General features: G+C 40.2%; 10 protein-coding genes, 8 non-coding genes and 1 pseudogene across 19 annotated transcripts; 9 read left to right on the plus strand and 10 right to left on the minus strand.

The window, feature by feature from the left end:
- Positions 1 to 7,103: 7,103 nt before the first annotated feature.
- LOC149298503 (NXPE family member 4-like) lies at positions 7,104 to 12,974 on the plus strand. Its single transcript, XM_089487301.1, has 5 exons — positions 7,104 to 7,193; positions 8,119 to 8,801; positions 9,223 to 9,284; positions 10,191 to 10,406; positions 12,439 to 12,974. The coding sequence occupies exons 1-5, from the start codon at positions 7,104 to 7,106 to the stop codon at positions 12,972 to 12,974; spliced, it is 1,587 nt and encodes a 528-aa protein (XP_089343427.1).
- Positions 12,975 to 14,276: 1,302 nt separating this feature from the next.
- Positions 14,277 to 17,796, minus strand: LOC149298504 (transmembrane emp24 domain-containing protein 10-like). Its single transcript, XM_089487374.1, has 5 exons — positions 17,620 to 17,796; positions 15,758 to 15,878; positions 15,591 to 15,664; positions 14,767 to 14,893; positions 14,277 to 14,398 (listed from the first exon to the last, which is right to left on the minus strand). Exons 1-5 carry the CDS (start codon positions 17,794 to 17,796, stop codon positions 14,277 to 14,279), a joined length of 621 nt encoding a protein of 206 aa, XP_089343500.1.
- A 1,472-nt stretch (positions 17,797 to 19,268) lies between these two features.
- On the minus strand, positions 19,269 to 19,340 carry TRNAQ-CUG (transfer RNA glutamine (anticodon CUG)). The gene has a single exon. It is a non-coding gene; the product is annotated as a tRNA-Gln (tRNA).
- Positions 19,341 to 19,637: 297 nt separating this feature from the next.
- TRNAQ-CUG (transfer RNA glutamine (anticodon CUG)) lies at positions 19,638 to 19,709 on the minus strand. The gene has a single exon. It is a non-coding gene; the product is annotated as a tRNA-Gln (tRNA).
- A 118-nt stretch (positions 19,710 to 19,827) lies between these two features.
- TRNAQ-CUG (transfer RNA glutamine (anticodon CUG)) lies at positions 19,828 to 19,899 on the minus strand. Its single transcript has one exon. It is a non-coding gene; the product is annotated as a tRNA-Gln (tRNA).
- Positions 19,900 to 27,928: 8,029 nt separating this feature from the next.
- LOC149298508 (fos-related antigen 1-like) lies at positions 27,929 to 33,418 on the plus strand. Its single transcript, XM_089487302.1, has 4 exons — positions 27,929 to 28,081; positions 31,988 to 32,190; positions 32,730 to 32,838; positions 32,984 to 33,418. Exons 1-4 carry the CDS (start codon positions 27,929 to 27,931, stop codon positions 33,416 to 33,418), a joined length of 900 nt encoding a protein of 299 aa, XP_089343428.1.
- Positions 31,424 to 31,549, plus strand: LOC149298509 (U6atac minor spliceosomal RNA). The gene has a single exon (XR_016272430.1). It is a non-coding gene; the product is annotated as a U6atac minor spliceosomal RNA (small nuclear RNA).
- A 16,901-nt stretch (positions 33,419 to 50,319) lies between the features above and the next one.
- LOC149298510 (coiled-coil domain-containing protein 85B-like) lies at positions 50,320 to 50,925 on the minus strand. The gene has a single exon (XM_089487395.1). The coding sequence runs from the start codon at positions 50,923 to 50,925 to the stop codon at positions 50,320 to 50,322; it is 606 nt and encodes a 201-aa protein (XP_089343521.1).
- A 5,935-nt stretch (positions 50,926 to 56,860) lies between these two features.
- On the plus strand, positions 56,861 to 61,210 carry LOC149298511 (acidic fibroblast growth factor intracellular-binding protein-like). Of its 2 annotated transcripts, none has more exons than XM_089487393.1 (10): positions 56,861 to 56,945; positions 57,623 to 57,821; positions 58,077 to 58,203; positions 58,296 to 58,396; positions 58,964 to 59,109; positions 59,805 to 59,910; positions 60,104 to 60,167; positions 60,469 to 60,555; positions 60,668 to 60,765; positions 61,141 to 61,210. In XM_089487393.1, exons 1-10 carry the CDS (start codon positions 56,861 to 56,863, stop codon positions 61,208 to 61,210), a joined length of 1,083 nt encoding a protein of 360 aa, XP_089343519.1. The 2 variants fall into 2 exon arrangements, with proteins under 2 accessions (XP_089343519.1, XP_089343520.1); XM_089487394.1 differs by having other exon boundaries at positions 58,964 to 59,097.
- A 5,553-nt stretch (positions 61,211 to 66,763) lies between these two features.
- LOC149298512 (EGF-containing fibulin-like extracellular matrix protein 2) lies at positions 66,764 to 78,526 on the plus strand. The gene is made up of 10 exons (XM_089487271.1): positions 66,764 to 66,838; positions 67,130 to 67,178; positions 67,286 to 67,519; positions 68,050 to 68,172; positions 68,468 to 68,584; positions 69,503 to 69,622; positions 71,103 to 71,222; positions 72,183 to 72,309; positions 76,800 to 76,995; positions 78,365 to 78,526. The coding sequence occupies exons 1-10, from the start codon at positions 66,764 to 66,766 to the stop codon at positions 78,524 to 78,526; spliced, it is 1,323 nt and encodes a 440-aa protein (XP_089343397.1).
- Positions 78,527 to 80,098: 1,572 nt separating this feature from the next.
- Positions 80,099 to 90,486, minus strand: LOC149298513 (structure-specific endonuclease subunit MUS81-like). The gene is made up of 16 exons (XM_089487304.1): positions 90,352 to 90,486; positions 88,783 to 88,912; positions 87,307 to 87,455; positions 86,890 to 86,988; positions 86,238 to 86,318; positions 85,044 to 85,132; positions 84,036 to 84,182; positions 83,417 to 83,578; positions 82,985 to 83,112; positions 82,743 to 82,855; positions 82,301 to 82,417; positions 82,072 to 82,167; positions 81,734 to 81,862; positions 81,156 to 81,259; positions 80,817 to 80,900; positions 80,099 to 80,165 (listed from the first exon to the last, which is right to left on the minus strand). Exons 1-16 carry the CDS (start codon positions 90,484 to 90,486, stop codon positions 80,099 to 80,101), a joined length of 1,830 nt encoding a protein of 609 aa, XP_089343430.1.
- On the plus strand, positions 80,408 to 80,479 carry TRNAA-UGC (transfer RNA alanine (anticodon UGC)). Its single transcript has one exon. It is a non-coding gene; the product is annotated as a tRNA-Ala (tRNA).
- Positions 90,487 to 106,125: 15,639 nt separating the features above from the next.
- LOC149298515 (cofilin-2-like) lies at positions 106,126 to 108,552 on the plus strand. Its single transcript, XM_089487351.1, has 3 exons — positions 106,126 to 106,427; positions 108,238 to 108,314; positions 108,440 to 108,552. The coding sequence occupies exons 1-3, from the start codon at positions 106,132 to 106,134 to the stop codon at positions 108,550 to 108,552; spliced, it is 486 nt and encodes a 161-aa protein (XP_089343477.1). The 5' UTR covers positions 106,126 to 106,131.
- A 2,749-nt stretch (positions 108,553 to 111,301) lies between these two features.
- LOC149298516 (putative transcription factor Ovo-like 1) lies at positions 111,302 to 120,770 on the minus strand. Its single transcript, XM_089487305.1, has 5 exons — positions 120,585 to 120,770; positions 114,197 to 114,248; positions 113,160 to 113,329; positions 112,599 to 112,773; positions 111,302 to 111,597 (listed from the first exon to the last, which is right to left on the minus strand). The coding sequence occupies exons 1-5, from the start codon at positions 120,768 to 120,770 to the stop codon at positions 111,302 to 111,304; spliced, it is 879 nt and encodes a 292-aa protein (XP_089343431.1).
- An 8,272-nt stretch (positions 120,771 to 129,042) lies between these two features.
- Positions 129,043 to 136,378, plus strand: LOC149298517 (histone acetyltransferase KAT5-like; annotated as a pseudogene).
- A 710-nt stretch (positions 136,379 to 137,088) lies between these two features.
- LOC149298518 (ribonuclease H2 subunit C-like) lies at positions 137,089 to 141,249 on the minus strand. Its single transcript, XM_089487306.1, has 4 exons — positions 141,090 to 141,249; positions 139,119 to 139,231; positions 138,401 to 138,520; positions 137,089 to 137,109 (listed from the first exon to the last, which is right to left on the minus strand). The coding sequence occupies exons 1-4, from the start codon at positions 141,247 to 141,249 to the stop codon at positions 137,089 to 137,091; spliced, it is 414 nt and encodes a 137-aa protein (XP_089343432.1).
- A 307-nt stretch (positions 141,250 to 141,556) lies between these two features.
- Positions 141,557 to 141,639, minus strand: TRNAL-CAG (transfer RNA leucine (anticodon CAG)). The gene has a single exon. It is a non-coding gene; the product is annotated as a tRNA-Leu (tRNA).
- Positions 141,640 to 141,954: 315 nt separating this feature from the next.
- On the plus strand, positions 141,955 to 142,062 carry TRNAL-CAA (transfer RNA leucine (anticodon CAA)). Its single transcript has 2 exons — positions 141,955 to 141,992; positions 142,017 to 142,062. It is a non-coding gene; the product is annotated as a tRNA-Leu (tRNA).
- Positions 142,063 to 142,334: 272 nt separating this feature from the next.
- TRNAL-CAG (transfer RNA leucine (anticodon CAG)) lies at positions 142,335 to 142,417 on the minus strand. The gene has a single exon. It is a non-coding gene; the product is annotated as a tRNA-Leu (tRNA).
- Positions 142,418 to 142,553: the final 136 nt, after the last annotated feature.

Consider the following 142,553-nt stretch of genomic DNA (forward strand, 5'->3'; position numbering starts at 1 on the left):
TGTCAGGCAGCTGCTGCTAAGGCAAATAAAATCATGGGCTGCATCAAACGGGGCATAGATGCCCACGACAAGGAAATAATTCTACCACTGTACAAGTCACTAGTCAGACCACACATGGAATACTGTGTACAGTACTGGGCACCAGTGTACAAGAAAGATATAGTGGAGCTGGAGAGGGTTCAAAGACGGGCAACCAGAGTAATAAGGGGAATGGGAGGACTACAGTACCCAGAAAGATTATCAGAATTAGGGTTATTTAGTTTGGAAAAAAGACGGCTTAGGGGGTCTTAATAACTATGTATAAATATATAAGTGGGCAGTACAGAGATCACTCCCAGGACCTATTTATACCCAGGACTGTATCTATAACAAGGGGACATCCTCTACGGCTGGAGGAAAGAAGGTTTCTACACCAGCACAGACGGGGGTTCTTTACAGTAAGAGCGGTGAGATTATGGAACGCTCTCCCAGAGGAAGTGGTAATGGTAAACTCCATAAAAGAGTTCAAAAAGGAGCCTGGACGTGTTTCTTGAAAGCAATAATATTACAAGTTATGGATATTAGATTAATAGGGACAGAACGTTGATCCAGGGATTTATTCTGAATTCGACAGTGGGGTTTTAATTTTTATTGCATACATAACTAAAAGGAATATCTCCACCTTCACGTTGACAATACGTATGCTATAAGATGAGTCTGTGTCATGTTGCAATAAGGTTTTCTTTATTATTGTGTTAACATTTATTATCAATGTATTTTATCAACAAAAAAGTAATTACTTGCATTACAGTTTAAAAATATGTATCCATTGTAACGACTTCTCGGTTATACATTCCACAGATTGCAGGGCATTACTTTTCATATTTTGCAAGGTTTGAAGGGTCACATTGTCTTTGCACTATGCAACTGAATATTTAATTAGGACTCATTCTGCACTTTAAATGTAACTTTTATTGCTCTGTGCTGGATATCTGCTGGGCGTGGTCTAGCTGCAGATACCTGTTGGATATCTTCCTTGCTGTACTGGTTCATCTAGGAAGTAGCTCTTCAAAACGTGTACTTTATACAAATGCAAACATTGGATCAAGGCAGGAGGTAAGAATATTTTATACTTTTCCTATAAAGCAAGAAAAACATTTTTTTTGTGTGTAGTATATTGCCATTTAGTTTTACCACTGTGTGGTCGGGAGATTAAAAAGGTTCTGCCATATGTTTATTAGTCCTGTGCATAGTGAGCAAAATTTGCTTGGGACAAAATTTTTGGTTTCTTTTTCCTGCGTTTGTTTTCGGGCAACGTATCTGGTTTGGATAAAATTCTGTGGGTTTTTTTTGTATTCAGAAACAACATCTGGGGGTCATCCTCATAGGCGGAGGTCTCTGACACCTTCTGGACTCTCCTTTCATTATAGAAATTTAAAAAAGTTCTCCCAGAGTAAGGACGGTCAAAGGGGTGCAGCAGCTGCAGCAGTAGTCGTAGTAGTAGTAGTAGAGCACTGGGGCTGGGTAGGCAGACCTGTGGAGCAGGACTATATTTTCTCAATATTATAGAATTGTGCGCAGGCCGTAAAATGCCTGGTTTTGTCACGAATATTTATTAATGAGGAATAATGGATGATATGATAGAAAGATAATAAAAAATAACTTGTCCATGAATTGCAGGTTTGGCTGGTACTATTTTTGGTTGTATGGCGAGAGGTATTAGCAGTAGAAAGAGGGAAGAGCTCATGCCGTTGTACAGATCACTAGTGAGACCTCACTTGAAGTATTGTGCACAGTACTGGAGACCGGATCTCCAGAAGGATATAGAAATGTTGGAGAAAGTTCAGAGAAGGGCTACTAAAATGGTTTATGGATTACAAGATAAACCTTACCAGGACAGGTTAACCCCTTAATGACAAGACTGTTTCTTACTCGTAGTACATTTTGGGACAATAGCTCTTTTAACATTTTTCAGTGTGTTTTTTCAGTTCTGTTTAGCTGTGATTTTCTTCTTTCTCATTTCATGCTCCCACACATATTATATATATTGGGGGGTTTTTCAGAACAAACAGGGCTTTCTTTAGATCCCATTATTTTTATCAGATCATCTAAGTTACTATAAAAAAATGATAAAATATGGTGATTTTTTTGTTAAAAAATGACCTTTTTCTCACTTTTGAAAAAAACCAAACTTTTACTCACTGCAAAAACTAATGGAAAACCCTGCTAAATAGATTCTACTATTTGTCTTGAAATACCCAATGTTTGTATGGGTTTTTTTTTTTGCTTTTTTCTGCACATTATAGGGCAATAAGTACAAGTAGCTATTTGCTATTTCAAAACCAATTTTCCCCCAAAGCTCATTCTGCCCCATGTGCTATTTCGGGCATCTTTGAAGCCAACCAATGCAATTTACCGCGGCGATGCAACTGTTCAACAGCAGCCCGTACATGTACGGGCTTTGTCGTTAAGGGGTTAAAGGATCTTAACATATATATAGCCTGGAAGAAAGACGTGACAGGGGAGATATTATAGAAACATTTAAATACTTAAAGGGAATCAACAAAATAAAGGAATAGAGTTTATTTAAAAGGAGAAATATGACCACAACAAGTGGACATAGTCTTAAGTTAGAGGGGCAAAGGTTGAAAAGTACCATCAAGAAATATTACTTTATTGAAAGGGTATTGGGTGTATGGAATAGCCTTCCTGCAGAAGTGGTAGATGTTGATATTGTGAAGGCATTCAGGCAAGCATGGGATAGGCATAAGGCTAAGCTAGATTTCAGATAAGGTCAGGGACTAAGGAACGTTTTCAGAGGTTGGGCAGACTGGATGGGCTGAATGGTTCTTATCTGCCGTCACTTATTTCTATGTTTCTATGTAAATGGGCGCCTGTCTTAAACTACTCAGGAACAGGTTTTAAATTGTAAACAACTGAAAGACAGTCGCCCTGTGCACAAACCCAATAAGATGCCTGGTTTTGACACCAATATTTATTTATCAATGAAAAATAAGAGACATAAATAATAATAATAATAATAAATAATAGATAGAAAGATAGTAGAAAACACAAATTACAGGTTTGGCTGGTAGCATAAATGGGCCAACTGTCTTCATCAACTAAACTCTACTTAGGAGCAGGGGAAAATATGTCTGCTGCAGTCTCTGTAATCCGCTACAGTAGTCACTACAGCTCCTCCAATCCACCCCACAACAGTACATTTTCTGCACTAAAATAAACTAAATAAATGTGTCCGTTTTTGTTAAAAATAACGTTTGGTGGAAGATGAATTCACAAACCTTATGTTTAAAGAACAATGAAAGCTTGTGTTAGAGTACTGGAGGGCATGCTATGAGCTATGTGGGGTATTGAAGAAAAGCTTATTGTGACTGATGATTGTGACGGAAAGATAATGGAATACACAGGGGCAGTACTGAGACTTTCAGCATTTACATGGGAAATCCAGAAGTACTTGATGTACTGGTGCAATTAACACAATCTCCCTCATCAGGTCACTGTAATTACCGTTCCCATAGAAATCACTGATATTTGTTAATCTCATTCACATGCAATTATCTGCTTTAGGCTAAACAGTATCAGATAAAGCTGATACACAACCAAACATGCACAAGTTACCATGGGTGTTTGAAGAAGGGACAAGAAGAGGCTATCACGGAAGCTTCCGTGCCATGGGCTTCTGGAGGGGACTGAGTGCCAGCCTCCTTTCTACAGACTATGGGCCCTGGTAAGGAGTGCCACCTTATCCAAATCATAAGAGACTCTAAAGACTGTGGAGCTCGGAAACAGATTTGAGGTTCCTGCATTTTGGGACTAGAGTCACCCTACCCCTCAGTTAATGTTATCCTTTTGTGTGTTATTAATAAAAGTGTATTTTATGATTGCCTTATTTCCTACCCATTTACACACAGCACACTAAGGTCTGGGAGATAATCTAATCAAGACAATGTGTTTTCTTTATTTTAGTGGCGTCTGTATCCTTTTGTATTGTTAATCCCTTTACTGCCATTGTTGTCTCTGGGATGCAGATTAAGGGGGAGGTTTGTATCCCAGTATCTTGTTTTATGTTAATGTGTGTTTTGCTGGATATATAATTCCAAAATAATGCCCCAGCGGAGACAAGGGTAAATTACAACTAAAACCAACCAATCCCGTTCCCGAGAACAAAAATACCCTTATTATTACCCCACCCTAAAAATTCACTTTTATTAACGTGTTTGTTAAAAGGTATAACCAAAAAAAAGATGTTAAAAAACACCAGTGTCACCAGTCCTACCGTAAATATCCTACGCATATGCCCACAGTCGTATAACACTAATAGTATCACATAATATATACTGTTGATGGCTGCAGTCCTAACAACAAGAATAACTGAACTATGACCAGTGACACCGGCTTATTTAAAACTCAGACAAATAGCCCCCCCCCTGGCATGTTTCACTCCTCAGAGCTTCATCAGAGGTCTGAGCTAATGGCTTCCAAAATGGAGACTGTTTGGCCTTATATCTCCTTTGTTGATGACATCACGGATTAGGGGAGGGAACAATCATATCCAATGGTTACCGATATATTAGATGTGTTGCCAAACCCAGCCAATTGCTTTAAAGGTAACTAAGCATGACATCACCCACATAGTCCAATAGAATTCCATACACATGATGGGCAGCGGTTCTCTCCAATTCCCAAAGGTGAACAATCAAAGAAATTGACTGACAGTTATTCTCACCAATCATTGATGTCCCTTGCCGCTCAGAACCACTCCTATTACTGGATCTCCTACCTGTTGTAATTCTTACTACAACTTGCTGGGCAGCACAGTGGCACAGTGGTTCAGTGGCTTACACCATTGCCCTGCAGCACCACAGTCTAGGTTTCAAATACCACCAAAGATACCAAAATCCATTTTTGGGAACGGGATTGGTTGGTTTTAGTTGTAACTTACCCTTGTCCCCACTGGGGCATTATTTTGGAACGTCTTTTTTTTGGTTATACCTTTTAACAAACACGTTAATAAAAGTGATGTTTTAGGGTGGGGTAATAATATGGGTATTTTTGATCCCAGGAACGGGATTGGTTGGTTTTTGCTGGATATATCCAGCCATCTGTGTCTAAAATAAATCAGTTCTCCTCTTGTTGTACCTAAAGACTAGTCTTGCCTGGTTATTTGGGTACCAGATAGCGATATCCCTTTACTTTGCTTCGGGATATTGCCAACGGATTGCGGTGGTTTGTCGTCCTAGCGGGAGAAGTCGCTCTTGGTGGAGAGGGACAACCTGAGGTCCCTGGTCGGTCCGTCACAGGGGCCTTCCCGGAAATTCAAAGAGGCCAACTGGAGCATCATTGGGGAGAAAGACAAATTAGGCTGTTTAGAGTAGGTTAACTAGACATGGAGAGTAATAAAAAAAAACACCTGGTAGTCAGGGCAGTGCAAGTAAACAAAGAGATATATAGTGTAGGTGTACAGATAAAAGTAATCTGCCCAATGTATCCCGAATTTTGCACTCACAGTGTTACTGTGTTGGTCAACGCATAAAACGAAGGTACCCTCAGGATCCACGTATGGAGTGTATGTCAGGGAACACAAGGGGAAACAAAAGATATCCGATAGTGTGATATTGTTTTTAGGTGCAGGGAACGCAAAAGATGGAAATGTACTTACACTTAGAAAAGCATAAATATGCCCGTAGTCCCTGGTAACAATAAGGCCCCGTTGGTGTGTGCCTCGATCCGGTGGGTCCAAATGGTTGAATTCCAGTAGGTGTACAGTATAACAGATAACTGTCCACACCGTGGGTATGGTAAGAAATATATATTTATTTCCAGGAAACAGATAAATAAATATATATTTCCATCTTTTGCGTTCCCTGCACCTAAAAACAATATCACGCTATCGGATATCTTCTGTTTCCCCTTGAGTTCCCTGACATACACTCCATACGTGGATCCTGAGGGTACCTTCGTTTTATGCGTTGACCAACACAGTAACACTGTGAGTGCAAAATTCGGGATACATTGGGCAGATTACTTTTATCTGAACACCTACACTATATATCTCTTTGTTTGCTTCCATTATTTTTATTTTATATCGAATGGAATACATGAGCGCCCCCTAGTGGACCTTGGCTGAAATACTTCGACACCCGGAGAGTGTTGTTTAAGGGCTGCAGCTGTGTTTCCATACATACAAAAGGAAAGTTCCATCTCATCGTCATTTACCCCTTTGGCTGGTTTTCAACCTTCTTCCACATTTATAAGCCAGGGCAGTGCAGCAAGAAAGCCTTTATTTACTTCTGTACACCCTCTGCTGTCAGAGTGGTTTGGTCTGCTCTCTTCTTCTCCCTCTAGCTTTCCTCCAGCTCTTCACACTGATAGTTGCTCCTTCACAGGCACGGGGTCCTGGCCTGGGCAGAGACACAGTTTGCATGCTGCAGACATAAGGTCGTTTTTTTTTAACAAATGTTTTTCTTATTTAGCAGAAAAAGCATTTTCTTAACACGGGGTAATTTGGTGATATATTTTAGTAAGCAATTACTTGATGGCAGCCTTAATTGTTGCTGGTCTTGCAAAAAGATGCAAATGCTTTAATGCAGTGATTATAGCAAAACAATAATTGGTGCGGTCTAGGTCGGAAGGGCCCTTTCTAAAGGGGTCACAGGGTGTCGCACCAGGCCCCCTAGAGGCACAGGCCCGTTACAGAGACCCCTGTAGTTATGCCACTGATACAAACATGTATAGACACATGTCTTCACACAAACACATATACACACACACTCACAGTACTTGTGGCATCCTTCATCTCCCTCCTGTATGAACAGTGATCTGATCGGGTACCACTACATGTAGCAATCATCTGCTGCTGAACCTGATGTTGTTCCTGTCCGCATTTTTTTCTCTTTCCTCTATCATTTACATTATTCTCCCTTTTAATTGTTTCTGTGTCCTCCATACATACCATACACCCTCCACAACACATTTATAAATAAATGTTGGCAATTATAGTTCAAACACTAATTTATACATTATTTTTGCAAAAATGACATATAAACAAAATTGTATTTAAAATATTCTCTTCTACCTCCCTTTTTGCACAGAAATTTATGACCATGAAGCTGATGAAGTATGGAATGATTTTGATTTTGGTATCCGTATTTTATATGATCGTATCTTTCCTGTTTCACTTAAATGCACATAAGGTAATTACAATTTTAAGATAGAAACATAACATTTGACAACAATTTGGCACTGTGGAACATGTTGCATGCGAAGTCGGGGGGCCCCCCGGGGCAATTATCGCACCAAGGCCCTGTGGTTTCTAGTTACGTCCCTGTGTTAAATTGTATGAATTTGTGAAAATACCCTAAGGGAAGGGTATTAAAATTATAGGGAAATAAAGGATCGGTATAGAGATGATAAGAAGTTATGTTAGGGAGCATGAAGATGAAGGGGAAGGATTATATATTCAATATGTGGTGATAATGGTAGGGGATGAAAATTATGGTAGGTAATAATATGAAGTTGTGGGGTATGAATATGGTGGTTGGGGATAATGATTTTATTTGGATATTGGAATGAATTAGGGTGTTGTGGATATGATGATAGTCAGGGGCAACTGTACACTAACACACACATACATACATACAACCACTCAAACACCATAAACAGGCATGCATACATATACACATACCCATGAACATTTTACACTTACATGCATACACACACAGCCCCTCCAACATCATACACTTATAAATACATACACATTGCCTTCTTACACTAAGCATTTATATGTATAAATTCACACAAGCATACATACACACAATCAAAAACCATACACTAACATAAACACACAGCCATCATAAAAATATACACTTACACATTTATACATACACACATTCACTCTCTCTTATAATCCATGCCTCTCACACACGTCCCCCTTCCTCTTAGATTTTTAGCACCGTTTTTTTAGTAGAGCTACAAGTGTATTTGAAATGTGTATTACTAATCATTTTACTGTTGTAAATAACTTTGTTTTTAGTAATGTATTTTCAGGTCTATCTATCATCCTGTAGAATGCATTTTTTTTCTGTGATAATACTAACTGTATCTTGGTTTTTTTGTAAGATTTGCAGATCTGGTATTCCAGTATCAAGAAAACCAACTGAAATTGTATCTGAACTTCAAGCTCAAGTTACTCAAATCTTTTCTCGCGTGGATCAAATGGTCCCTAAGGTCAGTGTAATCCACAAGGATAATACATCTTGTGCTAAGAATAGCATAGTCACCATTGTAAATCCAAAAGAAAAATACTGTGTTGGGGACAAACTTATTGTCCAAGTTGACATGTTTGACTATCTGAGAATAAGGAAGAATTATGGAGGAGACTACTTGAAGGCAAGAATCTTCACCCAAAAACTTGGAGCCGCAGCCTCTGGAAAGATTGAGGATTTTAAAAATGGGACCTACCATATCCATTTTACTCTTTTTTGGGAAGGTGAAATTGTTGTGTCAGTGTTTCTAATTCACCCGAGTGAAGGAATCTCAGCCGTTTGGAGTTCAAGGAACAGATGGTATGGTTACATAGAGTACAAAGGCAAGTTTACAATGGAAAACCAACAAACTGAGGTCAAATGTGGATTTGAACGTGATAATTCAAAAGAATCCTGTGAATATGCAGATCACAGAGATGAGGAATATTTCTACTGTGAGAAGCCATTGAACTACTCGTGCAATTCACTTACAGAAATATTAAGTGTTAAAAACCTAAAGTCAAATTTGACTAAGATAGAAAAAAGCCTTTTTGAAAAGTAAGTTAAATTATGTTTTTTGCTGTCTACTTTAAGTAGTTGATGTTAAAGTTCAGAAAGGCTCAGAAAACTATTTCCCAAAATAATTATCACATGATGTTTTAGCACCGATGAATTAACGCAATCCTTATTTCTAAATTGTTTATTTGCTTTTTTCATATCACTCGGAAGTGTTTCTGGGGAGAAATACTGTGACAGAATCCTCTTTACCTGATGTATTGGTTTGTCTATTCTTTCTAGTAAACTGTTTTTGCTAAATAAATATAAAAGAAAATAATAATAGAATGTAGCCTGTATGTAAGAGGAATTCCAGCACATGGTGGTTAGTTTATAGGAAAAAAAAAAGTGTACTTTATTATGTACACTTTTTATGCTCTTCACAAATTTAACCTGAAAGTTATTCTTGTTTTTATATCTGAAGGTCCAATATCAGAGTGGAAATTCCAAAGGATTTTGGAAATATCAGAACTGTCAACTGCAACAGTGAGTATCATTTGTTTTTTTTCTAAGAGACAATCCATCAAATGCACTTTAACAGAGTGCCCCCTTTAAATTATAATTGTCACACCTCGGCCGATATATGAAGGGATTCAGCAAAATCCCTTTCTACACGTTATCCTCCTCAGTTCCTTCTCTTGCTTGCCGCTATGCATGTCCGCTATACTCACACCACCCAGCTCCAGCACTGGCCAGCACTGATTTCAGGAGTCCTCTCGGACCATTCTCTGTGAACCCTAGAGATGGCTGTGCGTGAAAATCCCAGCTGACCAGCCCATTGGGCACCAAAAACCAAGCCACGTTCAAAGTCACTTAAATCCCCTTTCTTCCCCATTCTGATGCTCTTGCTCTGATGTCTTGACCACGTCTACATGCCTAAATGCATTGAGTTGCTGCCATGTGATTGGCTGATTAGTTATTTGTGTTAACAAGCAATTGAACAAGTGTACCTAATAAAGTGTCAGTAGATGGTTAAAATGCTACTGAGGAGGAACAGAGGATAGGTTCAACCAGCCCCAGACATGATGACACAGGTATCTTAAAGTGGCTGGCAGTACTGGTGGTGGTAAACTATGAATCCAGTGTTCTAAAGAGCAACACACCATAGGTACCTGGAGTGTGAGATCAACCTTAATCTGATTTTGCAGACCATGGAGGGGGTTTCTCCGTAATCTTATTACCCTTTCCCTATGCTTATTAAAGTACTTTCATATGCAGTCGTCATTGGTGGGGCTGTATGAGATTCAGACTCAGTTGTCTGTTTTTTATATTTATTATGTGTCGACATTACTGACTCTTAATCCCTGTTTCAGCTACATGTATGACCTTACATTCTACCTTATATTTATTTATTTTTTTAAATTGCATATTTAGTTTTTTTTTCTTTTTTAGACAATACTGTCATTAAGACAAGATGCAAAATTGGTATGAAGTTAGAATATCCTAGTGGATATTTTATGGAAAATATCTGGAATCCACATACTTGCAGTATGCTGACCTACCGTAGTATGGAAGAAATTAACAAATGCATACAGGGGAAATTCATCTACATTTTTGGAGATTCAACTCTACGGCAATGGATGGAATACTTCCAGAGCGAACTTAAAAGTAAGTTTTCATAAATGTTTAGATTACTTTCTCAGACAAGAAAAAGAAACGTACTCAAAAAAAGTGACAAGTTACCATGGTAGATGGTACAGAATTTCATTTTAAGAGTATGCATTATAAAACAATTGAATAATAATTGTTTTTGCTCAGCCCATTTAAATCACCAGCCCTGCACCTACACCCAGTACAATGGTTTAAGACGGTATAATTTCCTCTATATTGCTTATGGGATACATTTTATTTTTGTGTATAGACTAGGTGTGTATAGACTAGGTGGAGTGGTTGCTTGTAAGCTCTATGTCTATATAATCTATATCTTTATGATTAATTGATATGAACTGCATTTTAAAGAGGGATATGTGAATGTTTATTGTTGCCTAATATAAACTAAGCTTTCAATTTATTTCTAGAAAACAAAAACAAAAATTTGTCAGAATCATAAATAAAGAGCTTAGCTACTTTACATTGAAGGGGGGGAAAAAAGGTTAAAATGAAAGTTAAATGCTTATAATGTTACACAATTGTAGGGATTTGGATGATAAATAAATCCTGACATTTTTGTAAAGGGACACACCAAAATGCATATGTAAGCTGTGTAAATTTTCATGTTATCCATTTTGCAAATGCATGGTGGGATTCTGCAGAATCCGCCCACTTGCATTTGCCCCTTTACACATAAACAGCACAGGTCTATTACAAGGAGATCTTGCCAACTAACTTTATTTTTTTCACTGGGTAAAATAATTGGCCTGGGAGAGGCTGTTGATGTAGTCTATGTAGATTTCAGTAAGGCATTTGGCACTGTCCCCCATGGAAAACTTAAGTGAAAAGGCAGTCTTTGGGTTTGGATGCCAAAATAGTCAAATGGATAATGCAGTGGTTAATTGAAAGGAGGCAGAAGGTTGTAGTTAATGGTGTATACTCAGAGAAAAGTCTGGTTTCTAGTAGGGTACCCCAGGGATAAGTATTGGGAACTGTAACAATTTTATTAGTGAAATTATAGAGGGTCTTAATGGAAAGCAGTGGCTCGGGGGCCTGGGCGACCTCTGCAACCATTTGTTCCTGTCTCTCTCCATACAGCTTCAAAATTGTTTAGAAATGGCTTTTCTGTCCTGGACTGCAACAATCTAGGTTGGAAGGATCCTTTCTAAACAAATTTGAACTGGCACGGAGAGAGACAGGCACGCAACTACAACGTGAAAACTAAATCTGCAGAATAGTTAAGTATGTGTGGGTGGAAGGGGTATGTATATTTGTATGCATGTGAGCATGTGTAAGTGTGTGAGCATGGATGTCTGTGTACAAGTCTATGTGAGCATTAAAATGTGAATGTATAAGTGTATGTGGGCTTGGATGTCTATGTATAAGTGTATGTGATCATGGATTTCTATGTGTAAGTGCGTGTGTGAGCATGTATGCGTAAGGGGTGTAAGATGGAGTATGTGTTAGCATGTGTGTTCTATGTTTCAATGTCCACGTCTTTGGTGGCAGCTAATTTGCCCTGGGTGCTTTTGACAGAGGGGAAGATGGAGAGGTGGAGATGATAGTTCTACCACTTTTTAACACACACATCATCTTCTATATAAAATAAAACACCAAGTTTAAGATAAGTATCTTTAATACACATTTTACTGGCTGTTTAGATCAATTAATTGAGCTATACAAAATGTTGGGCTGGTGACAGTTCTCTACTGCTTTATACAAAACACCTTCATGGACCTTCTGTTTATGCTGGTTCACTCAGTGCATTACTATTACTATTGTATTTATAGCGCACCATAAGATAATAAAATAAACAACATTAAGACATACTGGTACAGAAGAAATGGTCATGGCTCTTTTATAATTTTATAATCTAATTATAATCTATAGTTTATTGTCAGGAGTAGACACAAATTTGAAACAATTGTAGATTTTTTAGATACACTTTAGGAGGGTCACAGAATAAATAACTGTCTACCAAAAATATAACATCTCATTATTTTATTTAATAATAGAATTTTTTTTTTTTTTTTTTTTTTTACATATTTAGCTCTCACCACCTTAAACGGATATGAAACTGGATGGGCAAAACAACTTTTAGGCATTGATGTGCAAAGAAATATAATGATTCGTTGGAAAAGACATGCCAGCCCTTTTGTTGGGGGCTCATACCAATCCTACAAAGAGGAACGCACTATCCCTCGAGAAATTGACCTTATCGGCGGACACCAACACACAGTTATAGTACTGAATATCGGTGTGCATTTCAGATCTCACCCCCTACATCACTATATTAGAAGACTTATTAACATCCGAAAAGCACTGGAACGTCTTTTTATCAGAAGTCCACAAACCAAAGTTATAATAAAGTCTGAAAATTCCGGTGACCGAGAGAATGAATTGGAGTTGTTATGTAGTTTCCATGGATGTGTCCAATATTTAATAATGGAACAAATTTTCAAAGACCTAAATGTTGGATTTGTTAACGGGTGGGATATGACAACTGCATTTGACTATAATATTATTCACCCTCCACGAACATATGTTCAAAATGAAGTGGATATGCTAATGACATATATTTGTTAACGAAAATGCATCCAATGAGAATGTGAGGAATATTGTCGTGGATTTGATTTCTTTTAATGAAATTTAATGTAAGGCTTGTCAGTGAGCAGGTGGTACAATATAACTCCCATGAATGTACACTGAACCTGAAAGTGGTGCACCACAGATACAGACACGGCATGATCTCTATCAATATACAGTGATCCAGACACAGGCGGTGATACAGCATTACTCCTATCATAATATATATTTTTATTTATCCAGATTCCAGATGCAGAGAGTGGTGCAGCACAATTCCTATAATTATACAGTGATACAGACACTAAGGGGGGGGCACAGTACAACTCATTTCTTGCCCAGCAAATTCCAAACATATGCATAAAAAAAACCTATGCTTCTGGGGTATTTTCTTAATAAGGAGATTAAGTAAATTATCTTTAGCTGCATGAAAAGTGTGCAAATACTCCTGATGGAATACTCTGGACTGTCTGCTTTCCAAATATATAATTTTTTTTATGGGAGCATGGGGTCTGCTAAGCTGCTTTTCACGTAGACTAAGCAAAAAAAAAAAAAAATTTTCATGTTTAGAAAGGGTAATGTCCATAAAAACCCTAAAAAACTACATATGGCAAACAAGACAAAACTGATCATGCATAAATTCTAGAAGAGACACTGCTTCTGTTCTGGTGCTGCTACCCTGGTATACATAGACACACAGAGGTATAATACATATGGGAACATTCATAAAAGGCACATGCATTCATACAGAGACAATCCACAAAAATAGGCACACGCATGCAAGCACATATAATTCAATTTACCAAAGGTTTAGCTGGCAGGAACACTTTTTAACACGGTCTTTTAGCTCCCCCTTTACCATTATATAGTATATTATTGGTGTAGGCACTACTCACATCCATGAAGTTTCAATAAACTTTTCAATAAAATAAAATAAAGTTTCAATAAACTTTATTAGTCAACTTTATGGAGGATGCAGTAGAACTCACATTTCATGCCAAATCAAATGGGAAAAAAGTTGCCATGGATAAAATAGTTCCCCATAAAGGGTATCAAAATGTTTCTTTCTGACAATGTTTGGTTGGGAACAAACCACAACATGTATAACATACAATGAAATAATACATGGTTATTTATATTATAAACAAAAACCTACAGTAACGTGGAAGGAGAGTGAAACGATAGAACAAAGGAGTGTTGGCATATTTTCCTATTACCTTACAACGTGACACCCTGTGTCTGGTGGCACTCGAGACTACAAACTACAGACTGCAATGCTGATATCTACAGATCCATTCTACAAAATCACTCGATGAGTTTCTTTGCCTTGAAGAATCTCCGGAGGTAGAAAACCTGCCAAGTGGCAAGGGCAACAAGGCAGAGCATGGAAAACACACTAAAGTACAGCACACGTAGACTGGTGGATTCTGAGGAGACAGAAAACACTAATAAGATTAAGCATGGAAATGAGTTCTAAATATCCCCATGGACCCGTCATCTACATACGATAGAAACGTCTACTTATTTATAGGGGGAACTGTTACCTGCGTTTTTTTTTCTTTTTTAGCAAAACTAAATTAACGTACAAAAACTACCTATAGTTTTTAAAGGGTGATTTATTTTTTAAGATAACTGGATTAATGGGACAGCACTAGCAATGTACATTGTGATTTAATATACTCCTTATTCATTATAAACCTATTTAATAGATATGCCATTGTTTTTCATGTTATTTTACCTAAAACTGCAAACTAAACAGCAGCTTCTGAATGCTGAAAATAAGGGTATTTTTTACCATTTGTGTCTCTCATCTCTTCTTCTCGTTTCTTCATGTACATGAAGTCCTTTACAATAGAGTCCGACAGGTCCTCAAGCCGCCTCAGTTCTACTTCGAGTGGCTTCAACTTCTCTGCTTTGGCAAGCTAAGATTAGGAAGAGAATGAGGATTAACAAGAGTGTGAAGTAAAAATGGAGAAACATAATTGAGTAAAAACCGAAATTGTACATGTTAGTTCGTATAACGTATGACTAGGACAGAGCTAAAGGTGCAGCGGCCCGGGGAGCACCAGAGAGAGAGAGGTAGGATGGTGATGTTAAGAAATGTTCTATAAATGACTGCTAAGCCAACACACAAACAGTATGAAAGAAAGATGATTTGTGAAGAGACAAGGTAAAATAAAAACCTAAAAAAGGGGTTGACTGCAGAGGGGTGGTGCCCTGTGTTTCATTTTCCCCACAAAATATAGACAGCATATTAAAGTAGTTTAATATGCATTATTTGTTGAGGAGGCTGTTCTGTAAAGTAGTTTGGCAAATTAAGTAACAATGCTAATGCTAATGTAATTTTAAAGGAAGACTTCAGCCACAATTTGCACATTAGTGCATATGATATGCCGAGTTGACATGATGTCCTCCATGCAAGTTGCCCGACGCAATTTAACATGCATTATTTTTGGGTGAAGATGTCTGGGCCATTAAACTGTCCCTTTAACAAAATGCATGTCCCTGGATGTCCTGTGTTTACTGCTGTCAATTTAAGATATTTTTAAAGCAAACTGGTTCTCTTAGCTCTAGAGAAGAGAATGTATACAGTATTCTCTAAAAATACGCTGTACATACTGCTTCGTAATTCTTTGCCTCCACACCATGTTTGACATCAAGGATAATCAGCTGGTCTGGCAACTTTAAGTTACCTACAAGGAAAAGAAACGAGATTAGTAGGAAGCAGAACTATATAATGGCAACAAAACATCTTAATAGCTGTGATTTGTTTAAGAGAAACTGACCAACTGTACCCTTGCTCTCAAAGCAGACTTCATACACATCATAGTCATCAGTTGTAAAGGCAAATTTTCCTTTCTTTGCCTCTTCTTTGGAATAAAGAATGTGTCCTGAGGAGTCTCTGACCTGGAAATATAGTCGGTTAGAAACCCTTCTTTGAAATAACCCATTTCCGGAAAGGTAACAACACATTTATTTACATGAGAGGATGTTATTTAACGGGGTCCCCCCCAATTCCCTTACATCACAAGGTTGTGTTTAGTAGTGGATATATAATTTAGTAATGTTGGTATAATGATTGCATACTACTGCATCTCTCTAATACAGAAATACAAAATGCAAGCACTATGTACAGATGCAAGCCCTATATACAAATATACGTACAGACTTGCATCTTTAGCCATAACCTCTTGGTTGATAACCACAATCTTTTCAATAAACTAGACTCCGCCATATAGTAATTATGCCTGTTCAATTTTCAGAAATTAGCTATAAGCTATAATTATAGCTGAGGAGCCGGAGTTGGTTCTAGCCCAACGTCTGGTTCATCAAGAGCTAGCACAGATCGTTGGGGTGATCCAGGGGTCTGGCTCAGCAATGATTTAGTCCGTGGCCAAGTAGCCGACTCTCTTGCCCACCTCTAGCTATAACCTAAAAAGGTAATGCAAGGGACTGCATGTCCTGTAATGAATATAAAAACAAATGATTCAAATTAAACAAATAGCCATGTATGAAAGAACAGCTCCCTGTGGATTAGTAAAGTCATTTTTAGAAAAAAGAATCAGATTACCATCCGATCTTTTTCCATTAATTATGAGATAAATATATAATCCCTGGTTTAGCCAGTTTTCCTGATAATGGCACCAAAGAATGTTATACAGACTCCATATCATTGGCATTGGGTACTGTACCAACAGGTTCAATGCTTTGGCCAAGCTGCCAGCTTTCCTGTGTGCATGCAAACTACTCAGTTCCCTTCACTGCGGGGGCAATGGTGATCACGGAGTGTTCTTCTGCACAAGTAACTGCTATGGGATTCTGGCCCCTGGCTTCACCTCTGCCATCGTTTCCAGCATGGTGGAACTGAAGTGCTGTCCATTGCCGAGCAGGTGCTAGAATGAACTAGAGTTGGGGCTTGATGTCTTGGGTTATGGACAAGTCAATCATTCATTCATTGACTTACTCAGGGTGCCAGTGGCACACATGTTCGATTAGACATGGTGGCCATCTGCAGTTCACCTTTGTGAATCCACCTTATAGTGCCTGTGAGGAATGGAGTTTCATTCAATGAGCCAGTGACATCAGGAGGTTGCATAACAGATGACATAAATTCCATTAAATTTATGTTTGAATAAATAATTGAATAAATTCAATTATAGAAACCGGCGGATCAGAACGGGAAATGTCAGATGATTTAAGTAAATCCAGGGATTGTTTATTTAATCGCCTCAATTGCTTTAACATAAACAATAGCTTATTTAAAACAGCACAATATTAACATCTGTCTAACCGTATTTACCAAATACTTTAAAAAAAGCACAAGTAAAGTCCTCCATGTGCTCTGCCATCACAGTATAAACGCCAGATGCAAGTAAAGCCCACAGTGCTGCTCAAACAAAAATCTACCATAAATCTGTTTTAGATTTTTAATGCAAAATTTGACAATAATGATTTAAATATGACGGTTACAACACCATCAACACTGACTTTCCTCTAAATTGTAAGCTCTTTTGATCAGCGCTAACTGTTGTTATAAACTGCTTCTCATGTCCTGTCTACCCATTGTATTGCGCTGCAGAATATGATGGCGCTATCTAAAACAATAACTGTTAACAGAAATTTGAATTTTTGCACAGGTTTTACATACCATGAGGTTTGACGAAAGACCCGGTTGTTCAGACACCTCATACTGTCCCGTTACGAGAACATCTTTATGGATTTCCTCCTTCAAGCACTTCTTTCCATGAGCAGGGAGATAAAATGAGATCGCCTCAGTCCCGGGAAGTAAGCTAAAAGTACTAATGAGCAACAAAAACGATATCATTGTGTTATTATATGGGGATATCAGGTCCAAAACCTGACAGAGTTACTAAGGGAACAAGGGGGAGCTTTACTTCCGTTGTCGTGTAAAATGTGTGTTTCGCCGAGCTTACGAGTATTACAACCGATCCCTGCCATTGGTCAGTCTTGCGTTTCAAGGCTTACTTCCGCGTTTCAAGATGAAAGCCGGCTCCGAATTCAATGCGTTACAAGCCTCACTTTCATTCGATTGCTTTGTATTGGTCTACGTGTCTGATTCGTGGCCGCTGTTGCTGGTCGGTGCGGAATACATTTACAGCTTATTAGGCTCTATGTAGTAGCACGAGTCTATTTAGACGTCGAATGGTTTATACCGTAACGTGTAGTGATGACCCATTAGCAGAGGACATTAATTACCTCATACCTTATGTTATATTCATTGGGCATTTTCCTATTCCATTCCTGTTTAATCCCCTCACAGTATTAAGGACACAAACAGGTAATCTATTGCATGTGATAGCTGAGCACTGTTCCCTGACATTAACTGTCCGCCATTTTTTTTTGTTCTATAGGTGTCATATTATTATTATTCACAGTAGGGTGCCCCGCAATGTGATTATGTAAGTAAAAGGGCAGTAACACAAAAATGACGTTTTGCACAGGTGTGTCTTACGTAATGTCTTCCCAGTGTGATTTACAGGCGTGTACATCCGGTGTTCACTACAGCCGTGTCTCCTTTTCTTACCGAACTTCAGACACTAAGGGGCGCTATGAACCTGAGCGGATGATCTGTCTAGCTATATGTTACAGCCATAGGACGATAACTAAATGATAGAAAAGTACAGTGTGATTTGCTCTTTCAAAAAGCCGAAACTCTCAGAAAGAACAGTGGAATGTTAGCAAATTAAAAATAATTAGGTATTATAATAATTGTAGTAATATAATTGTAATACTACAACTATCTGCCTGGTTGGGGGATCACTATTATATTGACAGACTGTTATTTGCACTTAGTGTGAGATATGTGCACAGTGTCATGTTGGTGCTAGAGGTCTAATGTCTGATACAACTGCGAGGCTGTGCACATGGCTAAAGCAGGGCTCATGCAGAGTTAGATAGGAATAACGACAGTTATTATTCAGTTGAGGGACTTTTGAGAGAATTGGATTAAGAGTGAGTAAAGATTATTAGTAAAGCACCTCTAGGAAAATACTATGGATCAGAAGCAACTTCTATTTATTTAATTCAACAATTTAAAATATTAACTCTGCGTAGCCTAAATAATGAATCACTTTTTCAACAACTGGTGACTAGGTACATAAAATAACAGTACTTGTGCTCCATGTCACCACAATGTGTCCTTAATTAAATAATTGTTACAAAATTAACTGTTATCTATATGCAGGATTCATATTAAAATACTTTAATATGCATTCTTTGTTGGCAGGGCATCATACTGTAACCTTCAGTACAATATTTTAAAAATAAGAAATATTAAGGTCCCACCGAGATTTGAACTCGGATCGCTGGATTCAGAGTCCAGAGTGCTAACCATTACACCATGGAACCTTTACTATGAAGGTTGGAACCCAATGGACCTGAAATGATATGTATATATTTATAGTAAATGGTTGCTGCCTTCATTGAGTTCAATTGTTTCTTATTGAGTTAATAAGAAATATTAAGGTTCCACTGAGATTTGAACTTGGATCGCTGGATTCAGAGTCCAGAGTGCTAACCATTACACCATGGAACCTTTACTACGAAGGTTGCAACCCAATGGACCTGAAATGATATGTATATATGTAAATGGTTGCTGCCTTCATTGCGTTCAATTGTTTCTTATTGAGTTAATAAGAAATATTAAGGTTCCACCGAGATTTGAACTCGGATCACTGGATTCAGAGTCCAGAGTGCTAACCATTACACCATGGAACCTTTGATGTAAGTTTTTGAACCCATTGGACCTGAAATGAAATGAAATGAAATGAAATGTATATGTATGTAAATAGCTGCTACCTTTTAGTGTTTCTTGTTGAGTTAATAAGCAATATTAAGGTCCCACCGAGATTTGAACTCAGATCGCTGGATTCAGAGTCCAGAGTGCTAACCATTACACCATGGAACCTTTGATACAAGTGTTGGAACCCAATGGATCTGAAATGATATGTATATGTATGTAAAGTGTTGCTGCCTTTGAGTGTTTCAAAACTCTTTTCACTATTGGAGTTGGAAAATGAGACTTCAGTTCAACTTTTCTCCTCCCTCACCTTTTTTTTCTATTGAAACATGCTACTTACTTAAATACAATGTCTGCACTACATGTGTCCTGTACGACATGTATGTTAAGCTTTCATTGAACTCAACAGGATGTTACCTTCTATACTTCTAGTTTTAAATTTCGATTAACTGCATTTTAAGGACATCACAGCAAACGTTGAAAACCAGTCATGAATTCACAATTCCTCTGAAAGCCATGTGGACTCTGGATCTCTTAAAAAGATTCTTGCTTTGTTTGTATTATATTTCCTACTGTGGCGATTACAGAGGTCCCAAGTTTAAAAGATGGGCTGCCAGGGGTTCTATGTGCAGCGCATCTTATTCTTCTGTCTTCTTTATTTCATCTACTTCACCGTGTGTCTTCTTTCTTCATCCACTTCTACTTGAACCAGGCCTCCTGGAGCTCTTCTGCAAAAGGGTGGTGTTTCCAGGCATACCCTGTCTCCTAATAGTAGGAACAGAGTAGAGGCTGTTCCCATGCCTCCACCCTTTTGCAGAAGTACTCCAAAGTGCCAGAATAATGCAGACATTATCCATCTTGATTATTCTGTCCTCTCAGAGTACTTCCACAAAAGGGTGAAGCCACGGCGACAACCTCTTCTTCATTCCTCCAATCGTGGGAGAGGGTGTGCCCAGAGGCTCCACCCTTTTGCAGAAGCGGACAAAGAAAGAACACAGAAGAACAAGAAGAGGCAGGGACATGGAAACCATATGAGGAGAAGATAGACTCATCCAGCACAGACTTCAACTCTCTTGCTACATTCCCGCACAATGCGCCCCTGCTATCCAGGGGGCCCAAGTGCGGTGCATCTGGCCCTGGGCAGAACCTCCCAGGTTTTTCAATGCCCCATGCCCCATGGGCCTTTTGGTGTGCATTTGACTTTTTACCATACACTGGACACAAATACACAGAGAGAGGAGTTCATTCTTAAATTAGATATCTCCATATGGCACTTAATTTCTATCATGATTTGCATCTGATTCATTACGCAGGGTGGCACTGCTGTATTCCCATGTAACCTACAGAAGAGTTTGTATTGCTCAATGTCCCCCAGCATCTGCGTCATCCAGAAATCGTGTGTAATTAGGAATCTAGGTGTATATGCTAGTTTGGCATTCGATTAAAGCGCTGGCATGAGAAAATTAAGGAGTGCCTTACAGTGTGCACACAACGCTACCTTTTGTATTTTCATAGAGAGTAGTTTCAGTATTGATGAACGTTGTTACCACTATGCACTGTTTATTTAGATTTAGAATTATACAATAATCTGCATTATTACTATAATTCAGTATTTCCATTGATATTGAAGATATTCAGAATGACTCTAAACAGAAGTAGTAAGTTTACTTACTATATGTAAACATGCGCTCTATGTGCGTAGATAACTTTAGTATTTATCTAGAAAAGAGTATGGTTAAATAAAACAGTTCTAAACAGTAGTCTTAAGGGTCCTCAACAGATCTTGCATTTAGATTTTTAAAACTCTGAACCGCTTAGAAGGCCTCAGCTCAGATCAGGGTTCGAATCATCTGGTCTAAGATGGTAAGAAGGCTTGGCTGGTACGAGGGAATCACAGTCTTCTACAGCCCCAAAACATGAAATATAATATAATGTAATAATGTAGAAAGTCTTTCTTAGTTGGGCACTTTCAATAATATGTGTAGCTACAGCAGGTATTCCTGCAGTCACATAATACTGTATGGATGTTTATATTGGTGGACCACAAGGCAAACAGAATATTTGCCCACTGGCCAATCCAGGCTGGAAAAGAGGCTGTGGGTGTAAAATTTGTATTTGTAAGGTGCCCTGGGTTAAAAGGATGTATGAGTTCTTACTTTATATTACATCATTAGGTGTGACTCATATTTAATCTATTACAATGAATGGCTGGGTGGGGTTTCCCCTATGAAAATGCCAAGTATCTTTGCAAAGTCATGCTACCCTCTGCTTCTGCCCTAACTGAAACATTAGAAACAGTTGAAGGTTAATGAACTGGCAAAGAACCTGAACTAGTTTAGCTTTTGCATGTGTGCATGCATGAGTGCATTTCTCACAATATGCAACGATACTCGAACATATCTTTTATACGAAAGTGAAGTCATACTCAGATTTATTTGTTTTTGTCACTTGTGTATATATTTAACACATTATATATATATTTACATACATATACTGAGAGGTGTTATCTGTAAGAACTATATCACCTCTGAGAGTAATGAGATATGGCTATATCAGACCTTGACTGAGCTATTTGTCATTCCTTTTTTGCCTATACTGAGAGGAGAAGAAGACTAAGCTACCTCTTTAACCCCTTAGGGAAAAGGGCTTTTTGATACCCTAAGGACCAGATGTTTTTTGGCCAGTTTCACTATATGTGTTATACCATGATTCCCCTTTTACAGTAGATGCACCAGCTGAGCAATTTATATTTAGTAGCATCCTCTAATTACCCACACACATATATACCGTATATACATTTTGTTTACGACATTCACTGGGCTCTCAATAGATTTTATTTTGTAAATTTTATTGTATTTTATTTTTATTATTAGTTTTTTTTCCCATGATTGCTTATCAAACATACATGCAGGGGGTACAATTGGATATCCTAGGGTCTAGGAAGATCCTGCTAAGTCTCTCCTATCCTGCAGTGAACTTCTAGTTGATGCCACTACTGCAAAGTCAGTCAAAAATCAGTCAATAATAAAATCTTTAATGTTTAAGCGCTGGCATTTATTCTACAATGCATCCTCTTCCATAGGTGGTTAATCTCTCTTTTCTATTCCATAATGGTGATAGCTTGATTTGATGGTCTTCTGGTGACTGACGAGGGCCAAATTGTGATGGCTAGACGACTGGGTCAGAGCATCTCTAAAACTGCAGCTCTTGTGTTCCTTGCCTTCAGCCGTCCGTACCTATCAAAAGTGGTCCAAGGAAGGAAAAGCAGTGAACCAGCGAAGGGGTCATGGGCAGCCAAGGCTCACTGATGCAGGTGAGTTGGGAAGGCTGGCCCATGTGGTCAAATCCAACAGATGAGCTACTGTTGCTCAAGTTACTGAAAAAGTTAATGCTGGTTCTGAATAAAGTTGTCAGAACACACAGTGCATCGCAGTTTGTTGGGTATGGGGCTACTTAGCCACAGACCAGTCAGGGTGCCCATGCTGACCTCTGTCCGCTGCCGAATGTGCCTACAATGGGCATGTTCATATATAATTGGACCACAGAGCAATGGAAGAACGTGGCCTAGTCTGATGAAACACATTTTCTTTTACATCATGTGGATGACCGGGTGAATGTGCAACGCTTACCTGGAGAACACATGGCACCAGGATGCATCCATGGATGCCCCACCTCACAACTTACATGACTTAAAGGATCTGCTACTAACGTCTTGGTGCCAGATACCACAGCACACCTTCAGAGTTCTAGTAGAGTCCATGTCCCGACGGGTCAGGTCTTAAAAGGGGAACCTACACAATATTAGGCAGCTGGTCATAATGTTATGGCCGGTGTATGTAGCATTATGATTTCCATGTTGTCACAAAAAATATATGTAGGGGTAAATGGGTGGTGAAGAGACTGTGTTATCTTACACTTCCTTCTTTCACTTAGCAATTTCAAACTTTCACTTTATGGAAGTGATTCATGGCATTGGCTTTAAGGATGAAGATTAGTCAATACTGAAAAATTCATTCAAGAGAAAGGAATGTCAAAATGTCACACAAAATATTTAACTTGGGTCTGTTATTGATTTGTTTATGGATCGCAAATGCAAGACTTTGCAACCATGTTATTTATAACCAGGTGCCACACCAGAGTTCAGTAGGGCTAATGCAAACTCTTAAAGACACTATCTTTGTTGTGAATGTACAACATGACAAATACGATATATTGTGTATCATCACCTACGTGGAATATACACATGTGCATAACCAGGGCCAGACTGGCAACCTGATTAGGTAGGTGCAAGCAGTAGCTGGCTTTGTGTGGCTGCACGACCATGTCTTCATGCTCATGTACCATACGTCCAGGTATATTCAGCTGCTGGCCAGAAGCTCCAGCGCTGATGGCCACCGGCACATCGGACATTAGCTCTTTATATAAGAGCTGAACCTGAGACTCTTGAAATATTAAACAGTAATAAACAGTCTTGAATTTACTAGGAAAGTCCCTTCAACCTAGCTGGTGTCCCCACTATTGAGACTGTAGGCTTCTACGTATTGCTTAAATAGGGCATTAGGCATGTGATTTGCTTATCCTGCAAAAAGTACTGCAACATTGCAAAAGATGTTTGGCTCGCATACTGGGATCACTAGAAGAAGCAGGCACAGGGGAGGGCAAATAATATGCAGGTCTAAAAACAAATGCCCGCACCGATTTGAAAACCAAATCAGTTTACATTACAGAAAGAAATATTTCTCACTATTTATTTATTATAATTTCTATTATTCTTCCAAATGTTCCATTCTTCTATATCCTTATCGTCTTTCACCTCCTTTGTGCTTAAATTAAAATGTTTGCCCTAAATAATCTGCATACGTAGGCAACAACACACCAGTGACCTATACCAACCATCAGCAACAGTTTTCTAACAATTAACATTTTTTTCGCAGTTCCTTAACGGAAAACAGGGCAGCGCTTAATGCCAAAACACCAAATACAGAACATTTGTTCTAAAAACAGGACTTTCCTTTATAAACCGGGACAGATGGCCACCCCACGTGTCATGAAAAATTTAAATGAGGTAACGTCTACTAAACACACCCTTTAGGACAGATGCACTGGCTGAGCAGTGCACACAGTACGTTTGGTGTGACAGTGCCATACAAGATACTGTAGTAAAGATGACAGACTGACTCCATGTTTCTTTGCCAGATCTCCCTTCCTTTTTCACTGTTTCTCTTCTCTTTACTCATCTATCTTGGCAGTAGATGAAAACATCAAGAGGATACAGAGGATTCCTCTCCCGTGAGGGAAGTGAGACCCTCATCACTTTGGTATTTGTTCCTTCTCCAGGAGAAAAAGGGGAATTTTACACCGGCACATAAAACACACCACTGGAATTCTGAACAGACCACAGTACGAGGTAGCAAAATTAATATGAAAACCGCAACCAAATGGTAGAGCCGGCATACTACGGGTTCACTTTTTTTGCAAAAGATAGATGTGTAAGTTTTATTAAAAATGCCACTAAACCGTTAATTGAAGCTCCTTATATTGAAGTCTCTAGGAGCCTGTATTGATTTGTTATTACACATATGCATATACAGTATCTGCTACCATTAGTGGTCAATAAACATCTGAATTGCCCATTTTATGATTGCTTCTCACAGATTTCCCTCTAGATTGTAAGCTTGCGAGCAGGGCTCTCTACACCAAATGTATCGGTTTGTCTTAGTCTGTCAATTCTTGTCTTGTCATATCCCTTGAATATATGTATTGTTTTAACCGCTGCGTAAATTGTTGTCGCTATATAAATAAAATAGTAATAATTACACATGTATGCTCACACACACACATAAGTATACATGCATGCTCTCACACACAAGTACACTTCCATGCTCGCACACAAAGTACACATCCATCCATGCCATATATATACAAATACATATACATATATATCACACCTCCCTCCCGCTTACCTCTCACCGCTCCTGCAGCTTTCTCTCTGGCTGCTCGCACACTCTATGAGCAAGCACGGTTTGACTGCGGGGTCACGTGATTTAACATGACCCTGATACATTCCTATCTCCTCAAACTGGTTCAAAATAGCTTAGAAAGGGCCCTTCCGACCTGGATGGGTACAGCCCAGGTTGGAAGGACCTTTCTAAACAATTTCTAACCAGTACAAGGAGACACAAACAAGGGGTCGCAGAGGTCTCACAGGGCCCACTATTGGCACAGCCCAGTCGCAGCTGTGACCGTTGCGACCCCTGTAGTTACGCCAGTGGAGCCAGACATTGACGCGGTAGGCCTCTGCTCCTGAAGCAGCCTACCTGTGCCACCTCTGCCACTGAAGCAGCCTGCATGTGCTCCTTCCGCCCCTTCAGCAGCTTGCCTGTGCCACCCCTGACCCTTAAGTAGTCTGTCTGTGCCACCCCTGCCCCTTAAGTAGCTTGCCTGTGCCACCCCTGCCCCTTAACAGCGTGCCTGTCTAAACACATTTAACATGAATTCACTCATTAATTTATTCATATATAGCGCCATCATATTCCATAGCGCATCACACAATCATTTGGGAGTTACATAAGCCAAGGTTAAGGAGGAGAGCCCTGTTCAAAGAAGCTGACAATCGATAGCATCAGGTTATCCCGAAATGATCATAAAATCTTATTCCTCCCATGAAATCCCCCCACGGCTGCTATTAATTAGCTCCCCTAAACACGGCCTGTGGGGAAGTCCCGGCGCTGTTCTTGCTCCCATTCTCACTTGTCGAGTCTCTGTCTATTGAAGGCGAGTGCAGCGTGCGGTGACAGGGGGCTGAGTCACAACTTACGGGAAACCAGATAGACTCACGTGAGGGTGAGACAGCAGAAAGAGACAGCTGGGAACTATGGGGTCTAATGAGTGCGAGGGGGGGCAGATGAATGAGAGTCTTACGGAGGTAAGGGGGGCTGAAATAACAGGTGGAGGGTTAATCGTGAGGAGAACAAACACACATTACATCAGAGGGGTCAGAACATTATACTGGGGGGGGGGGTAACAGAAACTAGACGCTAAAGGGGAAAGTGATCCGAAGTAACCATGTCATTAACTATTCCCGGCACTGAAGGGGTGAGCTGCGAGGAATCGGCACAGGAGGTGCTTCTGTTAACCCCCTCGTTTTCCAGAAGGCTAAAGAGACTTACATTAACGTCTACCATCAACTGTTTAATCTATTCTTAGAAATAATTGTGTAAAAACGCAATATATATTAGTTTTATGATGCTTATAATATATATTATATTGTAGTTTGGTGATTATATATATATACTGTATATATATATATATATATATATATATTGTCATTTGGTGATAATATATATATATATATATATATATATATATATATAGTATATATATTCACCAAATGACTATATATATATATATATATAGTACTTTGAGGATTATTTTATATATATATAATTATATAATATATTATAATTATATAATATATGTATATATATATATATATATGTATATATATATATATATATATATATATATATATATATAGTACTTTGAGGATTATTTTAACAGTGTGGGAGAGTTGATCCTTCTTACTGGAAGAGGTAATGTTCCAAAAAAGTGTGAAAGCTCTTAAGAGTTCTCTAATACATCTGGAAAGTAAGGTAGCAATTTCCCATAAATTCCGAATTATATAATGTGTGCATAAAACAAACAGGAACGTTACATTTACAAACAACCATCATTTCCCAGAAGTATTTTTGTCGAGCGCTCTCTTTATAATACCTTTTGTATAATTTCCTTTCCATTCTGGAAAAAGTAGAGTTAAACAACAGGAGGGGATTCCTTTACTGGAGGAAGTATGACATATATGGGCATCTACGTAATACGCGTTCGGTAACCTTGAGACCGTACCATCTGCGCTACATAAGTGGGGGAAGACGATTTAATTTTAATGAGATAACGCTGATAACTAGTATATATTTCAAATCATTTGTAGCGAGGTTGGTATAATAATGGAACGCAAAACTATGTTTCATTTGCTAATGATGATTGTTTATTTTTAAAAACAAGAATTAAAGTAAATTGTCATTAGTTTCCCCTGTTATGGGTGAAGTGATATTCAGGAATCCCCATTCATAAAATGAAACAGGCGCGGAGCGGTGTGAGTCAGTGTGAGTGAGACGCAGTCGGGTTGAGCGTGCAGACCATGTACAGAGACTTCTCTGGGACCTACCCTCATCAAGATATAGGGTGCAGCAGGAATAACCACAGCCCGACAACCCCAGAAACGGTCTCATCCTTGGGAGTCATAGACATGGGACACGGCTCCAGATCAAGCCCTCTGACTGATTCCCACCAGGTAAATCTACACTGCTGTCATTATTGTTATTATTAATAATAACAATTAATATTATTACAATTATTATGTATATAGCAACATCATATTCCGCGGCGTCATCTATGTAATATTCCTATGTAGATACTACATGTACAGCGCCAGAATACTTTATACAAAATGTATCTGATTGATGTATTTCTAGACATATATAGTAGCTTTTAGAAATTAGATATATTAAAAACAAGTGGCATCATTATTATTTTTTTTACTGATAACTCATTTTATATATATGCCATAGATGACGTATTGGAATACTCTTGTGTGAAGACTTTATATGTAATAAATGAGTTTTAATTGATCATGTAAGGTGGTTAGAGCTCCCATTTAAAGGGGGTGATATGCCTGTACGGGTAATGGTGTATGTGATGATATATTTATATTTACTGATTATTTATAGAAAGGATAATTCAATTCTTCATTCCGATTTGAGACGGTAGAATACACTCTTTCCCAGGGTAGAATTCATTTTAAGCGTAATATACATTTTCAATGTAATTTCCCTGTAGTATATATAGTAATATATATATATATATATACACATGTATATATAAATATATATGTCCATATACCTATATATGTCTATCTCTCTCTAATATATATATATATATATAATATAATATATATAAAATATATAATATATATATATTAAATATATATATATATATATATATACACTCATGAAAACTATATACTCTATATACTATGGAATAGGTGGTTTCAGCAAATGGCTAACTGTATGTAGTTGGCATAGCTAGTGTTCTCACTTGAATGGGTACATAACTTTTCTTTCATTGAAACAATGTTTTTCTTGATCATCTACATTTGGTATAGATGTTCTGTGCTACCTCTCTATGTTGTGAAATTTAGCAGGATGTTTTGTAATTTAAAAAGTAAATGTTGATATTTAGTTATTTATCTGCACTGTTTTAGGCACTGCCTCTTTTAAAACATATGCAGAGTCAATGTGATGCTGCACACATAACCATTACTCTTTCTAAGTATGATCAATTAATAGACAGTATTACTTACTATGATGTCATAAATTTAATTGCACCACTATTTGTCTGTAACTACATGTATGACATTACTTGGACTCCGGCCCAATCCCAGATGCCAAGTTGCCTATCAACCTGCTTGTAATGGTCTAATGGGAAGGAAGAGGGCTTCTAATTCATCTAGTCACTCATCCTAGTCTACCTTCTGCGTATTGTCTTTCACACTGAGGGCACGGGATGTGAAACATCCAGGTGTCCTCAGCCACTGGTACGGTGGAGCCACACAATGCAGATGAAACACAATCTACTTTACCTGAACCTCTTACTCACCAAGGATTATGGCTCCACCCTTCCTGTGGGACAGGTATGGAACTGATGCGGGTCAAGGGGCAGGAGGGGCCCTAAAATGTTCAAACACAGAACCCTCTGTAGGGAATATCCAAATTTTTCCTGTGATTTCTCCATTTTTGTGGTTCTCATATATCTTGATAACACAGTTTGTTTTATATCCGCAGGCAATAGGTATTATAAGTGTAAATTCTGAATTAATCACTGCTGATGACACAATACTTAGTACAAAATGTCCTAAAGTACCTACACATTCGTATGAGTTATTGACCAAGCATGTTTTATTCACAAAAAGAACTATGCTACACTTTTGTTTGGGTGTTATGCAATATATTTCCTGCTGCCTGAGTGCTATATCACATGTCCACATCCACTATAAGAAATTTTGAGATCAGTACTAACTACTGGTCCTGCACCCGACTCGATTTTCAGTTGCCCTCCAATCCTTTAATCCCTGTGCCAAACCCTGCAAACATTAATTTTATGCCCTTTCTCCACTTTCCTTTTTCGGTCCCTTCTTTTGATTTAGGTTAACATAATAATCCCACAATCCTGTTCTGATTTTCTGCACTTCTCTAACTTGTCCATATCCCTTCCCTCCTTTCTCTAGTCCATTTACCTCTTTCCCCTCTACTCTAGTCCACTCTACCTTAGCTACTCCTCTGTCACCCAGTCCCCTGGATAAATTTGCCTCTCCCTTTCAGTCCATTTCAACTCCTTGGCGCACTCCATTACCCGTGTCCCACTTCAAGCAATGTTAGTTTTTCTTATCATTGACTCACTTTCATTATTGACAATCTAATTGTCTAATCACTGAGGGCCTGCTGCCAAAGTTCTGCCCTGAGCTAACGTTGGTGCACACTTCTATATCCAGGTTGGGGCCCAGAAATACACACCATTACTGAGCCATTGCCAGTGATAAAAGGTACCAATGTTAGAAGGCATCAGACAAAGATGGAGCGTGGGGACATAGGATCCAACCCAGCTTTTTCTGTGTGCTGGTCCCATAGATCCATACCAAGCATACTCTTTGACTGCTGCTGTGTGGACAACGTTATTCTCCTCTAAGAAAAATTCAATAAAGAGATTTTAAGACAATATTATAGAAATTCTCAGGACTATATGGTTAACTCGATTTTCTTACTAAGTCAATTGATTTGTTATGTTCTTAATTCATGTTCTTAGAATTACATAGCCAGGCATAGTTGACTATAGAATGTTTTCACTGGGAAAAGAGTTCTCATAGATAATACTGGCTTACAAGGCCACTTCAAAAGGGGAAGGCTGTGAAACATGGTACATCCAAAATTTGCCTGTGAATTTGGCATCCTGAAGCCATGACATAAGATATTTACCAAAAGTGGCAATATATTGAAAGAAATGTAGTCAACAATATTTCTGGATTGAGGCACATTTTAGCCAGACCCTCTTTTGCATTTAGCTGCTTTGGGCTGCATTGGGCTGCTTTGTGGTGGCTCAGCAATATAGCAGGGCAAGCCAGAATTGGAGGACTTTCTTAATGTACCCATACATGACAAGTCAGTCTGGCTTGGCTCGATATTTGGTCAATTCATCTGGAGTCTGGCTTATGCTGTGCCACAGGCGAACACACTTTTGTCCAGCATTTTGGGTACAGAGATCAGGTCTTCTGCCATTTTAGTCCTTTACAGCCATATTTAGGGTCACCAACTGAGGGCTTAGGCGTACATATGTCTTTTTTCAAGGCCTTGAGTTAAAGATTTCAAATTTTTTAATCAGTCCTGTGCTGCTTTCCTCTAGTGTAAGAAGGGTAGATTTGCTTATTATAAACCTTAAATCACCTGAAGCCAACTGAAACCTATTCCAATCTCATTCACTTTCTTTTCCTCAAATCCATCCAGATGAGTTTCTTTTTATTAGAAATCCCTCCTACTGACAATCACACAGTGTAAAGCTACTAGTTATCTATAAACATTACAGTGACTTTATAGTAAATAAGTTGGCACTCCCCTGGTCAAGGATGGAGAAGGTCCTTGTGACCTTTCCAACACATTTATGGTTGAGGCATGTGCCACCTACTTTGTGGCTTCTCAAACTGTCCGTAAACCACTCAACATAATGGGGTCTTTCCACTAAAGGGAGACTGGACAAGAGAGTTTACAGGAGATTTCATAATTCAATATTAAGGGCCAACATTGGCAAGTGTTGCCAGAAGGACTGAGCTGGCCCAACATAACTCATAATTCAATGAATGAGAAGAGTCACTACTTTTACTATACCTTAGCTAAAGCTCACTGGGACTGGCCCTTTATAATAAATAGAGACGTCAAGGAGCAATTCTCAGTACCATTAATATTATTCATTTAATGTGGCATTTATAATGTATAATCCATTACAAATTATTTAATATATTTACTTAAGTATTTTATTTTATACTGTCATTTTTGGATATTTAGGGGCATACGTTGCCCCCTAACATGACAAAAACGGTGCTTCCATCTCGTTCAATTGTTTGTTTGTACCAAATTTGTTCTTCTTTTCACAGAAATACCCAAGTCATGCATCTTCCAGTTCATTTATCCCAACCTTAAATGCCATTACATCAAATCAGGATCTGAACTGGATGGTCCAACCAAGTGTCAGGCCTCTGACCTTACCTCCCTACCACAGCCCCCGTCATGGGGTTATTAGGAGTATGCCTCTCTTGAATATGGGGAGAAGGAGACACTGCGAACATGTGAGTATCTTATTTTAAATCTGAAAATCCATCTTGCATTGATGACTCGCGATATAAAGTAGTAATTACAAATGACCCATTTGTGTAATATGATTATGCATTAAATTTATTTTGTGAGGTTAGATGGTTAAAAATCACAACTGCCTCAAGTCAGAATCATTACATTTATAACGGAAACAGTTGACAGGCGACTCATCGGCAAAGTACGGTGAGTCAGGAGGGAAAAGAGAGCAGGCCGGTGCCCAACTTGGAGTGCCAAACCACAGCTTGGAGTGAGGGATAAACATTAATGGCTGACTCACAGGATCACACAAACTGCCAATTCCTTCACTCTTTCATTCACAAGGCGGGCAGTGTTCTTTCTTTGCTCCCCTTGACACACTCGCAGTGCAACACTGTGACCTATATACAGAGCAAAGGTAGAACAGGGCAGTGCCAGCCTCTGCCTCACACATTTTGAACTCACCATAACCGGCAAATACACAATGTAAATTGTTTCTCTGTTGGCCTTATAGAATTGTATGTTAAAATCTGTTTTATCCTTCCTCAAGCTAACACCAGAAGAAGAAGAAAGAAGAAGAATACGTAGAGAGAGAAATAAGATTGCTGCTGCAAAGTGTCGGAACAGGCGCAAGGAACTGACAGATTATCTACAGGCGGTAAGAGTGGATAGGCAAACAAAACTGGGTATGGGGGGCAAATGGTGGTAATTGGAGGAAGCTGAGGGAAAGGGCAGTAGCATAAACAATTGAAATAAAGCAATGGAAATTGTGGCGAGACTGACTTCCATTCCATCATTTGCAGGAGACAGACAAGCTTGAAGAGGAAAAGTCATCTCTCCAGAAAGAGATTGCAGAACTGCAGAAACAGAAGGACAAGTTGGAACTCATTCTTGATGCTCATCAGCCCATCTGTAAGATACAACAGCCCAACCAGCATGATCTGAAAGGAGGCTCTCCCAGAACAGTCAAGAAAGAGCCACAGGAAGAACTAGCCAGGTGTCCCAAAGTCAACCTTCCTAGGATAGAGCTGAGCGAAACTCTCCTGGAACCTGAAGCACTTCACACTCCAACACTGATGAAGACACCATCCATCACCCCCTTTACTCCGACATTAGTCTTTACATATCCAGGACCACAGGAATCCTGCTCAACTGCTCACCGCAGGCTCAGTAGTAGCAGTAGCAGTGCGGAACAGAGTCCTGGGTCTCTCGATTCTCCTACCCTTTTGACTCTTTAAGATGAACATGGCTTTGAGATTATGACAATAGGTATCTTCTGAATCATTATTTAGTTGCCAGTTTTTTTAAACTTATAGATCCTCTATAAATGATCTTATTCACTTTCTTTGTATGGCATGCTGTCACATAACCCTATAAGGGCTTCTATGGCTTTCTCCAATGAAATGTACGTGTCCTTCCCTTGAAGTGATTGTAGTTAGATGCGTGACCTGATTGAGGTTACAAGTTTAGACAAAGGCAGAGCCTAAAAAGACTGTATAATTTTGATTGTTGGGCTCCAGTTATGGTCAGCCACAGAGCTAATATTACACTGCATGAGTTTTTTTCTAAAAGCATTGATAATTCACGGCTGGGCCGATATAAGACTACGTGATCTAATTTTATGGTCACAAGTAAAGTCTGCGGCAGAGCCAAAATTAGATTGCATGACCTCTGCTCTACAGTCAAAGAGTCAGTATTAGACTGTATGACCCCTAATATTGGGTCACAGGTAAAGGCAACGGCAGAGCCGTATTCTATATTTATTAAAATATATTTTTTATATGTTTAGTACTTGGGGTGAAAAACCTACATTTTGATAATGGGATGTTAATAAAAAATATACACCTCAACATATTGATAGTGTTTTCTGTGTAATATGCTTACTGGTGTGCTTTTTCCTGAACTTAAACCCACTATTCCACAGAAGTGGGCAAGAAGCCAAGTCCCGGCACACCATACAGGTGCTTGCAAGGACTAAAATACTGAGCAAGAGTTCAAACTGTGTACAGCTTCCAATTCTCCACATTTTACAAGACAAGCAAATACAGAGACAGTTTGAGTTTGGATCAAGCCAATGCTGGGTCCACTATATATATAATCCTATACATGTGTGTTTGTATATAATCTGTTATATACAGTGTATATAATAGATTTTATACACTGTTATATATGTTGCTTTGTAGCAATCCCTACGCACCGTTTAATTTATTACTCTGAACAGCCAAATGTGATATTTAAGGAAGCCAAAGATCTTAAGTCCAGCAGAAAAACTGCTCCCGAATTTACAGGGTGCCAAACGTTACACGCCCATTTGCATAAATTAAGATCATGGTTTAAATAATGAGTCAACAAGATGAGTCAGTCTTCATAAAAGGCTTCTAATCGAGGTGAGTTCACACAACCTTTCACCTAGATCAACAAGTAGCTTTCTTGGTGTTGCGAAATACAACTCCCATAGGGCATAATCAGTATCTTAAAGGAATATGTGCTCCTGTGGCTGGTTCTGCATCCTGAAAGGTGTGGGAGAAATGTTTATGAAAAATGACTTTGTGGGCAAAGAACAAAAGCAGCTGTAGAGATGGCAAAAAAATTATTTGCGAAGGGAGTCAGGGGCTTACTCCTTGAGTGCCAAGGGAAAGATTCAAAAGTATTTGGGGGTCTTGCGGGATGACCGAGGGAATAAAAGGCCTCGAAGGTAGATGTGGATGCTTTGAAGATGATTGAGGGTTATAATATGATCAGGAGGCAGAGTAGGTGGGAAAGTGAAAATGGTGCTTTCCGTATCATTTAATCATCATTATCCTATGGAACGTTTTGAATCCTTTTCATGTGCTTATTTCACTACCGATAATCTCCATTATCTCCATTATCCAATAATATTTTGAATACAAATTATTGCTAACATAGTATCTTTAGGAAATGAAAAGAAGACAGGCCCAAAGTGAGATGCCAGGTAGGTCAAACCACAGATCCAAGTGTATCTCTCTGAAAGTGGGCAAAGCTATCCCTAAAAGTGCAGTAATATTGCTTTTCAGAAACCAGTGAAGGAAACAGCGCTTGCTTCACTGGCCACTATTTCTCTTGTGATAAGTGCAATTCTGGTAAGAGTAGACAACATCAAACAAATGTTTTTATCAACAAAACAGCATTATATAATACTACAGGATTGAATAAATGAGTTTTGTTGTCGTATGTATATAATGATGGTTGATTTTGGATAAACTATTTCAAAACACCTAATACCATAAACTGGGAGATGCTAGATATAAAATAATATAAAGTGATTGACAGCTGGAGGACACTGTAGTGTAAATAAAGTGGGAACAGATTCACTTATCTATTGAAATATTTTTTTTTCTATTCAAACCCATGGAGCCATAAAAGGTTTAAGACATTTAGGGGTCCATAGCCCATAAATAAGGAGAAATCAGACATCTCCCCAAACCACAGGGTGAATGTCTCCATCACAGGCCTCTCCCAGCACTCCCTCACACTTCCTGTGGGCCATCAAACAGAAGCACCAGGATATGACATATCCCAATGTTGTGTAACATAAAAGTGCACCGGTGATAGATTAACCAGCTGCCCTCACCCTGTAGGCAAGGTAGACAAGTGGAAAGTGACCTCTGTCAGTGGGCTTTAGACAGGGGCTGTTGCCAGTTTGCAAGAACAAGGTTAATAAGAGGAAGCCAGAGGAAGCGTGCCGTGGGCACCCACTTAAACATAGTAACATAGTAACATAGTTCATAAGGTTGAAAAAAGACCAAAGTCCATCAAGTTCAACCTATATACATATTGTGTCCCTACTGTGTTGATCCAGAGGAAGGCAAAAAACCCTTATGAAGCAGATGCCAATTGCCCCATACCAGGGGGAAAATTCCTTCCCGACTCCAAATATGGCAATCAGAATAAATCCCTGGATCAACGTTCTGTCCCTATTAATCTAATATCCATAACTTGTAATATTATTGCTTTCAAGAAACACGTCCAGGCTCCTTTTGAACTCTTTTATTGAGTTTACCATCACCACTTCCTTTGGCAGAGAGTTCCATAATCTCACCGCTCTTACTGTAAAGAACCCCCGTCTGTGCTGGTGTAGAAACCTTCTTTCCTCCAGCCGTAGAGGATGTCCCCTTGTTATAGATACAGTCCTGGGTATAAATAGGTCCTGGGAGTGATCTCTGTACTGCCCCCTTATATATTTATACATAGTTATTAAGTCCCCTCTAAGCCGTCTTTTTTCCAAACTAAATAACCCCAATTCTGATAATCTTTCTGGGTACTGTAATCCTCCCATTCCCCTTATTACTCTGGTTGCCCGTCTTTGAACCCTCTCCAGCTCCACTATATCTTTCTTGTACACTGGTGCCCAGTACTGTACACAGTATTCCATGTGTGGTCTGACTAGTGACTTGTACAGTGGTAGAATTATTTCCTTGTCGTGGGCATCTATGCCCCTTTTGATGCACCCCATGATTTTATTTGCCTTAGCAGCAGCTGCCTGACACTGGTCGCTACAGGTAAATTTACTGTTAACTAAAACTCCTAAGTCCTTTTCCATGTCAGTCGTCCCCAGTGTTTTCCCGTTTAATACATATTCCCAGCCTGGATTTTTCTTCCCCATGTGCATAACCTTACATTTATCTGTGTTGAACCTCATCTGCCACATCCCAGCCCAAGCCTCCAACCTATGCAGATCCATTTGTAATCGTGCGCTGTCCTCTATTGTGTTAACCACGTTACAGAGCTTAGTATCGTCTGCAAAGATTGATACTTTACTATGCAATCCCTCTACAAGGTCATTAATAAATATATTAAAAAGAATAGGACCCAAAACTGACCCCTGTGGTACCCCACTAGCAACAGTCACCCACTCAGAGTATGTACCATTAATAACCACCCTCTGTTTCCTATCACTGAGCCAGTTACTTACCCACATACACACATTCTCCCCCAGCCCAAGCATTCTCATTTTATGTACCAGCCTTTTATGTGGCACCGTATCAAATGCTTTGGAAAAATCAAGATATACGACATCCAGCGATTCACCCCGATCCAGTCTTGAGCTCACCTCCTCATAAAAGCTGATCAGGTTAGTTTGACAGGACCGATCCCTTGTAAACCCATGCTGATATGGAGTCATACATTTATTTTCATTGAGATACTCCAAAATAGCATCTCTTAGGAAACCCTCAAACAGTTTACACACAACAGAAGTTAAACTAACAGGCCTATAATTCCCCGGGTCACTTTTTGTCCCCTTTTTGAATATTGGCACAACATTTGCTATGCGCCAGTCCTGGGGAACAGACCCTGTCACTATAGAGTCCTTGAATATTAGAAATAGGGGTCTGTCTATTACATTACTTAACTCCCTTAGAACACGGGGGTGAATGCCATCTGGACCTGGTGATTTGTCTATTTTGATTTTTTTTTAGGCGGCACTGCACTTCTTCCTGCGTTAGACAGGCGACATGTACTGAGGCATTTATCTCATCCTGCTGTATATTACCTGGCATTTCATTTTCCTCTGTGAATACAGCAGAGAAGAATATATTTAATAGATTAGCTTTTTCCTGATCCCCATCTATAACTTCTCCCTCATTACTTTTTAAGGGGCCAACGCTTTCATTTTTAACCTTTTTACTATTTATATAGTTAAAGAACATTTTGGGGTTTGTTTTACTCTCTTTGGCAATGAGTCTTTCTGTCTCCAATTTTGCTGCTTTTATCTGATTTTTACATATTTTATTTTTTTCCCGATAGCTTTTTAGTGCTTCCTCACTGCCTTCCTGTTTTAGTAGCTTAAATGCCTTTTTTTTGCCATTTATTGCCCCCTTTACATTTTTATTTATCCACATTGGTTTTCTCTTGTTCCTGACTCTTTTATTCCCATACGGTATGTACCTTTCACAGTGAGAATTTAAGATATTCTTAAAAATCTCCCATTGAGTGTCTGTACTCTTGTTTTTGAGGACATTTTCCCAATTTACAGTGTTAAGGGCTTCTCTTAGTTGATCAAACTTTGCCCTCCTAAAGTTCATAGTTCTTGTGGCTCCTCTAAGAGTTCCCTTATTGAAGGACAAGTTATAATGTATCATATTGTGATCACTATTTCCTAGATGCCCCCTGACCTGCACATTAGTTACTCTGTCAGATCTGTTGGTTAATATTAAGTCCAGTAGGGCGCCCCCTCTGGTCGGGTCCTGTACCATTTGGGACAGATAATTATCCTTACTTATAGTCAGAAACCGGTTTCCTTTATGAGATTCACAGGTCTCGCTTTCCCAGTTTATGTCGGGATAGTTAAAGTCCCCCATAATAACCACCTCATTGTGATTAGCTGCCTTGTTTATTTGCTTTAATAATTGATCTTCTGCTGCTTCCATTATATTTGGTGGCTTATAGCAAACCCCGATCAGTATTTTATTATTTTTCTTTCCATATATTTCTACCCATAATGACTCCACATTATCATTTCCCTCACATATATTCTCCCGCATTGTGGCCTTTAGGCTGGACTTTACATAAAGGCAAACTCCTCCCCCTTTTCGTTTTTTTCCGATCCTTCCTGAATAGACTATACCCCTGTATGTTAACCGCCCAGTCATAGCTATCATCCAACCATGTCTCTGTTATACCCACTATGTCATAATTTTCTTCAGACATTATTAACTCCAGTTCGTCAGTTTTATTGGTCAGACTTCTGGCATTAGTAAGCATACAATTTAGAGGTGTATGTTTTTTTTCCCTATGAAGCCTATCCCTATTAACTATTCTAACCCCTCCCTCCGCTCCACCCCCAGGTACATTTGTAAGCCCCAGTTCTCTATCTACACTATCTTCCCCTTCTATATTGTAGCTTCCCTCCCCCCCTTTCCCTAGTTTAAACACTCCTCCACCCTTCTGACCATCTTCTCCCCAAGCACAGCTGCACCCTCCCCATTGAGGTGCAGCCCGTCCCTACCGTAGAGCCTGTATCCGACAGAGAAGTCGGCCCAGTTCTCCATGAACCCAAACCCCTCCTTCCTACACCAGCTTCTGAGCCACTTGTTTAGCTCCCTAATCTCCCGCTGCCTCTCTGGTGTGGCACGTGGTACAGGTAATATTTCAGAAAATACTACCTTGGAGGTCCTTGCCTTAAGCTTGCTACCTAAGTCCCTGAAATCATTTTTAAGGACACTCCGCCTCCCTCTCACTTTGTCATTGGTGCCAATGTGCACCATGACTGCTGGGTCTTCTCCAGCCCCTCCCAGTAATCTGTCAACCCGATCCACGATGTGCCGAACTCGAGCGCCAGGCAGACAACACACTGTTCGGCGATCCCGGTCTTTGTGACAGATCGCCCTGTCTGTCCCCCTAATAATTGAGTCCCCCACTACCAGCACCTGTCTGGCCTGCCCTGCGCTCCTCCTTCCCTCCTTACTGGAGCAGACACCCCTCTGGTGGTCAGAGGCAGTGACTTGCTGCAGTACTGCTAACTCTGAACTAACATCCCCCTCATCTGCCAACCGGGCAAACTTGTTGGGGTGTGCTAGATCAGGACTAGCCTCCCTGGCGCTTTTCCCCCTACCCCGCCTTCTAACTGTAACCCAGCTAGCTGCCTGACTGTCCTGTACCTCCATCCCACTATCCTCCCCCACCTCTACCTGCGAGAGAGCTTGCTCAGTGAGCAGCAGACTCCTCTCCAAGTTGTCAATAGATCTCAGTGTTGCCAGTTGCTCCTCTAGACTCAGGATTTGTGCTTCCAAATGAGCAACCCGCACACATCTCGCACAGCAATATGCACCCTCGAAGCGCTGCTCAAGGATTGCATACATTGAACAAGATGTACACCTGACCGCATTGTCAAACATGGAGGACATCTTGGCAATGGGGATAACTCAAATAACTGGCAAAAACAGACAGTAAGGCGCAAAATATATATAAATATATTATATGCAATCACAAGGATTTATACTTTACCCTCCTTCTTGCTTTTTAACTCCTTTTTGCTTTTTAACTCCTTCTTTGCTTGTAACTCCTCACTTAGAGATGTCACTTAGGAGATTCGCCCCAGCTCAGGATTCGCTTGTGTGTCCAAGCTAAATGCAACTGCAAAAGCCAAGCAGAACTCACAGAGAAGGTTACTTAATTAGCAACACACCTGAAATAGCCCTTACCCTTTTTTTTTGCTTTTTTCAACAAAACTTTACACTGAACACAACACAAACAAACACAGTGTTCCCCCTTGCAATAGTTGAATATACTCTCCTTCTTTGCTTGTAACTCCTCACTTAGAGATGTCACTTAGGAGATTCGCCCCAGCTCAGGATTCGCTTGTGTGTCCAAGCTAAATGCAACTGCAAAAGCCAAGCAGAACTCACAGAGAACCCATAAAGATGGCCCATACCAAAACAGAACAACAAGCAGACCTTATAACAACTCACACTTCCATAATTCTAATTTTGAGCTAAATAAGAAGAAATTTGAATTACAATATGCTTCTTCAAAGACGGTCTTCTGTGACTAGGGGCATATGCTCTCCTATGCCAAGGGCAGCAGATCCAGAGGGGGCAGGAGTTCTTGGGCAGCTTTAATAAGTTGTGATCACCGTATTGGACAATTGTCCTTACTAGTCTTCCAGAGCTCTCATTTTAACCTAGGAAGATCTGTGAAACATCTTTTATGTGTCACCTTACATGGAGCGCTGGATATGATATCTCAGTGCTCTGCACAAGAAAACTGTCAACAGAGGAGGTCTGAAGAACAAATGTGGGACAGGGCCCCCAGAACTACATCACTGTCCTTAACTACGATCTGTAACTAGTGTGATATAGTCCTGCTTTCTCCTTTTCATTTACACAGTGGAAGTTTTTTAAGCTAATAAACTTCACTTTGCGTTATGATGTGAGTGAGTCTCCTGCTATATGTATCATGGTTGGCCCTGAATAATGCATATTTAAGCGAAAAGATTTCTTGAAAGGCACCTTATTGAACAATTGATTACGCAGGGCCATCCAGCTCTTCTAGTGGGAAAACTTGTCAATGGTGGCCCTTTATAGTGCATAATTAATGGACAGTATAATGTCTATGACAGCCTCACCAAAGAAGAACGCATATTAAAGTACTTCATGAGTATTTTAATATGCATCATTTAAAAATTAAATAGGTAAGTACATCCTGCCTCAAGCTCCCTGCCTCTGTGGTCCACTGATTCTTGATGATGATTGGCCAATCAGTGTCAGGAAAGCTCTCACCCTGAAATCATGTACACGAGGGTCTTCTTAGACCCCCCCACTATGTTCACCTAGTCTCAGCTGCAGCTGACTGGTAGTAAGCATATCCCATGGCAGGAGATGCAAGTATGAGATCTTTGGTAAGAGTTATAACACCAGATATATAATTTGCTTCCAAGTGACAACCCCAGTCCAGCATAAACTATTTTAAACTCATATGACCTATACCTGGAATCTAGGCTTGTGTGGAACTGTGCTACATGTTCCAAATCCATTGAGCTTGGGAGGAACTGTGTGTAATTAGGTTGCATCATTAGGAAGCTTTGTGGTAGGTGGGGAATAATGATTCACCTGTCTATAGCTGTCATCAAAGAAGGAATGTTACACGTTTGCACGTCATCAGACTTATTTTAAATGTACTATTGGTTTGTACACCAATTACTGTTTATTTGGTGTTTACCATACGTATATATATTACTATTTTAATCACATTGCGTGCGAGTGTGCATACCTGGTACTCTCTGGGTTTTAGTTGGAGTCTCAGAGGGAATCGCCGCTTCCTCGGGTCTCAGGGGCACTCTCCTCCTCCGTAGGAAGCATAGACCCCAAGAAGTACCAAGATGGCCATCCAGGATTGTTACTGAACAGCCCAAAACAACAGTTTCATTTTGGGGTATTCATTAGTTAAATTTATCAGGACAAAAGTGAAGATAACGTATTATATCATATTTATCAATGTGAAAATCAATTACATTTTATCTGGCAAATTCCTATACTTACTACCACCTAAAAGGAGATATTTGCAAAGAGAGAAGCAGGAAATGTAAGTCTGTAGGATAGGGATATAAATTTATAATAATTTATACTAATCTATCATTTACACTCAATGGGAAATGAATAACCAGTTTACTGCAGGCTTTGTATCTCTGCTATTGCAGTTATTGGGATTGTGAACAAGGACTCTTAGCTATCATGGCAATCACAGGGTTGCACCCACAGCTAGACATCAACAGAACCCCTGCGGTCTTGAATTGTGAGTTTACACAACCTTCCCATTGTTTATTTGATTCTGCAATCGTTAAATCATAAGGAAATCGCATTATCCTAAATACAATATTCCTTTATTCCACCCCGGCTTCCAGTGATGCACAGAATGCAAGTCACATGATAACAAAGAGCTAACACACAAGGACGCTAATGAGGGCGAAAACAAGGCAGAGGGGGGAAAAAGCATTCAGATAAAGGGCGAGTTAATTTTGTGGTAAGGGCAACATTACAGCTGGGGAAAAAAGGATTATTTGTGTAAGTAGGTGGACAAGATGGAGGGTGACAAGACAAGTATACTTGCAGGTGTTTTCAATGCTTCTGTCCAATTAGGTGCAAACACAGTGAGTGGTCCAGGGCCACCAGTGGAATGTCCTGGAGCTGATTACTGGACCTCTGGGTCAGTGGCATTTGGCCCTGTTCGCTTTTTTCATCCCTCCATACCAGCCCCTACACATGGCGAGCCTCATCTCTGAAACTGAATATACCTCTTAAATGTCCCCTATAAGGAGCAGATCGTGAAAAGTTATGGGAGTCCAGCCCTAGGAAGTTCCCAGGTGTGGTCCAGAGTATATGGACAAAGAAACGATGTCATAAAATAAAATTTCAGCTTCTATTGGTTCTTAGGAGAAAAAAAAAATATATATATATAAGCAGCCTGTTTCAGAGGGAGAGTTGGCACAGGCAGGCTGCTTCAGGGGCAGAGGTGGCACAGGCAGGCTACTTCAGGGGCAGAGGTGGCACAGGCAGAGTGCTTAAGAGGCAGCAGTGCCATAGGCAGGCTGTTTTAGGGGCAGCGGTGGCACAGGCAGGCTGTATTAGGGGCAGAAGTCTACCACGTAAATGTCTGCCTTAGTGTATAGTGATACGGGTTATGCTACACTACCATCAATGTCTGGCTCAGTGTACAGTGACAGAAGTTACACTGTACCACCATCAATGTCTGGCTCAGTATATAGTGATAGGCAGAGGCCTACCACTTCAATGTCTGGCTCAGTGTATAGTAATAGAGAGTTATGCTGTATCATTGTTCTTGCCAACACTAACTTTTTTGTGTGGAGGGGTGTCACATGCAGGTACACCCCAGGAACCAGCCCACCCTGCTTCACCCCAGGGACCCAAAATACATAAAATAAAAGATAGCAAATTCTATACTATACTATCCCTGCGACTGTACTTTCCCAGTATACCGGTCAGGAACTATAACACTATGGATCCTATATACACACCATTTAAGACCACACCTCTAGTGACACCTAGTGGAAAATCTACAAAATACAATTGTAATTCATTCGCCCAGTATCACATTATAATCAACAGAACCTATAGTAAAAATAGAAAAACAGCTGTGTGATCACAAGTCTTGCAGAAAAAAAATATATGTGAATATATATGTATATATATATATATATATACATGGATCAGCCATAACATTATGACCACTGACAGGTGAAGTGAATAACACTGATAGTTTTGTTATCATTTCACCTGTCAGTGGGGGAGAGATATTATGCAGCAAGTGAAAATTTCATCCTCAAAGTTGATGTGTTAGAAGCAGGAAAAATGTGAAAGCGTAAGGATCTGAGCGACTTTGACAAGGGCCAAATTGTGATGGCTTGATGATTGGGTCAGGGCATCTCTAAAACTGTAGCTCTTGGTGGGTGTTCCCAGTCTGTAGTGATCAGTACCTATCAAAAGTGATCCAAGGAAGGAAAAGAAGTAAACTGGTGACGGGGTCATTGACGTGGGGGCGAAGGCTGGCCCGTGTGGTCAAATCCAACAGACACGCTACTGTAGCTCAAATTGCTGAAAAAATGAACGCTGGTTCTGATAAAAAGGTGTCAGAACACACAGTGCATCGCAGTTTGTTGGTTTTGGGGCTGCGTGGAAGCAGCCTAGTCAGGGTGTTAATGTTGACATCTGTCCACTGCCGAAAGCACCTACAATGGGCATGTGAGCATAAGAACTGGGCCACAGAGCAATGGAAGAAGGTGGCCTGGTCTTATGAAACACATTTTCTTTTACATCATGTGGATGGCCGGGTGCGTCACTTAACCGGGAGAACACATGGTATCTGGATGCATCCATGGAGGCCGCACCTCACAACTTAAGGATCTGCTGCTAATGTGTTGGTGCCGGATACCACAGCACACCTTAAAAGGTTTAGTAGAGTCCATGCCTCGACGGGTTTGGAGGCAAAAGGGGGACCAACACAATATTAGGCAGGTGGTCATAATGTTATGATGCGTTCACCCCCAGCATTATGTTCAATAGTATTGCTGATAGGCCGCATACGTTTTTATGCTCATGTAGTGTGCAGTCAAGCAAATCCAGCCAGTGGTTGCACAGGACAGCACCCGCTGGAGTGGAAGATTGTGTGAGTGTGCTGCAGCCCAGGCCTGGGAATATAATACTAATTAGACTTGGGCGCCGGGATTTTAAAAGTCTGTAAGAGCGACTCTATTGGTCGCCGGCAGGGGGCTCCTCTGCCATCAACCAATGAAGGGCAGCTCATGAGGCCGAAGACGTTAGTTTCCCCGGGCCAAGTTGATCCGAGTTGTACCTTGCCCTGCACTGGTATCTTTGGTATACCAGCTCCAATGACCCTTATTCTTTTATTTACAGTTTTACAATTTTTTTACTGCATGCTGTAGGTCACCTGGTAGCCTATGCACATTAAATTTTTTGTAACCGTAGAAACAAGCAGTTGCCAGTTACATACATCAATTCCTATACATAAACAGGGATCTGATGTGTAGGACCAGACTTGGAATAAAAATAGCATTGGCTGTTTAAGGCCAACAAGTCAAAAAAATACAGGCCATCTGCTGGATTCAAAAAGCCACACACTAAATGTCTACATCAGATGTTGAAGAGTAACATGAGTTCACATGTATTCAAGAGGTGGGTGCGAGGTGTTATCAGGCACCAGCTTCTAGGTAAATGGGTTCTCTAGTCACCCTGGATAGACTTATTGATGACTACAATGGTACGTAAAATACTGAGGTCACATTAGTGTTCATCTGCAATTACTTGGGCTCTATATCAACTGGTAAAGAGATTTAGCAGGTCTAGCTGAACATTATTTTCTTACAGGAAAATAATTCAATATTTTTACTCCAAGTGCAACAAACGCCACTAATGCATGAATTCGCAGAAATTCTAATTTACATATTAAACATAGGGTGGCCAGAAAATACCAGGACTATAAACTAATTGCAAATATATACTGCCAGTCATGCGCAAACAATCAGGTTATTTTACTTAAAAAAGAGCTACTATCAGGATCTGGAACACTAATCAGTAATGCATTGGACAGGTTGCACAGGATTTAATCTTGAACAAAGCTACTAGGCAGAGAATGCTTTTGGAGTGTACACATGCATTGAACAATGAGGCTGCCAAGTAAAGCCCTAAAATCATGGCCAGCTCTAGGGTTTCTAGCAACTCAGGAGAACCTCAATCACCGGTGCCATCCCATATGTTCTAGAATCCAATGGTGGTACCTCAACGCTACATCTACTCTCCATCTTACTGCTACTCTTTATTTAGTTTACTGACCATATATAAATACAAGGATTTATAAAGCGTAACTAAACTTAAACATTTCTTTTCCCTATCTGGTACTGTCTTGTTGCAAACATGTATCCAGTCAGTGACAGTGATGTTGCTGCAAAGTATAGAAAATGGTCTTCTCACTATAGTAACTAACAGAGTGGTCTAATCAGGAGGTTCATCTAATCAACATGAACATTCCATTGGAACATTCCATTCATGATCCGACTCACCCTGCAGAGACACAGGTCCAAGCATGTCCTTCCAGACACAAGTGACGACCCGATGGCAGGATGAAAGGGAGCACTTTAGACACTTGTGGCTTGGCTCCAGTCTTTACTCCTGGCAGGCCAAGTTAGGCACTAGATTCATGCCAACACCGCCTTATCGGCACTAAAAAGATTTCAAAATCAGGATTTATTGTGCACATAAACTCATTTTGGAATATCTCATAGTAGCCCCTTTCTCCTATATACACATTTACACTATAGAAAAAAAGGAAGAAAAATGCTTTTACAGATGACAAGAAAACCTATGACTTACATTGCTGTTGTCCCAAGAAATGTGTCATACTCCAGTTCCTCAAGAAACCTTCTATCCACCACCACTAAAAAGTCAATTGCTATTTACACCAATTTACTGGCAAGTGACTCTTCCACAAAGATTTTTATTACACAGATTTTATTCATGTATCCTGTTTAGGCATTGTTCAGAATGGTCATTTTTGTTCTAAACTTCTTGTTTCTCCTCTAATCAATCCTTAATTCTGCCGACAGGCTCATCAACAATAGATTACACAAGGGAAGCTTCATAGGGACCCCAGTGATCTATGAGGTGCTAACAGAGGTTGAACATAACTAGAATGAATTCTGTGATCGATTTGAAGGGAACCTAAGCATTTTAGGGGACGATCTCTATTTCACAATAGACAAAAGTGGAACAAACTCCATATTTAGATCATTCCCCCAGTTCCACGTCTGACTTTTAGCTTTTTTTCTTCTCCAAAGTACCCCTCTAATAATTTTCTGTATATGGAACTTCTACCTAAGACTGATACCCACCTTAAAAGTTTTTGTTCCAAAACCGACCAAATTCTAGGAGGCAAAGCCATTCTCTGGTGACACTTAATGTAATGTATGCCGATCGGTCTTATGTTTTACCTGTGCCGTTACTCCTATTACAGTCCTGCCTTATATTTAATTTATTGATTTGCCGGTAAAATGGCTCTAACATTGTATATAATAGAGAAAATATACTAATTATATCAGAGGAAGAGGTAAGTAGTACCCACCAAACAAAACATCATATATAATGATAGTTTAGTATTCTTCTTATACAACAAAAACTGTTGAATAGCAGCACCTCATTCGGTATATACAAAGCACAGGCTTCTATTCCACATCCATGGAGAGTTCTTGGTTTGTGACATCACAACCAGTCCTTAATATATCATACAGACAAACAAGGATCCTTACACTGACCACTAATGATTCATAAATAAAAAAAAAAAAAACACTAAAGTGCCCAAAAAATAACCCTTTCCAGTTATCTGATGCATGCATAAGATTTCCCTTCATTTAATTTAAGTGAAACTTAAATTAACAACTTATTCATGCAGCAATTACTTTAAAAATAATATAAAAAAAAACAATATATTGCAGTCACAGTAATTTATTCTGAAGCATGACATTCATGCTTTTATAAGGCAGCCCAGCAACATCTACAGAGAATCTGTAACAGGGCAGCCGCCGTCTTCTCTCTATATAAGGAGAAAAGCTGATTGGGATGCTTCGCCTATTAAATCCGGCTGACAGCAAAGTGACTCAAGACAAACCACCAGCTCTGCTTTTCTCCCAGTGTAAAATACGGCGTATGCTTTAAGTATACAGCCGCAATCTCAAACAATTCGCCGTTGGCCGCAGCACATTGGCAGCCACCACACAAAATCTGATTCATGCAGCCCCTACCGTCATTAACATAGAAACATAGAGTTGGACATCAGATAAAAACCCTTTGACCCATTTACTCTGCCCATTTGCCCAACGGAAAACCACTCCTTGGTCTCGTCTTAGATTCAGGAGCCATATGCCTGTCGCATGCATGTTTAAATTCACCTCCACAACTTCCGCTGGGAGGCAATTCCACTTATCTACCACCATCTCAGTAAAAATCACTGCATGATATGTCCACATAGTCAAACAATCCTCTTCAACATACCCTGCACCGTCACTCTCTGTGCATATAGTTAGGTTAAGCATAAGCTGCCAATCATCAGTCATATACGTAGCGCATACAATAAATAAAAGGTTATTATAGTGTAAAATCAAAAAGTAGTCTTATCACCCCACCAACCAACTGAATAATCCAATCAGCGGGGGGCATTCCATTGATTGCTATGGCAAAACAAAAAGCCACTTTTCAACCTTTGCACAAAAATCAATTTCTATCCGTAACCCGAGTCCCTGAGAATAGACGTCCAATAATATAAGAAGTATATGAATAAAAAATAAAATGTAAGAGAAACAGTGATATTATATCAAAGTTGATTTTTAAAATAATCTACATAGAAATATGATCATAGATGAACTGCATACTGGGGGTTTATGTACAACGAGCTATTCTTGGGCTAAATGATAAGATTACCATGGCAACCAACACAATATTTCTTCTTCTTACGCTACTCTTAGCAGTTTTCACAAGAACTTCCCCCTTTTCAATAAACCCCATGATCTCAAAACGTACTACTGAAAATTTCTAAACATGACAGCAATAAGGCAGAGCAAAGAACTATACAAATGCAATGGTGATACAAAGTAAAAAACAAAAACAAAAAAAAACCAGAAATGCCCCTGTGCAAAATATTAGAAAGACAAAAAGTGACACCATTTTTAATAAAAATGTTACATATATGTACTGTTTTAATAATATATATATATATAAATACATGTCCCGTAGTTCTTGTCTTTATAGTGCACTACATACATTTTATGTGGTTCTTGTATATTTGCCATTTTCATTAATTTCTTCATCATTATGATACATTGCCAGAAAAGGTTCAATTTGTGTTATGTTATGCACCTTGCGTTACACATGCTATAATTAATTTTATTTGGGGGGGGGTGTGAATGCATTTTCTGTCCTTTTAAACACATTTGCCCTTTTTTTTTTTATTTTGAAATGTTTCCCCGTAGGTATTACACATACCTATCTGCTCTATATATGTGTGTAACGGAGGAATGTGCAGCTAGACAGACCAGTCTACTCGGCTTCTGCACGTGTGCCGCATCACGTGTGCCGCACCATGTGTGCAGCCAGTCTCTGCTAGCATGCAGCAGAATACATGCAGCGTGTCTCTGCATGCAAGCGGTAAATGGCAGGCTGCTCATCCTTGCATGGCTGCAGTAAATTATTTCCAGTTCACCTCAGCATGCTTCAAGTCTCAGAGTAATCGAAATGCCTTTTTTGTGCCCAAATACACTTCATTATACTACAGACAGAAAGTGAGCGCACCGCATCATACTACGTGCAAGCAGAGACTGCTTTCCATTTCCGTTTCTCAGGCATGTGGAATACACTGGGCCGACAAACACTACATTGTATACGAGCAGACGTGACAATTCCACATACAATGTAGCGTATACAGTGCAATGTCCATTTAGCTGATGGAAAGCTCTGCATCCGCCTAGAGTCTTGCGCAATCTAGTGCAGTAACTAGTCAATCTCCCTATGCATGGAGCTCCACATCATTACACATGGGCAGGCTAAGTAGAATCCATCAGTCCTGTGTTTCCTGCTTTTCTATTAATAAGCATTAACAGAAAACCTAAACAATAGAGAAAGGAAAAGGGCGCGACATTATGTTTGTCGCAGTAAGGCAATCTGCGGGTGTGACAGTTTATGTGAGACGCTATGATATACTTTTGCGTTTAACCCCCCTCCTACCAGATAACTTCAATGTAACGCAGTGCATATGCATATATAAAATCTCTGCATGAGTTATCGTTCACCAACATTGCAAGTGTGTGTGTTGTATATATACAGTGTAGCGGATTAGCGCCGGGACTTGGCTATATCTGTTGAGTGTAGATGTGTAGAAAGGAGTGAATAGGACAAGGAGTTCTCTCTCTCCTGTATGTGGAGATGCGGGTGAACAATATCTGTTACCAATCTTTTCTCAAGTGTGCATTCAATGAATTCCCAATGAAGAAAGAATGCGCTTACCCACTCACAAATTAATTCCCCTGTTAGTATCCCAGTCCAAAGTCAAGAGTCCCCCCAACTGTGGTCATATACATTCAATATTTTGGCTATCCCATCCATTTTCAGTCATCTGGAGAGCAAACAACATGAAGCTGGTCTGGGCTGCCCACACTGCCCGTACTAGAGCTCCCATCTCCTAAGTCTCGTGGCCCACAGGGTAAAAGGCTCAGCTCTGATGAAGCAACAGGGCTGGCATGATGCCGTATGGGGGCACCATCTTCTTCCAGAGCAAGAAAAACCTCAGACAGGCAGGAGTTTTCACGCATGAGCTCCTCTTGACGTCTCTCAAGCTCAGAAAGCTTCTTAAGGTACCCGCCAAGGTCCTCCCTCAATACCTTAGCTGCATGGTAGCCAAACAGTTGCCACTCACTAGCCAGCTTCTTGCTCTTTAACCTATCATCATCCAAAAAGCAGCAGAGATCTTTCAGCTCCCTGTTCTCTTCTTGAAGACGATGGTTGACTTGTTTGAGCTCACGTATTTCTGTTAGATGACCTTGGAGTTGGCGGTTGACCTCTTTGATGAGACGGCCTCTCTGAATAAGGGCAGCCATCTTCTCTGCCTCCTCTTCTCTCAGCTTCCTAACTAGTTCTTCTTTACTATGAGACAGCATTTCCTCATCTGTCATCTTGGAAAGGTCCCGGCCTAGCAGACCACATTCCTCATTCATCCTTTGGCTTACTTGATTGATAGTAACAAAGCTTCAACTGGGATTAATGAAACTTGGACTTTTTTGGTGATGTCACCAATCCCGCCTGTAGAAAGTAGAAAAATAGATGAGACTCTTTTTCTTGCCAATGATTTTAAAGCAGTGTGTGATAAATCAGTCAGTCTTAAAATGGTACCACATATCATAATCCATTAGAGAAATTAATAAAACAGACAAAAATTCAAATAATGTAAATTGTCCTGGAGCCCTGGTATAATAGATTTCAAAAATATGGCTATGCAAAGTTACGACAATAGTTGAAATAAGGCATAGACGGTCTAGGCATTACTAGTTCCTCGAAAAGGGGCTCGTTATTCTTCAAAATGGCTTCCAAACCGTTTGCAAAAAGAAGAGTACAAGTTCAAAATACGACGAAACCCACTAAACAAATAGATATTGCTGCCAACGGTCAATAAGCAAAACAATATCAGGTCCTCATAGTCTTGTTCCTGGTTATACCCAGATCTCCTAAAGTGGATCGGTAGTTCCACAAAGGCTTCAGCTGTAGAACTGAATGTTTCGACCGGTCACCCTGTTTGATCAGGCTTTTACACTTAATAAAATGCGTTACTATAAAAAATATTACTAAATACCATATCCTGGTCGCAACAAAAGTTGACAAAGTACGCAGCACAGCTTCACTTTAGAACTGAATCCAGATTGCAACCATTCAAAAGGGATTAATACCGCAGCACCCCAGCCCAAAGCGTGTATGGTTTTCACCGTCCAGAAAGGCTTAAAGGCACTAGCCTACGACTCCGCTCACCTAGGCTTTGTCAAGTTATGAAGTTTTATAAGCAATTCATATAGGTTTTTGGCTCCAAGCCCCAGGTACACAGTCTAACAAGCTCGTTGGGCCTTTGCAGGACACATTCCAGTGAGGGTCCAGGTATTGATCTCATGGGATTTTATAGCAGAGATGAAGCTTCCGTTAGTTTATGTAACAGCCAAATAGACAAAAAGATCCTCTGCTTGGGGTCTCCACCGGGCATGTGCCAGAAGGTGCCGAGGAGAGGGAAATTCACATATCTGGATATGATACACCTGTGGGGTGAATGAGGACACTGGACTTTATCATCGTAAATGTATGAGACACGCAAGAATGTAAACAAGAGTTATGGGAATAAAACAATAAAACAACACAAAAAGGTGGCATATAATTACGGAGTAGACGTAAATACCGCATCAAAACAAGAGCTAGACACTCCAATAATGGTAAAAATACAAACAGAGGAGGACCAACGACAGAGCTATATGATTATGCACTGAAAACAGGCACAACGAGAGAGATGCAGGAAAACGATACATAAAATAAAATCGGAAAGGAGGAATGAAACAGCAAATACATGAAGGTTTTAAGATGGGGAAGACAAAATATTGGGGTAGGAGGGCAAAAGATGTGAGGAGATACTGAAAAAAAAAAAAGAGAATAATAGTATCGGACAGAAGCGAGGAGGAGGATGCATGTAAATATAGCAGTATACATAGACACAAATGTGCTAACCGAGCAATGGAAATATCAGGACACGAGGATGGAAAAAAGGAGGATTACAGAAAATAGGAATGGAGGATGGGAGAAAATCACAGGGACGCAAGGTGAGAAAAATGGAGAAATACAAAAGGAAAGCCAGAGGCAGAGATGTAAGGAGAGAAGATTGCAATATAAGGGGAATAGATTGAGATATATATATGAAATGGCATAAAGGAGACAGAGAAAGAAGTACAAAAAGAGAATAATCAAGAGAAAAGGAGGAGATAGACGGTTTAATAAAAGAGAGAGGCAGCTAACCTGCTCGTGCAGCTGATGGAGAGAGAGAGTGGGAGCGAAAAAGAGCCGGGGGAGGGGAGTAGGAGAGGTGGGGGAGTGAAGGGAGGTTTGTGATGTCACGGACGATGAGGAGAGCTCAGGAAATCCTGTGCAGAGAACCAGCTTACACAGACACAAAGTCTATTGTATTTGTTTGGACAAACGCCGTCTCACATACACAGATGTTGCGAATTATACATGTATCCATAAGGACGGGGATGTATCAACATTTTGTGGAAAAAAATAAATAGTGTGATAGAGAAAAAAAAAGTGTTCTAATAATTCCCTGCATGAAATGCTAATGGAGAGTATAAAGCAAAGGAGCATTTTTGTCGCATGCCCTTAACATAACCATTTAGCTACTGTTTTATTTTTGTTCTCTGTAGCAGATCAGCAAAGTTTCCCCTTGTGTGCTGAACATCGCCTTATGACCAGAAACCTTTCCTCCTGTTTGGTACCCCTGTGAAAAGTGTTCCTTAAGCGCATCGAACAACACTCAAGATATAAAATGGTTAATTGTACTTGCATGTAGGCTATTCCTATCCCATTTAGTTCATCTTTACAAAAAAAAATCACTAGGAATGGGTTTTCCAGCTAGATTATGCATTGTCACAAAGTGTGGCAGGATAGATAAGAAAAGGAAGGAAATTGCAGAAGACATCAGCAGCATGGATTGTGGATTTAAGACTTAAGGAAGAGAAAAGACAAAAGAGCAGAAATCCAAAGGATGTAATCAAAGATTTTCACTTAAGACGCGCGCTTGACCTACATGGTAAACGAACAGAATTAGCTGTTTATGTTCTGGAAAAGGGACTACTCAATACAAGGGATACTAAAAACAAATAAGGGACAGGCCTTGTGAGTTTTAAAAACAGGTCAACTCCATTCTCATCCCATTCCATTATCCGACCAGCACTCAGACTGGACCCACAGGTAGTAAAAATGTTTGTTATTTTGTATTTTATTATATATGGTGTGCGTTGTACGGTTGGGCAACCTGTGGAGAGAATCAGCAAAACATCCCGCATGATTGTTTCTATGATGCAAGCTTTGGCATGAACAGAAACACCTCTTATTATAAATATAGGTTTCGTATCTACGCAGCATTGTCTTTCTGATGTCATATTTCCAGTTACAGCCAAAGCAGCGTCAATTGGTTTTATTATATATATATATAAGCAATTCAGGAGGTAGTTTCTAAACAGTTCCTACAGCCACAGCATTAAAGCCACGTCATCACAACACCGCTCTACCTTTTCCAGCACAGACCTGAGAAAACGCAGTCTGGGACAGCAATGTTATTCTAGATCCCTTCCAAGAGAAGACAGGTAACACTCTCAATGTGTAGACTCCCTGTCTATATGAGCCCGATGGAAGCTTAGGATCTTGGCGTCCGTATTCAGAGATCAAAAAAGCATACTTCAAACTGAATGCTTTTGGCATAGGGCCACTCATGCCAGCTTTATAGGTATAATGCTGAGCCCTGCCACACAATAAGTTTATTTAGAGGAAGTGACCGAACACTCTTGAGCATCAGTCTCTAAACTGACGTGGTTGTAAAAGAACAGACACCTCCTCTACTCGATAGGCAGTGACAAGCCCTGAAACGCTTTAATTAATCCAACTTTACTCAGGTGTAGTAGTATAAAATCATAGAATTTTATTAATTTCCATTAAAAGACAAGAGGAGGAATATACAGCATAGTGCATCATCATATATAACCATATGAAACTAACGCGTTTCGCGTTCCTGACTTAGGCTACATGTTTGTGCTGCCTGAAATGTCCTGTGACTCCACATGTGTAATTAGTGGTAGTAGACTAAAATCATGAAGGGGATAATTGCCCCTTGCCTTCCATTCCCCGAAACATGCAAACATGATGGTATGATTCATTGATCCCTTAAACATATGCATGGCTTCCCAGTCCATGCTCCTGCAGTTTATCTTCTTGCCAGCAGGTGGCAGCCTAACCTGTGTACACTAAGGCAGGGTACTTTCTAATAAATAGGTCTGTATTAATGGGAAATTTGAATCAGGAAAACCAGTTACGTGTCTGCCACACATCAGACCACGAATCAAGTTACAATTTAGCGTCCCACGTTCCCTCCTCAGGTTAAACCCCACAATCTCTACTGTTGCCATGTTTTCCAGGACACATATAATATTTACATGTTGCTGACCAGCCCAAAGTTTTGCCCTGTATGTATATCTCACTAATTGGTTCCCTTCCGTGAGTATGCATCACCCATACTGCAGGGCAGCACTTTACCTGTGCTGGTCATCAATATGAAAAACATTTATGTGTCCTAGAAAGCACGGCCTATGTGGACACAATCCCATTGCAAAAGGCCAACTGCAGGAGCAATAATTTCGGCCATATTGCCAAACAGCACTCGATACCAAATCCGTAAACAGATACATTAAAGCATTTTGAGGCATTAGTACTGTATTTTGCTCGAAGCACAAACGCTCACCCTCTACAATAAGGCACTCCATGCAAATATTGCCTAATATGGGTCTGAACGCACATTTCTGTGTGACTACAAAGGTAGTGCCAGTTGTTGGTGAAATCCTGTCCGTGCTCTCATATATCATATATATATATATATCTCATATATGAATACTGGTCCTCATTTTCTGGTGCTGTTGAATTATAAAACAAAAGAAGAAAGAAATGGGACCAGGGCAGTGCCAAATCAGGTAGCCAAAAGTGGTACAAAACAGGACCGTTCTAGCTTTAAAGAACCCATATTAATGTTAATATGCATTCTTTATAGCTGGGGCTGTGACACTTGGCTGTCCCTTTAATAGCAGACCTGTTGTATTTCTACATTACACAGGATGTCTCCAGAAGAACAACCATTGCTGGTAACAAAGAAATAGAAGGAGAGACACTCCAGTAAATGAATATGACAGCTTTAAGTTTGCGTGATGTCACTTTTATAAATGCATGGGGGGGGGGGATTATGCATCCGCCATATGCATTTGCTAGCCGCCATGCATTTGTCTTCAGTCAAACAGATCTTCCTGCCTCTTGCTGGCTCGGTGACCGTTGCAGGAAAGCATAAAACATGCAAGTAAAGCACACCTCTTGATTTCAGGAATTGTCAGGCCATGGAGGAGGGCAGCGGCAGTTGCAGAGTTGCAGCTTCCAGCCTGGACAAGCATCTTTTCCCTGCTTTTAGAGAACCCATATCAAAGAACTCACAGAGTAACTGAATTTGAATTCTCCTTTAGTGGGGATGTCAGGGACCGTAAACTGTCCCTTGGATGGGCAGAGACTCCAAATAGCCAATAGGCAGTGGGCAGAATTTACACTAGGCTGTCCTCTGAAACCACTGGCAGCCACTTTTTAATCTGCACAATAGGTAGTTATTGAAAAGGTCTATTTAATGGAACGTGCTAATGTTTTGAGTTTCTTTTTCCTCTTTTCTCTTAAATGTACATAATGGCGGTGGGGCACTGGTATAGAGTTCCACTGCGTTACTCCTCTGTTCACCTTCTTCATTCATTCCAGCATTTCCTATGAGATTACTCAGTCAGTCGCCATGACACCGGAAGTTTGATGACGCAATCATGAAACCGGTTTATGCGTTTCAATTACCGAACCGGAAGTGCTTTAATCACATAGCAGGAACAGTGGAAGGGATTTGCGAGAGGGTAAGTTAGAGGGAAATTTTAAAGTGCTAATAACCTGATATTTATATCAAGTGAGACGGAATATATATATATATATTATATATATATAATTATATATAATGAGCAACACAGGGTCAGTGTGTGTGTGTGCAGATCAGATGGATCTGACAGTTTCTCACTTGCTTCACCACTATAGCTATATTATATATATATATATATATATATATATATATATATATATATATATATATATATATATTCTTGTTATGTTGTGAGATGTTTTCATATAATAAGTACATTGATCTGGGATGTTGATGTGAAGGTACACCAGGTGACTGTGTAAAAAGAGTGAGCTTTTTTAAACCCTGGGCACAAAGAGGCACCGACCATGGAGAGAACACGAGAGTAATGATAATAAATCTTTTGCTCCAGCACAGGAATCCTTGCCATGGCTCATGAACTGGATGTCTTTGTGGGCAACACCACCCTGATAGATGAGGAGGTCTATCAACTCTGGTTGGATGGATATTCAGGTAATTCACAAAGATAGCAATAAAGTGAATAAATATTCTCCTGACATTGTCCATCACCTGTCAATGCTGCCACCCGGGGGCATCCTTCCCTAAATGTTGCATGCTTGATGTCTATCCAGATTATCAAATGCTGCATATATGCCCTACCAAGGACCTGGACACGCTACAGCTTTCCATCCTCTTTGCATAAGGCTTAGCCATGTTTAGGCATTTGGTTGGTGAGATTGGATGTAGGAACTCATCATCAACATGAGCTACTGATTGTAAAGTATTACATTACTGCTAACATCCAGCCTAGATGTTCTGCTCGACTCTAGTTTTAGCCTCTCAACAGAACTACCCTGTCTACCTTTTGTCTTAATATAATACCCAACGATTGTGTTTTGGAAATTTCTGTTTATATTTGTAACATAATAATTGTTTTGCTGAGCTCTGCATTATACAACAGTATATTTACTAACAAGCAGATACCACTTCTATATCACCTTGTGAAAATGTTTATTTAAGAAAAAACAACTAAGATCCCCAGTATCCATTACTTTCAGCCCAGAAACCTCAGTAATACTTTTTTCCTTTAGGTGCCACCAATTCTAGCTGTTACATACTTAATAGAAGTCCCGCTTGGTCACCCCGAGATAATAGCAGCATCCTCTTCTTTCTATCTGTGTCATCTGCAGTGAGTGACGCTGTTAACATAAGGCTGAAAAGTGGCATTCTGGAGCAGACCGGAGCAGAAGCGGATGTCTTGCAGAGTGACACCATGGATCACTACCGTACATTCCAGATGATCGAGAGACTCCTTCATTACCCGCCAAAACTTGTGCAGCAGCTGCTCTTCCAGATACCTCCTTACAAACAGAGCATGCTGATTGAGAGGTAGGAGAGAAAACGTTACAACAGCGTCGGACCAGCAGAGAGAAAACATTCTCAGTCTTACAAAATGAAATAGAATTATTAAAAATGTTGGATGCCAGCTTGGGTGGTCAAAACCCGGGGAGCTCGCCTGGAGAAGACAATGCCAATAGTGTTTTTGTTACAGAGAAACCGTTAAAAATATAACTGTATTAAAACAGCTCAAATGATTGCATGTCGCAGTCTTGTGTGATTCTGTGACATTTTTTGATCTCTCAGGTATTACGCGTTCGATGAAGCTTTTGTCCGTGAAGTTCTGGGGAAAAAACTTTCTAAAGGTACTAAGAAAGATCTGGATGACATAAGCGCAAAGACCGGGGTAACATTAAAAAGCTGCAGGAGGCAGGTAATTTAAAGTATCACTGTTAATGTGTGCACCTCTTCTGGGTGTAATTTGTTCAAATGTTAGCTTTAATTCATTTGTTTTCCTTCTCCCAGTTTGACAACTTCAAGCGTGTGTTTAAGGTAGTAGAGGAGATGAGGGGGGCTCTTGTGGAGAACATTCAGCAGAATTTCTTGCTATCAGACAAGCTTGCCAGGTATGTGAGATCCTGACTTTTCATAGTAAGCGTCAGATCATGCGCTGATCATAATGAAGGTAAAAAAAAAACTCTTTAGAACACGCCTGTTGTGCTCATGAATAGGAAAAACATAATTTGATGAATTTGAGAATACATTCTGGATCCGCAGCTTTTAGAGTAGTACGATTAACCATGAATAGACTCTCTGGCCAAAAATACATCACTATCATGGGTAGTGTATTTCGGAGCTTTGCAGCCCTTACTGTGAAGAATGTAGCTTTTATTTGTAATATTTCCAATTCAGTCACATATTTCTTATAAAGTTGTGCCCAAAATTGAACAGAACGTATCAATATAGCAGCCATGCCAACTGTATTTTGCTTAGCCAGCCAACCCTTCTGTGCACCACGTACAAGAGGTTATCAATAACTAAGCACCAGGGTTCCCTCTAAGGTGAACAGTGACGCATAAAAGACTTTTATAAAAGGAGATGTTTATCTAGGAGATGGTGTTTAAAGAAATCTCTATTAAATGCTCTATATCCTCACCTGAAACTCTTCTTACTCCAATATCTCCTTCACACAGGGATTACGCCGCCATTGTTTTTTTTGCTAACAGTCGCTTTGAGACAGGGAAGCGTAAGCTGCAATACTTGACGTTCGAAGACTTCGCCACTTGTGCTGAGCAGTTAATTCAGAACTGGACGCTGGGAGCCGTAGGTGCGTACACAGGTCTTGGCTGAGGGTGTGCAGAGTTAGTGTACATAAAAGAAATTGTATCACGTGGATAGCAGATACCACTTTTCTCTGAAGGTTAAATCACGAAAACAACACAAACTTTTTAAGAAGCTTTTCAGTTTCTATGGCAACGGCCTGCTTGCGTGTCACGTGTCATGTCATTTTACACGATTAAACAAATTATTTTAGGGAAGGTTTCAGGCATTCCAGTATTTCTAATGGGGCATTTAGTTACAAGAGTCCTTAAATTCAACAGAGAGGGTGGAATAGTACACTTAAGGGTAGTATCATGGATACTCATGTAAAATCGTACGTGTACCTATACTATATAGGTAGCAACTTAGTGCATAAACATACGTTAATACATTAAGGTGAGGGGGTCTCTTATATTTTGTTCTGGAAATTAAAATAGGTAGCAACACTGATTTGAGACACTATTTCTATATTTAATAATCTTCTCATTCCAACTTACAATACAACACCACAAAGTGCAGGAAAAGTACCACTCATTTATACAGTAATATATCCCCAGGTAATTTATGGAAAGACTGAAATCGCTAAATTGTAGCCACTAGTTGGACATTTACGCAGACATAGTGTTTGGAGAACTGACTTGAGAGATGCTTCATTAGGTGAACAAGAACCAGACCAACTCTAACAAGACCTAAATAAATATGTCATCCGTACAGATGTAGCTGATGACATGGATATGGATTTAGATAAGGAATTTCTCCAGGATTTAAAAGATCTGAAGATCCTGATTACAGACAAAGACCTCCTGGACCAGCACAAGAGGTAACCCATCAGTAGCAGGACGTGCTGGGGCTTTAACTTCTGCAGTAGTTTGCAGACCTTTTCCAGCCTTCTTGCGCAATGAGTTAATCCACTGCCATCCTACTCTTGCTTGTCCGATACATTTTTTTTTTTATTTTTTAATTATGGACTTAGAAATGCATAGTTTCAACAAATGTTGTTTTGTCACTTACAGCTTGGTGTGTACATCTCTAAGAGGGAAAATCGGTGTCTTTAATGAAATGGAGTCAAACTTCAAGGTAACTTTAACAGTACTGTCGGAAACCTAACAGGCCTGCACACGCGGCTACGTGGTGACCCATACACCCTGGAACCTGGCTTGTGGCCGCTTCTGACATAACATAGAGTGTTCTGTATAAGCAAATGAAGCCATAATTCCCTTCTTACACAGTGCTTCTCTGTTGTACCAATATGCTGCATGGGCAGGGCATTGCAACCACCTCTTTATATCTTGTACCTTCCATATAATGAATAGGTACACTCATACCCCTTAATCCATTACTAACAGTGATACTCTCCTCGTCATTGTTTCTGCTACAGACGCTATCTCGGGCTGTTGTGAATATTGGGACCAGTCTCACTCACAACAAAGATGTCAGAGATTTTTTTATTGACCTTGTGGAAAAGGTAAGAACCACATGAAAAAGCACTTCTAATATATTCAGTGTACTTCCATGTCTTGGAGGACTAATGATATGACTGTTACCTGCTTAACACCGTTACTGTCCACGATTCTCAGTTTATAGAGCCCTGTAAGGCTGCTGGCTGGTCATTTTCAGACGTTCAGCTTTTCCTTACTCAGTATACAGCGTCTGCTCGGGCTCTCGATGCCTTCAAGTGAGTTACCTTCAGTTGTCTTTCCATTTCACCCCCTTTTTTTAATATATGCTCCTTTTCCCAGCTTTGCTTCTATTTAGTTCTCTCTGTACTCTCTCTTTTACTTCTCTTTTCACCCTTTACTCATGTCATCATGCTTCTTCTCATTCCTATTTTAACTTCGACATCTGTATTCATTCCCACTTCCATACTTTTCTTATTCTGGTCATCCTTTGTATTTCCTCTCTACATTCTCTTTCTTCTTTTTTTCCCCCTCATCAACACTTTTCTCTCTCGCATGCATCTCTAGCTCTTGGCCTGTGATCCTTTCTAGTTGGTCTATTTTATTTCCGCAATGTCAGAATCCTTGAAACAATTTTTCCGTGTCTTTCTCAGGCAACAATCTCTGTGGGAGCGATACATGGGTACCCTACGAAGCTGTCTTCTGAAAATGTACCACAACTAACTTTAGACTTTGCCTTGTAGCCATGAATGTTGTTATCTGGCTCTAATCACTACCGTGTCTACAAGGTGTTGGGGGAAACTAATACCATTCACACCAGTGTTCTGCCCTCTGCATGCATATAAAGCCTGTTAAATCTTGATTGCCAACATTTTTTGTATATATGTATATAGATTTGTCTTTAATTAAAATGGTTAAACTATTTGCGGCATCCTTTCCTGTTTTTTTTTTTATTATATGTATGTTTAAATTAATGTTTTGTTAATTATCTATTCACATCAAATACAGTGTGGTGTTCCTCGTATAAGGCTATGTCTGAACTGGCCTCGGTGTTTACCTATAATTGAACATATTATTATTTTTATATAGCGCAATCATATTCTGCAGCGCTATACAAACAAGACTTTACAAGTAATATATAACATAACAATTTTAGTTAAAGAAACGGGTAAGGAGGGCTGAACGAGGTTACATCCAGCCTCACAAGTCTCCCTGTCGGGTGTATAACTAGTTTGCACATTTAACTACATTGCACAGCAGTCCTTTTTCTTGTGTATTGGTTACCACTACTCCCTTGGATGAGAAGCATTAACAAGCATGGTTCCTCACACAGTCTATTCCAGCATGTCACAATTGTATAGTTTTCTCTTTGTACAGAGTATTGACTCCCTTGGAGCGCTGTACATAAATAGGAAGATTCAAAATGATTCTTCTATAACTCATCTCTATCTCGGATATTTATTTTCTCATACGGAGCAAATGCCATCCATTGCAGGATGGAAATGCGACTTGTTAAGGTGAAAACTCTATTCACGTTAGTCTAATTTTCACAGAGAAGAATAGTCTCTTTAGAACAACAAGGGTTTTCACTCCAACTTTTCACGTCATGGCAAATTCACACAATGTAGCAGAAGGGAACGTGTCTATCTCAGAGTTGTCTTACTCCATTTTTTTCCCCTTGTCTTGTCTCTTAATGTAGAAAGCAGATTATCATTGCTTTCTTTTGACCCCTTAAGAGTGTAATGAGGCTTTTATAGGGTAGCAGCTGTCTCTTACTGATGGGACCACCCAATCTGTGTTTTTTATCACCTGCCTTCACTATCCTCCCCCTCTTCCAAAGCCATTTGGTAAATGTCCACATACCGAACTCTTATTTGATGTCTGTTTATTTTCCCATAAATTGGGTTCTATTGATATCTGATCCCAAATGCTTAGGATGCCTTTCAATCTTCTCTCCTGTTCATGTGTCTTAGTGTGGTCAAACTATTTAATACAGAGAACCACGCACTGTACAGAGACCTATGTTTTCACGGAGAATGTGGGTCCTTGGTGTCCTCCATTTCCACAAATACCCTACCCTACTTTAATGTTACCTTCGTGCCGTCTTAATGTAATGCTGCACTAGTTCTACATCAAGCAACTTACTCCTCACGCAGTATTAAATATTGGTCTGTAATGAAGACACGGCATTGTTTTGTTGAAAAAAGAATAATGCCCCAACTACATGCTGTACTCATCCATCAGTGATATCTCTTGAGCTATTCCTAGACTTATGTGGTAAAAAATATTTAAATGTGGGATTTATGATATTCTCTATCCCCCTAGTCTAAAAGGTCTGTTTCTGTCTTTGTAAACCATTGTTGCCTGAGTTTTGTCTTAATTTGCCCCAAATTACAATCCCTTACCTCTCCCCTGTGCATGGGGTCTTCTACTGTTTGCTTGAAGGCAACTCCAGTGTGTTGGTTATCGGTCATATAATACCTTCAGAAACCAACAACCCAACAAAACATTTGTCATGTCGTACATTTGTTTAGCTTTTTGATTGAATGCGTGGAAACAAAATCAAGGCAAAGTTAGCCCAAAATGTAACCAATACCATCTTTTTCTAGTAATGTAAGACATTTCTCTGGGAATTGATGGTCCCTTCAACCTGGGTAGGTGGCACTATTCATGGTCATCTATAGATAAATCACACTCTCCTGCTCCCTCAAAGGCCCATACATAGTTTGGAATTCCGACAACTGGCCATTTGTGCCTTCGAGGTGCTTAATGTCAGGAAGCAACAGGTAAGAGATCTGTTGAGCTTTAGGCAAAGATGTAGCCCACTAAATAGGCCATAGGTATAGAGGTTGACTGCATCCCTTGGGTGTCTAGTTGTAGAAGCATTCCCTGAAGCCATGTTACACCACTGCTTAATGGGGTCCATAAATACCTCCCAACCTACGCAATTCAATATAAAATGTTTTGAAATCGATATGAATGGATAAACCTGTCCCCAACTGATTTTTATTTTCTCAGAGCTCAACTCCAGATCGGTTCCTCGGATAAGCTCTCTGACCTACCCAGTGAATCATGAGAAACAAGCAAAAAAAGACTATTTTTGTTTCAGCTATTTTAAAACATGAAGTTATGGTTCCCAGTAATACAATCTGATACAATCAGTAAGGTATTTGTATTAAATTTGCCAATGGCATAGTACAGGGTATTTACTATTCCTATGTCGATGATGGTAGTAGTGACTGGATCAAAGGTTTCTATTGAATATTGAACACAGCTGTGGCATCTGGTCAATAATAGTTTGAGGCTTGTTATCTTTAATACTTGGTTGTTTCATGGAGATGAAAGAAATGGGTTAAAAAGGTTAGAGCGCAAAATGAGTATATGCGCACGGTATGTAAAAAGTGATACCACAGAGAAAGTCAAATGAAGAATAAAATATCGTGAATTATATTTTCAGGTGAGATAGGTAGCCTGATCTACATACAAGTGACACACAAAGATCATGGGACGAACGTGTAGACGTCCCAAACACGGAAAGGAAAAACTTTCATAAAATAGAGCAGGAAATGAAACTCATATCCAGTGGGAACTACCCCGCACGTGTTCAGCCTCGGGGACTGCTGGTTTACCATTGATAAAAGAGCACATAAAGAGCTGAGACTCACTAAATACAGCTATTGCTTGTATTATCTTTGGACTGGGAGCCTCCTTAAGTGCACATCAAGCCCACAAAATTATAGTCCACGGCAACATATTTTATGCACAGCATGATGTGTTCTGTACAATGGGCAGATTCCCGAGGGACCCTGGCTATGCTATGTGATTTGGGCCACCATATTACTAGGCTAATTGTGATGAAAGTCACCAGCCCTCCCCTTTCTCTATCAAAACAGTTGTATTATGATCATGTTGTAATGACATCCAAAACAGCGGCGGGGGTAGTATCCTCGTTGTAAGTAATATTGTTTAAATACCGGTAAAAATAGGATTCTGATGTAAGGTCCCCATTGCTCGCTGTATGGACGTTAGTTGGGCTTCCTTTTCTGTGTTGCCATCTCTGTTGATTGATGTGGCTTTCTTGTTGGAAGCCAGCCTTGCAGAATCCCAGTAACTGTATTCTGTACAACACTATTTTTTTTTGGGGGGGGGGGGGTTGGTTTGGCTCGTCTTTCATCATGTCCATAATGTAAATAAGTATTTATTACTATTTAATGACTTACATAGTGCCCCCATATTCAGCACCGCGGTACAATGGGACACAATAATAATTGAGAAGGACCTGGTCAAACAAACTTACTATCTAGATTAGTCTAAAAACATATATACCCAGGTAATGGTATTCACGTGGCCTATTTATACCCCACTACCTCTAATGTTTGGTATCGTACTAAAATGAAGTATGTTTTTAGCTTTTGGGGAAGAACATCCCAGGTGATGTTTAACAATTCCTATGATCCTCTGCAAGCGACAGGATGATGGGGAAAGTTCTGCGACATATGCGAAGGGTTCGCTATATGGGCAGTTATCGTGTACTAGGGGTTTGTAAGGTTGTAAGATATCTCGACTGAGGGTCTCTGGGGGGGGGGGAAGGGGTTGTGACATGAGTCTCTGGGGGGTGTATAAGGGGTGGGGACCTGGTGGGAGGGGGGTGAACAGCTGGACATGAAAGGGCTGTGTGTCTGTGTTTAAGTAAAACCAGGTGTGGGGAGAATTTTACTGGAAAGCGGGGAGGGATTGGCAGAAACTCAGGAATTTAGAGAGAGAGAGAGAGATAGAAGGAATGAGAGACTGAAAGAGAGAGGGAGGAGGTCAGGGGGGGCAGAGTTGTAGCACACACTGGGAGAGAGGTTTAGAAGAAAGACACCAACTGAAAATATAAAGGGATTGAAAGCGGGAAAAAAGGCGAAAAAGAAGCATAGAGAACAAAGTGACAACGGCAAACATTTAGCAAAAGTGCGAAAAGGAACCGGAGGGAGTGGGAATATATAGGAGGGAGAAAGAGAACGTACACGAGAAGGCCCCAGAAGGACAGAAGAAGGCGTTCCAAGAAGAAGGAGCAACTGAAAAAGTTAGAGGCAAAACTGTTACTTTTCTGACCTCCTTGATACAGAAAAGAGAGAATCGTGAGTATTTACAACCTATAGTTAGTAACTGTGCATTCCGCGGTGTAAAGCTATTTACTTCTCATCTCTCTATATCAGCGACTGTAGCAGTCACACAGACTCATTCTGTCTCTTCCACTCCAATGAATGAGTATTTTACAGCCTAGACAAATTATGGCGTAGTTTCCCATTCTCATATTTCTCATGTTTTAAGAAAATGGCATTAATAATATTAATAATAATAATAATAATATGCTATTTAAGATGTTTATTAGCAGTTATTATTTTATGCATTTGTGAGATTGGGAGAATTTCAGTAATTCAGTTTTTTTCAATAAATACCTACAGATACATTTTAGAACATGCACAGAAAGCGTATTTTTAGGAGTTATTGACTATTTTCTCACTTTGGTTTCGCACTCCTCTTCTACCACGCACCTTCTTCTACCCAGTTACGAATCTCTCTTGCCATTATTCCTTTCTGATTTCTTTATCTGATAGTCCAATTTTCATCTCCCCCAAAATCTAATAGGCTTCTGCCTTGTGAGTGGAAAAGAAAGTGCGTAGTACCCCCCCCCCCCCCATGTTAACTCCCATTGATAAAACAATGAGAGAGCGGCACTTGTTTGTGAAGCAGTAGGACGGGTCCAGGAGCAGGACTAACAGGGACAATTTCTATAAGAAGGCAATGCTTATGTCACCTTTTGCGTTCCAGTGGGTAGAAACTCACATCATGCTCTGCCAACATTGCATCGATGGGAAATGGCCACCTTTGTAACTCTGTATTTCACAGTCTGAACTCATTTAGCGTTATTGCCGTAAAGGTTTGGGTCTCACTTGGTCTCGGTCCCTTGTATCGTCCGGTGTTTTGGATAGCATTATGCTTATCTTTTTTATATATCATCTTAAATATCCTAATTATGGATTAGAAACAGAAAGAGGACTTCAATAGCACCAGGAATTATGTTTCTCGTGATAGATTTAGTTACAAATTAACTGTGTTAATTTCTGCAGAGAAGGTGGAACAGAAGCTTTAAAAGCTCTAACTGGGACCCACTGTAGCAGCACTGACGGGCATAGGCATACATACATGTTATAAACAGACATACATGTTATAAATTTGATGATGATCTAGCAACTTTGATGTGACCCCTTTCATTATCTCTCATTATAGATGCTGTTTTTCTCCCTGTTATTTTGTCTCCTCCTGGCTTCCAGTAGACAGCAAGAGGAGCCAAACAGTTTTACGGTACGCAAAAAAGATATCATCCCTCGAGTACGGGGAAAGGAACCAGGCATATGGTGATATCAACCATTCTACGTTTTCCACTCATACTAGTTAAAATTGTAATAGTATGTTTTAAGGAGTCTTTAGCCAAAGATGATACCTTCTATTGGGAGATGTAGACTCTGAGGCATCTGAGGGGTCTTCTTCAGATCCAACTGAACATTACATCCATCCCACTTTGGACTAAAGACTCCATCTTTAACTAAAGACTTTTGTGGGTCTATTTAAACCTGTCCTCTCTTTGCACACCAGGAATGTACAGATGGTTATGAATGGGACCCAGACAGACAACATTGCAAAGGTACAATATATAATGTATTAGCAAATATTAATGTTCATATAATATATAGTGGCTTCTGGTAAGATTTCTTCTGTTAACCTAAATTTATGGGTCTCAACCCAATGTAGATATTAATGAATGCCAGACAATCCCTGATGCCTGTAAGGGGGAGATGAAGTGCATTAATCATTATGGGGGCTACCTGTGCCTTCCACGCTCTGCCTCTGTGATCAGCGACTCTCACTCGGAATCTGCCACTCATGACCAGCTCCCTTCCCAGCCTGACGTCGTAGAGCAGCAGCAGCCGAACCCATGCCCTCAAGGCTACCAGCCTGACTCTCAGGGGCTGGGCACCTGCGTGGGTGAGTTGGTGAGACATGGGGCTGTCTGAATAGTCATAATGATGTATTTGGGATTACCATTAGGCAGCTATTAATGTGAAATAACACCATTTGTAACAATGATTCTGGACTATCAATTCCTTTGTGCGATGATAATTGGGTTCAGTTGAAAATATAATGTTTGCAATCCCATTATGGGATGATAGGCATAGCTGTAGTGTGATGAATTTAACCAGGTAGATAACGCTGCCAGAAGGTATCACATACCCAAAATGTGGGTACCATTGCTTATGAAGTGGCTTATACACTTTGCGTTGGATATTACATCAGACAATTAAATACTGCTTCAAATGGACCTGATGTATAACGCATTAGAGGGAAATTATGATCAAGGGGCTGCAGCATATGGGTCCTTCTGAATATATACAGAGCTGAGCTTAAGTGTCGGGGTTATACCGAGTATATTTTAGGGAGTTGTGTTGATCTTTGTAAAGTTTTATGGTTTGTAAGGATTTGCAGTTACATTTTAACACTCTACTCTGCCCTTCTAGATGTGGATGAGTGTGCATTCGAACTGGACGACTGTCTGCCCAGCCAAGAGTGTGTAAATGTACCAGGCGGCTTTCACTGCAAATGTCCCGATGGGTACAGGAAGATTGGGAGTGAGTGTGCAGGTGAGTGAGAGATGACTTAAATCACCTCCTCCGGCACCTGGGTGCTCACAGTTCATACTCCTTAATAACCAAAATACTGAATCTAACAGTCTGTCCCTGTCTTCTCATCTTCCTACTTACTCCTTATGGTGCCAGTTTCATCTAACCAGTTTTACCTCTGACTTACATCTAATCTTTCTTTAGATTCTTTGGATTCCGGTAGATCCTTCTTAACTTCGTCTACCATGCCATCTGTCTGTGTCATAATCCTCATTGTGTTTTTCTCTCCATCCAATTCCACCCCTTTCCCCTGTAGACATAGACGAGTGCAGATACCGGTACTGTCAGCATCGCTGTGTTAACTCCCCGGGCTCCTTTACCTGTCAGTGTGAGCCTGGATTCCAGCTGGCGTCCAACAACCGCTCCTGTGTGGGTAAGACTATTTTATAACAAGGAGCTCACCTATATGTCTAAATGACTTTTAAGTTGATGGAAATAGGAATAAAACCAAGCAATAATTGCAAGAACTGAAATGGGAGAAATTCCCCTTTAGTGTGGTGACCGGCTATAGTAAAAGAAATAAGACCAAGACTTAAGGTGTGACTTCTTACTATTTAAAGACTGTAGACTGCTTGCGTTGTATGTGGTTGCTCAGACACACTATGAAGGGCAGTTGAATGGTCCAGGCGTCAAAATCAAAGGGCACATCAAACAGCAACGGCAAACAAGCCAAAGGTCAAACGTCCCACAAATGTCAGTCGCAAAGAAACAAGAGGAAGTTCAAAGGGCCAAGGGTCAGCGCGGGGCTGCAGACTGAGTTGGTCAAGTTGAGGCAGATGGTCTGGATGGTGGAAAATCAACAAGAGAACACTAAAAGGCCACCGGAATAACTTTGGAGGTCACTGAAGGGTTTAAATATGACGCAAATTCCAATTAAGTGAGCATCGCCAATTCTTCTCAGATGGATCACAGCGTTTGTTTGGATGTACAGCTCGCTCTGACCCACAGTAATCCATTAGGCCCTTGTCACCTTGTCACGTCATTTAGCAAATATGCAGTTTCTGAAGCATATCCTACATGTTAATGCACCATATTTTCTGCATCACCTCTGTATGTGCCTTTAGCCTCACAGGAGTCCACCTGTCTGAACTACAACCCTCATCATCCTTTGCCAGTTTGGGTCATCCTGTACTGCTCTTTCTCATGCAACATAACATTTATAAAAACCTATCTACCCGCATATGCTGTGCTGTCAATAGGGGAACTAGTGGATGGGTGAAGAGTTTTTAGCCATTCTGCAGTAATGCCTCGTATATACAGTTAATCAGTCCTACATAATTACCCTTTGCAGATGTTAATGAATGCTCCATGGGAGCACCCTGCCAACAGCGCTGTTACAATACCTATGGGACCTTCTTATGCCGCTGCAACCAAGGGTATGAGTTGGACCAAGATGGCCATACTTGTAATGGTAAGTACACACCAAAAGGGCTTAGCTCCACAAATGCCACTAGAACACAGCTTTACATGTAAATTGCTAACTCCTCACGTGTGTGCCTCTGTTGATGAACAGTGTGCGTTGAGCTACTTGGGGTAGTATGAGTGCCAAAGGGTTTTTTGGGACTGCTGTATTACTGGGTTATTTTGGTCACCAGATCCTCTAAGCTGAACATTGACAGTCTTCCCACGAGTTAGTAGGTGGATGTCTAACGTGATCACCATCTGGAAGAATGTTAGCAACTGTTGGGAATAAAGTCATATATATCTCCAGCATTCTCTTATTTTGAAGTCAATTGGGGTTACATCTTCCTTTGCTCCACTTTTTTGTCAGTCAATGAACACCTATGATTAAAATTATAGTATGTATGTACCGTATTTTCTCGATTATAAGAGGAGGTTTTTTTTCAGAGCAAATGCTCTGAAAAATACCCCTCGTCTTATAATCGGGGTCGTCTTATAATCAGACCTCAAATAGGTCTGACTATGAGACGACTAAGATCCAGATCCCCCGCAGCTGCAGGGGACCTGGATCCTCCTGTCTCCCCCCCGCCCCCGCCCCACTTACCGGTACTTCTGAGTCCCCGGTGTGTAGCTGGGGCACCGGTGCGGGGAACTCTGATCTCTGGCAGCCGGGGAAGGTCTGCGCGATGGACGCAGACAACCCCCGCTGCTAGCCACGCCTCCTTCCGGCTGCAACGTAAGTGCGTGGGATCTACACGCTGCCCCGGCTACATGACAGGGAAGTCAGAAGCACCGGTAAGTTTGGGGGGGGGGTGCCGGGGGAGTGTTAAATGGGGGGCATAAGGCATTTCTGGAGGCAGAGTGCTCTGTGAAATGCCTTTTAACCCCCTTAATGCCACTCTGCCTCTAGAAATGCCTTTTTAACCCTCTATACGCCACACTGCCTCCTGAATGCCTTAAACCTCCCTATATGCCACTCTACCCCATAATATGCCTTTTAACCCTCTAAATGCCAGAGTGGCATTTAGGGGTATAAGGCATTTCTGGAGGCAGAGTGGCACATAGGGGGTCAAAAGGCATATCATGGGGCACAGTGGCATTTAGAGGGTTAAAAGGCATATCATGGGGCACAGTGGCATATAGGGGGTATAAGGCATTTCTGGGGCAGATGTGCATAACTGGGGGGCAGGTTGGAAAATAGAAGGAAATAAAACCAAAATATTTTTCTCAATCATAGCTTTTATTAAAAAAAAATAGTTTACATGAATTAACATTTACTGGTAAAACTTTTTTCCTATAGGGTCGTCTTATATTCAGGCTTTTTCTTTTTTTTTCCTAAATTAACATTCAGATTTGGGGGGGTCGTCTTATAATCAGGGTCGTCTTATAATCGAGCAAATACGGTATGTACAAATATATGTATTTTTGTCTTCTGAGACGCTATGCCAAATATACATATAACATGCCTCTTTATTTTGCATCTGTTTTAGACATTGATGAGTGCAGTTATTCTAGTTACCTTTGCCAATACCAATGCGTGAACGAGCCGGGCCGCTTCTCGTGTATCTGTCCAGATGGATACCAGCTGTTAGGCACTCGGCTATGCCAAGGTGAGACAACCAATACCAAACGCTGACATCAGAGCTTGCGCCTGGTCATATTTTCCCTATTATATGGTCCAGTTACAGGAGTCATTGTTTCCAGTCAAATGAGATCAACGCTTATTCTTTGGGAGGGATAACCCATCTTTTAGAACCCGAATCCCTCTCGCTCTCTCTCCTTGCCCGATAGAGATCCACTTTTTCAGGGGTTGGCAGCCCCAGGGCACAGGGGGACAGTTACCCCCTAGGTGAATTATTCAAGCAGGGAGAACCCAACATCTTAAAGTGGTCTTAAAAAAAAGCCCTCTGTACCCCTTTCCTCCCTCGATTCTTTATTTATAGTATAGTTATTATATAGTAAATATCAGATAAATATCAACATTTTTTTTTACAATGTTACCACACCTTGAATGTTAACTATGTCATAATATTTTACGACTCCATCTGGGAGTAAATATTACATTTACTGTTCAAGATCAGACACTTTTGGTTACCTTTAATTATTAGTTTCCGTTAATGGAGCATTCCACAAATCCCATGCTTACGACTTTTGATGCAGTAACAGAGAATAATTATATATTGTCCTTTCAAACACATCCCTAATATTGATATATTTATATATATATATATATATATACCTATAATCCTTGCATTAAACTGAAAAGTAACATCGTTTCTAAATACCGTCCATCTCTCTTGGCTTATGTTGACATTGGCCAGTGTCTAGCATTATGGATATACATTGATAATATACATGTAGAAGGTCATGAGTTTAGCTTATGGATATGCTGATTGGATGGACACAACAATTTACAGTTTGCTCAGTGTCTAGTGATTACACTTTGACCTAAAATGATTATATACAATCATATAGGAAATCAATATATTTAAATAGATTATAAATGGAAGTAGGGTTGTTACTGATTGGGGTCTTTCACACCATATTAATTACTTTGACCACCTCTGCAGATATCAACGAATGTGAGGCTGGGACCCACACCTGCTCAGAGTCTCAGACCTGTGTCAACTTCCATGGCGGATACCGTTGCGTCGAAAAGAACCGTTGTCAGGAGCCATATATACAAGTGTCTGACAAGTGAGTGCCATGTATAGTATTGATTCCAAATGCAATATATCAAATAGATGACTTATGCAGAGTAGGACATTTCTTTATATAACAAATAGACAAGGTAGACATGAAAATGTTTAGAATGATGGTGCATTAACTAACCTGGATAGTTCAACATTTCAGTTCACCAACTGCTTTGTGAATTAGAGAAGGGCTGAGCAGGCTCTGTATAAAGCAAATGTAGTGCAGGGAGCGGTCATGAAAGTCATCTCACCAGTGTAACTATGCATTATGCAGGGCCAGCACAGCCCCCTGGGGTTAGCCCTTTATAATACATAGTGAAAATGTTTAACTTACCCGCGTGCCCCCAGTTTAGTAAATACAACCCTAATGACAATGTTATAGAATGTTTCAGAGGGGGTTAAGTAGACTGGGTTACGATCCCTAACAGAGATTCAGTAATTTAGTAAATAGCAACTAAGCCAAACCAGGGGCGTATCTAGAGTATTTGGCACCTGGGGCAGATCCTGTATGTGGCACCCCCCACACACACACACGTTAAAACTGCATAGCTTCTATCGTTATATACTGGCACAGACATTGAAGGTGGTACAGCATAACACCTTTCACTATATACTGAGGCAGACATTGACGGGGGTACAGCATTACACCTATCATTATATACTGAGGCAGACATTGAGGAGGGTACAGCATAACACCTATCACTATATACTGAGGCAGACATTGAAGGGTACAGCATTACACCTATCACTATATACTGAGGCAGACATTCACGGGGTAGAGCATAACACCTATCACTATATACTGAGGCAGACATTGACAGTGGTACAGCGTAATCCCTATCACTATACACTGAGCCAGACATTGACAATAGTGCAGCATAACCCCTATCACTATATACTAAGCCAAACATCGATATGGTATAGGCCTACCACTTCAGTGTCTGGTTTAGTAGGGATGCACCAAAATGAAAATTCGGGACCGAAACCAAAAATTCAGCATTTACTTGGCCAAAACCAAAATGACGCCCCCCAAACCATAAAAAAATCTCACACTTTTTTTTTAAAAGTAAGTAACACATCAAAATTTGACAAAAAAATAAAATAGCAGTATTAATATATATATATATATATATATATATATATATATATATATAATTGTTAACAGCTATAACGCCCAGGCATACCCAGGTTCTAGCATGTACTGGTTGCTGTTATATATATATATATACACACACACACACTAATATTGTTATTATTATTGTTCATGTGAACTTAGCACTGGAGGCATAGAATCAGACATACAAATCCCTTATTTGCAGGCAGTGGTGACTCTAGAAACAGTATATAGGGGGGGCACACAAGATACCACAGTCAAACTGGGGGGGGGCGCATTAATAATTTCCACCATTAAATCATACCACTGAAAAAACACATACATATATATATATATATATATATATATATATATATATATATATATATATATATATATATATACACATACACACACTGGTGTATATATATATATATATATATATATATATATATATATATATTGCCAAAAGTAATGTGCTATGGAATGATACTTTTGTTATTGGACAATACAATACTTGATCATTCAACATGGGAAGTCTGAAGCCACAACTTAGTACGACTAATCCTTGAAATCCTTTAAACAACACAATACCTTAACTTTTGCACTAAATGATTTCAGGGCCTAATATTAGATCCTGCTGCTGATATATATATATATATATATATATATATATTAGCCCCTGCTGCCCATATATATTAATATTAGCCCCAGTTGCCGATATATATATAAATATTAGACCCTGCTGCCGATAGCAGGTATAGATCAACACATTAAACACTCAAACCCAGCTTTGCATGTATAGATCAATTGAAATTCACTTGTGATCTCAGCACTAAAGGTATTTCAAATAAACAGAATCAGACATACAAATCCTGTATTTGCAGGTATACAGTAATAATATATGAAACGTAGCATCGCAGGTATAGATCAAATAAATACATGGAAACAGCATTGCAGGTATTAATCAACTGAACAAGACATACAAACCCTGTATTTGCAGGTATACATAAATAATGTATGGAAACATAGCATAGCAGATATGGATCTACAGAATAACACAGAAACCCAGCTTTGCAGGTGCAGATCAATTGGAATTCACATAAAAACATGGCATTAAAGGTATATTTAAAACCCCTAAATTACAGGGATAGATCACAGGTTGCACACCCCAAAGCAAGCCCTGGCGTCCACACTGCCCACATAGAACCTGGCCAGCACCCAGATAACACACATAAGATTTGCCATCTTTGTCCCATATACACCCTGCCTGTGCCATCTCGGTCCCCAAGGCTCAAACATCCTGCTAGTGCCATCTTTGCCCTTCCACAATTATACATCTATGATACACACAAACACATTAACTCATGCTCTCCCTCATTCAGACAATTCATCCATTTAAAGAAACTACACCCCTTGGAGCTTCAAATAAGGGGCTACATGTATTTCTAGGACAAAAGTTGACTGCACAAATAATGATGGAATATGTCGCTTTGGCTAGAAAATATGTTTTTTCTATCCATAGCGACATGTTCATTTGTGTCTAGCGCACTCCAGGTTTGTAGTACAAACACATGCAGCCCCTCATTTGATGCGCCAAGGGGTGTAGTTCTTGCAAATGTGTACTTTTTGTGCCATAATTTAACTTCTTACGCGAGCAGTAATGCCATGTCAAGACTTCAACCCTTTCATATCTCCATTCACTCGCAGAAGCAAACACTATACTTTGCCCTTACAATCCCAAAGAAATGATGGTAAAGGGAGAAAAAAAAATCACTTTTACACGAAAAAAAAGGTTTGCAGTAAAAATGCAAGGCGCTCCAGGGATGATATGGTTACTCACGTACCGCACAGGCTAAATGGCTGATTTTAATAATATTTGCAGTTCATCAGGATTTCAAAAATTGCCCCCCTCTACCGTTGGCTAAATTTAACCCCATGATCAAAGGGATCATGGGATTAAAAATTTGTATCGGCCATTTTTAAAAAGGGAAGGTGACTTTTTATAGCTATATGATCGCTGTGGTAACATTGGCTGCAACAGTGATCATTTAGCTAGAATACTTAAACTTTTTTTTTTTTTTTTTTTTTAAGTTTAACTACTTTATGTTTAAATCATTTTTTTTACTTTTTTTTTAACATAATTTTTTTAAATTATTATTATTATTGGAAAGGTGAGATAATTAGCTTTCTAACGGTATATGTTGGGGGTCTGTAGCTGCTTAGATGCCTGAGATACAGGCATCTAAGAAGCATGCCCCCATATCGCTTTAACTGACAATTGTCAGATATTAATAAAGTTGCGCGGTGACGTCATCGCGTCATTGCGCGTGCCGTCACCGGCCGGATCGGGTGGCCCCGGTGATGCCCTTCAGTGTGAGGGGCAGATCGCCGGGGTAGGTGGTGATGGGGGTCCACAGACCTCCATCAAGGTAAGATAGTGCTAGCGACGGCATGGTGCCGTCGTTAGCACCTGACTGGGACTGCTAGCGACGGCACCATGCCGTCGTTAGCAGTCAAGGGGACTGTCCTGGGTGGCTCCAAATTCGGCGGGGGGGCAAGGAATATCCTAGGGGGGGCAATTGCCCACATAGAACCTGACCAGCACCCAAATTACACACACACATAGGACGTGCCATCTTTGCCCCCAAACAGCCCAGCATGAGTCAGCATTGTTCCCAAACAGCCGATGGTGGGGGTGCTAGGCCTCTGTCTCCCAGCTCTGCCACTGTATGGAACAGTATAGAGTGATGGGGGTTATGATGTACTTTTAGAGCATAATTATATAATGAAAAAGACATTGGAAATGGTACAGCATAACACCCATCACTCTCACACACATAGCAATCCACCGTCACTCTCACTGAATGCTTTCCTACCTTTCCTCTTTTCTCCTTACAGCAGTCAGCTCGTTTTCCTGCTCTTCGCTCCTCTTCTTTTGTCTTCTTCCGGGTCAGAGGGCACGGACGGCGGTGGGCGCGGCTTCAGTGTTGTGCGCCGGGATCTGACAACAAACCCTGGCACACAGCAGCAGTTACCGCGCGGATCGCAAGGGAGCGGTATCGGAGGTCTGTTAAAGATACCGCTCCCTTGCGAGCCTGCTCCTCCAGCGGCGGACATTACTGTCCGTCTCTGGAGGGGTGCCGGCAAGTTGGCACCCCCCTGATGAGCGGCACCCGGTGCGGACCGCCCCCCGCTAGGTACGCTACTGATTGGAATCCCACTAGGATGGGAAAAATATAAACTCTATTCAGCTACACGAATCACCTCGATGTGTTCCCTTTTAACCTCACAAGTGGGGTAAAATAAAGTTGCACGAGACATTAACAGTTACATTTACATATATATATATATGCGGTGTTGGCATGTAAGTAGAGCTAATACCGGGTATTGTCTTGCAGCCGATGTATGTGTCCAGGAACCAACCAGTTGTGTCGCGATGAGCCAGGCTCTATTGTGTATCGCTACATGAGCATCACTTCAGACAGGAGCGTCCCCTCCGATATATTCCAGATCCAGGCAACCAGCGTATATCCCGGGGCATACAACACGTTCCAGATTCGCTCTGGAAACGAGCAGGGAGACTTCTACATCAGGGTAAGCGACATATGGAGAAGTTGGTTGTTGGAGTGACCTCATGGAGAAACAGAAATACACTCACAAATGTAGCTAGTCGTTTTGTGAATTAAAAAAGAAGAGAGCTTAACACCAAATGCTGGGGTTATAAACTGTATATATATATATTCGGTTTTTCACCTAAATGGCTGACCATATCGTTGTGCATGTGTGAATCTGGTACTCACATATGTATGGTTATACAATGGAGCAAAAAACCCACAAAGAACCCTCTATGCAGAAGAATAAGCCAGTTATATGGCCTCTTTCCCTATATAATACAAAATGGACAGGTACAAGAGCTAACAATCCAAGCACGTAATAGGGCTCTAATGCTATTGACACCATCATAATGTATAAACTGCTAGGACTCCATGTTTACACATTAAAACTACCAGTATCCCTTTGTATGGGGCCAAACACTTACCTTCTTATTAGGAATCAAAAACATCAATTTAATGTCATAGCGATATTATTATTATTATTATTTACATAGCACTGACGATTCACATAGTGATCTCTATAGAAAGGATATTAGAAAGACATTGGGTAGAAACAAGCTTCTTCTACATCCCTTCTGCTTGAAACAACTTAGAACGCTAATGTTTTTCAGACGATTGGTTCAAATACCAAAACGTTAATTCTCTGGAGAATATTAGTAATTCCTAAACTATTTACTCATAAAGCCAACAACCCTGAACATGAAAATAAAACCTTCCTAACCCCGCATAGCAGTTTATAGTCCAGCTGAGCTTTTGGAAATGCATTTCTAAACAAACCCGTTACATACAAACATTTGACTTGTTTAAAGTTGGATGAAATGTGGGGTTTTTTTGTAACAAACCATCATCTGGGAAGAGCAGATCATCTGTTGGCAGTGTTGTCGCACTTAACCTTTTTATAGAAGCAGTAATGTTTAAAAATAACCTTTTTTTTTTTTTGCCCGGTCTTCTCCCTGCTGGTCAAAGACACGCAACTGCCTTGCCTTGTTTTATTTATGGTTTTTTACCCTATATCAGGGGTGTCCAAGCTGCGGCCCTCCAGCTGCTGCTGGACTACATCTCCCACAATGCTCTTTCATCTAAGGGGCTGGTTGAGGAGTATGGGAGACGTAGTCCTGCAGCAGCTGGAGGGCCGCAGGTTGGACTCCCCTGACCTAAGTATATAGCTGGGTCTGTTTAAACACACAAGTTGTTCTGCATACTACCAGAGCCTACTGAACTCAACGCGCTGTCACAGAAGGAATCTATGTACATTGTATAGATGCCGTTTAACATATATGCTGCTATAACATATGTGTTCTCCGGCCAAACTGATAACAACTCTTTTTTTCTCTTGGTTTCCTCTGCAGCAAATCAACAACATCAGCGCCATGCTCGTGCTGGCCCGTCCAGTCACCGGCCCCCAGGAATACGTTCTGGATCTTGAAATGTTGACCTCCAACTCCCTGCTTAGCTATCGCTCTAGCTCAGTGCTCAGGCTTATCGTGTTTGTGGGGGGCTATTCCTTCTAGAGATACATAAAGAAAAACAGGACATTATCTGCATATTGCCCATAAACATTTTTTTTGTCCTTTGTGAAATATTTTCTTTTTACTAATCTGTATTTTATTTTTTTATTAAAACATGAATTTGTTCTGTTTGAAACTGCCTTTCGGTGCAAAGCATTGTTACAAACCTATCTGCCAGCGAATAGGTTTATTGTGCTGTTATATTAGTAGTATATCTGGTCATAGTCAGACATTTAAAATATCAGGGACAGGCCCAGACAGTACCGAGTGGATCCAGGTCATCCTATAGGAAGATTGGAAAGTGCGGCATTTATAGGTTTATGCTGACTTCAGATTACATAAAGAAAGTTACAGACTCTGACCCATAGTGGAGGTCTTCTAGTAGCTGAAGATCTAAGGAATATAGATCATCAAGACTTGGTTCAAAGGGGCGATGGGTTTCTTCCACATAATGGTGATCTACTAATAATACTTTATCAGACAGCATGGCCTACAGGCTGCCGATTATGAGGACAGGCCAAGACTGTACAGTGATAGAGTAATAAATTGCAGGTGGCCCATGCTCTAAAAAGATGACCTGAGACAAGCTCAGGGCATTTAAGTAAAACACCATTAAAAGACCAAGATTGAGCGATTACCCAATTTTGAGGACTATAGTGGTGGACACATTAGAGGACACATTAGTGTGACAGTCAATGGTTCTCTAGGCCCAATATTTACATTGGTCTTTGGCAAATGTCTATATGTATAATTGTGTTGTTGGATCTGTAGTTAATTATATGTTACCCTTTATTGTAAATTATCCCACTTTGTAGCAGTGTTGTAATAATTCACATTTTTTTTTTGCAACATGCAATTGTTACCTTATGTTAATAAACGAGGAAAACAGGAAGGGCAGAAAAATGAATTGTTGTTAAAAGGTATCCACAAGGTTAAAATGCCGGCTACTATCATTAATAGTGGTGAGCAAGGGACATATTACGATAATACCCTCGTTATGGCAGTATTCATGTCCTTTCATCACAATAGTCTTTTCATGGGGCCTAATAGTCTGCACTTTATAGTTTATTACACAATGGTAGGAAAAAGGCATTTTTAGGTTTACTTAGAAGACACACAAGATTGGATCCTTCTAGACAAAAAACAACACATAACCTCTCTGCAAAACATATTTTATTGACATGTACAAAACATTCTTGCTACATTTTTTGCTACATACAATACAAATATACATGGCAAAATATATTTACAATAATTCAATTCTTCCATAAACTCCTATTTTCTAATGTATTATTAATTACAGGCGTTTTTTAATTAATAATCAGACAAACAGAGGTAGTTATAGACTGGACAACACATGGTTTACCAGGTTATTCTATCTTATTAACAAAATAATGAGTTTTTTCAGAAATGTGGTTTTAGCAGATCAACATAAGTTGAGGCTACAAATAGATGGGTGAGGAGTATCTGACTTCACTTACACGAGTGTAGCCCATTAGAGAGTCAGCACAGTGTTCAATACCAGATATGGATTACATGCTGTTGGGGATGCTGGATTCTGATGTCCATGGGGCATCACGATAAAGAGCCCTTAGTGCAGTAAAGTTGGCATATTGTCTTGCTCATAACTGGTCCAAGGTTTCTGTATGATCAATTCAAAGCGTGAATCACAAGGAAGGAATCTGCCTAAATATACGGTAATATACTTCATACATAGCACACGTAACACATGCTGGCAGCCAATCATTTTGAACGGATTGATCAAATTATCTCATTAGTAACTGGGACACTTTTAAAGGGAAGACTCTTCTATGGCCTAGGTAGGAAGGGTGGGGACTAATGTGCATAGGCCATCCAAACCTGTTTCCCAATAGAACAGTGACGGGGGATGTAGCTCAGTGGTAGAGCGCATGCTTTGCATGTATGAGGCCCCGGGTTCAATCCCCAGCATCTCCACTTTTAAAACTAGAGGCCTAGATAGAATTTTACTTTACCAAGAGGTTGGTGGATACATGGAATAAACTCCAAGCAGAAGTGGCTAATGCATTTAGGGAGTTTAACCCTTTCATTACTAAGGTTTTTAAGTACCCTACGTACCATGTTTTTTTTCTTTTGCCATTTTTACCATGTTGGTTTAATCAAGATTTCCCCTGTTGCTATCCTTAATTAAAGACAACACCGTGCACTGATTAAGGCTCGCTTCTTTACCGCAGACTAGATGAGCTGTGTTTCTATGTAGTGCCGATGTGGCTGTATAAATAGAAGGCTGTGACACACGGACTGAGTGCTTTACCTCTGCAGCTTCCCACATTTCACATTTGACAGCATCTTCTCCTTCTCTTCAGTGGAATTACACCGTTCATATGCAGACATAAGGCTGTATATTGCAAGGGAAAAAAAAACACAAATAAAAACAGGATCTGTGGCCCTAAAGGGATGTTTTCACGTGGTGGAATTGTTTTAGGGTAAGAGACACCGAGCTCACTTCCGCCTGTAAGCATAGACTAATTACAAGTAAATTGGGTAACAAGTCTGGATACCGTACATTAAATACTCATAAGGTTTCCTTAATCATTTGCTTAAGTTTCTTAAATTTTAGTGCCACTGGAAATGAAAGAAATTTGTACGTTACCTGGCTGGCGTGCTGTATCTATCCAGGACAGCTGCAGCTTTCTCGCCGCTCACTCCACTGATCTGCATCAGTTGTCGCGCAAAGACTTCTTTCACCGTCTGAGCCTGAAAAACAGAAAACAAGGCAACTTAACAGCGGCACTTCCGACAAGAATATTACACAGTCCAACGTTTTGATTATTTGCCGAATTGTTAATATCGAGACATGGGATATAAATCGGACCCTGGTTAGAATCCTGTGCGATACAGGGGAACGTGTACCTTATTGCCAAAATAAATTCACCTCTCTCCTGAAGAATGCATTTTCCCAATAAAACGAGATCTGGACAACATCCCATATAGGCTGAGAGTTACACAAAGGGCCACACCGCAGGCAGGCTGTTGCATTCCGTTTTGGTTTCTGATGTCTACTAAATAAGCCACTTTGTTAGGGGAGTATTCTTTTTTCCTCCAAAATTTGAAGCTGTTGTACTGTGTAATACTAAACACCCTAGTACTAAACCTGGATCTATATAGAGCTTTCCATCATCTTAATAAATCACAGAACCTATCTTATCGCTCTGTCTATGGTGGTGTCACCTTATTCTTCATGGCTCCCTCGTTAAATTCCTTGAAGTCCAAAAGAATGCAGCTTTGGGCATTTCGGCTTGGAAGCTCCCTCTGAAATTTATCATTGTCTTCTTTAGTGCAGCTCAGCAGAATTTTAGACTGTAAACAGGTATAAAAAAATCACCGTGAGTTAATACCGCGACCAGACACCTTGCGGCAATGGTGCTCACAAAACGGGCACAGAGATTAAGAAGCGCGGCACTGACGGGAAGGGAAAGGATGGTGGCTAACAGCAAGGGCGCTAGCATTGCAAAGCCTGGTATTAATTATTACGAGAAAAGGCTCTCTTTAGAATGCAGATTGCTCACCGAGTACATGCCATGCAGATAACGGGTCATTAAGGTCAAGTAGGCGGCAGATTCACGCACGTCCTTAGTGCGCTTGATAAAGAACCCATCTACCACCTATGTGGATAAAACATGTGCTGTGAAGTCTGAAAAACATTTCCTTTTAATACATTTGCGTCGGATGATATATATACATATCCACACACACAGAGTATATACTCAGGGAGTGGGGAAAAAGGTGGTACATTACCTGTGTGTTCACTATTGCTTGCTGTAGGGTGGTCTCAGGAATACTCAGATGCTGGGCTGACCCATGGTCTTCCACCAAGTATATTGGACGACACAACCCACACCTTTTTAAGCGGAACTGGAAAAAAAGGAATCAAAGACAATACTAATTTTTATCTCTGGGATGCCGTTATAGCCACCTTATTCCCATAGACCTTAATCAAAATTTGCTGGTGTTCAAACATTTGAACGAAGTTTAAACATCACTGCCGGTGTCACATTCCCCTTACCACTTATGGTCTATTGTTCAAAAGAAACAATACGCATTGTTATACAAGCTTTCAGGTTCATCCAGAGAGGACATCATTGGAAATGGATGCGATGACCCTTGTTTCTATCAGTGAGAAGCCACCAGCTCTAAAATAAAGTATTCTCCAGACCATACAGGAAAGTGATTTACTTGCCTTTTGCTCCCGGAAACGGCCATCTATAATACTTCCACAGAGATCATCCATTCTCTTTCGTTCTACGACGTAGTCTAATACTAGCTCCCGGGCTTGTGGCATACGCAGCTGACCTGTGAGACATAGGACAATAAAGTCCCTTCTTAAAAACAATGCTGTCACATGCCAAATTATGGGTTATCAAGTTAATTGTGACATGGATAAAAGCTTGCCTGTGGTAGGCTAGAAAGGAGTGTATTAACCTGGCAAAGGCTGCACTTTCTCCTGGGCGATCCATACGAAATCTCCAATGTGCAGTTTGCGCACGTCAAAATTCACTCCATTCTTCTTCAGCTCTGAAACGAGATCCTGCTTCCGGTGCGCTGAGCCCCTACGAGGATGGATTGGAAGCCTCTCAGATGCTTGATAACTGGAATACTAGTAATTTCGCCATTGGCTGATAGATATCCAACAATAAAAAGCATAGCACTAGTACCATTATGGCGTCGGTACACATACACTACGTACGCCTCATTAAATACATGAAAGCACACTGGTAGTTAATATGTTCCACACAGACCAATGTTCACTGAGCTCTGGAACAAAGATAACGGGTTGTTGTAACTTAATTACATTGAAAGGGAACTTTAAGAGAGGTAGGGAATAATCAGATTTCACCACCATACTGTTCTTACCCCGTCGTCTCAATGAAGTCCACACAAAGAATAATGTCGAACTGTCCGGGGCGCAGCGTGAAATCTGGCACATGTTGATAAGAACTGGAAGCATGGGTTCCACTAGGCTCCTGCATGATCTTCAAGGAGGAAACGCTCAACGGTTGATAATGATGAGGAACCCTACAAGCGAACACACATAATGTTTTTGAGTAATTACTCAAAGTAATGCACAAAAAAAAAACATATTTGGGAACATTAGCCAAGGAGAAGAAGAGGTCACAGTAGATAAGATGGGGTTATGCATGTTATGTGAGGAAGCCAATAAAAAGATCTGTATCCTGTATAAAGTATGAAGAACAGACAGACCTGGCGTAGTTTTAGGACGTAATTCCACCTCATAACACGAGAGACTTCCACAGAAGCAGAAACATATTGAAAGGTGTAAAGGTGAGAAGACAAATGTGATACTTAAACATGACAAGGAGCATTTATTTATTTTATGAGGATGTGTACTCTAAACCCATACAAAGTGTCAGCGTGGAGAACCGTGAGATGATGGATTTTATTGAACTTTCCAACAGATACAATTAAGATCACTTGCGTAATTAGAGCAGAAATCCAGGTCTGCGTTGTTTACCGTATATTTTGGACATCCATGCTTTCTTTCTCCAGCTCTTCTTCATCATGTGAAGTGACCACATTGGATTTGTCTGAATACTCGGGACCTTGCTCTGCTGCTGCCAGCTTCCGTGCCAGCTCAGACCCTTTCTCTGTCAAAGAGTACCTTCAGACAACAGCGATATATATGAATGCATCACACATATGACCAAGAAGAGTGATCCAACGACAGAGGGTAACTACCATGTACCTACTGAGTTATTAATAAATGTCCTCTATTTTTGGAGGTAAATCAAAGATCTAGGACAAATGTGGAACTATAAAGGGGACTAAGCATTCTCAGAGGTTCAGGATTGTGGAGTCGGGGATGTCCAAGACTTCAAGAACATCACATCAAGACTCTCATGAGGAACACCGTAAAATCCTGGATATAATGCCCACTCATGGATATAACTCTAAACGTATGACTAACGTTGCAGGGAAAGTTGACACGCAGCCTCATGTTAGTTTGTACACACCCGCTGTCTAAACGTCCAGAAATAATGCAATAAAATATTTTACGGTATTGAACAAAAGGGATGCGAGATAGATCGGGCGACATTGGTCATTTGTACATGTTAGTTATATTTGAATAAAGGAGACTTTACACAACCATGCCCATAATGTACACTTGGCACAGCTCCTGTTAGGAACCGTGGCCTGACTTCTAGAAATAACTTTGCGGTATGAATCTGGCTTCTGTTGCAGGTTATAACGGTTGAGTCATTAGTCTTACATTATTCGGCCAGTATAGCGACTACAAACAAAGACGCCTTAGAGAAACAGGCTATGAAGCATAGGTCTGTCCACTGCATGTAATAGCGGAAAGTTTTAGGATTACGTACATAATCCTATTTATAGTAAAGCGCGGCATCATTTTGCTTTTATCTGTAACAGTTTATGTAAAAAAATCTTTGGATAGAATGGCTTCATTATTAATAATATTCCCACATTTTTTAAAAGTGTGTTTCAAAGCGTAGTGGCTCACCTGGCAGGGCTGTGGGTTTTGATGACCAAATCCTTTTGTATTAATGTACTAACAGAAGACCAAGCAGTGTACTTACTACTGGGGTCAGTCTGCGAGAGAAAAGATTCATATTAACATTCTGCGAGTCGGGTTAAGCAGATCTGTAATTTTCCCAAAATTGTCTACATTTTACAGTTTAGCACAATAAACCAATGAATTAAAATACGCACTATATGTATGAAAAGCCCACCTTATATGTGCATGAATGAGAACATCCATTTGCATTTCACAGGACTTGGAAGATTATTCCTCCCCATTAGGTTATTGCACACTGTTTCTTAAATGAATGTAACTCTTCGTACAGCACAAGCTATAGGTAGCGTGAATTTATTTAGGTTTAATGCTACCAAGATAACAATTCCTTTTTAAACTACATATGTATCATTACCCATAATCAACTAGCATAAAGATCACAATGCATCTAGAACTTGTGGATGAAGAGTACGATATCTGATTTTTTTTTGTGCCAAGGTCTGCAAATAATAAACTATATTAATAATAAGGGTGATACGAGTATCTCAGGGTTCCATAGAATAGCACAGAGTAGCGCTTGCAGCTGAAATGTCCATAGCAGAGCTTTGAAGTAAACTCATTCTGCCTTTTTTGGAGTATATGCAACAATTATTGTGTAGTTGAACTGGGTCACAATCCCACTACAAAGCCTGCCATGCCCAGGTCTCAATCTCCGTAATGGGTACTATTAGCAGTTTTTCTGACAAATACCTTAATCCCATCATCCAAACTATACAATCAACGTCTTCATTCACACCATTTCCCATCATTGAATGCCCATTTGACTCTTTGATTGATCCACTCATGTAATTCATTGCATTGAATTGGTATTTCTCTTTATATACTAGATTGTATTTTAATAATAATTTAACCTTTATTTGCTTGTTGAAACGGGTAAACATATATAATTAGACAGATAATAATTAGATAACATATATAATTAGATAGACAGCAGTAAAACCTCCTTCCCTGAAGTTGTAATGAAAACAGAGCTGTTGTGAGATGTTTTTACCATATGATTCCCACACGGGATGTAAGTCTAATACTTACGAGAAGTGAGCTGCTATCATGTGGACATCTTTCTGTTTCAGAGATTTGCTAACTTGGGGCTGACGATGTTGGAGATGCAGGAATATTACTCACCAGCGCGAACGACTTGTCACATAGCGGCTGGGCTTCTCTTTGAAGTTCTGCTTTGGTCATATAACCTCTGGAACCTGGACTCTGGAGGAATCGAGAATAAAATGTTTATTATCAGACGTTTCTCAACGTCTGAGTCCTATATAACCTTTTATATAGATCCGATTTCATTATGATATGCAGCAAACTGTTGCTGTTTTGATGCTATGCCTAAAAGGAGTGATTTGGAGCACCTCTATCCATCTGTCCTCCTGGGACCGACTGTGTAATCTACTACTCTTTGCACTCAAGGGCAAAGGAGATCCATGGCTGTATTATTTAGTGTAACCCATGGGGTGTCCAAACATGGCTCTTCCACCGTCGTTGTTCTGGGTTTTTTCTTGCAGTGCGGTATCCAAGTCATGTCTTATGTCAGGCTAGAAGGGAGGACAGGAACTAAAAAATCTTTACATTTTTAGATCTAGTTTCTCACTCAAATAGACCCCTGGGTCTCAAAGAGAGTATACGAAGAGCTTCACTCCATTTCTCCAGCAAGGGCTGAGGTGGCCCTATATAATGCATATGTCTACGTGTGAGGAAATCCGACTGATTTAAATATACATTATACAGGTCCAGCCAAGCTCTTCCTAAAACCCAAAGCGAGGCGTATTCTTACCTTGCTATTTTTGTAGAGGGTTACCAGCACTGCATACCCTCCGGACCTTTTCTGTGGAACATACTCCCTCTGTTTTTTCCCTTCTGTTTTCTTCTTTTTCTGCAGTAAAAGTGTTAATTATAGATATGAAGTGAACTGTAGCCCTGATTTCAGTGTCATAATATAACACTAAAAAAAGGTTTGGGAACCAAATGAACAGGGAGACACAATCAGCGTGTTATTTTGTATTCAAGGTGTTGGATGCAGATTCTAAAATTGAAGGTTTGGGGATATCACAATTTAGAAATGACTATAGATTACGCAAATGGGCTCTCAGAAGCTTGCTCTGTTTTGTTTGCTGCTAATTAACGACCTGTAACTATTTTTAGGGTTTTACGAGCTACAGACATTTCATTGTTAGCATTGTCCAGCACTCACAGAGGGAGATGGTCCTTGTTGATGGCTCTCTGTCTGAGGTGCTTCTAGTCCAGATGTGGTGGGAACGGGTGAGGATGCTCTCTGCGGCTCTCTTCCTCTAGCCGACGTTGAACTCGAGCCGGGGAGAGAATGAATCGAGGCTTCTGGTCCTGGAAAAGCAAGGACAATCATCATAATGCTTAAGCGGAGTACGTACAGTATACACTGATCGGACATTCATGCAAGCATAACACACCATGCTGTACACTTATAAATGCATATAATATCAAAGCTGCACTTAACAACTCTGTCCAGACAATGTAGAAAACTGGCTCTTCTAGTGCCCATAAGATTACTGAATTTATCTCCCCTCTTAGTTTCTTCAGTATAATGTATATAACATTTACATGCATGTCTATAGAAGCTGTTTTATTCATACAAAGCCAATTTCTCAGTCGCTTGCTGTTACCTTAATGAACACTGGGTGGCGATAGAGTTTCAGACTGCAAATACGCAGAACAGCACAGAAGCCATTTTACAGAAAGTACACCAGACGAGTGATGACATCACTTGCTCGATTACTTTAGTTGCTCTATTACAGAGTTGGCCAAGCTGCGACGCTCCAGTTTCAGAGCCGGCTCTTCACAATATGTGATGACGTCCGCAAGTTGAAACAGCAGCTCTCCAGTCAACTCACCCGCAAAATCCCACTTTTGCGTATACACCCCACAAGACTTCTCAACAACGCAGGTGCCTAAACTTTTATAACAGCCGTACAGACTTCCCCAGTAAGCACAGTATCGGTCCTGCTTCTGCTCATTAACCAAGGAGGCTTCTTGTGTTATATAGTTGTTATGCTTGTACTAGACAACTTTATAGTATTGCCCATAGGGGTTCCTGACCATGAACATGCCTTCTGTACTGTACTGTATTCTTTACTATAGAAACAGACTGGGGATGCGCTTTACTATACGATGGGTGTATGGTCCCTTTAAACTTTTATGTGGATATGCATGGGGGGATTCTGCAGAATCCTCTGCATTTACCCCTTTCCCTAGCCATGCGATAAATGCCCCGCAGGAGATGTATTTGTCTGAATGCGGCTCCCTCCACATGATTTACTCCATGTCTGGCTATGTTGAAGGCAGAGAAAGCTGATGAATGCTGTCTGAGACAGTTCCCTTTCAGCTCCTTTAAAGCGCATGGCTCATATATACCGGTAAATATTTGGTGTTCTTTCATCGATGTCCACTGTCTTCCCATAGCCACTGTCTTAGCTGTTTGAATAAGATTCATAAGATATGAATAATTGAGTAGGTGAAGCTGGGACTTGATGAGGACTTTGGGTTCTAGGAATATATTGATTTCTCACAAAGCTACATAACGATTGGAGAACGGACCGTATTATATATATCTATACCTCAACAGAGCTCGGTCACAGGCATGCCCAGAACCTGCTCTTAAATTTTCAATCTATAGCTTAACCTAAGTACGCACCATGTTCAGCATAGTGCTTCTCCAGTCTTTGATCCAACATCTTACAGATGCCGTCGCCAAAGTTTTGCAGGATTTTGGCCTCTTTTCCGTTTCGGAGGGGCAGGGGATACTTCTTTAGCGAGCTTATTGCCTGATGAAAGAAGAGGAAGAAATTAGAACACTACAATATACAAAAATATTAATGATTTGCCGATGCCATGAACAGTATGGCTACAGCCTGACCAACACCGGAAACATCTGCAAAGCACACTGGGGTCCAACAACGTAAAAGGCAGCTATAGGCTACAAATAAAGGGTTAATAGCCAAAATAAATGCATTTTCATAGTGGCTGCTCCAGGTTTTGATATCTACTCTTCTCTGCAATGGCCAACTGTATTTAAGTTACAACTTGGAGGCCAAATGCCAGGCGCGATACGGTGAAGTTTCACTACTGTGCAAAACCTTAAAACATTTTTATATATTTTTAACACTACTTGTCTTACACTGAAACCTATGGTTTCATAGTCTGGTGGGACTAAACAGAGAAACAAAACAACCTACCCACTAGATTTTTTTTATTACAGGCCAATACGTTTATATATATATATTCCATATGCTAGTAGAAAATCTTTGATATATACAACCCTACCGTATGTAGAATTCACTTATTGCACGCATACATACTACCAGGCAGTGACTGTCATGTTGCATGTAGAATATGTGCTTCCGCTTTTGATCTACCAACCCTACAAAGGGGTTCAGGAGTTAAATCCGAATCTACCCAAGGTAGAATAAAACCACATTATCACCCATCCAACTGGAGATACATATGTGGGTTAGTTAGCAATCACACCAGCCCTCTGCCTGGGTCTATGCAGACTAGAACTGACTTCTCAGAATATAGTATACTAACAGCCTTGGACACTGCTGCATTTATACAGTTCATCATACTAATACTATTAAGGGATATCCTTATATCGCACTAACAAGGCACAAATCCGGGCTAGCCCTGCATAAGTACAGGTGAGTCAATCGACTCAGGTTAACTGATTTGCATTCTCACCAGCTAACATGTGAAGGGCAGCTTTATCAAGTGGTTAATGGGAGACATTTGCCTAAGGCTTACAATCAATGGGAAACTCCACTGCCAAGCCTGTGTCTGGCAAGTTGTGGGTTAAAGCTGTACATTTGCAGACAGATCCTTTTTTTAATCAATACGTCAATTTAATAAATGCTAAACAAATGTTTGTATACAAAGAATACACGATTCACACAGCGAACGACGAGTGCTTGAAGGAACCGTGGCCATTATTCCACTGAATGCGTGACATTCATACCGCGGAACGTTTAGGCATTGAAACGCATACACCTTAAACATTTCTCGTGTGACGCTCATTTCAAGAATGCATAAACAAATATTGGTATATTGTATTTTTATACCCCGCACTTGTTTTTCAAGTTACTTTAACGTGAGGTTACTGCATTATTATATTGCTAATGGCACGTTGCATACCCAGCTTGCAGTAGGCGTATAGTGTTTAGAATACTTTGCTATATATTATGGGGGGTTTTTATTAATACCATCTTACCTTCTGGTAAACAAACTGAGTTTTCAATCCTTTCTCAGCAGCAGCGTCCCTCCACTCAGTCAGCCATTTGAGAAAGAGAGGATTGGGGCATGGAGGCAGGGGGCGCTTACGTCCAAAGGTGACTTGACCCGGCATCTTCTGGTGTTTCCAGGTGTCTTAATGGTATTTGTGCCTGAAATCCAAAACTGCAAATGAACTCAAGATGCTCTGCCTTCTAAAAGTATATAATTACACCATGATAATTAGCAAACTTACTTTAATTCAGATCAATGCATTTCTCGCACTCTAAAACAGCCGCTGAACATGGAATTCTGATACATGAACTGTCAGCCACTGTAAAGACATAAAAATATTAATACTAAGGCGTGGGACTTCAGCCGTTTGGGCCACCGATACAGCAGGTTTTCAGGATTAAAGCTGATTTTAGCCCTTGTGGTACGAATTTTAGCTATGGTGGTTTATTCACTAAATTGTGAGTCTGCATAGCGATTTGCTGGAGTGTTATGGCTTCAACTCACCAAGCTTATTACACATTGTAAAGGGCCAACTCCTATAAGTGTCTCCTGCAAAAAACAACCCTCCACAATGAATACTTCAATTCGATTGACACATTGAACAATGATCGATACTGGGCCAACCAAGCCCTTCTTGTGAGAAAACCTCACCAGGTTACTCCTGATGATTTAATTAAGTGTATCTTTAAGTAATGGCAAGTCAAGGTTTCCATGCGGACGGGTATTACAACCATTTGGTTTAACACATTTCATGAGTCACTACAGAGAATCTTCACAATGGGGTATTGAAGGGTTAATATTTGAAGAAGAGTTTTAAGGTCAGCACATTTAGATAGTTCCCAGGTATGGCTATGTGACATTCAGAAGGTGGAGTACCCAGTGCTTCTTCCTCTTGTGGCTGGGTATTGAGTAAGGATAGGGTGCCAGAGCATGGTGGGAGTGTAGGCCCAGGGCATAACATTTCTAGTAAAATTGTTTTGCTAAGGAGGAGAAGGGATTTTAAATGTTTTAATAAAAAAAAAAAAAAAAAAAAGACATGTCTTTTAGGTGAAAGAGCAGGCTTGGTGAATTACCTTATGACATCAGATCCTACTGCATTTTAGTTTTATTTCCAGCTAGACTGGAGCTTGATATTTCAGACCATTTCAGTGCCCTGGGTGACGTCGATTTCAGTCTCCTGTTTTCCCGACTAGCGTCTCTAGCCCTGCATTCCTGACATGGGCACGTTGTACGTTTTTCCACCAGTTTAAAAATAACTTTTGCTCTGGGTTTCTGTCTGCATAGAATAAATGTCCATAAAAGGCATTTCTTAAAGGGAATTTACCATATAAAATACATGTATTAATTTGCCTTAAAATAAGATGTGTGCTGTTTTCTACCTTTTTTTTTATAGCAGGGGTATGCTGAGACAGGTACCTTGCACGCCACGGTTTAATAGATATACAAAAATAGCACACCTTTGTCCTTGTCTCTCCGTGCAAATGTGGTGTTTGTTGCCAGTGGCTTTTAAGCCCTGCATAGGTCATTAAGATATTCATGATTGGGGCACTTAAAGTTGTGGAGGCAAGTTGCCCAAGGTGCTTTATCACCCCCAGGGAATGGTCCCTTCAGGGTGTGTTTTGGTGAAGGCAGTCTCTTGAGTTGGGCTGGTAAAGCCACCAAAGCACTGGACCCTTTCTTGCACTTCAGATTTTTTCTTCGCTGTTACAGGCTACCTGTGGCAAGTGGTGGATATATTGTTACAGCGACAACCTTTGGCTGGGGCTGGGTTGTTCTTTTTGATTGTTATTTTATTGTACTTTTTTATTGTGCATGTGTGCCAATGATTTCTTGGAATGCTACCCAGAAGACTGAGGACCAGGTGATCCAGTCCGGACAGCAAAGGACAGTACCTGTTGCTTCAAAAATACATGTGCATAACTTTTTCATGCATCATTTGACACTTGAAGAACTACCTGCTGGAATGCCCAGGGACATAAAATCCATAAAAGAAAGAGTAAGACTATAGACGGAGAGACTGTCAGCAGGAAGAGCTGCAATTTAATTGTGTCTCACTTTTGGTCCAAACGTCTACACACTTCTGAAATTAGGGCAAAATGTAATTGATTAACTTTAGGGAAAAAAACTTGATATACTGGACCATACAATTTGCAGAGGTAGACAAATTGGCCATTTGCTCAACATAAGCCGAGCCAGACTTCTAGCTCACGTTTGAGCCATGAATAAGCCAAGCAGGACTCACACTCAACATAAAGTCCTCTCAACCATCTACACAGATACTCAGAAGGACAAAATACCAAATAAGAAGAGTAGTTTGAGTGACTAATAATAAATGGTGGCTATCAAGGCATTTGGGGCGGTTTTGGCACACCTGCCAACCTATGAGCTTAGAGCTAATTTTGTGTTTAGACGTGTTGTTGCTAAAGTCGATACCTTTCTCCTTGATAAGTGCTGGCAAACCTCTCTCCTTATCTCTTGTCCTTCCCAACCCTAAAAGTAAACAGGTCTGTTGGACTTAAAACATTAATACCAGAGGTCAATTTTTATTCTGTATCAATGTTACTGACAGAATTTCTGGTAATCGCTCATGGCAAGTAAGTAAGAAAGACCACCATTTCTTCCCTCGGGTGATTTATCTCTAATAAAATGTCTTATTCTCCATAGTAACTAGCAAACATGTTTGGGGAAGAACACTGTGACGGGACCCTCCATCACTGGGACCACTGGAGAGGCCTGACCGCCAGCCTCCTCCCTATCGACTATGGGCCCTGGGTTTGTAAAGACTTCTGAAGCTACTCCCAGCCGTATCATCTCATCACTGGCTGAGGGGATTATCTCTGGCAGACAGCCAGGATCTGCCACCAGGGCGTGACCGCCATTGTTTTAATTTAATATCAGACCCCTCCACCCCATGGTGCATTATTATGTTGTATAAACCAGTCCCCTCCCCCCTATTGTACTGTTAATCCCGTTACTGCCCCTGTTGTCTCTGGGAGGCAGATTAAGGGGGCAGTTTGTATGCCAATATCTTGTTTTTATGTTAATGTGTGTTTTGCTGGCTATATCCAGTTCTGTGTGTCCAAAATAAATTAGTCTTCGTACGTTAACTGTAACAACATATAAAAATGCAGCATGTTGGACAGGTTTGATTTACACGCAGACCTACAAGATATAATTTCCCAATCCCTGGGCAAAAGGGAGATCTAGTGACCCAGCTATACATATAATAACATAAAAACCAGAACAAAAAGAAGATTATAAGGCCACTGTTCTGGAATCTGTGCAGAGCAGCAGATGTGTCAGCCATGCGGTGGTTCCACCTTGTACAGTTGTGATATTATATTAAAAATATGAGAGGAGAAACCTGGCATAAGGTCTATCCAACCACTTAACCAAATTTGGTAATATGGTAACCCAAAAGCAAATGGGAAGATCGAGGAAGGGCGAGGAGAGAGAGGCACTCGCCTCGGGCACAGCTGCGAGGGGGCGCACAGCCACCCGATCAGCAGCCTGCAGGGCTGGTTGGGGAGATCACAATCCCCCTCTAACTGGCCCAGCATTAGGGAGCGCGCGGTCTGTCACTTCAGACCTCGGCTTTCGTGCTCCCTAATTACTACGCGATGGCAAATAATGCAGAGCGCCGGGATATGACGTCATCTCCGCGCTCTGCATTAATAGCCGGCGCATAGTGATTAGGGAGCACGAAAGCCAAGGTCTGAAATGGCAGGCCGCGCGCTCTCATTAAAGGATATAGGATGGAGGGTGGAAGATGGAAGATAACATTTTATCTTCCCATTTGATAAAACAACAATCTGCATAGTTGCACAGATTGCCGTAAAAAGTGGTGAGACAAGTGTGTTGTGCCAGCATCATCACACCGGCGCATACATCATGTGAATGGGACAATGTGAGCAGGACCCTGTCCTTATGAAGAAGAGAACGCTGATGTCTCAATGAATTTAAATGGACTGCTCCAGTAAGCCTTCAAGCTTTCATAGAAGAAGAGGGGCCACACTGGCCCTATGAGCAACAGGAAATAGTGAAATCTCCCCCATTGCCGATGTGTTATGCAGGGCTAACGTGCAAGATCACTGGTGTTTACCCTTGATACCCTTTACTTTGGGTTGGGGGCAACTTATCTGCCTCCATAAATCCAGCTCCAGATCTGCACCCACCGAGTGCTCCTTGTACCCCACCAGTTTTAGCTCAGTTTGGCCGAATGCATCTCTGACGAGGGCCAGGAGCTGCCGGATGGAGACTCACGCAGAATGCATGGGGAGAATTCTGAGGAATCCCTGTATGCAGTTCCGAGTCGACACTTGGCCAACTTTATTTAAAAAAAGTCACACCTTTCTGAAACGTAAAATGTGTTATGTTATATATTTGTAGATACACTTATTATACACACCCTTTGAATCAACTTACAATGGAAATGAACACAGGCCGTTGGTCTAGCACCAAGCAAACCCACTTCCTCACCTATTTTCTTTAGTTTAACAGGAAACGTGACTCAAGTAAAAACGCAGAAAGCAGTTTCCTAGACTGATACTCATATCCTGGAAAAGGCCCCACTAAGGACATTTATTTTCATCCTAAAGAATGAAGACTTGCAAAATAAATAGCTAGAAACACCATGCTTTTTTGTTTGTGTGAGCGTGAACTCCTGCAAGGGGGCCATGCACACTTCCTATGTAATGTGTAAATTATATATAACAGTAATAGCCAATAGTAATAGTAAAAATCTTGGGTCTACTCCAGAAGTTGTCACCTAGCCAATATTTTAGGTCAGTTAAAAATCTTTTTTTTTTTTATTATATTTTTTTTTTTACACAGAAGTCTTGTAACACACATTTCCCTGGCCTAACACACAGAGCTCACTAGCACGCGTTGGTATGGATCCCCACCTTAGTTTCCAACCCTTTTATTTTATTAGCACAGTCAGAACAGTGGAATTATTGCCCATCATCCAGCTGTCCAAACTATCACCAGAACCGCTGGCCATCATGCACAGCCAAAAGGTTTGGAACCAAAGCCTGCTTGAGCACAAAGCGTAACATGACAATCCCAAGTAGCTTCAGCAAAGCCTCCTATGATATCATAGTTCACGTAATTCGCCCGGTCACTTGTGAATCATGTAGGTAGGAATTCTAATGTGCATTATACAAAATTTGGCAAATATGTTAATGTAAAAAAAGATCTCGAAATTGGACCAAATCTCCAATATATTTTCTTAAATAAAACATCAGAATAGAACAAATAGGTGTCGGTGATGTTTCATGAAGTGGGATATTTTTGACCTACTTTTCCAGTATGCAAAGGGACATAAAATGTAATAATAATAATAATAATAATAATATAAAAAATTTTTCCCGTTTGTCTACATGATAAATCTAGTACGAGAAAGCTTCATAATGGCCAAGGCTTTAGAGATCAGAGACACAAACACATACAAAGATGGGTGAGGATATTTTACACCATCCCTCCCAACATTTTACATATGGTCGCCTTTATTTAGGGGGGGGGGGGTTAGAGGTGTGGCTGGGGGGCAGGGCTTTACCAAGACTTTTTTTTATGTTTGTGATCTCTACAGTTACTTTTATTTACACTATTTCATTTATAAACACATTTTCTGTTGTTTATATAAACATTATCATACTTTATAGGGCTGGAGAGCACTAGCATACACTCACACCCACCATACATCGTTAGATGACAAAAGAGATGAACATCAGAGGGGAGGAAAGAGGGACAGGGGGGGGTTTAGGGCCAGAAGAGGACTGTTACCCCTGAACTTGATTGCACAAATCGTACAACCAAGTTATGTACGGGACAAACCCAGTCACACGTGACGGTTTCTTTAGAGGAACTATAAAACCAAAAATTACAGAGGAGAGATGGGTCTGACAGCCAGGAAACTCCACAGAAATCATTATGCCGTGGGCCAGTGTCATGTAGCGCATTCCTGACACACCTTGCTTCCACCACACCACCCCCCACCCGGGGCTGTGCGTCACCGGGCTGGTAAATGGATCCGACAGAGCAAAGTGCAGAAGTCTGTTTATAGATCGTTTAGTTAATGTACTTAAATTCCGATATGGGATATGGTGATTCACTGTTGTCCAAATCGGTGACCCAGGTGCCACGTGAAGTTGTCTAGGGTTTTTGTGTCCCTCCCGGCCTGTCTGAAAAACAGGTCACGACAGCACACAAACATAATGGTGCCCACCCTTACCATATGCTTTGTAATAAAAAGCAAGCCTTAAGATTAACATTAAGAAACAGTGATTCAAAAGTTTTTAAAAGTTTCTGTGGCTAAACCTGCGGAGGAAAGAATAACATGACAGACCATGCAAGTTTCATTAGCTTTAACATACTGAAGAGTGCAACTCATATTTTCATACAAGTGCAACTGTCTCTTTAAAAGCATTACAATCCAATTCGGGCAGGAGTCTGGGTCATCATCGCATCAAAAATAGAAGAATAGGTGCTGCTTTGGTCATATCAGACGCACCTTCGGGTTATATCTCTCATTCAACGTTGTTGCATGCGTACTACTGGAAATATCCATGAATTGCCAACAAAAATACATGAAAAATGCTCATATAATATGAAAATGCTATAATCACGCTTTCATTTTTGCTTTCATGCTCCATATGACTAATAATGTCCCATTTGGCGTGTTCTGGTGATCGGCTTGTGGGTAATTTTCCTTCCTAAATTATACGGAACACACCAGGACACTGTATGTAACAATACAATAAAATCACCCTGCTACCTGACTCAGATCCTGTTCTTGCATAAGGAAATAAAACTGAGTCACATACGGTGTCATGCGTAACGCTACTGAACCAGACTAGAAGTAAAGTCCCCATTCTGATTTTCTGGGTTTTTTTCTATGCTTTTAAGTATACACGGCATTTCTGGAATCCCGAAGTGTCGCGAACAAGTAGCTGCAAGTTTGAAACTTGCCTTGCGGAGAAGAGGTGAAGAAGGGCTTTCCTGCCTCCAACCAGTAGAGAAGTGACTTGAAGTAAACATCACAGATATGGCAATATCTCAGTTCCAGAAAATACCGAAAATCTGATTGTAATTGCATATACTCGATACAGACTATATATAAAGCACAGGCTGGCATTGATTGAGTGGTGAGAGTCACACTCCAAAGAACGTGTTAATGTCATTAGGTCACTGTGGTTGAGGGTTACTCAAACCTACTGCACTGTAGTATCTGTAGCACAACTTGGTATTATTAATGTGTCTTAAATGTAACACAAGGTGGCACTAGTAGCATAGTGCCCTAAATTGATGTATCATTTTAACATTAAAGTACTTTTATTGGCTGTCTCTTTAGACTGTTTAATACATTTAGAGGACCTCTGAACCCGGCTTTCATTATTATTTTTTTTAAAGAAGAAGAATTTACTCTCTAGAATGTAGAGTGCTTTCCAATGTCCTACTTTGCCCGCCTCGGGGCTCTGCCTGTATGTTCTGCTGCACAGGAATAATGTACGAAGTTATGCAGTGCGAGAATTTGGAAACAGCGTAATAGCTGAAAATCTAGAGTTTTCAGCGGCCGCAAACCCAAATTGATCATTGTAAGCGTCTGTCCAGGTTCTGATTCCTACACTGCCTAGTGGTGAACTCTAAGAGATGAGCATCACAGCCATAGGGAGGTTTTTGGACATGTTTCTCTACAATATATTGCGTTTGTCTAAACCACTATTAGTTTAAGTTTAGAGATATTGTCCTCTGCTGCCACCGCTACATCTGGCTCGGTGGTGGTTTCTGTGCAGGTGTCATACGGCAGCAACACGAGGTATGATCGCAGATAGGCGATAGTGGGAAGGCTAGATGAATTTTGCGCCAGGGTCAGTTCTTCTAAAAGCCATATGTGTTGTAGAAATCATATCCTATTGTTACAGGACATGGGTTCTTCAGCTTCCTATTCAGCTTCAGGGGCTTTATAATTAGAAGATATGCAGTAAATAAACAGTTGCTGGGGTCCACTTCCTTTTTTTTCTCAGCACATTGAAGGAGGTGAATTATCAGAATACAATGCAATAATGTCAGACAATATACCTCTGGGAAACAGGATAGGAGACAGAGGAAGAATAACACGAGAGACGGACATACATGAAACAAAGACAAAGGGAAGAGTCTGTGTCCTGACTTCTCGTAAATCAGGGATGGGCAACCGTGGCCCGTTTTATTAGACAGATACTCATCTCATGTGGCCCTTCTGGGTTACAGTGCCACCGTTCTGCCCTACTCTTACGCCAGCGGTCAGGGTTCCTTTCTTCATCTAAAAGTGAATTGTTATTATTGTACAAGGCTATACCTTTCAGTCAATACATGCAAAAGAACGGGTTCATAATTTAGGCTTCGACACATATGACGCAGCTAGTCCAATGGCACAGATAGGCTTAAATGTGTCACTGCTATTATTACAATTTTGTGGCCAGGGAACATCAGGCGTTGACCGTGAGTCAGCATCGCAACCTGCCTATGGTCTTTCCAATTTACACTTGAATGGAACAGTGTTTTCGGTAGCTAGCTGAGCACCGTTTTGTTAAAAGATCTTGCGCATTGTGATCATTCAAACACCGCTTTGCTTTATTGTACTCTGTGTCTAGCTACTGCACAATGAAGCGCGCCACCCCTGCAGCAGCGCCAACCTTCGCACCTCCCATGTGTCTTTTCTAGATGTCATGGGATGTCTTAGCCGTTCAGCCTTCTCGATCAAGGCAGGGAAGGTTTAACTTGCTTCCAAAAAAGGAAGTCCCAGACGCCTTAACACCCCCCTCCCTCCACAGGCATTGATACAGCCCGGGGAACGCCCACTGCAGCCTGCATGTCCATATATGGACATATAGGGCAATCCTTGGCCTCCCCTACCAAGGAAAAAGCATCGCAGCAACCAGAACAGAAAATGAACCTTTTACACTGAAAAAATACACTGGGCTGCCTCCTATAGAGGAAATCAGCCTCCGTTGTGCGACTGCAGGAAGAGGCGCTTGCTTTATTCATTGAGAGCGTAGCCGTGGCATGTAGGAAACAAAGGAAGCTGCCGAGATTTTTTTTTAATTAAAAAGGAGAAATAAAATGACAGTTCTGAGCCAGCTCTGGACATAGAAACCAATGGAACAGCCCTGCCTGCTTGCCAGCATTTGGTGGCATAGTTCTTTATGAATGTGGCCCATTGTGTGATCATGTGGTCACACTTTACTCGATTACAAAGGCTGGATTTTCATTGTAGTAGATAAAAGGTGCTATCTTGGTATGTGCCGTGCAAGATAAATGCCCCCCGATCTATAGAAACTACAGCTTTAGCCAATACTTCGCTAAAACCATCTCCTACCTTAAGATTTTATAAGGGTAAAAACAACATGGCTCGTGTGTCGCCTTATACATTAATTATCTGCTCATGTCATATTAGGTTCACAATCGAGTTTCTCCCAGGGACAAGGTTTGAAGTTAAAAGATATTGGCAGCTGGAGACACTGTATCTGTGCTCTTCTGTAGGCAAGGACCCTACGCCTGCAAAACTAAACATCTGGAAGCTTCAGGAGTCAATATAAAGAAGTCACTTCTATAATGTGACCTTGACCCTGACAGTAATGTGAAACCTCTGAGGCTCAAGGTCAAGCCCAGAAGTCCCCATGTAAACTACCACTGGCCCAGAAGGGGTTAATTCAAAATGTATGTATTAAACAGAGCTCTATATAATCCATACAGCTTTACACATAGCCTAACAATCACATTCTCAGAAGTATAGGAACAATAGGGAGAAGCTTAACATGCCGTGGAATGTATGATTACCGTAATATTACAATTAAGGCACCTTATCTTCCCTTTCATGAATGGCCTCTGTATACACACATACATATTCATACCTACTGCCCCAAAAGGATACATACGATTTCAATGAATTTGCTTCTAGGGTGGTCTCTAAGTACTTAAATGCTGGGAACAGGCATGTAAAGGATATTTATTTAATGGCCCATTCTACTGTGCAGCCAAGACAGACAGACAGCATTCCATTTGTTCACGTTGGCATCACTTAGACGTGAAAGCCCACTGCCTGAGAAGTGCCAAATCCTCAAACATGACTGTGTATTTATCCTAGCAGACTCTGAAGCTCACACGGAAAAAATGCATGCGCGGCCTATTTAACCCATTTGAAGAAAGGATGCGTGAACAGTTCATCGCAATGCACCAGTCTCTGGATCTCAAAGGGTTGAACATAAAATCTTTATAAAAAAAAAAAAAAAAAAAGGACTCTTCTGCAGGGGAATTTTTTTATATATATATATATATATATATATATATTTATAGTTACTATTTTCACATCTTATGCTTTCTATTTGACAGAAGACCTCAGAGGTGCCTCTTTCCGATGTCATAAAGCCCAGAATGGACTTCTGAGGTCTTCAAAGCTTCCGTAAGCTTATGTAGATCTCCATCTGTCTCTGTGAATGTTGGCCAGCTAAACGGCATCTCAGGAATCCATGATGAATTTAAAACCGGTGAATTCCATCAGCCAGTGTATAAGCCACCAGCTAAATGGCTGCCGGAGCCAAGTTTAGTTTGCAATCGTTCTAATTAGAGAAGACTTAGTCGTTTTAACGCAGTGTTTCTATAGCGTTCGTTCATGAAAACAATGTTGCCAAATCGAAATCAAATATTTTGTGCATCGTTACGAAAACATATTTGTGTTTCGTGGCGGTGCAAACGTCTAAAATGTATACCAGTAAATTATACTGGGGTAGAAGCTGCAGCTCTGACGCTGCAGATGCCCTCCTCATCAGTGGTCCAAAAATCTTTGCCACTGATTGGCTGCTTGACGCAGCTTATTAGTGGCAGTAAAGGGCTCCTATTGTGATCAATCAGTGTTTGCTGAGGCATTTGACCGGGCCACTTGGATGAACTTGCCTGCCAGACAAAAAGCTACGGCACGGGATGCCAGAATCACCAAGTCTGATTTTTGTGCAAAATTATCAACTTGTGCTTATTTGCTGCACATTTGTGCAATCACATGATCTCAGCGTATTGTGTTACATCAGGTTAGATCAATATGCATAGGGCCGCAGCGATAAGCCAAGATAAGCAGCAGCTCGATAATCTCCGTAGTGAAAGCGGCCAGCATGCAAAGAGTCACACTAGATGAGTAGGCAAGTCTGTTTTTGGTTTACTTCCTATATTATGAAGGCTTACGAAATAGAGAAAGGTCGTGTTAGGCGGGCAGACCTCAAGCCATATAAGGGGAATTTAGAACGCTTGTGTTGCATCAGTTACAAGCTATGGTGTCAGCTCGGTGACATCAGTCAGTGCTATCCATGTCACTTATTATGAAACTTTCAATTATTATGGATGCTACCAAACTGATTGCTTCATTGGTAAGGACCCAACAGCATTGTACGGTATATAGGAACAGATTGCATGTAGAAGAAACCATTGGTTGATTCATTCATAACAGCAGGCATTGATATTAACGTTCCGTGGCAAATGACTATGGCTAAGATGTCCTCATATCTCCTCCGCACACTATGACTCCGTGCTGATGCACACTCTGTGTATGACAAGTGCCAACTTTCACAACAAGTATCTAGAGTTGGGATTTACACAATTTAGGGAGTGGCACTCGGTGGTACAACACTAAGGGTGCGACAACTGCCAACTGCCAATACCGCCACCTGCGCCTACTGCTGGAAACTATGGCAAGGGCAAAACTACACTTTAATACACGGGGAAGCCGAAACCCTACTCTCATATGAATATGTTAACCATGGCGTGTATTTACCGCTCATAGCATGTGCCACGCCAGAGCTCATAAATACGATGAGCTGGGTTTCTCTGGCTGACATATGCATGACTGGCATTAAATCTGCAAGCCCCAGGGCGAGGAATTCATTGCATCTGTAGTGCTTGCTAATAATGACATCATTGCAAGCTATGATACCGTATGAAACAAACCAACACGGGCTCCTCGTTATACATTACTTGGCAAAGTCTCATAGAGCCAGAACAGGACACATCTGTCACTGTCATATGGCATCAATTAAAGAATTACAAATTGGTCTTAACGATATCAGTAATGGGCTGCCAAGCATGCAGACGTGTGTGGAGTCTCGTGTAACCGGCTGCAAGAGATGCAGAAACAACGATCTGGCATGTACATGTGGACAACCCAATATCAATTATTATTTATTTTTATATAGCGCCATCACATTCTGCAGCGCTTTAAATATGTGTTTTAACACAGACATGGTAAATATAATTTAAAAAAATAATAAAATTTACGATTTTACTATTTTTTTTAAACAAAAATTGAAAAAAAAACCCCACTGTAAACTATGAATAAAGAATGCTGGTTACCTAACCACAAACATGCGCCTCGGTAGCTTTCCAGCCCCTTTAACAATCTGGGCACGAACACAGGCATTCTTTAGAAATGTTTCTTCTTATGAAAAAAGAAAAACCGCCGGTATTTGTTGGGCAGATCTGCCACCCTCAGCCACGCTTAGTGAAGTGGGGATCTCCACGAGCTCGTCTGGTTAAACGCCAGCACGCGGCCAAGGCAGGTCATCAAGTTACGGTCATAAGAAGGAACCTCTTGCTGTTTTCCTTCTGTTCCAGTAAATATGATACAGTATATAAGATTTAGTAACAGACCTGCTGTTGTACTTCTCACACTAAGGGAAATGCTGTTTTAAAGGCACAGAGTCTTTAAACAGTGCTGCTATTGTGCTAGTACCCCAAATCCTTGTTCTCCTATAGTCTATGTAGAAGAGCAGCTAGAGCAAGTAGGAAGCAAAAAAAGGCTCTTTGTAAAGCTTTCAAAATACAGAAATGAAAGAAGATGGGTGGGGATGGTGAACCGAAGAACACATGGCCGGCTGGGGATCGTAAGTGTGGATGGCTACTTGTGACTGTGGACCAGGGCCACACTGGTGATGATGGGGCCACCTGACAACGTAAGTGCAGACGTCTGGATTCCTGTGGCCATTCGCTACGTGGTATATGCCTGGTGTGCTAGATGGCCAGCCAGTCCACAGTCCTGCTGTGGATCAAATCTGTGACCATATTAATATATTAATCCAACAGATGATGGTATTACGCCAAACCGTAGGTTTGCAAGCCAAGTTGAGCATAATGCAGAGTTAGGTGCCAATAGCTCTTAAAAGGCGTCTTACTTCGTACCCAACGAAGCTTAACATTTAGAAATGAACACCTTAGTGTTTGTGTTATGATGCTGTAAAAGCGGAGGAGAGAAATAAACATCTGGAGGATGCGTCTACAGGTATTGGCAGCAGTAGCTGTATTACTGACTCCCAAGATTTTCTGCCTTTGTCTTCAGTGTCTCCATTGAATGAAGACCCATATCATTATTGCATATTAAAGCATAACACACAATGCCTCTGCTGTCAAGTTCCCCATTAGCTCCGCCCACCTTGTCAAAGAACTACCCCCACCCACCACCACCTCCCCTCTGTCAGGTCGCATCACGCAGAGACACAGTCCTACAAAGGACTATGCGTCCATTCAATGACAAGACTACAACTCCCGGAATACCATTCGCACCTAGACAGGAAGTCAGCCCCTCCCTCCTCATTGTGCAGCGCTTAAAGAAAGCGGAAGGAGGCTACAGGGGAGGCTTCATTTCGGTGTGAGTCTGGCAGACAGCGGCACGGCCCTTTTCCTCACCACACCAAGACACCGGCTGCCTTCCTCTCCTTCCCTGCCCTATTTCCACCGTTTCCTCAGCCCCATTTACTATTCGGCTTCGCAATGGTAAGTAGAATTGACAGCGGAGGAGGATGTACAGCAGCTTGCATTTGGTCCATGCTTAGGGGAAGCAGCCGGGGCCGCTCCCTCGAGCCGCCATCTTCTACAAACCCTGCCATCCTGGCAAAGGGGGTACCTTTGACTGACTAGCCATTCAGGTCGCCTCCTTTTATGCGTTGTATTGGGGGCTATCGCTTCGTTTATTTTTAACGAGGTTGTCGTGAGGATTGTAAGGGGCATCTTTGTTATGCAGTTGGTCAACCTGCTGTAACTATTTTATAGGCTAGCGTTGTCTTACTTTACCCTCTGGGCTTACCTTTTTATCTGCACCGCAAGCCGTCTGTGTTCTTCACGCTTCGCTCTGCTGCGCTTTGGGTTTTTTCCTCTTAGAGGGGTGAATCGTGCGCAGTGCTGTAAAAGCCGGTTGTCATGCGGCCATTAGCATCGTTTTCCGCATGGCCTATCCAGCACTTTCCCAGTATATTGTATAAATCTTTCGAGAAAAGGGCGGGAACGGCGGGTGCCGTGGTGCTGGGTGTGGCCTAGTACGTCATGGCATAAGGCGAAAAGCCACGCCTTTAGTTGTAAGGCTTTTTCTTTCCCGGAGGCTAATCATAAGCGCTTGGGGGGAATTGCGGGTTACGGGGGTGCGGATGGAAGGGGTGGTAAATCCTTTGTGTGAAGTGCGCCTGACTTTAACAGCCAGGCTTCATTCAGCGGATTACGCGCCCTGCCAGCGGATGCTGAACTTGAATATGATGGGCGTGGCCAGGCGTGCGCCAGGTGTGGAGGCGCGACCTCGTCCCGATTGGAGTCTCTGGCGGACTGCAGGGCGCGCGCTCTCGCTTCACGCGACAAATGCGCGTGCGCGCCTCCGCTTCAGTGGCTCCCATGCGTGGCGTCATAGATCCGTTTGTGGTGTCTATCGTCGACAGATAGCTTCTGCGGATAGTTGCGGCCTTCCTTGTATCGACAAAACTAATTTATGGGAAACATGCCTAGTGTGCGCTTCCGATTTGGATTGCTTTAGAGTCTTTACCTAAAGGGCTTTCCATAGCGTGGCTAAGTGATACAACTAGCATGTGACGTCTTCTCCTCATCACTTGAGCAAGTCAACCATTTAACAGCGTAGAGATGTGACGCATGCAAGACGGCCCCTCGCTACACAATGTTGCATGACTGTAGGATATTGGAATGAGTGCTGATATATATTCTTTAGGGGTCCTCTACAGCACACTTTACTGGCAGCATATCCTGTTACTTGCATTCTAGAACTGGGTGCATTCAGTGATTTCTGCAGCTTCAAGTCTGAATTACCGAATTTAGGCTAGATTGCCCCACTCCCATGGAATACCGGCCTCGCATGTGCCGTTTTCATGTGCCAAAATTATTGAATGGGTTCATTCATGCACACAACTTATATGGATAGTAACCCGTAGGTGTGACACAAGGCTTCAACAAACAAACAAATGAACTTGTGCTTGTGTGTTAAACTCCAGAGTTGCCACCATTAGCTTGTTTGTGACCAGTTTCATATAAAACTAACCTCTAGGCCAGATCGTTTGTGATCCTCAAAGCTTTTACAGTCTATGCAACACAACTTAGTTGAGACTTGTGTCAGATTAGTCACTGTTTTAAACATGACGCAGCTTTTTTTTCTCTTCCCATCTACGTCTCTCGCCTAATTTATTGCTTTTATGTAGCCTGCTTAAACTCTGAAAACAGCCTCGTTCATTCCATTAACTGTAGGTAGTATTTGGCCTGCACTCCAATACTAAGTTTTTAAACAATACTGTATCATAACTTGACACAGCTGGTAGTCTGAAGGACAGAGATGGCCCGATTGCTTTGGTTTTGCATGAACGTAGCTTTCAGAAGTCGGGTCTGTTTGATCACCTACTATTCATAGTTTGTTGCATTTTCTTGAAACAAACCCTTTAACGTCTTGCTTCATGTGCTTTCTGTACAGGCCTCTGGTGTTATGGTTGATGATGATGTCATCAAGACTTTCAACGATATGAAAGTCCGCAAGTCATCTACCCCAGAAGAGATCAAGAAACGCAAGAAGGCTGTGCTGTTCTGCTTAAGTGATGACAAGAAAAGCATCATCCTAGAGGAAGGGAAGGAGATCTTAGTGGGAGACATCGGTTGTACTGTTGAAGACCCCTACAAGTGTTTTGTGGACATGCTTCCCCGGGATGACTGCCGTTATGCTTTGTATGATGCCACCTATGAAACAAAGGAGACCAAGAAAGAGGATCTGGTTTTCATCTTTTGGTGAGCAGTTATAGCCTGGATTAGGGGAAGAATAAGAATGCCCCCTCCATACAAGTGGAGTCAACTTGTATGTGTGATGGCTGGGTAGCATCCAACTTGCCATTAGGTGCTGTGAACAAGTCCATTAAAAATAGAGCGCTACCCTTGTGTCCAGTTCCTACTGTGGGTGTCCACTTTCTCAGACTTCCAAAAACTTGTTTGTAAGGCTCTGGAAGCTGTCATGTAATGGTTTTTGATAGCATAGAGTATGGACAGTCTCCACTGGGTCCTCCTGTTTGTAGCATTCTCTAGGTAGTACTTCCCTGTAGAATACAGCTACATTTTCTTGTTCTGTGGTTGAATGCCCTATCAGACTGAGTCTTTCAGATGCATTTTTGTTCCATGTGCTAAAGAATGTCTGCTGCCTGCATCTAAGTCAGAGTAAATGTGGCGCTTGATGTTGCAATACTGCTTAGCGAACGAATGCATTCCCAAGTGTTGAATCAGACTTGTCTGTAGAACTGCAGCGCCACCCTGTGGGTTTATAATGTACTACATGAGACTCATGAGCAGTATTGTGTTGGCCCTCTGCTAATTATTGAAGCCTGAATAAAGAACTATGGCTTCCCTTCCAAAACATGTGTTGGAATACACCATTCTGCGTCTGATAATGGTAGCAGACAAATGTTCTGTAATGCTGGTGGCAGTGCAATTATCCATCTTTAGATTACCCCCCCCATCTTGGCTAGTGAGCTGAACAATGCAAAATATGATTAGCAGTAACTGCTTGTGTGCCGCAAAAGAGGCAGTGGGGGGCCTTACCATAAATTTAACTGATCAAGTTTCCAGTCCTGATGTATTCGCTCCTTTTTAACAATCGCGTTCAAAAAGGTAGTGACTATTGGAGATGAACAGCCATGCAGGTACTCTGAGAAAGCTAGGGTACGTCTGCCTATAGTGGATTTCTCATATCGATATTTAACCAGTTGCATGACTTTTTGTGCCCAGAACCTGGTGAAAGTGAAAAGTCTAACACTTCTGTAACAAATCTTGTGGTTACTGTTAAGCAGGTAATGGTTTTTGACCATCGTAGAATGTCTCCTTTTAACCAGTGAAGCCAAAGTGCTAGTATGTTAAGAAATAAAAAATATACTGAATTGTCAAGGGGCAGATTAACAGGTGCACTTCTGTAGGCCCCATAACTAGATGTCAGGGTTGTTGCATGCATTACCAAACTGAGTGAAGCTTGACTGGGTTTGTGGGTCAAATCGTGTGTATACGGCCATTGTCTCAGGACAGTCAGAAAATTGCTAGAAAATGTCTAGCAAGGGTATAAAGTTTGAGGCATACAGAAGTATATTGAAACTGGATTCCTACAAAATGTTAGACATAGTAAACTCTTAACCTTTAGCCAGCCGTTATGATAAAACTAGGCATAGAGCAATTACGGTTAGCAGGCCAATTAAGGTGTTCATTAAACGCTTGTAATCATTTCTTTGTACTACTGCCTCTGATCTTGGCCTGGTGACTCATCTAATATTTGTGGTAATTTGTCCTGCTAACCGTAACTGTCCAGTGTTCTGCTGGGTATTGCAAAATCTTTATTGCACGATTGGCCATTCAAACTAGTAGTCCATAGGGTCTTTAATGTTCTTAGGATAATGTGGCGGTCTTTAGAGAACTTTAAGCAGGCAATGTAAAGTTCTGTTCCAGACAATTGTATTAAATCACTTGTATATAGTGATGGGTTTTTGTGAATGTAATCTGTGCTTGTTTAAAGTGGCCCACCAAAATCTTTGTACATATTAATGTAAATGTTGTCTTTCAAAAGGGCTCCTGATGATGCGCCGCTGAAAAGCAAAATGATCTATGCCAGTTCTAAAGATGCAATCAAGAAGAAATTCACAGGTATGTGCTAGCTTCTGCCTACAGCCTGTATGACCCAATATACCATATGATTTAAAGGCCTTGTGCTGTGTCCCAAGATCTTGTAAACCTTTAATAAAACCTGACATACCTCATTCTCATTCCAGGTATCAAGCATGAGTGGCAGGTAAACCATAAAGAAGACATCAAGGACCGCACTACTCTTGCTGAGAAACTTGGGGGCAACACTGTCACTTCTCTTGAAGGAAAACCCTTGTGAAGACCTACTTTTGCCTCTTTCCCAGTGTCTGTGCCACTTAAAGGGGCTTCCATGTACCCGTTATCCCAAACAGTGTCGTAAATACTCGCATTCTCTTGGATGTGGGGCACGTTCACTCTACAAGCAGTTATCACCTTAAGACAGCCCCTTTAGACAGGCACAGCATTCCCTCGGTAACCTGTCTTGTCATGATTCACTTAGGATTTGTTTTTTGTCTTGATTCAAAGGTATCTCTTCATCCCATCTTATCAATCGCACGCATTTCTTCTCCCAACAATCTGCACTTGAGTTATTTGCCAAATGCATCCTGGCTTCTCGTTTACCATCCCCTGACTTCTCTGTCAAACTAAGGTCTTGCAAAAGTTTATGCTCTCGCTAGTTTCTCTGTAACCAGTTCAGAGGAGTCAGGATTTGGTTTCAGGCAGCTGCCAAGTCTCTTGCTTGGGGGTTACCTCTAAACATTCCTAGACCCACACAATGGTTAATTTTCTTCATTCCTGTTAAATTGGGCAACTTCCAAAATTCCATAACATTCCTGTCAATTACTCTGGCACTTCCAATGGCATAAGACCTATTGGCATCCCTTGCAGTTATTTTTGCTTCCCCAAGGCACTTTTCTAATAGCGGAATTTAATGGGAAGCTTCTGTAGAGCGCTATTTCAGATAAAAATGCCCTTAATTTAATGTAAATTTGAGATTCTAGGACACGACCCCTTTCCTAGACCTGCATTCCATATTTCATTTTTGAAATTGATGGCCGCATAAACAATACTTTGCCAATTTCCCTCTGCAAATATGACCCCTCAGAATAGGTTAAGGGTCATCTATTGGGGAGGGTGTAGATTGTCTGAAGCCTTCACCCCTAGTACCTTTCATCCATTCCCTTTGAAGTTTCAACACTCATTGCGGTCTTGAATTCCTTTTGTCTTGCGTTACTAATATGGAAGTCATAATGGCAGATCCGACATTAATAAACCTGTAAAAGGATGTGGTTTTGTGTCTCGAATGGTTCTTTCTGGATTTTGTAATCTGTTACACAAATTACCCCTGCAGACTGTTTGCCACACAAAGATAAATTAATAACGGTAGATGGGCTTGTAAACAATGCTGTAAAAACGGTGTAAGATATAAATGCTACAGTAACTTACACCACAGCACCTACCAGGTTGGTCTTCAGTTTGATTACTATATAAAACAAATAATTGCCATAACCAGTCTTTAGCTGCTAGATAGGCACAACAGGTTAGTTTCAGAACGGCTAGCACACCAACTACACCACGTGTGATAAACCTGCGCATGCAGCTGATACTGCCTGTAGTCTGTATGTAGGCTGCTGGTTTAAGAAGGTTTGTATTGGTATCGATGTAGGATAGTTTGTTTTGATTGCCTCCTGGTTATCTTATACAACTTTTGTTTCCAAAATTAAAGCAAAAAAACTGCAGTTCCTGTAAAACACCGGCAGAGCCTCTACAGGAGGCAAGGCAGGAACATCCATGGGTTGGGTCTGCTGGGCAAATACAAGGAATACATTATTGGTAAAATACCATTCTGGTGGGCTGTAGTGCTGCAGACTGATCAAAAAATCCTTGGGGATACTGAAAAGATGTGAAAGGGCCTGACATGTAGTCGCATATTCCAGCGGGGCTTGTTTTCATCTTCAAACGCCTGAGAACATGCTGGTCGTGGGATGGATATGTACGTCAAGCTGATAAAATGTGTTAATGAAAGCAATGGTTGTTTTTGAGACTGGCGAACGCCACTGCATTACAATACATGATCAAGAATCTTGACACACCAGGGCTAGTAGTGTTCTAACTGTTGCATATCTTAATCTGTTATGTTAATGGTGCCATAGCAACATTCCCATCATATTCTTTTAAACTGCCTCGTGCATACAGAAAACGAGATGCAGACAAATATCTGAGCTTGGTGGGGATTCATGCTTTGTACGGACCATTTATTAAAGTTGGTAACTCCCCATGAATCTGGTCTTTGAGGTCTGCCTTGATTTTGGCTCTAAATATATATATTAAAATCAAAAAGGGTTAAACTACTAAAATGAAGTATGCTGCCTGGCTCTGGAATCAATAGCTACATGGTCCAGCTCTTGGTGAAATCTTTTTAGCTAACCATCAACCCAATTAAACAATGTTTTTGTTTCCCTCCACTTTCACATTTACTTGCATGTTTAGTGCATAGTTTTGCTTGGTACAGATGTGATGTTCCTCATCCTAGGACCTGCATCCCAGGATATTTATGTAGTAAGGTGGTGATCAATTGAATTCACTTAAAAGAGAAAAAGGCAACAGTTTAAGTTTTGCTAGGACATGGCCAGTGCCAAATCTTAAGTATTAAAAACATTTTATATAAAGATTTTAGAATATGTACAAGGGAAAAAAAAATGCATAGCTTTTTTAAGACCTGAGAAACTAAGAGACCACTATTTTCATTTTTGTAACATGACAACCCACCTGCTATATGTATACCAGAATCATGAAAGGAAGTATCACCATCGTACACGGCAACCACATTTAGACATGTCCGAAACGATGGAGGTCTGCCGTTTGTTTTTAACCAGATGGGTATTAACGATTAATATGCCAGGGTTTACTATTCCTGATATATTCAAGAACTTAAGTTTTGCACTTTCAAATATGAGTTCTTTAGACTCTAGATGGTGACACAGAGCTGTGGCAGTTACATCAACATGGAAATGTCACTTCTGACGTCGCTTACACCAGTGTCGGACTCAGATGAGATGTCCACCTTGTAGCAGGGAGCTGACGGTGCTCTGCAGGGCAGCAGTCAGTTTTTTGGTAGCTCGCTGAATTAGGGGACTGTTAGGGTGCTGGTCTTGAAGATGATGGATGTGGCTCTCTTGGCTGTCAGCAGTAAACCCGCAGTCCTCACAAACATAAAGCTTGGTTCTCCGCTCTTTATAGGCGTAATGCTGCTGTACTCCATGTATCTTCTTCAAATGTGACTCAAGTGAGCAGCGCTGAGTGAAAGCTTTGTCACAGAGATGGCATTTGTACGGACGAACACCTGAGAAGAAGGAGAAATATATTGTTCTAGGACCATAACATTTTCCATGGCTTTCAGAGCTAGCTCTCTCATATTCACCCAAGTGCCCTCATTTGCACCCTAAAATATGTTAACTTAATAGACCTCAGCAGATCTGACACTTCCCCACTATAGAAGAATGCATTTAAATTCTTATGTACTTTAACTTAATATTCAATATTCTTCCAAAACATGAAAAATCATAAAAACAAAGCTCTCACCCGACACAGATGGCGTGACTATGCTTGCCACTATGGCAGGAAAGTTCTCCCACTGAAATTTATTGGAGCACTTTGCAGGGCAGATTTGCAGGGGCACAAATCCTGTCCAGGATGTTCATATCTAGATATTAATTCAGGATAATATTTGTCATATTGCTCAATTATGAGCAAGGTTAATTCAGTATATGGTAAACATGGGTATTTTGTACCAAAAGTTGGAACTCCTTGTCATAACTGTAATGCCGTATTATCTATATGCAAGTGCAAACACCTACCCAGATACCAGGTCATAGAAAAATACATTTTCATCTTAAATTCCTTTTTTTCTGATTGATAATTAGTTTTGTAACTGCATTTATATATGGGAACTATGCAGCAATGTTAGCAATAATGGCTTGGGAATGAAGAGCCCAAGGTTAGGTCTCGTGGAGGCCAAAATATAGTTCTATTTTATTTAATAAATATACGAACAATTTTTACAAACCCTCCACCCACCTTCTCTAAATGCCAGCATTTTACAAATTTTTTTACGGAATCTTCAAGCAGGCTTCATCTATCACAACCATTTCCCATTGAGGACCATCGATGAAATACGCTTTCTCGCTACTCAGTGTGATAACATGAATAATCTAATTTTATGCATTATGAAGGGTAGGCTCGGCCTAACAGAAAACAAATTACCATTTTACAACTCATTAATTAACCTTTACGGTCTTGCATAATCCTTGAAGACCCCCTCCTTCTACAGGCCCATTTACTCACCTGTATGAGTGCGCACATGCCTCTTTAGGTCAAAGGTGTCATTGAATCCTTTCCCGCAGTGTTCACACTGATGTCTTTTGACCTCGTTGTGACATTTCATGTGGCGGTTTAGCATCCTCTGGTAGGAGAAGGTCTTGTCACAGAGAGCACAACGGAACAGCATCCTTTGTTGAGCCTGGGGTAGGGTCAATTAAATAATTAACTTTTTTGGGGCATATAGAAGCAGTATTTAAACACAGATGACCCAGAAAGATGAGAAGACTGTATCAAGCAGCACAATAGTGTAGAACAGTTAAAATTGTATGTAAGTATTTTGTTCACCAGAAATAGTATTATCTATTTATAATATGCTAGTACATTTGAAAAAGTTGTATATTGGGGGACGCCCAAAATGGAGCTGGTATGAAGAAGGCCAACACTTAAGAGCTTAGATAAAGAATACATCCAGGAATCCATGGGTTGAAACGTGCGTACAGAATTCTTAGGGCAGGTTGTAAACAGAACATATGATGTAGGAACAAAATAGATGGTGATTACTCCATAACTGGTTTCCTTCCTCACCTGAAGAGACTGGCCGTGGTCCTGAATTGCATGGCCCTGGACCTTCCCGCGATCTGTCACATGGTATGAAGGGGTCCCTGTTGCACAGCGTAGATGATGTAATGACAGATCAAGAGCTTCCTCGTGGTCATGTGAAGGTGGTTCTACTGGAGACACATACCCCACTGTCACTGAAGGATAAAAAGATGAAGGTTGTTGGTTTCAAATGCGAAACTGTGTAGGAGTAAGAGTTCCGACAAGTCAGAGACAGCAGACAAACTGAGATAATTTACACCCAACCCATCCCAAAAGCAGAGGCCCTGTCAGTAGTGGGAGACAGAAAAAATTATCACCATCTCATTTACACCACACCCAGCACATTAAATGCAGAGACTGTTCATTCTTTGTTTCCATTCATTGTTATTTGTGTAGGAAGGAAGGTCTCATTCTACTTATCCATTACTCACAGGGATAGAAAATCCATGGCGTGCAATCAGCTATAGACTACAAATCCCATGATGCCCAGGTAGCCCTTATGGTTGGCTGAGCATCAGGACAGCAGCCTTCCATGGCAGTGTGCCAGTGTCTATCACTGATTTCTCCCCAACAATCCCCTTTCGTATTAACAGAAAATCCCAACACATATAACTATATAGCAGCAGATACTTATATACAAAACCAAAAATACATTCTGCATTCTAAAAAAAACCCACAAACGAGGCCGCAGCTCGTGGATAATCAGAAATGTGAGCTGACAACTGACGGCTATGTGTTTGTCAATTATTATAATGTCAAGCAGTGGTGGTTACAACATTCATAACTTAACCACTGATATACGACATCCAATTTTCCATGTGGGCCCCATCCAGATATACAAAGTACAAGTGGGTAAAATCGGAAGCTGTCAAAAGCAGCAATTATGGAGATAATTGTAATGAAATTCTGAAAGGTTGTTCTTTTCATGTTGACAATAGAGTATCAAATATTATATTATGTTTTGAAAACATGTACGGTATAAGACATTACTTCTCCACAGGTAATATCTCTGAGCAACAAACCAGTGGAAATATCAAGTTCCTTCTTAACAAATACTCTTAAACCAACTTTTTCCTACCAAAGCATATTAACTAATATAATTAACAGAGAATTAAGTGACCCCATCAAACATACCCTTGGAATATATGTAGCAGAGCTTGAGAAATTCTGCAATACACTATTCAATCATGAGTGGTGCTATCATGTAACCATATAAGCAGCTTTCCCGGAATCACAGGGGAAAAAGTGTAACGGTGGCATTTAACCACATACCAAGGCACGTAGGGTCCATCAAAAGCCTTGATCAGACCCTACATTTACATGTGTATCCGATTTAAATGTCAACAAAATCTTTGGTTAATGTTATATCAAGTCAAAAGGGATGAGCTATTACAAGCAACACATATGAAAGAATGAAGAGGCTGTTATATTTACCTGGTATGAACATGTCTCCTCTATCTTCATCCGATACTTCTCCCCAGTTTCTCTTTCCTGATCCCAAACATGACTTCTTTACCAGAAATGCCCTGGGCATGTTGAGTATCTTCGCTTTGCGCAATTGTATCAGTTAATTGCTCTGACAGGTTGTTTGCTTTAAACTTTTTAGAGTCCATACAATATATTTATAAAAAAAAAATGTAAATTCAAAATTGATGGCCTTCCACTATATTTCCACCTAACACCAAAAATCTGACCAAAAAATATCTAATTTATACTCATTTTAACAACTATTTGGAGAACTAGAAGATTGATGTGAAACAATTTCATCAGACCTGCTGGAGGCCCATTGGAGATCCAAAAGTACGTATTTTTTTATAAAATCATATAAAGGTTCAGTAATGGACAAAAAACAAGAGCAATTTTAAATTCCCTTTTCTAGATACTAATACTTATTATCTCCTAGAATTATTGTAGACCATATTTTATTGTTCTACAATTTGAAATGATAGTAAATTTGATTCTGTCACCTGTCGATTAAGCCAGTAGAGATGTCTTGAGTCCAAAGAATATTTGTAGACAAAGTTCTCAGAAATGATCTTATCCAAACGTAGAGGAACATAGACGAAGTTATGCTGCTAGCTGGGAAGGCACGAGTTATGAAATAACGGTGGGGGGAGGATCCACCTCTGTATTATTATTTTTTATCATCTTCTGTCAACCTGTTAAACCTGTTTCAAAACCGCTTGGAAACGCTTTAGGGAGGAGATGAAGATTGGTAAGGTGGGGATGTAGCTTCTGGGTGGGAGAAGGAAGAGCCCACACCCTGACCTGCATACACATTGCCACATTAAACCCGAACATCTCTATAAGGGTGTATATGTGTACCTGTTACTAGGGTGTGTGTGTTATTCTGTGGTGTGAAAACACTGACACACAACTGCATAGTGTTTGTATGAAGGAATGTGAGGGGGCTCAGAGCTGTAATTTCGTAATACACCCATCTCATCCTAACAAACAGACGTTGGGACATGTGCCCCTAATACACAGATGCAAGAACACACACACCTCTCACCCTCTCCAAATACAGAGATATTAGGGTGTCTGTTATTTCAAATGACAATGACCGGTGTTTTTTTAAAAAATATATATACTTAAGAATTGCTTTATCTGTAGCAGGGATCCAGATTCTGGACTGATGCAAGGTGTGGGGCTGGCATTTGGTACATTTGGCATAATACAGTAAAGCTTTGCAAAACAGAATCATGGATCTTCAATGTTCAGCATACAGAAGTAACTAGACCAATATCAAAGACAGGATTGGCCATCTGAAGGGCTACTACCTTGGTGGCTTTTGTAAAGCTTATTAAAAACATCTTGGACTTATTTTAGGAGATGTGTGGTCAGGAGCTTGACAGGTAGATTTTTAGTTCCAGCTGCTCAGCACATTCTAAATGATTGCCTTAGCTATGATCTACCAGCAGATCAACGTCTTAGTCAACATCAATGTCTTAGTAGTTAAAATCATCCCTCCGCCTGACAGCAACCTCGCACGTTTTGCTTCAAAGCAGTATCCTACCAAGGATAGGCAAAGTGTCTGTTCAAGGACACCAGTGTCAGTGAAAAGGTTTGTGGAGGACCATAGAACACCATTAAATTGTCCACCAGATACCTCAGTAAATGTCCACCATGAACACAACTGGTGCCTATCCCTGTATCTTACCATAGTCAGTTCTATCACTGTTTTTATATAGAGGGTAAGTAGGGAAGTGAGATTACACACCGGTTATACCGTATATATCCTCTAAATCTTTCTCCGTTTTACACCTGAAGACTGACTAATTGTAGGTTAGTAACATCAGGTACATAACTGAAGATGTTACTTGTCTTATTGCATTATATGAATTACATTACTGTTCCCGCATAAGGAGAGACACCTCTAGAGCACTTCTAAATCATGCTGATCTATCAGAGAGTAATATGCTTCCAGACTGTCCTGGGAACACCCAACTCATTTTGAAAAACCTTTTGCTGCTGCCAAGAAATTTTGAAAGAAGTATTTTCGCCACAATTCATACATACATGAGGAAAATATGCAAAAAGAAAAAAAGTACAAAACATTATATGAGAAATAGTGCATTTAACTTTAAGGGGCATGTTCTGTTGTTCTCTATTGATCATTCTTTAGTTGTTTATTGATTATTATTATTATTTGTACATTCAAAGAACAGACTTTTTTGTAGTCCTCCATTTTGACTTTTTTTTTTTAGATTATAATCAATGCTTTTGTTCTTTTTTCTGAAAAATCGTTTTGCTTTTAAGGCCCCACAGTAGGATTTATATAGTACCAAAAATAAAATCTGTCATGTCTTACTACTGTTACTACCATCCCTATCTACTGTAGTATTTAGCAAGGAGAGTCTCCATTTATGACCTAACAAAAACTTCACCCTCTTTTCTCCATGACCTCTTTTTGTAGAACCACATATGTTTGTATAACTAAATCAAGTGTTTTACTCTGTTCCTTAACAGTACCTACATGGACTTGGGACACAGAATAAGGTGTTTTTTTGTGCATATTTTATTTGATGGTCTATACAGGTACTTAAATTCTGGTTCCAAATACAGCAATGTTCCCTAAAGTAAATTGTCGCTGCCACAATGTGGCTGGACAGGAATGTGTTGCTGGTACAAACTTAGATTACACGGTCATACCCATACTGAGCTGTTATAAAACGCCATCACCAGGAAGGAAAAAGAGGGGGACCGGATAGTCCGAGGAGGTGACGCTTGGAGATATATATATTATGTATTGTAGTGCAGTGATAATAGAACAACAAATGGACTAAAGCGGCGGCAGCACACACAAACAGGGATCACCCACTCATTTGGGACCACCCATTTGACTCCACTGGCAATGACTCCCAAAAGGAAGAACAGTTCCGTATTTTGGCATAGGCATGATGTCAGTACCTCTTCTCTTCGCATCTATGCCTTCTCAAACTCTTTGAGACAACCAAGACAACCAACCTAAACATAAAATATGCATGTATCCGCCACTCTTGCATGTGTCTTGTGGAGCTTCTCCAAAAATACCTAGAGTGCGTCACTCCTACCTTTACCTGGAAAACCAATGAAAGACTGTCTTAAATAGAAATGCACCCCTCATGACTATATAAAAACAAATAATAGCATAAAAAAAATCATTGCATTCACTCAGAATTTTCCATTGAAGCAAACTAAGAGGACAGGAAGCAGTATAATTCTTATCAAACTGTTCCTAGGTTTTGTTATTGGCCCAAGTAAATATTACCGCATCTTTTTTTTTCTATATTTAGATACACTGATTGTTCGCAATTGCTGTTATTTTGGCCTTTGCAAATGCTGACTGCAGTTGCCATGGTAACATTCTTCAAAAGCTAACTATTGATGCACTTTGCATGGTATTGTTCAAATGGTAAGAGCACAGCACCAAGTAATAAAAGAATCTGCCCAACCGCTCCGATTGTTGGTTCCAATTTGATAAATTTTGGGCAAAATTGTAAAAAACTACAGAGATGCTGGCCAAAGAACCATTTCATGCATATGGTAGTTGAGATGTCCCTTTAGTGTCCCTTATGCAAAGGCACGTGGGGATTACCATACCCTTTTACCCATTGCTTGCCTGATAGATATTTTCCATGCAGGATATGTGTTCAGTTAAACACATTTTCATGCACATGATATACTGACCACCTGTCAGCTCCAGCGCTGGCTTATTAAACACTGCAGGCAGGGGTATATTGAGACCCCCGAGCATTCGCACGGAAAGCACTCCCATTGATTCCAATGGGTGCGCTTTCCTGCCGCTGATTGACTGCTTCAAGCAGCCAATGAGTGGCAAAAGAGGAGGACAGCTGTAGCTTCTATCATCTGTTTTTAAAGAATGGATATTAAAGTACAAGAAATACCAATAACGTAAGATCTGACATGTAATTTAAAAACAAAACTCAGCACAGTTACTATTGATCCATACTCCAATGAAAAAATGTTATCACAACATGTAAACAGGATAATGTAAATAGTCTTTGAAGAAGCCAATATCATGCTTTTTTTTCTTAATTTTCTTCTAACATACTGTCCCCTCAGAACATTGAGAACACGTAAATCGCACCACTCCCAAAACCCCCTCCTACAGAGCTATATAGGACACAAAACCTGCATAACGTCAATCTTTGTACACGGACGGGTGTATTTCAAAACATAATGGGAAGAGCTGTTATAATTACAGGGTGGTGATAATTAATGGAATAACAGGTTTTCATTTGACTGCTCCTGTATCAACATGAAATTGGGAACAGTTATTAGCTCCTGTTATTGTTGCGGATAACTAGTATCAGTTAACTGCAGAGCTCCCCCTTTAAAAATGTAGACTATACAGTGTTGATCTGCTGAGCATATAGCTTTTGCGTGCTTGTTTTCAATCTTGTATTTTCTTAAGTATATTTGGGTATTTGTTTCTTTTGTGGGTAATAACATTGGGTATTTCACAGAATGTCATGTATTCTTTTTTTATAGACAACAGACAGATGAATGCTGGAAATCTCTATTACATTAGTGTATACTTTAGATAAATGAGAGAATGAACAGGATACTCCTTATTTGTTACTCCTTTATTCATTTATTATCTGCACCCACCATTATTGCCCTTAACATCATCTTCGATCCCTCTCTTTCTCTTACTAGAGTTACCTTGCCACATTGACCTTATCATTCCTTCACCCTAATTAAGAGGTAATATTTATTTTATCTCAATGTATCATATTCACTTTACCCTGTAGCTGTGACCAAGATGAGCCACCAATGGCTTCAGCCTGTCTAAAGCCCAACACCTGGCTCCACAAGCCAGTGTAAATCCCTCCTCTACTTTATTATTTTGGTTCATATAAGGGGCACAAGGACTTTCCTTATGTTGCAGATGGGCACAGCTTGGCTCATATGAAGCCAGATGAGCCAAGTCCAGTATCTGGCTCCACTTTGCGATGGAAAGTAAAGTCAAAACCCCAAAACGGAGGTTTGGCCTTTTGTATCTCTGAAATTGATCAATGTGGTTGTTAGCTTTCCAAACACCTGAGACAATTAGCCATTCCTTAAAATGTAAAATTGTAAAATGTTGTTTTACCCTCAGTGAAGACATGGAGATTGTGTGACCAACTATATGAAAGAAGTCTTCACAAGGTACTAGGTCTACATCCTCCCACACTACAGTCTAGAACCAGACACTCAACACTCTACTTTCCATTAATGGCTCCAAGACTTTAGTTCTAAAACAGTTCTTTTTTCCTTCACAAAATGTTGAACAGTTGTGATGTGGTAAAATATGCATTAAGTGTAGACAGGAGTGAGTGTGTTTACCAATAAGGTAGCCACACCTCCCTCCTCAGATGTCCTAAAAGCGTTTAACCTGTCTTTTCAGGAATCTATCTAGAAATAATGTTCACTTTTTGGATGCTTAAATGATTAATTAACAGAAAATAGTCAACAATTATGGAACTCTTGTAGCCACCACACACACTGCCATATTCACAACAGCAATGACTGTAACGGAGGCAGCTAGCAGTTTTGAAAATTATAACCGCCAGTCTCTGGAAAGCACAAGAGTAACAGTGTAATAACCATTGTTATCTATTAGAATATGTACCATGAGGATCTTTTTTCTTCTGTATTGACCGGTCCTTAATTTTGTTTAGACTGTTTATGAAAGACAGTGTCTTTTTTCACCTTTACTGTGCTGCAGAACTTGTTGGTGCATCAAAATAATTAAAGTGCATAGGATGGACGAAGTGTCCTTTTTCACATATTACTATTTTTTGTTTGTTTAACTGTATTTTTGCTTAATACTTGTAGGTGCCATCCTGCAACATAGAAGAGTAGTGTAATGATCCCCTGTGCTGTCCCTGTCATTGGTCTGCTTCCCTGGTGACAGGGCATTACCTGAGGCTCTCCCAAGATATCCCTCTTCTGGTGGATCCTCAGAGGTAGTGGGTCACCATAGCCCATCACCACTTCCTCACCTCGGTTATAGGCCTTGTGGTAGGCCCGGTGATTTTGTTCTTCTGACCCAGTTTGCTGCTTCACAATTTGGCTTGATGAAAGTGACTCTGTTGCTGACCCAACCATATTTTTGACCTTGCCTGCTTCTTATGTGATTTGGGCTTTAGACCATGGCCTGTTCCTCGCTTCGCCCCGGAGCCGTTTCTGCTATCGTTCCCAGTGTCTGTCGCCTATGGCTGACTCGCCTGCCTCTGCACTAGAGGTTCTTTTACTTACAAGTACTTACTTACAGATGTATGTGTTTATGATGCAAAAGACGTTTATCGTACAAACGATATGCCTGAACATTTGGTGAAGCTGTTGGTGTTGTGTTCTGCACACCATAATATAATGCCTTTTACATGTATGTCAAGCATGTGAATAAACTCAATCGAGCCCCGCTTAATGGTGCAATATTATAAGTCATGGGAAATCAATAAATAGCTCATAGTATGGGAATAAGGTAATTTTAGCTACCTGTAAGACTTTACAGTTCAAGGAATGAATGATAGCATAAAGGTGAGGTCGGCTGGGGGGAGCGGTAGCCTAAGGGAGAGAAAGGGTGGGGATTGGCGGAGGACGGATCAGGTAATTTCAGGCTGAGAGACAGATGTTGTCAAACAAAAAAAACATTGCGTACAGAAAAAGAAAGAAAGTGAGAATTACCTATAATCTAGTTGATATTCTGAAACAGAAAAATACAAATACACATATCAATGTCTGGCTAACTGACTTGCTAAGTGACTTGCTCAGTATATAATGCTCAGTATATAATAATAAGAGTTGTGCTGTACCACCCTCTGTGTCTTGCTTGCTTTAAAATGATAGGAGTTATACTGTACAAGTGTCTCTGTCTGGCTCAGTATATAGTAATAGACTTTATGGTGTGATGGGAGTTATTCTGTACCGCAGTTTGCGTCCGGGCTTGGTACAGTATATAATGTGTTATACTGTGTGCCCTACTCTATAATGATAAGAGTCATTCTGTACTACCATCTGTGTCTAGATCACCATATAATGATAGGAGTCATGTTGTACCACCTTCAGTGCCTGGATCATTATATAAAGTTAGGAGTCGTGCTATACAACCCCCAGTGTTTGGATTAATGAGTCATGCTGTACCACTGTCTTTGTCTGGATCATTATTTAATAATGGGACTTGTGGTGTACCCCTGTCAGGCTCAGTCATAGAAGCCCCGGCGGAGGTCCCATGTAGCAGGTAGTCACCGGCTGCCCCACTTGACACCAGGGAGTCTGGAGCATGGGGGATGCATCGGTAAGTCTAGGGATGCATCGGTAAGTAAGGGGGGCATATAGGGGGAATAAGAACGGCATCTTAGCAACGAAACATCGAAACACCGAAATACCGGAGCTTCACATCGGGCACTCGAGCTCCCCTCCCCGTCTTTCAACAATCCTCTGTTGCAGTCAACTTCGGACAAGCCTGTTCTGCTGCATGCTGCTCTTGCTCCAGTTTCTCCGGTACAGGTACACGCGGTTAACAATGGCAATAGTGGCAATATTTTTAAGACGTACTGCGGGGTAAGAGGAGAAGAGAAAAACGGGAGGACGAGAGGGGGGGGTGAGAAGTTGTACCAGAGGAATAAGGAAAGAATAAGCAAAGAAGGGAAAGAAAGAAAGGACGAACGATATAGTGAATGAATGATTTAGTGGAACAACGCTATATTAAGCTATATAAGTGATATAAAGTGATATATAAAAGCCATACTGATCTTGGACTGATATTCTAAACTGTGAGACTCCGTGGATACGATCAGAACCCCTTTATTTTTTACACTTTACATAAAATCAAGCTTAACTTGAATGTAACAGCATAGCTGCTGTTTCTATATTTGAGATTTTTTCTATAAACCTTCTTAAGGTTACTCAAATGGTTTAACTATAATTGACTTATTTATAAATTAACAGTTGGATTTGAGCTTCCATCTCCACATTCTACATTAAATTACATTATACATTAAGCTTAATTCGAAATAATTTTACACAATTTTCATAACTACGGCCTTAGTTCCTAAGGCCTAATTAATCATTAAGCGCTAGAAAAGCTGTTGCTTTTATAAGCTCTCCTAAGGTAACCTATTTGGCTTAATTATAACTGGCCTATTCATATAGCCCTATACCTTTCATTAAATCAAGCTCAATTCAAATATAATTTTACACAACTTCCTAAATATTAGTCATTAAATAACCACTAAGTCCTAGTCTCAATACTTGAGAATTATTCCACAAGCTCTGCTAAGGTTATCTATAGCAGAACTCGAGCTTTCTATTTAATTATAATTTTGCACAATTTCTTAATGCCTCCTAAAAAAGATAGAGAGAGAAAGAGATAGGGACAAGGAAAAGTCCCAAAATACAAAAACAATGAGTTGTTACTATTCTCCAAAAAATGCCTTTAGAAAATCACTACCTGGTATAATGGCCACACCAGAACGACCTAATTTAAGTCAAGGCTTTAGTGAGTCCATTGAACCATTATCCAATACTAGCTTAGCAAAAGCATTGGAGAATCTCTGGGGACAAATTAAAATGGACTTTAAAGAAAACCTGAGCTTAAACAAGAGATCCAATCAATCTCAGAAAATATGTCTTCACTTATGATTGAAACACAATCGCTGAGAAGCGAAATTGAACTTCTACAATCTCATAACAAATTATTGAAAGAGGATCTAAATAAGATAGAGCTCAAATTAGCGGATTTAGAAGATCGTTCAAGAAGAAGAAATCTAAGGATCCCTGAAACAGTTTCCAACTACCATTTGGAAACTTTTTGTAAGGAATGGATTTCCACTGTAATTAAACCTGATAAATTGAGATGCTTTCCTTTTGAGCGTTTACACCGTTTACCAAAACCGAGAAGTCTTATTAATTCTGAAAATCCGAGAGATGTAATTATCTGCTTCAACAATGCTTGTATTAAAGATCTTCTGATGAAAGCTGCAAAGGCTAAATTATTTCCTCATCCATACAAATAATTTTTGTTATTACAAGATCTGTCTTTGACCACAAGAAATAACGGATGAAAATTTTTGGAAGTAATTCTTACACTGAGAAAGATGGGAATCATGTATAGGTGGCTTTTTCCAACTAGACTTTCCTTCACCTTCAATCAGAAAGACTACATCTTTGACGATCCTGCTAAAGCAATAACTCTGCTAATACAAAATGGAGATGTGGAGAAAACAACTGACTCCCCCCCCCCCCCCCTCTATGTCGACTATTGAATATGAACACGAATTTCTCTACACTAATACTTTACTGCAGTCTCTTGCTAGATATTTGCTATTTTATTATTTATTAATAACTGTTCTTTAGAAATTGGAAGATTAATTTGAACATTATTTTATTAATTATGAATAATGTTTCTCTAGAAATTGAAAGTTGGGCGTCTTTAGATGGTTAAGCTTTGGATATTGAATGAAATTATCGAAGGCTTATTATCAGCTATCGCCTATGTTTACTACTACTAACCTATGTATGCTTAATCCTGATGACCTAGCTGTTGGGCTCTTTCTCTCTAGTGAAATTAGATTACTGAACATGAATATATATATATTTATTTATTTATTTTAATTTCTCTCATTACACAAACACTATATCGGCGTTATGGATACAATTTCTACTGTACTTAATTATGAATAATTTTAATTTAACCATTTGGAAATAGAAAGGCACGGTGTTTTGACGATACATTAGATTATAAATTTTATAAACTGGTTAAGTTCTCATATAGGATTTTTTTTTTTTTCTCTTTTACGTTTATCACCGAATATAACCACGATTAATATTTCTACATTGATCACCGAATATAACCACGATTAATATTTCTACATTGATCACTGAATATAACCACGATTAATATTTCTACACTGATATTCTACTGTAGTTTTTGTCAAACACTTACTAACTACGAATAATTTTTCACTAGAAATTGAAAGACTGATTTCCTTAGATGATTAAGTTATAGATATTTAATGAATTGTTGAGCACTGAACTTGAATACTAATACCTTTACACTAATATTTTATTACTGTTTTTTGTTAACACCCTATTAAATATGAATAATTTTTCTTTAGAACTTGAAAGCTGGGTGATTAAGCTTTAGATATTGAATGATATTAATATAGGTTTATTGCTAGTCACAATTTACGTTTACTAATTTACGTTCCTTAATTCAGATAACTTAGTTGATGGGCCTTTTCTTTTCAATTAAACTTGATCACTGAATAAGAATACATATATTTTTATCTTATTACTTAGTTTAAGTTTTTCACATAAACACTATATTGATGCTATGGATGTATTTTTCATTGAACTTAATCCTGGATAACTTCCTTCTTTTTTTCCCCCTTTCTTCTTCTGCTCTTTCCTTTTTTTCTCCTCCTCTGTCTTTGGGACACCATCCCTAGGTCCTCTAACATCTCCACATGAATGTGCTCTGATCTTTTCTGTTTTTGGGTATCAGAGTAAGAGATGCATACATTTCTGTATCACCTGTATGTATGTAATATGTATGTTTGATGAGGCAGAGGGTGACACTATGGGGTGAAATTTATAATAAAATGGTAAAGCTGAATCTGGTCACTATAAATGCTCAAGGATTAAATACTCCTCAGAAGAGGATGTACCTGTATGAAACTCTAATTAGAGAAAAAATAGCTATATGTTTCTTTCAAGAGACCCATTGGAATAATGAGGGTGTATCTCTCTGGAAATTTAAAAAATATCCTAAATAAAAAAAGAGGGGTACTGCAATAATTATCTCAAGAGATATTAAATTCGATTATATTTTTCATGAGCATGATATTTACGGCAGATATATTATTCTTATTTGTAAATTAATCGGTAAATTTATATGCTCCCAATGACTATCCCGTAAAATTTTTGGCCTCTTTAATCACAAGGATTGAGGAAATTAGAAATGGGACATTAATTCTTGGAGGAGATTTGAACTGTGTGTCAAATATATATCTTGACAAGAGACTAAATGACAGCAAGATTCCTGACAGCCCTGCAGGGACTATAGCTCTGAGACTTACCAGTCTTATGGACAAACATGATTTATTTGATATTTGGAGGACTCAGCATCCCACAGAGAAGGACTATACATTCTTTTTTAACAGTCATCTTTCGTACTCTAGGCTTGATGCATTACATACCAACTTAACAACTTTAAAAAATGGTATCTCTTCACGAATTGGCACTATAACTTGGTCAGACCATGCTCCTGTGTTTTTCACGTTAACAGATCGCTTCAATTACAACTGTAGACCAGACTGGAGACTTAATGAATTTAATTTAAAAACTGACCTGGCCAAACAAAACTTATATAAAGAAGTCCAACAATTTATTCAAACAAACGATAATGGCTCAGTCCAAGATTTTACCGTCTGGGGCGCATTAAAATGTTCCTATCTTAGAAAGCAAAAAGGTAGACGTATCTCAGATTTATATATAACACTGGCAAAAACTGAACGTATCAACAAACCGAATCCAAATCTAAAGTTAGCTAAAGAAATAGCAGAACTTCAGATGGAAATCAAAACAAAATTAAATGAGAAATTAGAGCGAGCCATCTTCTTTTCTAAACAGAAATGGTATTATGAAAGCAATCGTCCTAATAGATGTACCACCAATAAAATTAAAGTAGCAAGTGACCGACACAGAATCAAGAGGCTTATATATAGAGACAAAGTACTCCTTGATCTTGAGCCTTTAAAGATTATTACAAGTCTCTCTATAATTTGAGACAGAGAGATATCTCTCCTGAGCGTATTGAACATTTTCTACAAAAACTGCCACTCCCTAAATTATCAAATGAAAAGTTGGACTTTATTAATAGACCATTCTCTATGAAAGAAGTAAAAGATGCGATCTCAAACTTAAAACCAAGAAAATCACCTGGCCCTGATGGATATACTGCATTATTTTACAAGATACTGAACCCGCTGATTTCCCCTATATTGCTACGGGTATGTAATAGCATAGTGGAGATGGAAGCGACTCCTAAAGAGTTTCTACAAGTATCTATTTGTCCAATTCCAAAAGCTGGGAAAGATCCAAGTATTTTTGTTAAACCATAGGCCAATATTGTTAATCAACTTAGATGCTAAGATATATGCGAAGATTCTGGCGAACAGATTGAATGAGGTGATTACAGATCTGATTCATCCAGATCAATTTGGGTTTATCCATGGCCAATCAGTGAGGACAATACCCGTAAATTGATAGATCTGATTTCACAGGCTTATTCTCTGTCTATACCTTCTGCTTTCCTGGCGCTTGACGGCGAGAAAGCATTTGATAGAGTTAGCTGGAACTTTCTCAGTGCTACCTTGGACGCTGTTGGGATCACAGGTTTCTTTAAAAAAAGTACGATGGCCTTATATAGTTTTCAAAGTGCTAAGGTGACAGGTCCTTCTTTGAATTCTTCGTTTTTCAATATCTCTAATGGCACTTGACAAGGATGCCCGTTAGCTCCTTTGTTGTACGCCTTAACTATTGTGCCATTAGCTATAATAATCAGATTATCTCAAGAAATGAAAGGATTTACTTTTGATAATCATACTTTTAAAATAACTTTATATGCTGACGACATTATTCTTACATTGACTGATCCAGAGCTATCTGTCCCTGCGGCACTGTCAGCTGTTCAAGAATATAGTCTATATTCTAACTACAGATTAAATCTCCCTAATACAGGTGATGACCGCGTATCTTTCGCCTGAGCAAAGGACTTTCCTTACGGACCAGTGCCATTTAGATTGTACAAAGGATTGGGTGGGCTACCTGGGCATTAGACTAATGTTCAATTTAAAGAAATTAGTTTCTAGCAATTATGATCTTTTACTGAACGACTTTGTCTCCCAAATAGCAAGAATGAATTTCTTGGCTCGGTAGAGTCAGTTTGTTAAAATCCTATTTGATTCCTAAAATTCTATATATTTTTAGGATCACTCCACTTCGCGTCTCTGGACGTATTCTGGATAAGATTTCTAAATTATTTTTTTCCTTTGTTTGGCAAAACCGGAAGTCTAGAATTAACCAGAAAACGAAACGAAAGAAGTGTCAGACAGCTAGGTCTTGGGCTCCCAGATTTAAGAATGGTGCACGAAGTAGTAAGGTTTACCCATGTGCTATACTGGGACATTAAAAAGGATAAAAACTTCGGCTGGCTGTATTGTGAAAGGGTCCAAGTGAAAGAAGAGGACCTGTTAAATCTTTGTTGGCTTAATCCTTCTGTACTAAAACCACAAAAATTCCCGAGCCCAATTATACAAGACGCTATAAAAACTAGCTATAAATTTAGGTTACTATTTGGAGCAAGATTTTACGGTCTCTACCCCTTTGAAGGTATTAAAATACTACATCTCGAACATAGACTTAAACTGGACATTAAATAATATTCAGACACTTGGAGACCTTAAATTGAATGACTCTGTTCTGACTTTCTCGGAGATATTTCTACTCTTTAAATCAAAATTTTTCTACATACAATGATATCTGGTCCATATGGTCGGACTATATTCAAGATATAAGGTAAATTTCAATGTTGATCTTATCCTCTAGCAAGACTTTTGACACACCTATGAGCAGTATCATTTATTGCAACAGGCCTTGGCAGCTTTACCTTAAAACTAACATCCCAATGGGAACATAGAAGCCACCCCCCCCCCCCCCGTGCCAATAGGTCCATAAATTAAAATTAACATTAAAAGTACAAAAAAATGCATTTTAATTAAAAAATATACTTTGTTTTTTTTAATGGTTGGTAAGTGGAACAGCCGTTTAAGGCTGCAACTTAAACAGAACTACAGCAAATATGCAAAGTTTACCCAGCCTCCCAGATAGAAGATAATGTGTCTTCCTGGGACTTGGAGAGTAAATGCAATAATTGAATTTATATAATCGTCGCACGGTAGTGCATCCCGCACTGCTGTGCAAATGTAACTAAACCGATAACAAAAAGCGCAACTGTAGGTAACGCATGCGCATTTAATCCTGTTCTCAGTACCGGAAATCACAGTGACGTCCCAAAGACCCCTAACCTTAGCTTCCCCTCGTCATACTGTCTTTAGCTGTTTAAAGAAGTGCCTGATTATTTGCATAATATTTACCAAACGCCTTTTAGAAGATTGAAGCGTCAAACAATTGCAAAAGAAAAAAAAGAGAAGATTATATAATAATTACATGGATTGATTCGGGTAATAAAAAAGCTGACTTTTTTTTTTTTTAGTCGCTCAGTGTGATCAGGCCTATTGTTAGTAGCTCTTGGAGACGGTTGCCTGGGACGGTGAAGGAAGAGAAGACTCAGAGAGGAGGAAGAAGAAATTGCAACATGGCGGAGGTACGTGAGATGTATTGTGTTGAACGCGTAATTATTTATAATTCAGTGTGTGAACGTGCACTCGTGTTTGCGTTTATTAGAAACGGGCACGGTGTGTAATAATACACAATGATATCCCACCTGCCCGTCATGCTAAATACGCTATACGTCAGTATAACATTAACGGAATAAAACCGTACGATATTAATATGGAGGTGTTCTGGATCTTTCGGTTTGTGTGCAGTATGCTTTCTAAGCACGCTAAACACGTATTTACTGTGTGATACAATAACAATCAAACTGGATAAACACTATCCTGCAGGAGCTGGAGTGTTGCTGCTTCCCAAGCCTTATTTTGATAAAGGCAAACTGAGAAGCACGTTAAATAGTTTATGAAGTAAATCACTTGTATTTGGGTATTTTCTTCAACACAAAAAAGATCATCTAATTATCTTAAGGTGCTGTCATCTATTCTCATCTTGTAACTGTTAAATATAGTCTTGTTCTTAACACCAATTGCTTACTGCTTTCGTAGGCAGAAATTGTGGAGGGATGCAGGCTTCCTGTGCTGCGCAAAAACCAGGACAACGAAGTAGAATGGCGTAAGTAATACGGACGCAGAACGTCCCTCAGAGAGCTGTTTCATTCGTTGATCCCAGCGTTGTGGGATGCAGAAGAATCCACATCTCCATGCGTTTAGATATGTTTTAAACCATCAAATTATCATTTGATGCAAATAAATAGCTTTGCATGCATGCTTTCTGTTTTAAACAGTATTAATGTTTAAGTATGCTGCAAAATTCTATATCGCATTTAATTGAAAGAAATATGTTCATAAGAAACTGAATGCCTTTTTATTTACTATTCTAATCTATCATTCCCTTCTTCCTCTCTAGCACTAGCAGAAATCCTGAGCGTCAAGGACCTGACTGGGAAGAAGCTCTTCTACGTTCATTATATAGATTGTAAGTGCCGTTCCTCTGTGTGCAAGGGTTGGTGGTGGGCTTTAGGGGTCACCTGCTTGGCATGCATGTGGGACTGCTTTTCTTGCAGACCTTGTAAGATTTAGAATTTGTGGTAATAGCTTACCGACGCAGGATAGGTGAAATGTGGTAATTATATGAATGCACGTTGAGAAGATACTCAGATTTTCTGTTCTCTCATCCCACCCTTCCCTTTTCCCTTTGATTCCCTGCATGTTGCTTTTATTCCTCTCTTTGTGACTGTGTGCCCTTGTAATATCTGCCCTACCCACCTTCCCCTCTTTAGTCAATAAAAGGTTAGATGAGTGGGTCACACATGACCGTTTGGATCTAAAGAAGATACAGTTTCCAAAGAAAGAAGCAAAAACCCCAACTAAGAATGGGTTGTCTGGATCACGCCCAAACTCACCTGAACGAGAGGTCGTAAGAGACCTAACAGAGGTTTGTTATTCCGTTTATTGAGTCTTTTATATAAAGTGGATGTAATAACAATCTGTTTCATCTCCTTTGGAAAGCAATACAACATAGTATTCAGCAATGTTGTTAATTGACAAAAAAAATCATGTTAGTAATATTTGGAAGCTATGTGCCGTATTCAGTATTTATGTCTATCGTTGTATGAAAGCTGGGTAGTCAAAATACTTACTGTTGTGAGAGACTGGATTAACTGGTGAAATCATTCCAAGGATCAACATTCCCCCAGTCGTAACTGTCAAAAATACTTGCATCCTACAGCAAATGCCATGGAAAAGTTGAGCTGATTACGTTTCTTTATCTCCAAGCTTAATTATCATTTTTCAAGAATGGTGGATAAAAACAGATTTTTAAACCTTTATTTAAGCCAATACAGAGGAAGATTCCTGAACTGATCCTTCCTCCGGTGGCTGCCCCTGCAGGAGGAGGAAAATCTCTTCCTGTGCCGGTAAAACACCTTCTCCTCTCATGCTTCCCTTCTGACACTAATCTGCATCTCTGTTCCTTTTGTCTTTTGTGTAAATCCAAATGTCTCTTGCACTACTTTCCTTTCTGCAAACACATTTGTCTTTTTTTGCGCCCCTGCTTCTCTCGACTATTTCTGTTTGTCTCTTAATAGAAAAGGAAGGTGGAAGTGGTGTCGCCAGCGACTCCTGTGCCCCCAGCCCCTGAGACCACCCAGGCTTCTGTCTTTCCACAGGTAAGACCCGCAGCTTTCAATAGTAACCAATACCATTTTCATTTCTCCGTGAACAGACTGTCACTCAATCAGATTTTAACTTTATATCAAGTGTAATTTACAGTAATAAAGCTGGAAAAGATGTTTTATCCGTTTTGTTCCAATACACGTCCTTTATTTGCAGACATGTAACATGTCATTGCAGGCAGTTTTGATGTTTTCCGTGATTTTTTTTTTTGTCTTTTCCTTAAATGCCACACTAAACTGATTCTTTGTTGCAATTTTAAGGAAGTCTGTGGAGGAGGGGACTTCATGGATCACAAGCTCCCTGTGGGTGATTAAGACAGCAATGTTGTATTGTTCTTTACAAATTCAAATACCTTGTCTGGTAGATTGGGCTCCTTGATGCACGTCTCTAAAATGGACCACTTGGGGAGATTATCCAGTGTAACCAGCTCATTTATAGCGCAAACACTGCCATCTGTATCAACTAAGATTTCCCCCTCTTACTATTGACTGTTAAAGCAAGAGAAGACTACACTTGTACTTAGTTTTACAAGAGCCTCCTAAAATGATAAAAACAAAGGACAGAAATTCAGTATTAGTGTGTAGGACTAATTGTAACCACCGTAAGAGGCCAGTGAACAGAGCCAGTGTTTGCTATGTAAACAAAGTGCGGTCTGTAAAATTTAGATTTTCTTTTTAAAGACTAAACCTTTCTGCCTATTGACGAAAGAACTTAATGTTGTAAGCTGTGGTGTTGATCTTTCCATTCCTGTATATCCACGGATATAGTTTTCAGTATGAGGGAACTTAATGTGGAGAATGAAGGATGGATTGCAGATATGATTATTTATCAAAAAGCATAATATTATGGGAAATTAAGTAGCATTCATATGGATTTTACACGCAGTTTCTTGTGTGTAGGTAACCTTATAGTGGAGGAAAATTTTAACACAAACATTTTATGGACCACTACCTGGATCGCTATAACATATAGAGCATTAGATGATAATGTATGCAGTGTCGTACACACACTAGCACCTATACCATATGGACAGAAGTAATGGGAAACCTGACCATTACACCAACAGGGACTTTGATGACATCACATTCTAAATACATAGACCAAAGGTGTTCGATGGGGTTGAGGTCAGGGCTGTGCCAGCCACTAAAGTGCTTTCTCACCGAACTCATCCAGTTATGTCTTTATGGACCTCGGTGCACTGGGCACAGTCATACTGTATTGGAAAAGGGCCTTCCCCAAATTGTTCTCACTAAGTTGGACGCATAGCATTGTCCAAAATGCCATGGTATGCTGAAGCATTAAGATTTTCCTTCAGTAGGCCTAGCCCAAATCCCGATTTCAATATTTAGAAAGTGTGTCCCAATACATTGGCACTAGCGCAAAGAAAGCTCCATAAAGACATGTTTGGTGTGGAAGAACTTGACAGTGCCCTCAACCACATCGAACACCTTTTGGGATTAACTGGGACGGAGATAGCGAGCCAGGCCTTCTCGTCCAACATCAGTGCCTGACCTCACAAATGCTTTACTGCATGAATGGATAAACAATTCCCACAGAAACTCTCCAAAATCTTGTGGAAAACCTTCCCAGAAGAGTGAAAGCAGTTATAGCTACAACTTTATAGTAATGTCTAGGTAGTTAGAACACAATGTCACCACAGTCCCTGTTGATGTCCCAGTACTTTTATCCATAATGATTTTACTTTTCCACTATGCTGGGATATGATGCCTGATCCCACAGAGTGAAAGGGCTTATTGGGGAAATCAGAGATCTCCCTTGAAAGAAGCCTATTGAGCAGCAGCGCCCAAAGGAGCCTAATTGCCCAATAAGGTTGTTTTCCCCCTAGCTTTGGGCAAATAGGCTTCTGCTTCCCTAGACATTGAAGGCCTATGCCTTAGTATGCCCATGAGCAGCAGGGTCTTTTCTGTTTATTATTTTTGTTTAATGTGAATCCATAACAAGCCAGGCAGATCCTTTCTCCTACTTTATGTACTGCGTGCTGCTGTAATTGTTTCTGTCCGTTCTTATGCTTAGCAGCATGGGAGCAAGTAGGATTTATTATCTCCACTTTTTTCCACAGAATGGAGCGGCCCGCAGGCCAAGTGCCCCAGCTGTCCCAACTGGAAGGAAAAGAAAGTCTAACTGCCTGAGTGCAGATGAGGTGAGACTCCAAGGTGCAGTAAAAGCACAAACAGTCGGTGAAGCATAAGTGCAGCTCAATTACTGGGGATAAACTCCAGTTACCCCAAAATAAATGTGAATATAACAAAAATGGATTTGTGACAGTGCTTGATGAAATCATGAATATAGAAAGAAAAAAAAAAAATAAATTATATATATATATATATATATATATATATATATATATATATATATACTTCCCAAAACATTTGTATATGCTACACAATAATCCTGATCCCATTTCACTTGGAAAAAGTATCCTCTAGAAGCTAAGTGATAAATGTTTAATGGACTAATCCCATATAGTGACAATAACTATCTAAATGGGTGATGCCTGGACAACTCGTTTCCTTAGCAATTCAAAATGTTACTATTGACCAATAAAGTGTTTTTCGGGAGTATACATACATGAAATTCTTTGGTCACCCTTTTGCAAGTGTCATTTCCACCCTGTGACTATTATACTGTGGGTATCCAATCTCTCTAGGACTCCCAGGACAGCTCAGATGGAATCCCATCTGCCCCTCGTATGACGGGAAGCTTGGTGTCTGACAGAAGCCATGATGATATTATCACTCGCATGAAGAACATTGAGTGCATTGAGCTTGGGCGTCATCGCCTCAAACCGTGGTACTTCTCTCCATATCCACAGGAGCTGACGGTGCTGCCTGTCCTTTACCTTTGCGAATTCTGCCTCAAGTACTTAAAAAGCCTCAAATGTCTACAGAGACACTTGGTGAGTCCTCAAGGTCTCAGGGTGGTGGAAAGGCACTTCATGTGGTACATCTGAAGACATTGACATTTGTCCCAGAAGGGGCATCTGATTTTGGCCCTGCAGTCTTTGTGCAATGCTGAATGTAATGAAAGAGAAGCTTAACGTTAATGGTGTTTATTCAATTGTAGACCAAATGTAACCTAAGGCATCCTCCGGGAAATGAAATCTACAGGAAAGGAACAATCTCCTTCTTTGAAATAGATGGACGAAAAAATAAGGTGGGACACTTATTTCTTTGTGTGTGTATATTTATATAATATAAAAGCTAAAGTGCTGACTGTAACACTGTCTATTTTTAAGAAATCACTGTGTGCTTTTTTTCCCCATTTTAGAGTTACTCACAGAATCTGTGCCTTTTGGCCAAATGTTTCTTGGATCACAAGACGCTGTATTATGACACAGATCCGTTCCTCTTCTACATCATGACTGAATATGACTCTAAGGGCTTTCATATTGTCGGCTACTTTTCCAAGGTGTGTTTTGTGTGATGAGTGGATACATAAAGTGGACTGGTTTCCGGAACCAAACTTGCAGTTGAAGTGCTAGTAAACCTATGTCGTCTTTAAAAAAAGGGGTTGTTTCTCAAATGGCCCCTAAAATTTTAAGAAAGCTATTTCCACTTTGAAAGTTCAAATGGGGTCAAGGTGACCAGTGCTACTTGCTTGCATACAGTGGTCCAGGTGCAGAAAGACACTCCTTGCTCCTACTACGATGTGGTATTTTCAAGATCAGTAGATCGGATCTTAACATGGAGCCATAATGAGTTATGCCTGCATTCTGCGATCAAAGTGAAAAGAGGGAGAAACAGCATTTCTCCCTCTTCAAACATATTTATAATAGTTAAAATTAGAAAAATTACTCATAAGGGGTACCATCCAGATCCAAGAGACATCCCTGTGGTATTTAAAGACCTCAAGGGAATCTCCAGGTCAAACAAATTGTAAAGTAAAAAATCAAATAAAAAAGAAAAGTTGGTGAAACACCTTTTGGCCCTCTTAAAAGGGCTAACTTTCCCTTTTACTACTGCAAGGTAATTTCACAAGACTTTGGACACTTTGTGCCTGCCTGCTATACCACCTCATGTATCTTTGTATTTTCAAATTGTACAAAAGCAGCAATGACCAAGAGGTAGTCTGCTGCACCAAATGTCATGCAGAAGAAACATGATGTCAACCACTTGAGCATGTCCTTTGTTTGAGGTTTTTCGTCCAGATTTAACTGCTAATATTTAATGTCATGCCATCTCTTGTCTAACCAGGAAAAGGAGTCCACAGAGGACTATAATGTGGCTTGTATTCTCACATTACCACCATACCAGAGGAGAGGATATGGCAAGCTACTTATTGAATTCAGTAAGTTTCATCTTGAAATGCCTCTAAACACCCTTGTTTTGTCCTCTCTAGCTCTTTGTCACCTTCTGCATCTCTGTTTACCAGGTTATGAGCTGTCTAAGGTGGAGGGGAAGACTGGAACTCCTGAAAAGCCTCTATCCGATCTGGGACTTCTTTCTTACCGCAGTTATTGGTCCCAGACAATATTAGAGATCCTTATGGAGCTAAAGACAGAAACCGGGGAAAGGCCACAGATTACAATAAAGTAAGAAAAGATAGGTTCTTGTGTCTTGAAGGAGGGAGGTACTTCAACTAAAATATGAACGGCAGGAGGAAGCAACACTATTTTCTGATGAGTTAATGCTGGGGAGATACATCACTCAGATGCAGACATGGGACTCGGTTGGTGGTAGCATGTAAAAATGCTTATGTTTTTGTTGCCTCCAGTGAAATCAGCGAACTGACCAGCATAAAGAAGGAAGATGTCATCTCTACATTACAGTACTTGAACCTCATCAATTACTATAAGGTAATACTTTACAGCACTGCCAAACTTGTTAATTGGCTAATATTTAAGATTTATTTATATGTGAGGTATGCACCTACAGCCTGACATCTGGCTTAATCTAGCTCAGCAATAGTTTCAGAGCCTCTTGGTTTGAATACATCCTTGTCACGTCAATGACGCAACTTTTCTACTTGGAGTAATTTATTAGAAAACTTTTAAGACAACCTTTAAGACAAACGTATGTTTGCTTTTAGGGCCAGTACATCTTAACACTCTCAGAAGATATTGTGGATGGACACGAGAGAGCCATGCTGAAGAGGATTCTCAGAATAGATTCCAAATGTCTGCACTTTACACCCAAGGATTGGAGCAAAAGGGGAAAGTGGTAGGGAAGAATGACTTTAAATAACCAAGAAGCCATGGAACGGGAATGTGAAGATCTACCCAAGAAAGCAAATAATTAGGACTCATTTGCATCGGAACAGTCTATAACCTTCTAAAGGAAAATGTGACTATTTTGGAATAGATTGTTGGGTTGGGTGTTAAAATGAAGGGGGGGGCGCTATAACCATCTTCTGCATTCTGATTAGTACAGAGCCTCCCACAACGGGAGCCTGGTGAATGTGTGAAGCTATAGGAAAGTAAGAACAGATGTCATGCTGCCAGCATCCCGCTAGCTTCTATAAGCATTTGACAACAGGGCTTGCATCTCCCACCAATACCATTTGACTTGTTTCACATCAGCCCTAATTATTTATTCCCTTTAAAAAAAAAAAGTGAAATAAAATGTTAAGTGGGAGGAAGATTAAGGGGAAACATCCGTGAGTATGAGGTGTGTGTGGGGGGGGGGTTATACATTTGTGAAATAGACTGTTACAATGTACCTGAAATCTGGTCTCACCCAGAAGGAGGTGGTTATGACACCAGTGTAATTATATATATATTGTAAATACAAACTTTCTTTGTAATAACTTGTGTTAAGACTGGTTTATTAGATGAGTGGTCTATCTGTCCAACAGCGTGAGTTTTTATCAGAAGAAGCAGAGGCCATCTGGAGTAAACATTTATTTCAACACAGTACAAATCCAAATGCTGTATTCTAATCAACTGGTGCATGTATCTAAAAAAAATAAACAAAAACAATACTTAGTTTTAAGGATCATGCCCCAGTGTCTGGGTGAGAAGTACGGTGCTGCAGTGCGTTGGCATAACTTATGTTACCCCTTCATGATGGAAGACGTGCCATGTAGGTCTTCAGAAAGGGTTCTTTGAGGACCAGACATACTTGGTATGTCTCTGCTACAAAATGCTCCCACTTCACAGTTGCAGGGGTACTGCTGGAAGACTGGGCAGACCAGCACCAGTAAGAGACAGCTCCCAACGGGGGCGATAATTGAGGCTTACCGGCCATAAGCAGCTTTAGGGATAAATCCCTCAGTTTCTTTGAACCCTACACAAGTGTGGAGACCAGCCCTGACCCTCCCCTGCAGCACTGACATTTAAACCCCCCCAAATGTATTCTTTTGTCCAGCTGACTAGCTCTATATACTTCTGCCACTTATCGTATACTGAATGGACTGCCCATGCCGAGTTTTTTTTTTGTTTTGGCTTTTTAAACGTTTTTTCATGGAAGTGATTCACTTCACAGAGTGAGATCATGGAAGCATGCATTTATTCTATTCTATGGCCATGTCACGCTTGAGTACATTATGTAGGCACGACACAAGATTGGTTTTTCTTTTTATACAATTATAGTTGGGCCTATTATATGAAAACATTTAACACTGAGTGACGAGGAATATAATGGCTTGTATTCTCCCAACCTTCCAATTTATTTTTTTTTTATTATTTAAATACACACACTACACTCCTGCACCATGTTCTTAACCCACAACCTCCCTTTTAGCGTTACAAATTAGTTGTGGATCTGGCAATCATATGGTGCAGCCATACTACAGTCCTTGCACATAAATAATATGGACTAGAAATCTACCTGGTCAGCATCATTTTGGACATAACATTATAAAGAATATTTGTCAAGATCTTTCGTCTTCTTAGGGCTTAGAACATTGGGAGAAAGGCAACTGCCTAATCTTCCTGTGTTTACATATATTGCCCAGCAATGATAATAAAAGTGCTTTGCTTGGGGAAAGGCAAGAGAGAACATGGAATAACCATAGACTATCACCGAAATAAATTAATGGAACACAATTTATATATAAACAGTGAGTAGCAGACAAAATCCTAAATTGCACAATTAGTAGAAATAATTGCAATAATAATACCTTAGTAGAATCTAATATGTTAGACAAGTTCTACGCAAGGGAAATAGTTATTTTGAATTTCTCTTTATCACAACTGCGCCACTGGCAAACAGTGAAGTATTGGCATTAGAAGTAACAAGGTCTTACCGCTGTAGCGATCTTTGGCCATGCCAGGGACATTACAAGGACGTCATCTGCTGAGGGTGGCATCTCAAGATTCCATTGTGTGAAGGAGTTAAAGGTGGACCTGACAGTCAAACTGCGATCCTGGTAAGGTAACAGATGTAAAGCATTACATAGGGAGACACCCCTCATCGATAGACATTCACAAATCATTAGCAAACACTATTGGCTATTACAATTACAAGAAAAGGCCAAGAAGCATTCGGTGTGTAAGTGGAATTCAGGCAGATAAAATAACAAAAAACAGGAGTTAGATCAAAAAGTGCCCAAGCGTAGTACATATAACTCATATGTGTGACAGCTGGAATAAATATGGTTTTTGAGTGCAGCCCAGTGTGATATGGGCCCTTATGCGATCTCCTAAACGCAGAGTAAGTATTTAAGCTCATGCGGATAAATCCATTACGTTTCTACCGAAATTAACCCCCCAAAAAAACTATTAGCATTGCCTATCATACGTAGCTTCCAAAAGTGAAGAACACCATTCAATAGTAAAAATGGGACAGAATTTTAAAAGGCCACCGTTTCTGTATTATATTCTCTGCAAGGGCATTTTGATAACAAATGTGTAAGTTATACCAAGCCGAACACTAGAACATTACTACGTTATATTTCTCACTATTGTGATTGGGCTTATTTGCTGCTCGCAGTAATATAGTTTTTCACATTATTATATAGTTACCTCGTCATCTGTACATGGCCTGTGATTTTCTTTAAGGACGATCCCCATAAACCCACTTGGAATAAACACTTCCTGGCCTCTCAGTGCACGTCCCCGGAATGATACTTCTTTACCTGTACAGAGAAGAATGTAAAGCAATTGGTAAACCCACAGGGAGGGGGGGCACAATGTTGTGACACAATGGTATAGTCTCCAACTATGGTAGTTTTCAGATGGGGGGCATAGACTAGACAAGGGTCTTTCTGTCCCTCTATAGGAAATAGAAATTAACGCTAGAGAACTTGTGGCTGTATAAACCAGTTATAGGAAGTCACGTAACAGTATTATCCTTCCCGGTGATGTCATCAAGTGGGAGGAGTTTACCAAACTTTGTGTTGGACATAATGTTCAAGAAAGAATTGGATTTAGTTGTAAGATACAGGACTAATGATGCCTTTTTTGCAAGAGAAGTACATCTCCAAACATTTGAAATGGCCATATAAGAAAATTTTTGATTAAGGGGGATCAGAAGCTTAAGTGTAAGAAACTTTGACTTTACCAAGAGGGGGCGGTAGATAAGTGGAACAGCCTTCCAGCAGATGTGGTAGAGGCCAATACAGTGAGGGAATTTAAACATGTATGGGATAGGCATGGAGCTATCCTGAACATAAGACAAGATAGGACTGATGGAAGTTTGAGACTTTAGGTAAAATATGCATACTAGATGGGCTGAATGGTTCTTAGCTGCTGTTGAACTCTCTTTCTGTGTTACGTGATTGATAAATATTTATGACACCAAGTAGAAACATTTGGAAAAACAAAACAAAAATATTTCCACAGACATATTTTATATAAACATTATGATGTAGACGGCTGTAGAACACAGCAATAAACATCCTAAATTGTTAGGGGGGGGGGGCGCATGAAGGGTTCGGGTACCTGAGAGGGTCTGTCGCTCTTTAAGAGGAACACTCGGGAGTCATGGAGAATCTCAGTGGGAAAATTACAGACAGAATTAATTTAGTGAATAAACTCCAGTCTAATAAGTAATAATCAGCTGAATACACCTAGAATGTAAGCAATGCCCTCTATACCCAATGTATCGTTTGTCTTACTATGTCAGCTCTAGTCTTGTCACACCCCTTGAATATATGTATGGGAAGAAGCACTGCTTAAATTGTTGGCGCGATCTAAATAAAAGATAATACATTACATTAAAATCAAATCGACGTTAACCAACTCTTGATGACTTACAGTTAATAATAAATCATCAAGACCTTTAAATGATCTCCCGAACATTTCATTCCTTGTCGAACGGATAGTTACTTAAGCAAGAACGGATAGGAAAATCGGCAGGAATAGTCTCTTGGTTTCCATGATTGGCAATTATGTGTCCTGCTTGAAATTTGGAAACCTTGTCCATGATGGCAGTTTCTTACAGCATAGGCGTCAATGCTTAGTTGATCGGTCAGTTGTCCCAGACTATAGAGAAGCAAATCCTTCCTGCTTCCAGACTTAAGGCAACCAGCAGAGCCGCTGGACTAGCCCCTGGGGACTGAGGCCACCGGTTATTAGAATAAAACAAACTCAATCCTTTGGGATTAAATAAAATCTGAGGAGACCGACAGGGCTGTCCCTTTTAAAATCATCTGGCAAGCCTCCTAATGGTGACCGTTACACTTTGAACCCCTGAGCCATATCTAAAAAGGTCAGATGTCAATAGGGGGGGGGGGGGGGGGTATTAAGTATAAATTACAAAATGATAGCATAAAATATATATATATATATATACTTGTGAGAATGGGTGCATTTATCACTAAAGCGGTGCATTTCAGGCATAAATACTTTATTTTATTTTTGGTCCAAGAAACGACTAAATTATCCTCCAGCGTATAAGGCCCTTGCGGCGAATGCATACGACATGTTGCGGTGCCTTTCATTAGCCATCACCCCGCGTATCGCCACCCTGAGCTGGCCGCCCCTCGCGCTCACCTCCATCTCCGTCTTTCACGGCCGGGCTGAAGTATTCCCGCACGCTGGCTGCCCCCTCTTTCTGCACCTCACAGGGCAGTAAGTGCAGCGGCTCCTGAGCGGCACTGCGGAGGGAGCGGACGTCCACACTAATACAGGAAACAGCGCTGCTTTCAGCCATGCCTATTAAGAAGCGAATACAAATTCACTAATAATCACCCTTATCATTAAGACAAGACCCCATACCAAGCAGTACCTCCCGCCAATAAAAACACGCAAAGCTTTGCGGAAGTGACCTCACAATGACCGCATTAACAGTTGGGAAATATAGACCTTCGGTTAAATAAGGGCTCTTGGTTGTTAATAATAGCACTGTGACATTGATGCTTTAAAGTATATTTTTTACAAAGGGTTTATAGTATTTCTTCCGGTGTTGTTTTTTGTGACGAGTCTCAAAATGGAGAAAAAGCTGAATATGAAAAATCAATTGTCAGAAGTGGGATTCGAACCCACGCCTCCAGAGGAGACTGCGACCTGAACGCAGCGCCTTAGACCGCTCGGCCATCCTGACAGCATATAAGAACGTTGCTTATTATCAGGTATTCTCTTTCGCTCCATTAGGCATCACGACTACGTATAAGAGGCGTTATTTCGCACATCAGGCGTAGACATATCGTATCTGCGTCTTTAAAGACCTACCGGAATTTGAGGCCTGAAACAAAGTACAAAAAAAAAATTCCCATTTCAACATTCTCAACTGAAAGGAGTTATTTTCAACAATTTTCTCCATGCCTTTAAAATTACTTTACTAAACAATTTTCAGTGAGCAGGTATGATGCAGTCGTGTAAACCTCATTGATATGTTTTTGTACCCTCCACATCAGTTGTCAGGATGGCCGAGCGGTCTAAGGCGCCAGACTCAAGAGCGTATCTTCCCGTCAATGGGTGTTCTGGTCTCCGAATGGAGGCGTGGGTTCAAATCCCACTTCTGACACATCTTTTTTTTTTTTTCTTGTCGCCATAAAAGTTATAAAATTTATAAAATTTGGCAAATCCCAATTTCTTATTTAGTGTTCTCAGTACGTAAATAATAATATAAAATTATATTCATGTTTATATAGCTATGAGCAATAAAGAAAAACATTTGAATCACATATGCATGAAGAGGAATTCGAAATGTAGCACAGCAGTTTGAATAAAAAAACAGATGTAAATGCCGTTTAGATTGACTTCACATTATTTCTTGTGACTATATTAAAACATTAATGTCAGAAGTGGGATTCGAACCCACGCCTCCAGAGGAGACTGCGACCTGAACGCAGCGCCTTAGACCGCTCGGCCATCCTGACCTTAACAAACTCATGGCAGCTTTCATAGAGAGACTGTCTATTATTCTAGAGAAAGTTTGCATAAACAAGTCATTCTTGGCTATGAAGATATGTTTGTATGTATGTAAGCATCAATGTGTATGTGAGCATTCAAAGA

Source organism: Sceloporus occidentalis, unplaced genomic scaffold (assembly GCF_023333645.1).
Source record: "Sceloporus occidentalis isolate IW3139 unplaced genomic scaffold, rSceOcc1.0.p SCAF_32, whole genome shotgun sequence".
NCBI classification, from domain to species: domain Eukaryota; kingdom Metazoa; phylum Chordata; class Lepidosauria; order Squamata; family Phrynosomatidae; genus Sceloporus; species Sceloporus occidentalis.

Excerpts from the sequence above, each read along its gene's own strand:
- LOC149298503 (XM_089487301.1), top strand. The coding sequence starts at position 7,104 with ATGAAGCTGATGAAGTATGGAATGATTTTGATTTTGGTATCCGTATTT. Across the intron at positions 8,802-9,222 it reads GAAAAAAGCCTTTTTGAAAA|GTCCAATATCAGAGTGGAAA; the intron begins GTAAGTTAAATT and ends TTATATCTGAAG. Across the intron at positions 9,285-10,190 it reads CAGAACTGTCAACTGCAACA|ACAATACTGTCATTAAGACA; the intron begins GTGAGTATCATT and ends TTTCTTTTTTAG.
- LOC149298504 (XM_089487374.1), bottom strand. The coding sequence starts at position 17,796 with ATGATATCGTTTTTGTTGCTCATTAGTACTTTTAGCTTACTTCCCGGG. Across the intron at positions 15,665-15,757 it reads TGAGAGCAAGGGTACAGTTG|GTAACTTAAAGTTGCCAGAC; the intron begins GTCAGTTTCTCT and ends TTTTCCTTGTAG. Across the intron at positions 14,399-14,766 it reads AGAGATGAGAGACACAAATG|AATCCACCAGTCTACGTGTG; the intron begins GTAAAAAATACC and ends CTGTCTCCTCAG.
- LOC149298508 (XM_089487302.1), top strand. The coding sequence starts at position 27,929 with ATGTACAGAGACTTCTCTGGGACCTACCCTCATCAAGATATAGGGTGC. Across the intron at positions 32,191-32,729 it reads TGCGAACATGTGAGTATCTT|GCTAACACCAGAAGAAGAAG; the intron begins ATTTTAAATCTG and ends ATCCTTCCTCAA. Across the intron at positions 32,839-32,983 it reads TGACAGATTATCTACAGGCG|GAGACAGACAAGCTTGAAGA; the intron begins GTAAGAGTGGAT and ends CATCATTTGCAG.
- LOC149298510 (XM_089487395.1), bottom strand. The coding sequence starts at position 50,925 with ATGAATGAGGAATGTGGTCTGCTAGGCCGGGACCTTTCCAAGATGACA.
- LOC149298511 (XM_089487393.1), top strand. The coding sequence starts at position 56,861 with ATGGCTCATGAACTGGATGTCTTTGTGGGCAACACCACCCTGATAGAT. Across the intron at positions 59,911-60,103 it reads CTCCTGGACCAGCACAAGAG|CTTGGTGTGTACATCTCTAA; the intron begins GTAACCCATCAG and ends TGTCACTTACAG. Across the intron at positions 60,168-60,468 it reads AAATGGAGTCAAACTTCAAG|ACGCTATCTCGGGCTGTTGT; the intron begins GTAACTTTAACA and ends TTTCTGCTACAG.
- LOC149298512 (XM_089487271.1), top strand. The coding sequence starts at position 66,764 with ATGCTGTTTTTCTCCCTGTTATTTTGTCTCCTCCTGGCTTCCAGTAGA. Across the intron at positions 67,179-67,285 it reads AGACAGACAACATTGCAAAG|ATATTAATGAATGCCAGACA; the intron begins GTACAATATATA and ends AACCCAATGTAG. Across the intron at positions 76,996-78,364 it reads AGGGAGACTTCTACATCAGG|CAAATCAACAACATCAGCGC; the intron begins GTAAGCGACATA and ends TTTCCTCTGCAG.
- LOC149298513 (XM_089487304.1), bottom strand. The coding sequence starts at position 90,486 with ATGCCGGGTCAAGTCACCTTTGGACGTAAGCGCCCCCTGCCTCCATGC. Across the intron at positions 88,913-90,351 it reads CTCAGTTTGTTTACCAGAAG|GCAATAAGCTCGCTAAAGAA; the intron begins GTAAGATGGTAT and ends TTCTTTCATCAG. Across the intron at positions 81,863-82,071 it reads ATCTGCATGGCATGTACTCG|TCTAAAATTCTGCTGAGCTG; the intron begins GTGAGCAATCTG and ends ACCTGTTTACAG.
- LOC149298515 (XM_089487351.1), top strand. The coding sequence starts at position 106,132 with ATGGTTGATGATGATGTCATCAAGACTTTCAACGATATGAAAGTCCGC. Across the intron at positions 106,428-108,237 it reads GATCTGGTTTTCATCTTTTG|GGCTCCTGATGATGCGCCGC; the intron begins GTGAGCAGTTAT and ends GTCTTTCAAAAG. Across the intron at positions 108,315-108,439 it reads AATCAAGAAGAAATTCACAG|GTATCAAGCATGAGTGGCAG; the intron begins GTATGTGCTAGC and ends TTCTCATTCCAG.
- LOC149298516 (XM_089487305.1), bottom strand. The coding sequence starts at position 120,770 with ATGGTTGGGTCAGCAACAGAGTCACTTTCATCAAGCCAAATTGTGAAG. Across the intron at positions 113,330-114,196 it reads GGAACTTGATATTTCCACTG|TGACAGTGGGGTATGTGTCT; the intron begins GTTTGTTGCTCA and ends TTTATCCTTCAG. Across the intron at positions 112,774-113,159 it reads ACCACGGCCAGTCTCTTCAG|GCTCAACAAAGGATGCTGTT; the intron begins GTGAGGAAGGAA and ends ACCCTACCCCAG.
- LOC149298518 (XM_089487306.1), bottom strand. The coding sequence starts at position 141,249 with ATGGCTGAAAGCAGCGCTGTTTCCTGTATTAGTGTGGACGTCCGCTCC. Across the intron at positions 139,232-141,089 it reads CGTGAAAGACGGAGATGGAG|GTAAAGAAGTATCATTCCGG; the intron begins GTGAGCGCGAGG and ends TTCTCTGTACAG. Across the intron at positions 138,521-139,118 it reads GGCCATGTACAGATGACGAG|GATCGCAGTTTGACTGTCAG; the intron begins GTAACTATATAA and ends TTACCTTACCAG.